At 38.7% G+C, this 143,205-nt stretch overlaps 5 protein-coding genes across 10 annotated transcripts; 3 read left to right on the top strand and 2 right to left on the bottom strand.

The window, feature by feature from the left end:
- Nucleotides 1–36,514: 36,514 nt before the first annotated feature.
- Nucleotides 36,515–51,186, bottom strand: cilk1 (ciliogenesis associated kinase 1). Its single transcript, XM_026943106.3, has 14 exons — nt 51,001–51,186; nt 48,432–48,673; nt 46,817–46,871; nt 45,665–45,786; nt 45,487–45,566; nt 45,029–45,161; nt 44,720–44,891; nt 44,421–44,588; nt 43,466–43,723; nt 41,811–42,016; nt 41,397–41,539; nt 39,395–39,508; nt 39,068–39,166; nt 36,515–37,181 (listed from the first exon to the last, which is right to left on the bottom strand). The coding sequence occupies exons 2-14, from the start codon at nt 48,530–48,532 to the stop codon at nt 37,024–37,026; spliced, it is 1,809 nt and encodes a 602-aa protein (XP_026798907.2). The 5' UTR covers nt 48,533–48,673; nt 51,001–51,186; the 3' UTR covers nt 36,515–37,023.
- A 110-nt stretch (nt 51,187–51,296) lies between these two features.
- On the top strand, nt 51,297–64,680 carry LOC113544342 (centrosomal protein of 55 kDa). 4 transcript variants are annotated; one of them, XM_053231065.1, is made up of 9 exons: nt 51,297–51,551; nt 51,758–51,923; nt 53,606–53,869; nt 54,903–54,968; nt 55,143–55,281; nt 56,271–56,425; nt 56,920–56,991; nt 59,215–59,340; nt 62,663–64,680. In XM_053231065.1, the coding sequence occupies exons 2-9, from the start codon at nt 51,768–51,770 to the stop codon at nt 63,011–63,013; spliced, it is 1,329 nt and encodes a 442-aa protein (XP_053087040.1). In that variant the 5' UTR covers nt 51,297–51,551; nt 51,758–51,767; the 3' UTR covers nt 63,014–64,680. The 4 variants fall into 4 exon arrangements, with proteins under 4 accessions (XP_053087040.1, XP_053087039.1, XP_026798910.1 ...); XM_053231064.1 differs by having other exon boundaries at nt 51,299–51,470; nt 62,663–64,679; XM_026943109.3 differs by having other exon boundaries at nt 51,301–51,534; nt 62,663–64,678.
- LOC113544343 (free fatty acid receptor 4) lies at nt 60,542–62,634 on the top strand. Its single transcript, XM_053231067.1, has one exon. It carries the CDS (start codon nt 61,509–61,511, stop codon nt 62,229–62,231), a length of 723 nt encoding a protein of 240 aa, XP_053087042.1. The 5' UTR covers nt 60,542–61,508; the 3' UTR covers nt 62,232–62,634.
- Nucleotides 64,681–70,467: 5,787 nt separating the features above from the next.
- On the top strand, nt 70,468–79,071 carry lgi1a (leucine-rich, glioma inactivated 1a). Its single transcript, XM_026943214.3, has 8 exons — nt 70,468–71,243; nt 71,613–71,684; nt 73,771–73,842; nt 73,962–74,033; nt 76,788–76,859; nt 76,952–77,121; nt 77,221–77,385; nt 77,567–79,071. The coding sequence occupies exons 1-8, from the start codon at nt 71,053–71,055 to the stop codon at nt 78,382–78,384; spliced, it is 1,632 nt and encodes a 543-aa protein (XP_026799015.1). The 5' UTR covers nt 70,468–71,052; the 3' UTR covers nt 78,385–79,071.
- A 725-nt stretch (nt 79,072–79,796) lies between these two features.
- Nucleotides 79,797–137,852, bottom strand: LOC113544397 (serine/threonine-protein kinase MARK1). Of its 3 annotated transcripts, XM_026943204.3 has the most exons (19): nt 137,524–137,852; nt 116,480–116,665; nt 110,167–110,220; nt 98,511–98,559; nt 98,293–98,358; nt 96,592–96,662; nt 94,527–94,583; nt 94,118–94,354; nt 92,963–93,082; nt 92,768–92,867; nt 91,154–91,266; nt 89,220–89,397; nt 88,592–88,764; nt 87,709–87,797; nt 86,203–86,358; nt 85,702–85,953; nt 83,510–83,554; nt 83,030–83,419; nt 79,797–82,914 (listed from the first exon to the last, which is right to left on the bottom strand). In XM_026943204.3, the coding sequence occupies exons 1-18, from the start codon at nt 137,572–137,574 to the stop codon at nt 83,077–83,079; spliced, it is 2,340 nt and encodes a 779-aa protein (XP_026799005.3). In that variant the 5' UTR covers nt 137,575–137,852; the 3' UTR covers nt 79,797–82,914; nt 83,030–83,076. The 3 variants fall into 3 exon arrangements, with proteins under 3 accessions (XP_026799005.3, XP_026799004.3, XP_026799006.3); XM_026943203.3 differs by having other exon boundaries at nt 79,797–83,419; XM_026943205.3 differs by having other exon boundaries at nt 79,797–83,419; nt 89,241–89,397.
- Nucleotides 137,853–143,205: the final 5,353 nt, after the last annotated feature.

Below are 143,205 nucleotides of genomic sequence, written 5' to 3'. Positions count from 1 at the left end.
AGCTTAGTTTGATTTTCTTCTTGCATGGATTCAACCTTGAGTTTGAGATAAATTACATCCTTGGTGCCAGGTAAACAACGAACCAAGCCAATATCATCCATGCAGAGCTTGATGATGAGATAAATAAACATGTAGTGGCAGGAGGATTAATGCTGCGCTACTGGATGACTCTGTGTTACGATTTATAATTAAGTCAATGATGCGTTTGAATTATTCTTAAATTCCTACAGCTGGACAGCTAGATTATTTTAGGTTGCTATTAAAAAGTCCACCATTTAGATCTATCAAATCACTTCCTCACAGACACATGAGACTTAATAGGACATGAATTTCTATATGAAACAAAAGAAATCTGCTTCATCACAGTATTATAGCTATGATGACTATTTTCGACCATAAGCACTTGCTGTGGATAGCCTCAGCTAAAGGTTTTGCTTTAATACATGCAGCTGTAAGGTCATAAAGGGTTGTTTGCACTACCTCCCATGACCACCAGAGCAACCCCGAACAAGCTCCTGATGTTTTCTCCACATGACACCAGATCTGCAAATTCCCAAACAATTTTAAATTCTGGGCTATATGGGCTGGAAAGAGATACTTTTGTTTTACAGCATCTCCTTTGTATGCTTTGATGCGAGGGCTTGTGATTAGTCTTCGGTTGGTGAGCGCTTGTATCTTGTGAACTGTATTTAAGATACCATGGTTTGAAATTGAGACTTGTGAATGACCAACTTGCAGCTCGGCTCCAGGAAATGATAGCCCTGACTTGAAGTCCCACCCAGCTTTGTTGAAGGGATTTGATCACTCACGAATGATGCCATGCTATAATAAATGGCTGTAACTTTATAGTAGGAAAACTTTACAGGGGAAACTGTTGCATAGCTCTGTATAACTGAGTAATAATTGTCTTCATGTCTGCCCATGTATTGCCTTTTGTACTCGTTTGTACAGGTGCATAACAAAGCCAGGTAATATTAAATTCCCACCAACACACAGGCCAACTGAGTAGATGCTACTCTGTGTGAGGTAGGTGTGTGATAGTATGATACCATGATAAGGCAATCTAAAACTTCAGGTGTGGTGAGTCTCTTGAAATATAGATAGTAAAGATAGTACTTTTTAAATAACAAGATAACCAGACCAAAAAAAAAAACAAAAACCCTGAGAAAATATTTTAACAACACCAGAATGACAGCACTTGCAGAAATGTCACATTAATTGATTGCGATTCCTATGTGAAATTTTTACACATGTGCTTATTAGACTTCACATTTTTTCAAATGCTTTTACTTTCACATGTAGTGAATGTGCGTTTATTTTCACATATGAATTTTTATCCCTCAATTAATTTATTTTCATATGTAGGGTATGCGATTTCCATTTTTACATGTGATTTTCTCATATGATTAATTTACTTTCACGTGATCCTGCATGTTATTTAATAGAATTCACTTGTGCAATTTCAGTGCTTATCTTATTGAAATTCACATAATCACATATGAAAAACTTATGATTACACCGCCACTCCCGCATGATCAGTACAGGAACAATGTACGTGGAGAGGAGGGAGACAATAAAGGATTTGCATATGATAGACTTCGCCACCTCACATCTAGTCCTCTGTTGAATCTAATTCAAATTTCAATGATATACTGTAGGATATAAATTGCATGGACCTGTATAACACCTCCAGCCTAGAGTCAGAGACCTGAAGAGTATTCCTAAGCAAACGCAGATGATGGATATAGAGATTATATGCCTGCTCATGCGATACACCGTAGGTGAGATGAATAAACAAACTCAGATGAGCATCAAAAGCAAACTAAGCGTAGAATCATACATAATCTGGCAGATGGGATAATGTTTGCTCAGCAAGAATTAAGTTAAGAAATCAGGCCATGAGGGATAGTATGAACCTTATCCTCTTCATTTAATTGAAAACATTTTTTTTAAAAAAAAAGTCTGTGAGTTGACTCACCAATGCCATCATTTGTCAAAGCACAGTGAGGTACATAGACTGAGAAAACACAACGTTAGATATGAATGCTCTTTTCTTCGCCTGTGCTAAACCTTGGTAATGAAAAGAAGGATTGTTGACACAGCACATATTGCTCCAAGGAGAAGGGGGGAAAAATCAACTGGTGCTATTTGCTCTTGGTGCAGGGATTAATCAGTCTCTTATTTCCTATAGTTCTCTACTATACTGTACATTTTGTAATGCCTAATGTTTGGAAGAAGCTGCTCATAGCAAAACTTGGCACAATACAACCTCACCTTGTTTTATAGACTAATTATGTGGTTCTTATGTGATCATAAAATATTAAGCAAATGAGATTCCAAGCATCTGATGTTTTTATGGTTTACAAAATTCTTCATTACAGATAGATTTTTGAGCTACAATAAACACTTTATTTCCTTGTAGGTTGGTATTCGCTTTAGTCCGAAATGACCATAGATGTCTAATGGCCCTTTAGAATATTCTAGTGATACTATTTTATGTGTCTGATACCAGTGATAACTGTAAGGAAGGGGTTCTCAAACTTTTTTGGTGAGTGACCCCATTTTAAGCCTAAAAATTCTCATGACTGACTGCATTATTACAAAACTGCATTACTGCTATACTGTATATGATCACATAAAGTTTTTTAATCCAACCTCAACCCCAAAGTTGAGATCCTATAAGGTGTAAGGTGTTAATACTGTCCAGACCATAGAGAGAGAGAGAGAGTTATACAAAAGGCACTGTGGGTCAGGTCTTGTCTACATGTACTGTATATTTTACTTTCACTCCTCCATTTTAAACAAATACCGTTCACACAAACAGCGTTGTCAAAAATATATCCATCCTCATGAAAATACAAAATGATTTGGAAACTCAGAATGATTCGACTTCGGTTAGTCAATGATCACTGCAGCATACTCCATCTCATTTACAGGTCATTACAAAATACTGTCATTTGAATGAGGATCATTAAATCAGTCGCCTAGATCTTTGTCTTGATGCCCCAATACTGATTGTTTTTGGGTGTGTTCTTAAACTTCACCTTGTGTGATTTTTGTGTGTGATTTTTGTATGTGTCTGTGTGTGTTTGTTAGTTTCTGTCTTAACTGCATTACTGCGAGGCTTCACATGAAAGCCATGAAAGCTTTACACTTTAGCACTTAAGACAACAAGCCCCCAAATTACCAACTCTCACTACTCACAATGAACAACCTTCTCACAGTTGTCTGAAGATCTCAACTTATTTGATGTATTTAGACCTGGGCTTGTGTAGTATGTTCTCAGCATTTGCAAGATAATATTAAAATATGCTGATCCTGTTGTGTTACAATTCATTAGCCACAATACTGTGAATTTTGAGGCAATTGCCCATGCAAAATACGCTTTCAAATTCCACAAAGTGGATTAGTCTTAGCCAGTTTACACAGGCTCTTTCATCAGAGGCCTTAGAATTGTTTTAATAACTCGCTTAAAAATGAACGGTAATAAACCTGTATGATACAGAAGACACACAGTGACCTCAGGTTTGCTTGATAACTGAATACTATGATGCAAAGAAGAATTTTTATACAGTGTGACTGGAGTTTTCTCAATAATTTTCACTATAAATAACCTTCCCGCGTGTATGAAAACACATTAATAAACAATTCTGATAAATTCTCTCTCGTCCTGTCCTGTTGGAGTACATGGAGGTAAAGGTGGAATTTGGAATTTTTCTGTCCCACTTGTAGTTGCACATGTCCCATCATGCTGATCCAGTAATCTGTTAATGCTTTTCACATGCCTGAGTTGCTAGCTCCCTCCTTTTTTCCTACCTGCCTCCCTCACACATTTACTCCATTTTATGCCCCATCCTTCACTCTCACCCATCCAATCTCCTCCTGTCACTCCATCTCCCTACGTCCCCTTATCCTGTCCACTTCTAAGTGGGTTGTAGAGTTTTTGCCTACTTTACTACTTCACTGAAAGGAGTTTCTGATTCTGACCCCACAATTCCACAGCCACCTTAAGACTTGAGAGGGAGATGAGTTCAAGGCATGAGTCATGTTCTCCTGTCCACATAAATATAACCTTAAGAAACACTGCAAGATTTCTTATCTTTCCAACATCTGAAGAGCCGAGGTATTGTGTTTTTCCCCATGTTTTTTTTTTCTAAGGCAGTAGGGTTTCCTACTGCCAGCTAGCCTGGAGCATTAAAAAAATAAGCAGTGCAAATTCCAAGCCAAGTATACAGACAATACGAAGTGTTTCATAAGATGCCAGGTGTTGTCAAACTAAAGTTACATTTGTGGTTTTTAATGAAATTTATAGTATAATAATAAAATAAAATCTACTCAATGTATAATATGCAGTTTACCTTGGATGAAAAAAGTGAAAAGGAATAAATGCCAGACCTTTGTATGTGATGAACTATAAAAAGCTCATTTTTAATTATCATTTTATCTATCATCTAGCAAAAAATAAGTCATTGACACATTCCAGTATTTCCTGATTGGACTTGTAAACAGAGCCTCAGTCTTTCGAGACGCAAAAATTTCATTATAATGCTAGAAGAACTTTCTTTGTAACCATAAATGCAAAACATAGAGAGACCTAACTGACGGTCATTGAGTAATATATTAAAAATAATTAATATGATTGTTATGGTGGATATGGCTTATCTTGGAACCACTGGGCATGAGGCGAGAATACACAATGGATGGGATGCCAGTCCATCGAGTGTGCTGTCCACCATGCGCACACACTCCCAGAGAACTCTACATAAGGACGACGCAACACAGGGAGAACATGCAAAACTCCACACAGGCAGTAAACCTAACTGAGATCAAACCAGGGACCTGGAGCTATAAGGCAACGATGAATGCTACCTGCTGAACCACCATTCTGCCCTTGATTACCATCCCAGAGTAACATAATTAATTATAATATTCCTTTATGTGATCCACCAATCACATTTAGTAGTTCAATAAGTAGTTACTTTAAGTTGGCTGCTGCTAGTTATAGTAGCTAGTGTAAATGTAAACATGCTAACTAATGTTAAGGAATATTCCCAAACTGGAAATAATATAATAATATCATTTGCTACTATATTACACAAAATTTATTTTAAGTAATCCACAACACTTACTGGATATCCTGTGTGATAATGGCCATCGACTGTTAACTAGTGTGTCATCTTCATAATTTTTTACCTACAGCTTTGGGCGTACAAAGAGAAAATATTCGAATAGATGCTTCAAATAACTGTATCATCGTAACTGACATATTTGTATTTGCAAAAAATGTTATCTTCATGTATGATGCCAAAAATAAATTGAAAAATTCATTTCCCCGACATCCAACAAAGGAAAACATGTCAGCTGAGAAATTTAACCCAAAAATATATCTTTATATTTGAAGATGTTAATTGAGTTTCATTTTTATAGTGTAGAAAGGATTGTAAATTAGCAGCTCTATATAATGAAAACTGGTAACTGGTCTATGTAGGCTAGCATGCAACATGAAGGAAACAGAAGCAACAAAAAAGAACAGGACACACTTCGTAGTTCAGTGCCACATGCACACTTGACTCATGACTTAAGAAAAAATAACACATGATCTGTGTTTCTTCACAGTGAGTTTAAAACCAGGACGCTTAATCTGCCCCTAATTCAAATCCCATAAATGCTTACCTTCAATACTTAAAAGAAATTTACTGAATACCAGTGATATTTACCGGCCAAGTACTCTGAACTCCTGGCTAGGAGTAATACTTCTTGCACAAAGGAGCTACTTGAAATGCTCCTTCCAAACATTTGGCCAAAGTCAACAGCAGCTTAAAAATGCAGATAAGCCACACATAAGCCAAATCTGGTCCATGTACATTCTGAGGTAGCCAGTTAATCTATAATAATAAGATAGAGCAGATAGACATCACACATAATCAATACTATATTCTGCAAATCATTCAGTGTAACTATTTTGCATCATCAGAGCATTGTTTCAGCTAAGATTAGGTCAAACAAAAGTCTAGTTTGTTTAAAATGTGGCATGGATGGCAGAGATCTGCTATGCTTGTTTGCCAGAATAACAGAAAATGATTGGCCAAATGTCATAATTAGGAGTTAACTAGGAGGACATCTGTGGCTATTAAAAGGACGTATCTTTAGAGCCAGTGCCTTTTTTCCTTTGATACCATGAGAAATTTCCAAGCAACTCAGCCAGACCTCAGAAAAAATTGTAGCTCTCCACAAATCTGGTTCCTCCTTAGGTGCAAACAGGTACCACAAGCAACTGTACAAACAATTGTATGCAAAAATAAAACTCTTGGGATGACACAAACGCTGAATCGTTCAATGAAGAGGCATAAATTAAGTCCCTGGGATGAACAAACTTTGGTTGACAACAAAGGGACTGGTGAAGAAGTTGGAGGCATCAGGTATCAAAATATATGCATCCACCATTAGGAGAGTCCTACATCAACATGGCCTGAAAGGCTGTCATGCAAGGAAGAAGTCCCTACTCCAAGACTTACATAAAAAAAAAAAAAAAAAAAAAAGACAGAAGCTTGCAGGTGATCAGCAGTCTAAACCCAGATTAAGAAATTGAACAGTTTGGCCATAATGATCACCACTATGTATAGAAGAAAAAAGGTGAGGCTCTTAATCTGAAGAACACTATCCCAACTGTGAAACATGGGGGTGGCAGCATCATGTTGTGGGGGTGTTTTGTTGGAAAAGGGACTGGTGCACTTCAGAAAATAGATGGCATCATAAGGAAGGATTATCTAGAAATTCTGAAGCAACACCTCAAGACATCAGCCAGAAAGTTAAAACTTGGTCACAACTGGGTCTTCAAGCAGTACAATGATCCTAAGCAACAAAATGGCTTAAAGACAATAAAGTGAAGGTATTGAAGTGGCCATCACACACCTTGATCTGAATCCCATTAAAAAAATTGTGGACATAACTGAAGATGCATGTCCAATTCTGTCCAGAGGAATGAACAAATCTTCCAGCAAAGTATTGTGAGAACTTAGTGGGTATCCCAAGTATTTGATTCAAGTTCAAGCAAATAAATGTGAGTGCCGTCAAATACTATCAAAGTGTATGTAAAGGTTTGAACCACTGGAAATCTGATATAGTAAATAAAAGCTGGAAAAAACTGTCTCTGAACTATTATTTAGAAATAACCTCTTATGAAAATAAAGTAGATGCCCTAATTGACTTAAAGGAAATATATGGTAACATGAAGTGTTTGGATTAGTAAAAATAAATAAACTAATAAATAAATAAAAAAGAATTTGAATGTCTTTGGCCTCAACTGTCCTTTGTCTGACATGATGTTGTCTGGGATTGAAAGACATGTTGAAACAAAAGTTTCAAAGGTTGTTGGTAATGAAGGAAGTGTAATGAGCCTGATGGACTTCTAGACGCTGCATATGACCATTAGGATAGGATGTCTTGCTTTGTGATGATGGAAGATCTCTGATGAAATGTGTTGCAAGTTGAGACAATGGATATGTGTCGAACTGGTAATGGGAGGAATGTGTCTAATGGGAGAGTATGGAGGATCTGCTTGGGGGTTCCACAAAAGTTTATTTGATCCTCCCTTTACAAGTTATGTGAGAGGTACTGGAGCTGAGATTGTGGATGAATCATTAGTAGAAGTTTCCAAGACATTCTTTCAAGTCTTTAACAAAACTAAAATTCATGAATTTTTTTTTTTTTTTTTTTTTGCTTTGACAAAGATGTCATTCTGCATGAACATCTGTAAGATATTTTTGACATTATGAGTGTGTTGGATTAGGGAATTGGGGTATGCAGTCTATGTAGATGATCATGAATTTTTCACAGAATGAACAGTGTTTCTACTTTAGTGTTCCTATGTACTCAACCATAACTTTGTTTGATGGATGTCAATGGAGGCAAAGGTGAAATACTGCTTGAGAGCAGGTTGATGACACAATCATGGGGCCTGTGTGGTAGTACAGTGCATGCTTTAGCCTTCCTAAACACCATGAACCCATTCTTGAATACAGAGTAGCACTGCCATGGAGGCAATTGTCATTGTGGTACAAGACAGACTCTTTTTACAACAAGGGTGATCAGATGATTCTTGGATTGTGAAGCTGGTGCCAGGGCAGACCAGGCACAATGTGGTTAGGGGAGTCTGTGAATAGTAAAGTGATCTCCTTGATGTTTATCTCCTTGACTAGTGTGAAGGCGCATTTGAGTAATACAGTGTAATGACCCCCCTCTCCGACTGGTTTTCCATCCAAGGCTTGAACATGAATTGGAGTCTTAAGGGATTGTACAATAATCCTGACATAATGTTGTCATCTCTTATGTTCCTGGCCACCCTGGTGTCAATGATTGATGAAAGTGGAGGGAGAAGGAAGTGTCTGAATAATGGACTGTGGCAGGTATACAGAATTGTCTGGGGAAAATAGCACAGGGTGTACTTAACACATTAGAGTGTGGTTGTTTAAGCTTGCACTATCCAGACTGCTGAGCCTCTTTGGTAATGGACCAGACTAAACATTGTGCAACAGAGTGAGTGCCTACTCTGTATGGTTCTGACTTTCTTAAACAGCCAGCTTGGTAGGACCAATTTGCATGCGATCCGGAGCTTGAGGAATCTCATTATTATGTTGGTGTAAACAGAACTGAAAGTCTGAATTCTCCTTTCACTGAAGAGCTTATTAAGTGGACCCCAAAACCAGTGAGAGTGTCCAGTGACAGCTTGTTGTCTCTGTAAGGCAACTCCATGAAAATGTCTCCCCTCAAACCCTGGCAGAATGTGACAAGGAGAGCAGGTTCATTCAATGTGCAAAATTCTAATGCTTATTCAGCTGTTGAACACTGTTCTTGCTTGAGGGTCATGTTCCCCTGCTTCCTTCCCTTGTGCAACATGTAAAACTATCATAATTACTACAGATGTTCTTCTGCAACATTACTTTAAAAACATATGTAAGAAAATCATATCCTCTCCGAATAGCTCTTTAGGTTCACCTGAAAAAATAAACTTATCAGCATTGTCAAGAATAAAATTACATCAATACACATTTAGAAAATAGTATCAACAGAACCATTAAAAAAATTAAGTGCTGGTGATATTCATTTTTAGTATACCATTTCTTTTAATGAACAAGAAAAATACATAAAAAATGTTAAAGGTGGATTTCAGGTTGTTTTGCAGGTTTTGAAGGATGGCATATAGAGCTAATCTGCTGGCTAAACTCAAAGCAGCACCAACCTTGCCTTAATCCTCTCCCTGTCAACATTTCTGCCCCCCTACTCTCCAGACTCAAAACTACATTGCTCTGTGAATCTCTAATCCCTCCCCCTCCTGCACCAAGGTAATTAGAATCCACCAGCAGGCTTGGAGCTCACAGTGTACACCTTGTTTAAGACCAGCTACCCTGACTTTCCGGATGTAGCAGGCAAGGCTCCTTGCTGTTTCCGCTCCTCTTTATCAACCCATCTTTTGAGCTCTGCAGAGAGTGCAAGAGAGAGAGCTAGAGAGAGAGAGAGAGAGAGAGAGAGAGAGAGAGAGAGATTACTATGGAGATGAAGTCTCAGTTCAGGCAGACATCTGGTTCAGTTAGCATTCCCCTGAATAGCTTCTAATGCTTCCTCAAGCAGTGGTGTGAGCTGACCAATTTTAGAGGGGGCCCCAAGAGTACCACAGAATTAGGCATGGGGACCATAGCTGAATACTTGACCTCCCATTAGTAATATGACAATTTGTTTCAATTTGTACAGTTAATCATTCATTTGTAATATAATTAACAATTTACGCTGGTAAATTAATCACACATAGTTTTAACAATGTAAAGTATTCTACTTCAATGCTATATTTCATGTACTAATTTTCCTCTGAATCAAAATAATGATGTTACCTGTTTCCCTATCTAGCTGGTGATTAAATTGCCCTTCACTGATTCTCCCAATAGGCCTACTTCAGATTTTTTCAGATCTTTTATTTCCAACTATGGACTGACAGCAGCTTAAAGTTTTATGCCCAATTAGGGATCTAATTAAAACCAAAGAACCCTCTATCATGTTGGTTTACCCCTAGATACAGTAGCTTGCATGAATATTACATACCCCATTCTAATTGCTGTACAAAAAAAAGTGTACATAATTGGCTGCAATATAGTCAGCAGAGGTTAATGGAGTGGCTGCAATATTTTTGCTTTTATTAAGTGCTGATCTGCAACTAAACCTTGTTCCAGAGACTCTTTAAATAACAGGTGTAGAGACAGTGGTCTATGCTCAACACACAAGCTCCTACAGTGGTGGAGAGTAAACCACTGTTGGAGAGAGGGATCCTTTGACCATACTTTTCAATTCAATTTATTTTATATAGTGCTTTTAACAATGGACATTGTCACAAATGTCACAAATCTGATATAGATTTTAAATTTTTCCGAGGTGACAGTGGCAAGGAAAAACTCCCTGAGATGACATGAGGAAGAAACCTTGAGAGGAATCAAATTCAAAAGGGAACTCATCCTCTTCTGGGTGAATGGATAGTGTGAATATGAGTCTTTACTCATCCACAGATGTATACTATAGAGTCACACAGTGCTATACTCTTGAGTGTTAGACTTAGTGTGTTGAAAGGAACCCGAGTATTATCAGGGTCATTTTTGATTTCATTATAATTTTATGTCTGTAATATCAAAGTGAAGTTATCCACTGTTCAATACTTGGGACTTGAGAGTAAACTGTTTTTAGCAAGTGCAGTCTTTAGGCTATCCAAGTAAGAACAAACTTTTGGCTAGACGTGTGGGGCCATCCTCAGCAGCAGCAAGTGATTGTCCAGTGAAGGAGGCTCCAAGCAGAAGTACAGCATCAGGATGGATCAGGCAGATCCAGAGGGCAGACATCTCATTAGGCAGCAGGAGTAACATGTGTAGCTTCAGAAGAACACAGCATAGCAGTATTTCATCTAGAAGCCATGCAATAGACTGTTTTTGAATCACAGAATTTCAGGTTTTTCCTAGAGGAAAAGACATCTTGGAATCATGATTGTACTATTTTCCATTTATTTCCTTCATCTCTCTGTTTTTTTATGACAGTCATGATATTGCTTAAGCCTCCTGGTCATTTAAGAAAGCCAAGTATGCTGATCATGCTGACAATAGTTGTGGAAATTGGAATTGCCAAGTGCCAGCCTATGGAAATGGTGGTAATTATTATACCAATGACTGCCCTCCATGCTACTGTTTGGGGAACGTTCAAGACCACTAGCACGGTGTCTGTGGATGCTTAAAAAGTCTTGAAAAGCATTAAATTTGTTTATCTATAAAAAGGCCTTAATTTGCATTAAAATGTCTTGCATTAAAAAAATCCATCTTCCACAGGTCTTAAAATGCAACCGACAGTTAATACAACTTGGTTTTATTTTCTCAAGTTGTAACTCAGTAAAGAATGGGAAGATTTTGTATGCAAGTTAGCTTGCTGTTTAATACTTTAATGCCACACAGACTGGACTAAGCGAAACCAGTGGCAATAATTTATGCTTCCAAGGACAACTAGTTTCAGGTACTTTCATAACTTGCATTTAGCTAGTTTGAAATAACGTTTGCTGTATAGGCATGGGAAAGTGTATATTTTAACGAAGACTGGTTGGATAACCCCAATTTTGTGCCACAGTTGAAACCAGTTCAAGGTAATCAATACAAAGCATGTTGTACACTGTGCAAGAAGTTTTTCAAACTCAGCACAATGGGAATGAAAGCTGTGGAATCGCACATGGAGTGTGAGAAGCACAACAAGTTTGCCAGAACCCACCATCAAACACCTGGCATTTATAAGAACTCTTCCATCACTTCCACCTCAGTACCACAGAGCACTGCTCCATCTCAGATACCAGCATCAGCAACAGCAGCACCAATCATAGCAACAGACCTCCACACAACATTCCCTGCTTCACTTAAAGTAGAGATAGTCTGGTGTCTGCACACTGCAGCAAAGCATCAATGTTATAACGCCAATGAAGGAGTCACAGAAATTTTCAAAGCTATATTTCCTGATTCTGAGATCCCTCATACCTTTGTATGTGGTAAAGACAAATCAGTATACCTTGCCAGGTTTGGATTGGCCCCTTATATCATTAAAGGGGGACATCATTGCGGACATCAACAAGAACATATTTGTTTTGATGTTTGACGAAAACCTTAATGAAGCAACCAAAACTAAGCAACTGGACCTACATGTCTGTTATTGGAGAGATGATCTCATTCAGTCCAGATACCTGTCTTCGAAGTTCACAGGGTATGGGGAAGTTCTGGATTTACTCGACCATTTTTAAAGTAATTAGCAAGCCATCACTTATCTAGCTAGCTCATTTTTTTCAAATTTTTTTTAAAAAGTGCTTTTATTATGCTATTATTATTGTTGTTGTTAATAATAATAATAATAATAATAAATATTAACAATTGTCTTTGTGAAATCATATCTTAATGGCATTGTTATCATTATTCACAATAGCTTTGATTAAATTGATGATGAAGAGCGTAATTTGTTGAAAATATATGACAAATTTAATTATTTGACCTGTGATTTTGCATTCATGAGCCATTTCACGATATATATCAGCACTGGAAAAAAATCATTATGATTTGAACCATATCACCCAGTACTACGTATATTATGTATGTTTTTGCCTGTTGACAGAGTTTGCGCTTTCATTTTGTAAAGCGGGAGGTCCTTAGGGATATCAGGAGTGTCCTTAAAATTCCTATTTCAAAGGAGCTGCTGGCCTCTGCTGCACCAGCATGGTCTAGATACAGAATGCACCTAGATGATCAGAAAAACACTGATGTCCAGGTACAAAAGCAAAAAGCTACAGAGGAAAATATATAGGAGCTGAAGAAAAGAAGGATGCTCTGCTCCAGGTATCTATCAGTGTGTATAAGGATACTGATCAGCTTGCTGAAAGAAGCTGAGGGAAAAGCCGGCACTTTGACGGCACAGCTTATCACAAAATTAAACATACTGCAGATGCGATACAGAGAAAAACTGTGTGCATTTAGAAAAGTAGAGGAAGAGTTGAAGACAAAGGCAACTGAACTGAAAAGATGCATGACATAACTGTGAGAAAATGGGAGAGACCCCATGTTCAGTTTACAGACATAAATTTTTATTGTGCAAAACTTTACAAATGCTAATTTATGTTTGTTTGAAATATTTGTTTATCGGCAAATACAGGAATCCTATTCCTATAGTGTGTAAGTGTGTAAGTGTGTAAACATAATATTGGTGTCATTGCTTGCATTTTGCCATTTTGTTATTGTGAAGGTGGTCTTGATTTGTCTTCTGAATGGCTTTGAAAAAATCTAATTTTAAATCTAATTTTCCCAAACTTTATGATACCCTGAATAGGGACCTGTTGACTCCACTGGCTTGTGTTGCTGCTGATTCTGCTCCCCAGGCCACCATCATTGATTCATCCACTGCTTCAGTGACCGGTGATCAACACCAAACAACTTCTACAAACAACTTCTACAGCCAGAGTTTGACTCAAGACAGGGTCTCCAGCTTCTTGGACACCAGTACACATTCCTTATTCCTGCATTAGTAGTTTCGCAGTAATCACCACCTCAGGATGACTCAATTTTAGCTTGTTCTCTGTCAGGTTCCTACCCATGATCTGGCACTTGAGGATTGCATAAAATTGAAGATGTGCCTTTGTTTATACATGTTAGCATGTATGTGTTTTTAAGAACATATAGGTATATCAAAATTGTGCATCAAAATTACTTCAGGGTCTAAGCTGCTAATGTATCAGCACCATTTACAATGCATTCATAAAGTATTTAAACCCCAATACCTTTTCACATGTTGTTCGATTAGTTCACTTTTTCAAAAATAAAAAAATAAGATGAGAAAGAAAAATAATAATCTTTCAAAAATAAGAAATTATTTTTTAAAAAGATTGAATGTGTTTTCACAAAGTTTTTTAAAGTTATTAAAAAAATAAAAACTGAAATATAATATTTGCAGAAGTATTTAGACCCTTTACTCAGTACTTTGTGGAAACATCATGGCAGTGACTTATTGTCTTTATTATTTTTTGGGTTTGATGCTACAAGTTTCGCAGATGTGGATTTTGGAATCTTCTGCCATTACTCTCTGAAGAACCTCTTAAGTTCTTTCAGGTTGATAGAAAAAAAATAGCTGTACTGCTGTACTGTACTCACCATAGGGATGGTATTAGCCAAGCACTGATCAGAGCCTTGTTCCCTCTAAATATAATAATTGGTTTCATCAGACCCCAGAATCTTGTTTCTGACCTGTAACAAGATGGCCTTTAGGTTTATTTTTCTTTTGGCAAGCCCCAAGCCAACTGTCACATCCATTTTCCTGAGGAGTGACTTCTGCCTGACCCACATAAGGGCATGATTGTTGCTCTGTTGTCCCTCTGGCAAGTTCTCCCATCTCTACATAGAACCCCTGGAGTTCTGTCAGAGTGATCTTTGGGTTGTTGCTCACCTCCCTGAATAAAGCCCTTCTCCCTCATTTGCTCAGTTTGACTGGGAAGCCAGCTCTGTGAAATGGAAGGTTGTGGGTTATGTAAGTTTTTTTTTCTATGAATGGTTATGTAAAGCTTATGACCTGGCTAGAGAAGCTTTGAAAGTCTCACAGTTCCATATAAATGGTGCTATGATAGTTCAGTTAACTGTCTTTGGTCCTGAAATTTCTGCTTCTGACATTTGTAACACCTGACAGATTTCTGCAGCATATAGTGATGTCTTTTGGACTTAAGAATATACCTGCAACTTTTTAAAAGTTGATAAGCCTAGCCTATATTTCTAATTCTAGTAATTAATTGGAAGGCCTGGTTGGTTCATTGGCCTTGCCCAGGTATGTAGAGTGTTTTGCACACAGTTTTTGAGAGGAAGAAACATGCATCAACCTTAATTATAGTGCGATATTGCAAAGCTACCATATTCTACCTTAGGTTAAAAAAAAGTGTTAAGAAACACTTGTTTATTATTACTATATTCTACCTTAATTAACAAGTTATAGTATTTGATAATTCAAAAGGAAGGTTTTTGAGGTTTATTTTGGTTCTATCCCCCAACCTGTCATTGTGTTCACTGACCATAACACTTTAGAATTATTTTTTTTGTACATGTACAATCACGAGCAATCAAAACTAGAGACTTATAAGATGGTCTCCCATTGTGCAGCATATAACATAGAAATACTACACAAAAAGGTTTGAAAAATGTAGTGGCTGATATGGCCTTTGGTTTCTAGGGTTATTATTATACTGGTTATTTGCATACACATATTTGTTCTTTAAGGATGGATGAGTTACATGTATGAGCAATGATATGCATATTTCCTTGTTTGTTGTTTGTATATTTCAATGTCTTGTATTGTAGCTTTCTCTCTGTTTCTATTTCAGTGATCTCTGCCTGGTAGGTGGACAGTGTTCATTATCCATGCCACAAAGCCAGGCCAGTAGATTTTGCAGAGGCTGTTGCAATGGCAGGACCTTTTCCTTTAAAACCAGTAAAGTTGCCAAAGACGGACGCACACATGGCACACACCTTGCTGTATTGTCATTTTACTTTCAGTTTCTCTTGGGCTGACACTGCTCTCATATCTTGCACTCTGTGTACTTTCTGTGCTTCACGTGTTTCTTCCTTGTTTCTTTGTTTGCAGAGTTACTGTTTTTTGCTAATTGCCTTGTTGCTGTCACAGTCTGTTCCACTATTAAACTGACTGCTATTTACTATGCAAACATAAGGAGGATGAATGGGTTAGTTAGTAAGTGCACATACATTCCCCTCAGATAGTGGAGTGTTTTTGTCTCTGTCTAGACACACTAGTTTAGAGGGCAGGGGTCACTCCCTGTATTTTTGTTGAGGGCTATTATAGTATGACTTTTGGAAAGCGTAACTGCTTGCTTAGGCTTTCACCAGGCATGCTCAGGTATTTTAAACCTTTAGATGAGTGAAAATTAAATTTAAACTTAAATATGAGAGCAGATTGATACATTCTAATTTTAACCTGTTTATTACTCATAGTAAGATATCAAGGCCAGAAGTATTCCTCTAGAGCACAAGTATTGAAACTCTGGGGTGTGAAAGAATTGCAGGGGGAAGTGGGGTGGTGGTACAGGGGAAAGGTGAGGGATGAGATCAAAAAAAAAATATATATATATATATATATATATATATATATATATATATATATATATATATATATATTTAAAGACTGTATTAGACCGGCCAACCTTTATGCGTTTTGCTCAGCATTTTAACAGCATTTAAAATAATAAAAACAGAAAATAAGCTAATCGATTTTTGTGCAAGCTTTTGGACTTTCCAATATTAACTGACCCCAAAAATGGCACTCGACAAAACCAGAAAATTTTGACTGATAAAATATTCAATAAGTCTTCAATGATGTGTTAAATCTAACACTTTACAAAAATGTTAATGCTAATGCTAACTGGTCAGTGATTGGAGTTTGTTTACTTTGCTTTACTGTGCTGGTTGGGAGGCACAAGTGGGAAAAACTGGGAAGTGGGCCTCATGGGGAAAAGTTCTGCACTTTAGTGTAAGTAGAGTGAGTTGCCGTGACACAGCCTGTTTTACCTTCGAACAGGAACAGAGCATGGTTGTAATCACAGTGTGGTCATTTGTCATACGCTGATGATCCATGGAGTGCCTGCCATGGCTAAAACATATAGACCAGATTATTATTACTATTATTATGTCAAAACACAACTTTCCATCTGAGAGGCTCTTAATATGAGTTTTCATTTGAAGGATTTTGGGTGCTTTACAATGTCTCCATTCATGGGAGACATAGACCATGTTGGTGAACTTACACAAATGAAGTGTAATCCTAACCCTAAGCTTGGTATTGGGATACAGGAGCTGGTTGTGTGAAGTAGTGCAGAATGAACCATTTGTGTATAAGTTGTAATTAATATACAGGTAAATAAAAAAAATTACATAATTTATTAAGATTGATTGTGGAGGTATACGCACAAAGATACAAAGGATTGTTAAATGGTTGCCTTTTTAAAAAGGTTATCCTCAGTGTCAGTAGTGATAGTCATTACGTTATGCTAACTATAGCACCTTCAGTCTGCCCCAAAAGTCACACAGTCCTCTCTATAGACGTAAATTCAGTATCATATCAAACGCTTATCAAAGCTAACTTTTTTTTAGCACTAAACCGACATGGCTTTTTGTTTGCAAATTCAAAATAACTCAATTCATATAAAAATTTACAAAGGTTAAAGTTAAGGTAAGGGACAGTGTTATAGTTCTACCTCTCTAGAAAAATCCTTTCTAAACAATTAACTAATCTATACCATTAATCCAAAGAGTGAACTAAAAGACTAGAGCTGATGAACTACATCTGTATCTGTTTTCCTGTTCCAAGCTCTGAGGACAGGACGGATTAACTGAATGATTCAAGTTCTTTTGCTCCATACCCCATGTAAATATTTGTATAGGCAGCCCATTTCAGACAGCAATTTCATCCCCTAGTTATGGGTTTATTTAAACTGGTATACTAGTAGGACACTTTTAGGAGTATTTATCATTTCTTTTTCACTAAAGAAACTCCCTTCCACCTCCTCAACTCATTTGATTCAAAGTATGATTAATCCTGGTCAGCTCTACAAACAAGAAGCTTTTAAATTACTGTAACCACAAAAACATTTTGTAAAGCACAAGCCTTTCATGTAACTTGACTTGTAACGTGACACCATTGAATCAAGGGTTTTTCTCTTTTTAATTTAGCAAGTGAACTATTAGCCCTGAACTACAAGAGACTATAACAGCAGAAGTAGCAAAAAAAGTTTCCAAAACATAATACTGCCCAAGAAAGACACTCTGGGGTTTGTTCAGTGTCCATGGAAGGTTATTTGTGTGAACTCAGCTGGGTAAAAATGATGAAACAAAAGCTGTTGCTCAGTTTGATATTTTTTAAAGGCTGGATTGGAAGAGGTAGCAACATTTCAGTGATTAATAGGATACCGTATATAGGTACAGCATATGGTGTAATAAGTGTATATACTTTTACCACCGCATGACTCTTGAGAAGCAACTAAACCAAATCCGGCACTTACTGGCTTAAGTAAAGGCTAAATACTGTAGTTCAGGTTTCAGGGGCTTTCTACCACAGGACTAAATGGCTTGAGTTTATGTGTGTGTGTGTGTGTGTGTGTGTGTGTGTGTGTGTGCACACGCGTGGTTTTGTCTAAAAGTGTTCCTGGGTTGCAGTCTGACCCTCTCTCTAAACAGAATTAATGTGAATCTCCTCTTAGCTAAAAAGATTCTTTAATCCACTGCACTGCCTTTCATATCTGTTGTCTATAAATGATTATGATACCTTGAACATAATAACCCTATAGGTTTTTAGCATGCATTCACCATTATATAGTGTACATATGGGCAAAATATGTAATTGCAAGCATCATACACTCACCTGTACACCTGCACATTCATGCAGTTATCTAATCAGCCAATCATGTGGCAGGAGAGCAATGCAATAAATCATGCAGATACAGGTCAAGAGCTTCACGTAATGTTCACGTCAACCATCAGAATGAAGAAGAAGTGTGATCTCTGTGACTTGTGATCGTGGCATGGAGGTCGTGGATGTACCAGAAGGGCCAAAAGGTATTCCTAATAAAGTGGACAGTGTATGTATATATATATATATATATATATACATATATATATATATATATATATATATAAATTCCCTGACAAACCTCAGGTTTATAAACCAAGCTGCTCTTAAAGGATATTAAAGCATCTCCAAGACATCTACAGATACTGACTTGCAGATTTACTCTTTCTGAGCCTGTCCAGGAGGGTGAAAAAATTGACTTGACACATCTGTACTAATGAGTATACAACTAAGGATATGAGAATGAATCAACAACTACTCTAGAACCATGGCTCAAGGCAGATGAGATTATTTTGCACAATACATTAACGCAAGCCAAAACCAGCTTGTCTTGGAAGACAGTTTTAATAGGATTATTGGTTGTACCCTGTAATTTCTGTTTTTGATAAAAGTTGTGTTCAACATGTTCCAATGTCATGTCTATTCTGCTTTTTTTTTTTTTTGGCCAAGTTGTCAAGTATTAAGTGAAAACACGTGTCAGAATGCAGCTGCAGACCACATGTGATATTTCTTGTGTTACACTTATCAGCCACAAGTAGGAATTCCTCAATTTGTGTGCCACTATTACAACAAAGTTAACATCAACTTAAATGCAATATACTGGATTGTTTTTGGGAGGTGGGAGGAAACCAGACAAACTGGACGAAAATCACACATACTCTGGAAAAATACTTAAACTCCCACACAGACCTGAGCTCAGGATAGAACCGGGGACATCTCTGTTGTGGATCCTTTCAGCATGAGAACTCATTCTGCTTCTGAGCAGTCAGCTGCAAAATTCAGAATTTATGGGTTCCATGACTGCATTACATCAAAGCTTCTGATGTATGCTTGGATATAGCAGCTTTCTTGAGAAATGATTTTAGATAGATTGATGGTACGTTTGACGATTTAATGTTTTTGTTTTGATCTCCAAAAACACAAATTATGCCAGATACAATGGTGTTCTTATTGTTTCATTTAGGTTTAACTACACAGGTATATGGTCCATAATAAATTGAAGAATTGTTTTAGGCTTCAAATACATATGTTGAAGTGGTAAAGAGATCCTAAAAGGTATAATTTCTTATTAAAAGTAAATTACCTTTTTTTTTTTTTGCTAAAGCAGAACAGTGTCCATGTTGGAAAGGTAAGGAATAGTTACATCTGAGTCACAGAAAGCAAGCCTATGATGAAAAGATTTTCTTACATGCAAAAAAATTACCCTGTGCTCAGAAAATGCCTGCTGGCTATCTCAGGTAAGATTAAAGTTGTAGTATGCCATTTCTCCAGTGAGGCATTTGCGGTTGCAAACCACTTTGCATGCAGTTTAAGTTAAATGTCCAAATGGTTGTATGGGTGTATTTACTTCCCCTAATTGCATTTAAGCATAATTACAGATGGCGAACATAATTGTATGTTTCTAGAGCACCCCCTAAGTTTAACTATTACTGAGTAACTAGACTTAAATTGTTCAAATAATGTAATAAGAAATATAGGACTTTAAATTTAATAAACAAATCTCCCATATTGTTACACTCACAGCAGGTATGAGGCGAACAAATTAAAGCAGATTTACTGTAGACAGATCAACAATCATGTATACATACAGTATTCACATCGGTGAGTGTAAAGCTCCCTTTAAAATGTGTTTTTAAGTTGCAGAGGTACTGGTGTATATAAAAGCCCTTATAATGCACAGTTTTATGAGAGGCAGCTTCTTTTCTGCCGTTAGACACACACACATACACACACTCAAGAAAAGGAGTGCTGTGTTCATGTGTTATGTGTCCCTGCTCCACTTTAGTGCTTCTGACATCCTTGAGAGAAAAAAACAAGTCTCAGCCACAGCATCGCTCCAAAAAGAACATGACATTGTGGACCAACCAGGCACCAGTGCTGGAAACACTTAACAGTTTATTTGTCTGCAAAGGGAAGTAGTTAAATCAGATTCACCACAACCTGAATTCAAGATGCGTGGAAGAAGAAAATTCAGGGAACCAAACTAATTCCAGGGGTTAAACTGGGAGAGTCCTATTTTTTATAGATTCCAATAATGTGGGAACAATGCCATTAAACTTATGTTTTATTATTTGGAGTTCTCACCTTTGTTATAATGGAAATGTGACTAAATAAGTTTTTGATATATCACTCCTCTGGATTTAATTTCTTTCTGGATATATAATACGGTAAAGCATATGAGCTAGTAAAATTAACACTAACATCTTCAGGCCATCCATATCTTACTCAATTCTTAAGTCTATTGACTTGAAGCTCTGATTAGCTAGTTTAATCTACACTGACATTTAGCTAGCTAGATAACTGAAAAAGCTGAAAATATGCCTTTTGAGTGCATTTAGCAACAACCTGTTAGCTAAATATTAAGACAGACCTGCTGTATAGATTCATTTTGCTACCAAGCACAGTTTTGACAATTTTAATAGCTATACAAAGTAGGCTAGATAGTACTCTAGACAAAAATGTTTAAAACGACTTTAGATAATGCTACAGTACAAAAAAGCGACTAAGCTGCTTAAAGGATGAAGCATTATTAACTAATTTTTGTAATAAGTTAAATGCTGTAAAACAGCAAGAATGATTGAAATCTTACTTACATGACTATGAAAATGACTATAAACAGTGCCAAAATGAGCCAGAGTCTCAAAAAAATAAAAATAAAAATAAAATTACAACATGTATGTAATGGTAGCCATGTACAGGGCTAGACTGCAACACCATCTTCCCCACCTTCTTAATACATTCTGTGGAGGGGGTCCAATTATCTTACATATCAAGTAAAGAAGTTGTTATTGAGACCAAAAACAATGATTTATCTTTATCATCTTTAAAATAAAAACCAAAATACCAGACTAACTTAATTGAATAATTTATTTATTAGTTTGGAAAATGCATCAATATTCTTATAACACTAGCAGATGTCTGGTAAACAAAACTGTATATTGCTACTCACAGTGGCAATATACACAAAGACCATGAAACAAAAACAAGGAATAGCGAGGCAAGGTAACAGCTTAAACATGAGTAGGAGACAGTGACAAATGACAATGGCAAAAGCTAGGCAAAGGGTGCTACACAAGACAGGACTTATATAGTAGTGCTCATTAAACATAAATGTGAATCAGGTGTGAACAGTCATGTAACATGGTGAGTGTTATGGTCAGGTGATATGCAGGGGATGATGAGTATTGTACAGATTTGTTGGTACCCTTACAGTGCATTGAAACAATGCTTCATTCCTCCTGAAAAGTGATAAAATTAAAAGCAATTGTCTCATGTATACCTGCATGCCTTTGGTATGTCATAGAGTAAAGCAAAGAAAGTGTGAAAAAAGATAAATTATTGCTTATTCTACAAAGATATTCTAAAATGGCCTGGACAGATTTGTTGGTACCCCTAGAAAAGATTATAAATATTCAGATTATAGCCATATTTCAAGCTAACTGTTTTCTTTAATTAGTATCACACATGCCTTCAATCTTGTAATCAGTCATTCAGCCTATTTAAATGGAGAAAAGTAGTCACTCTGCTTTTTGTTATCATCATGTGCACCACATTGAACATGGACCAGAGAAAGCAAAGGAAACTGTTGTCTGAGGAGATCAGAAAGAAAATTATAGACAAGCATGTTAAAGGCATAGGCTATAAGACCATCTCCAAGCAGCTTGATGTTCCTGTGACTACAGTTACAAATATTATTAAGAAGTTTAAGGTCCATGGGACTGTAGCCAACCTCCCTGGATGTGGTCAAAGGAGGAAAATAGAACAGAAGGATAGTGCAAAAGCCAAGGAAAACTTCCAAAGAGATACAAGCTGAACTCCAAGGTCAAGGTACATCAGTGTCTGATCGTACCATCTGTCACTTTTTGAGCGACAATGGGCTCCATGAAAGAAGACCCAGGAGGACTCTACTGCTGAAAGACAAACATAAAAAAGCCAGACTGGAATTTTATTTTGACAAGCCACAATGCTTCTGGGAGAGTGTCCTTTGTTTAGACGAGACAAAACTGGAGCTTTTTGGCAAGTCCCAACAGCTCTATGCTCACAGACAAAAAAATGAAGCTTTCAAAGAAAAGAACACCATACCTACTATGAAACATGGAGGAGGTTTGGTTATGTTTTGTGTCTACTTTGCTGCATCTGGCACAGGGGGCCTTGAATCTGTGCAGGGCACAATGAAATCTCAAGACGATCAAGGCATTCTGGAGCGAAACGTACTGCCCAGTGCCAGAAAGCTCTGTCTAAGTCTCAGGTCATGAGTCCTCCAACATGATAAAGACCCAAAACCCACAGTCAAAGCAACCAAGAATGGCTAAGAACAAAACAATGGACTATTCTGGAGTTGCCTTCTATATGCCCTGATCTGAAACCTATCGAACATCTATGAAAAGAACTGAAACATGCAGTCTGGAGAAGGCTCACTTCAACCTGAGACAGCTGGAGCAGTTTGCTCAGGTAAAGTGGGACAAACTACCTGTTGACAGGTGCAGAAGTCTCATTGAGAGCTACAGATACTCTAAAGGTTTTAAGTATTATTTAAACTATTCTGTTGAATCAAAAATCAAAAGCAAAGTCTGATTTTTATTAAAATATGGAATAAACAATGATGGATGCCAATTACTTTTGTCAGTTTCAAGTTATTAGAGACAGTGAGAATAATTGCCAGCTTCTATCATTGCCAAGTCTTGCTTAAATGATGAAGTGAATCTAATACAGAACCTAATCAGATAAGAACATAATCACTCAAAAGCTTAACTAAGCAATACTACTTTTATTCCAAGCTGAAAATATGCCCACTGGCTAACAGAGGGTTACATATGTAACTGTGGTTTTATGACTAGTATAGGACTGCTGGGGCATTTTCCTTCAGAACTAGAGCAGTATTCCTGTTTGCCCATTTCCTTGCCAAAGTCATAACCTAGGGACCACGACCCAACATGGCCAGCAGGATACATCACCATCATCCTCTGGCCATCCTCATGAACCTAGGCTGCCATGATGGTCCTCCACTTAGTCATAGTACTATGGTTACATTAATAACCTTCCATTATACTTCTTTACATTGTGGACCACAGGGCAATTTCCTTAAGAACTAATAGAGGCTTTATATAAAAGTCTTCACACACCATGGCCACAGCAAAAGCAACTTTATTTTCATATCTTTCATTGGTTAATAATGGCAAGTTGCCGAATTTGCTTAGCACCAAATCCAGAACCTACTGCCACATCATTTGTGTGGAGCTCAGAGATTTTCCACTTGTCTGTATACAACTGATACATAAATGGAGCATGCATGCTCTTAAGAGTGTGTTTGACACGTTGAACACAAAGTATGCTGGGGCCAGACCCAAAATGTCAAAAAGTGTGCTGTGCCACAACAAACCTTGCATTTGGGACAGTAGGTCCAGGCTCATGGGTAGCAGGCATGGAGTGCCCATCAGTAATGCCAACAATAGATGGAACTATGGCCTGTTTTGCCAGAAATGCCAGTGACAATCAACAACACTGACTGTCAGATGCAATGCAGTATCATCCATAATAGCAACAATAGCAGTAGATTTGGCCAATCACACATCACCACATCCTGTCCCAATGCCTCTGTCTCTGCCTTGCCTGTGGACTTCAGTGGACAATGAATTGTCTGTCTGTTCTCCAACAGATCAGCGTCCTTTTCCTGTATGAGGTTTGCCTCCAAATTAAACCTTTCCTTGTGAATTTGCATGCATGCACATGCTTGCTGTGAGACAGTACATCCACTGTCTGACTGCAACAGCCTAGCAGGTAGGCAGCTCTTACTCATAGAAGGTGTGCATCTGTGCATTTCAAGAGCTTGTCCTCATATCACAACATTGCTTGAGATTTTGTGTCCCCTCATGTGAGAAACCATGTGGTGTTAGTTTGCAATAGTATGTGTAACCCTCTTAGTGGATATGCTTGAGTTACACGTCTGCTAGCCTAGCACCTGTTCTATACTACTTCCCTTACTTCCGGGAGAAACTAAAGGCATACCTCAAAGGAGAAAATGTCTTCTGGGTGAATACCTTGGGGCATGTGTAAATACTTCTGTCACTACTACTACAAACACAGGCCTTGAGATATGGCTGACAGGCACTGAGCATTCAGTCATCACTCAGAAATGGTCTGAGGTGCAGCACCCCTGCCAACCATAAAAAGTCTGTTTATACACTATATGTATATAATGTACAATATACGTATAGTGTACATGCAGACTTTTCATGAAGATGTAGTCATTATGAGGAATACCTGAAAGTTTAGGTGAAAAAATTAAACCTTCCAGAGTCACCATGGTTTCATTTGTTACAAGGTAAATGAGTAAATGTAAATGGACCCTATGTTAGAACAAAACTAATAGTAGTAGACATTTATATGGGGGAAATGCCAAATATTTGAAATAAGAAAATACTTGTTATAAATAAAGTAATACATTTAAAGAGAGAGAGAGAGAGAGAGAGAGAGAGAGAGAGGAAGTCTTGTCAGGAGAGTTGTCTGCACTCAGGTTGAAAACTGGAGAATGAAGAATGTGCCAAGGGCCTGCTGTGTCCCCCGTCCTGACATGCCCCAAACACACTATGCTCATTACCTGCAATCTCGTGCATGTCCACCGAAGTAAAAAAAAAAAAAACTTTCAAAAAAGTCCCACTTTAGGGCAAATTTCATAGCTCTCTCAATACACCTGAGACCACAGAAGATGCCAGTGGCAGAATCAGAAACTTTATTCAACAAATTTGCAGCCTACACAGGAACTTAACTAGGGGAAATCTGCCCACACACACACACACACACACAGACATTTGTGACAGTAGTGCAACTTATTCTAATACATTACTGTTTCTATAGTAGCAAATAATTCACAGGAACACTCGCATTATTGATCAATAAATGGAAAATATTACAAGTTTTGGTTAATCTACTATCCACTCATGTTCCTATCCTAACTCGGTCATGCAGGTTGCTCCTTTACAACATCAGGAAGATCAGTTCTTTCCTTTCTACAGAAGCCACTCAGATGTGCAGTTCCCTGTCATCTAGAGACTGGACTACTGCAAGATACTCTTGGCAAGTCTTCTGCTGCATACCATCACTCCTGCAAACCGATCCAGAATACAGCTACACGGCTTTGTCTCAACCTCTTCCACTTCTCCCATGTCACCCCATTGCTGTGTTGCCTCAACTGACTCCCTGTAGCTACCTGCATCTTCCCTGCACCAAGTTTAAAACACTGATGCTTGCCTGTAAAGCCAAAAAAACAAACCAGCCCTGCAATCACTCATCAAAGCCTGCTCAGTATTATGTTCCCATTGAGCCACAAGCACGGCTCAACTTGAGCCATCATCCTCAGGATACAAGGAAGACTCGCACCAAGGCTTTTCTCTATTCCCAGCACCCAGGTTCCTAGCTGTCCTAGCATCTGAGTCACTGGATCTCTTCAAATAAAGACTGAAGATTCTGTCTTCACTAAACACATAACTGAGCACTAAACATATACAGTTTACTGTTTTCTTGTTTTTCGATAGACATTTCAATGCAATTGTGTAAATCGCTCTGGATATGTGCATCTGCTAAATGCTGTAAATGTACAACTTTATTTTGTTAGGGTAATTATAAGTGCTTTTGGATCTTGAGTGATTTCATTAATTGTATTAGTATGATCTTGTACAGCTTAAATAAAATTGTAACAGGACAAACCTGGTTAATAGGGTGTGGAATGAGGACACAGGAGGCAGGGGATGGATAGAGTGGAGTTGTTCCTTTACATTAATGTGCTCACAGCATCACACTGTTCAGCTTCATTTCAGCTCAGCTCAGGTCAAGGCAGGTACAGTCACCTTTCCCCCTATCTGCTGTTTGCGGCCTACTGTGGAGGAAACAAGCACCTAAATAGGCTGTTGTAAACCACACACAGGTGTAGACAATCACTTGTTACCCGCTATTTTTCCTTGGCTCACTCTCCAATGCACAGCAGGTGCTTGGCCATGGCCACTAACTGAATTAACCATTTTTTTATTGTTATTATTATTATTATTATTATTATTATTATTGTTGTTGTTGTTGTTGTTTTAACCAGTTTAGGAAAGTAATGTTGAGGTTGGAATGTAAGAACTGAAATGATAAAATATTGGTTCAACTTGGAACAAACTGCTGAAAAGTAATAGATTTTTTTTTCTTTGTCATGTCCGTGCTAATTTCGGCCACAAAATGCCCGACAAGGACTCCATTTCCCAGCAGCCTCATAAATCACATGATCTGTAATCACTCACATCTGTTTTGTCTTCTCCCTAATTAATAACTCTATTTAAGACCTTATGTTTTCTTGCTTAGCTTTTGTCGTGTGTAGCCTGTTGTTGCCTATGCATGTATACGTTTCTTGCCTTGCGTTCCTAGCTCATTGTTTAGGATTCTTGTTTCCACTTTGTTTGTTTTGTGTGTACTTGTATCCACCTCCAATATCTGACATTCTTTAAATATTCTTTAAATTTCAATGTAGTGAAATATTATATTACGTAGAACATTATATTACTTATTCCTAGTTATATATATATATATATATATATATATATATATATATATATATATATATATATATATATATATATACACTATATTACCAAAAGTATTCGGTCACCCATCCAAATGATCAGAATCAGGTGTCCTAATCACTTGGCCTGGCCACAGGTGTATAAAATCAAGCACTTAGGCATGCAGACTGTTTTTACAAACATTTGTGAAAGAATGGGCCGCTCTCAGGAGCTCAGTGAATTCCAGTGTGGAACTGTCATAGGATGCCACCTGTGCAACACATCCAGTCGTGAAATTTCCTCGCTCAGTCCACAATTCCACAGTCAACTGTCAACTTTATCATAACGAAATGGAAGAGTTTGGGAACAACAGCAACTCAGCCACGAAGTGGTAGGCCACGGAAACTGACAGAGAGGGGTCAGCGGATGCTGAAGCGCATAGTGCAAAGAGGTCATCGACTTTCTTCACAGTCAATTGCTACAGAGCTCCAAACTTCATGTGACCTTCAGATTAGCCCAAGTACAGTACGCAGAGAGCTTCATGGAATGGGTTTCCATGGCCAGCAGCTGCATCCAAGCCACACATCACCAAGTGCAATGCAAAGCGTCGGATGCAGTGGTGTAAAGCACGCCGCCACTGGACTCTAGAGCAGTGGAGACACGTTCTCTGGAGTGATGAATCACGCTTTTCCATCTGGCAATCTGATGGACGAGTCTGGGTTTGGAGGTTGCCAGGAGAACGGTACATTTCGGACTGCATTGTGCCGAGTGTGAAATTTGGTGGAGGAGGAATTATGGTGTGGGGTTGTTTTTCAGGAGTTGGGCTTGGCCCCTTAGTTCCAGTGAAAGGAACTTTGAATGCTTCAGGATACCAAAACATTTTGGACAATTCCATGCTCCCAACCTTGTGGGAACAGTTTGGAGCGGGCCCCTTCCTCTTCCAACATGACTGTGCACCAGTGCACAAAGCAAGGTCCATAAAGACATGGATGACAGAGTCTGGTGTGGATGAACTTGACTGGCCTGCACAGAGTCCTGACCTGAACCCGATAGAACACCTTTGGGATGAATTAGAGCGGAGACTGAGAGCCAGGCCTTCTCGACCAACATCAGTGTGTGACCTCACCAATGCGCTTTTGGAAGAATGGTCAAAAATTCCTATAAACACACTCCTCAACCTTGTGGACAGCCTTCCCAGAAGAGTTGAAGCTGTAATAGCTGCAAAAGGTGGACCGACATCATATTGAACCCTATGGGTTAGGAATGGGATGACACTTAAGTTCATGTGTGAGTCAAGGCAGGTGACCAAATACTTTTGTTAATATAGTGTATATATATATATATATATATATATATATATATATATATATATATATATTTTGTTTGTTTGTTTGTTTGTTTGTTTTGTTTTGTTTTGTTTTTTTACTTGCCTGGCATCAGTGCTTGTAAGAGCTTAGTATTTTTGACAGTCCTGAACTCCATGGTGGTGTCTTCTTCCGCCATGGAAAAGAGTGCTAGGACTCGGAAGATAACTTCCACACGTATAAGCAGCCGATACTAATGGAAGCAAGTCAAAACCTCACTGTTAACATTATTTAGTGTATAGGCTAAGCCCAACCATTAAATAACCACAGTACCTAACCACTTTACCCACAAAGGAGCAACTGTGCCACCTTAAATCCATATTTAAGTGCCATACTGTAGGTTATCTGTTTACTTTTTCACAGCTCAGGGCATACCACTTCAACTGAGGAATCCAGTAAATATAAGTATGATGAATAGAGCTCAAGCAGAGGTTTACAGGGAAACTGAGTATTTAAGTATGGAAACTACATGGCACCAGAAGGTACCCATTTGCTAACAGGCTTGGACAGAAATACACTTGTAAAAATGCTGAAATGTGTTTTATGTGGTACATCAAAAATTAAATGTCAGGAATGCTGTTGTCTCGATTCAGACAGTCTTTGGGCTTATATATTATTATGATCTTGGTAATTATACATATCTGGGTACAATGGTAAACTGAAATAACAATAGCAGTGTATACATTATTATTATAGTCTTTGAGTATGTCTTATTATATATTATATATGGTAAATCTGCTGATATGAATGGTTAGGTATGAACCAGGCTAAAAGAGAATGTTAGCAGAACATGTACTGACAGGCTCTAAGAAGGTTAGACTGTAACATAACAGAAATAACATCCCTACAATGTTGTAATAATGTTTTTAATAGCTCACACAACTTTCCCTGTTAGCCAAAAACTGACATTATGGAAATAACGTTCATACAACTATGAATGTTGCATCATCATTAAAGAAACTTATGAAGTAAAGGTTTCAGAATACCTAGAAAACCTGTGATTGAGCATTCTTAGAACCAAAAGTTCCTAGGACCATAACATTCAGACAGCGTTCTGCTTGCCTAAAAATGTCAGTGCAGAAAATTGCTTTAGAAAGTACTGTAGCTTAATAAATAAATCCTGGAGAGGTAATTAGCAGTGGAGCTGTAGGTTTATTCTGGTAAATTTATAACATTATCTATTATGTCCTGTTCACTATTCCCAAATGGGCAAGTGTGTGAAATATAGTGATCACTATTCATTTTCGTACCAATGCAATTACGGATACAGAGACAGTTTTGTTTCTTTCCTTCATTCCCCCCTTATTTATTGTGCCACTACTCAGAATGGGCTTTTTATTAAAAGCAAACTGACTCGAAGGTCCATTTGTGCCCCTCTTCTAACAGAATGTGGGAACCTGAAATCTACTTTTACACTGTGAAAGCAGACCACTAGCAAAATAATGAAAAAGAAAATAAACAGTAAGACCACTAAGTACATTGTAAGCTGATCTCAGGTTAAGGTCTATTTTAAGCATGCTGAAGGTGGAGAAGGCCATACTGACTATATTAGTTCTTAAATCAAGACCCACTGGCCATAGAAATAAGAACAAGCAAAACTTAAAAGCTTATATAAAGAGGAATTCTACATTGGAATCTGAATGGAAAGATGATAATTGTCCATGTTACATTTACTGTGGTGCAGTGTGCACATTTGTGCAGTAGCATTCATGGGTAATTTAGTGTAAATAAGATCCTCTAAGAACAGCTTTTTTATTTCATCTGTTATTCATTCATTCATCTTCAGTAACTTCTTTATCCTGATCAGGGGCGAAGTGGATCTGGAGTATATCTTGGGAACACTGGGATGGCATGGTAGTCTATTGCAGGGCACCTTGCACAAACATTTACACACTCATTCACACCTAGGGGCAATTTAAAGTCACAAATCCACCTACAAGCACATTTTTAGGAAGTGGGGGGAGACCAGACGACCTGGAGGAAACAACAGGCAACAGGTAGATGCTCCTGAGATAGTCTTAACTGATATTGTATCTATCGTAATAGGTATTGACCCAATTAGTATGGTCTTCACATTAAAAGAATAAGTCTAACTGTTGTTAACTTATATTACTGAAGAATAATGGCCTGTTTTGGACCAGCAGTTCTTAAAACTGCTTTTTTCCCCAAAGCCCCATTTGTGGACAGTAAGTGTTACTATGCCCTGCCTTCCCAGAACCCCAGTTTGCTAATACCCTGAGGACACCCCTTTTTTTGGGACAGCCTTCCCAAAACCCCTTTGCAATATGAGTGGGTGACAAGTTGAAAAGTGCTTGTATAACACAGCTGGGTCAATATATGATTATCTTGTTATGCTGTTTGGGCTGGCTAACAGTCTGGCTGTGTTCCACACATTTCTAGACTTTATTAATGTATCAGTTTTCATTTACTTAAACAGTATTTTTATGTTCTCCTTCCTGGATGAGGATCTTAAGATAACAGTTTCCCATATCACTCACCTCATTTCAAGGCTCCTCCATCTCTCCTGAAGGATCAGCATAGTAAAAGCCATTACTGTTTGTGTCATTCACCTTTAGGCACCCACCCACCTTCAACTGGTGTTTGCTTAAGTAATTCTATTTCTAACCTAATTTTCCTCATTTGGATCTTAATGTGTTCCATCTGGAGATTAATCTTTTTTATATGCTTCTCCAGAAGGACATTGTAACCCTGTTATATAGGTTTGTTCTGGCATAGAGGTTTGACAAGCAAATTGTTATACCTATTAAAGCATATAAACTAAACAACCATCACTCACTTTATGTTCAAGATATATCTCAGTAGGCCCCTAAGTATCTTTCCTCTTTGGAGCAGCCAACAGGCATTTTATCTTTATCCTATAATCAAGGTTAATTTTGTATGTAGGGCTATACCAAACTGTTGTGGAAAATTAGATCACTGTGATGAGATGTAGAAAGATGGCGCTAGGATTTTTCCCAGGCAGAAAATGATGTTCCAGTTATGTTATTGGAAGCTTACTAGGGAGTATGGGACTCATCAGACCCTCAGTTAAAATGGCAATAACTAAATATGATGCTGAATAAATTACTAGTCTAACTTACTAGTCTAAGGAACACTGGGCACAATATGGGAGAATTCACCCTGGTGGGATGCCAGTCCATCACAGAGCACCATGCTCATACATCTTCATATCTAGGGGCAATTTGGCATAGCCAGTCAATAGCAGGAAACCAGAATACCCAGAGGAATCTCATATGAACATGGGGAGAATATGCAAAACTTCACCCAGACAAGTAACCCAACCTCAGGATCAAACCGGGGACTATGGGGCTGTGAGATGGCATTGCTACCTACCCCCCTGCCAGGTTCAATTCAATTCAACTACATATGCATAGCACATTTAATAATAGACCTCACTAATCATTACTAATGAGCAAGCCAGAGGTGACCATGGTGAGGAAAAAAGATGAAAAGAAAATGAAAAAACCTTGAGAGGAATCAGATTCAAAAGAGAACTCATCCTCTTTCGAGTGACACCAGATAATGGGATTAAATTATTACTCTTCTATGGCTGTATACTATAAAAGCAAACAATACTGAGTTGAAAGGAAGTTCAGTATGAGCATCAAAGCCTTTACGATTACAGCAGCAGCTCTTGTGTACAAGTCCATAGAATCCAAGTGAGATGATCCAATGAAGAAAGTGTGAGACTTTAATAGTTTTTTTTGGAAGTGCAAATCTTTACTGTATCCATGTGAAAACAGCAATCACAGTTGAGACACAAGTCTAGAAGCTCCAAGCAGAGCAAGTAGCAGAATGAATCAGGCTGTTCTGGAGAGCGAGAAGAGCCAGTAGAAGTGTGTGAGGATCATGCATTGCCATCACATCAGGCAGCAAGACTGTATGTACATGCACTTTTAATGTAGATACCCGTGTCCTGGCAGGTGGTTTGTTTTAATCAGTTACCTCAAGTGATTCAGTCAATTTAAGGATACCCTCATACTGGAACACTACCAACATGTAGGCATCTCTTGGGCTTGTGTGAGAAGTGGTGGTGGTGGTGACTGATTTTAAATCTTTCTACAGCCACTGAGGTTAATGTTTGATAACGGGATTCCTAAAAGTTGACAGTTTTTCCATGCACATGCAGGTCTCTTTCCTCTACTTGAGTGTGAGTTGTGAGAGTTGATAATGGATGATAGTAGGAATGAAAAACTCGTCATCTTAAAATAGACTTCTGTGAATAAAGAAAAATAGGAATGTTCAAAAAGTGCACAGGACTGTTCATTTAATCCCAATTCCACCTGCCCCTGAAGGAATTATGACAAATCTTGCTTGCTCCTACAAGCACTGATGACCAATCCTGGCTACTCACACAGTTATTACTACCTGCCCATAATATTTTATGACAAACTTAATTGACCATGACTTTGACCAGAATAAAGCATTTACTGAAAATGAAAGAACGAACATGATAAATGTCACATAGTACTGCACATTATCTCACCCACTATGCTCTCATGTTAATGAATGTGGCCGTTCTTTGTTCTTCGACCTTCATATCTGTCCACCCACTCTTGCCTATATGAAAGTAAAATCTGCTTACTCCTGCCACTTTTTTGTTGGGTCCCATGAACACAGCAAAAAAAGCCATTGAGGCTGGAGGTCATATAAAAAGCTCATTGGACAAAGGAAGGCCATGCTGATTAACATGGGAGCGTATTGGATGTGGTAAAGTGCTGTACAACACATTTACCACATTCAGTCATCCATCTTCAGTAAATGTTTTATCGTGGTTGGGGTCACTGTGGTTTAAATCACTAATTTGCTTATATTTTGGGAGTTAAGTTAATTTGACAATATTACAGGCAAGTACAAACAAAAATAGTAATTGTGGGAGAGGACAGGATTGGTCAAGAGTGGCTGCGGCAGTGGGAGGGGTTAGTCAAAATTCCTTTGGGAGTGGGCAGGATTACGATTAAAAAACAGTGCTGCGAAAAAAAAGAGAACATGCCTGGTTAAATGTATACTGCTCCCCGACATTGTGCGGAAATATGCAGGCCGAGTAAAATTAAGCAGTTAGGGGACCACAAGTGAAAATAGTCTTTGTTTTACACATCCGTGGTACAACTAGGCATCCTTGCATACTATAATAATTAGCGATGTTGGTTGTGATGTTTAGTACCCTGTGTGTGTTTGTTGCTCTCATTACACTAACCTTTAGGCTTAGATATTTATACCATTACCTTAAAGTTGCTTCTCAGCTTAAGGCATATCAGCACTTACAACAGCTCACCAGCTTCCCCATGAAATATATTTTGTACAATATAATCAGTGGGTTCAGAGCTTTTAAGGACTCATAGAGACATGATGAATGATGGTAGAGGGGATGCACTGTACAGTAAAGCTTTAAGGAATGTGTCTGCAGGCTAAGGGTGGAGCTGATTGAAAGAGTCTTTACAGAAGGTGAAGGTGCCAAACATCAAACTTGCATTAGTACTTTTATGCATGTAAAGACAATATTTTACAGCAAATATGGCAACTATGTTTAACCCTTTAGAACATTGTACAATTCTAGCATTCCTTAATAAATCTGTGAAATTTTTCAAAATTAAAGGTATGACAGAACTCATAGTACCGAGCCGTTAATCAGCCAAGGAGCAAGGGGACAAGATAACACTATGACCTATAATGTAACATTACAATTCATAAAAGATGTGTTTAGTAAATCTTTAAATAAATATTACACATAAGCAAGAGGAATGTAAAATAATGGAAAAAAAACATGCTAAAACTAATATCAGTTAGTGATAAGCCTCATGTAATTACTAACATGAACTGTATTCTTTCCATTTTCATGTTCAAAGTTTTGGGCTATTTTTTATAACCAAACCCTGACACTTTTCCAGAACGTTGTCACTTGCTTCAATAGCACCTTCATGATGCTATTTGTTTAGGTAAGTTCTTGAACAAATTCTGTCACCAAAACTGGATAGTTGAGGATCAGAAAAACATCATCTGGTCTTTATCCCCCCCAGTTTCAACAAGCCTGTGCCTACGGAAGCCTCAGTTTCCTGTTCTTGGCTGAACCTTGGTGGAACCTGATGTAGTCTTCTGCTGTAGCCCATCCTTCTCAAGGTTCAGTGTGTTGCGCATTCTGAAATGCTTTTCTGCTCACCACGGATGTAAAGAGTGGTTATTTGAGTTTCTTTAGCCTTCCTGTCAGCTTGAACCAGTCTAGTCATTCTCCTCTGACCTCTCTCATCAACAAAGTGTTTCCACCTGCAGAACCGCCACTCACTGGATGGGGTGGATGGGAATGTTTTTTTTTAAATTATTATTATTTTTAATTTAATTTTTGAAAGTCTTTGAAAATTGAAATACTCAGACCAGCTCTTTTGGCACCAACATTCATGCCACAGTCACTGAGATCACATATTTTTCCCTCATTCTGATGTTTTTTTTATATTGTGATTTTTTATAGTGATTTTTTTATATTATTACCCCAGGGGCTAAGACGTTTTGGGAAATTTTCTTGTAGCACCTCCAAAAATTGGCAAGCTTTTTTAATGTTGTCCTGGCACTGGACTGTGGATTACTCCATGTACTTGTATAGCTGCTCAAATCGGTTACAGGACAACATTCTGGCTACTCGTATAGGGTATGGAACTCATACTGCTTCACCTGTGTGCTAGTAATTCACCAGGGAAGGAACATGATGTATTCTTATGAGTATATTCATTTCTGAAGGACATCATCTCCTCCACAGTTGTCATACCATGAGCTGGTAGCAGCTCTAGAGGCAGAGAGATTTGTGTGGTGCACAAAGTGGTTAAAAAATAAAGCCAATTTGAATGCTAAATCCAGTAGCCCTACTACACTCATTTTAGGACCTGACTCAGTATTGAATTTCTCAATAACTCTAAATCACCTGTATTCATTAATAAAAGCAACACTTTTTAAGATATGGTTCTGTTGTGGATACAAACTGCTGAGAAAAATCATCTTTTTTTCGGTCAGCCAGACCAGCAATTCTGTTTATGCAATTCACATACCAAATTTCCTATGCTGAAAAAAGGGACCAACCCTTACTTTTTATAATTTAAATATTTTTATCAATCAATTAACACTGTGTGAACTAACACTGCCTAATATGCATAACATTTTAAGTAGCAGAGAAAATAAAAAAAATTGAACTCTCATAATATACAAAAATCTAAGGCTAAGGCTAATAAACAGATTAAAAATGTGTTGTTATAGAACAAAGAAAAACATAGTATCATTGAATCTTTCTGTAAGGAGACATTTATTTAACATTTATGGAAGGAGTCTCCAGTGTTAGCGCTTTGTAACAGTCATAAATTTTTCGACAGTGTAGTCTTTAGGAGAGAGAATGGACTTTTCCGATTTATGGTAACATGACAAGCTGTGTTTTGTGTCTCATTAAGAGAGCTGTTTTGTGAGTATTCCAGAAAATGTCATTTATTAATAAAATGAAAAATTGTTATCATTGGCAAATTTCTGGTATAAGAAGAATAAAACACTATGAGACGTTCTGTTATTGGAAAATAATCCACTTTTGGGTTGGTAATAGTAACTCTACTTAGCATCAGGCTGCATCATATGACCCAGCATAATGTAACAGCATAAAATATGTTGGCAGACACCTACGCAAATGTTGACGCATGATGCCTGCTCATGCTTTTTTTTTTTTTTTTTTACTGATTATTGCATCACTAATCAAAATATGGCAAGCTCAAATTGCAGAAGTGCCAGAGTGCCACTGCTGGGCCCTCGAGGAAAGACCTTATGCTCAACAGCTTTATGCTGGTACTTTATTCTGCCTACTTATTTCATTAATAAAAATAGGGACACCACCGGCCATACCAGCAATTTAATTGTTTATGCAATTCAGATACCAAATTTTCTATGCTTAAACAAAATGACTGATGCTTACGTTTTGTCATTAAAGTTTTTTTATTTTTATATTTTAAATGTATTCAAAATTTAATCATTTTAAAGGTAGTAACAAGCATGTCAGTAATCAATCGAATAACACTGTGTTAACTAACATTGCCAAATATACATAACATTTTAGGGAGCAAAGACAAAGTTTTTGCTTTAAAAAAAATGATAGAAAAGAAACAGTTTGAGGAGGAAAACTGACAAAGGACACATCTACACATACAAATCCAAAAATGTAAAATAAAGACCTTTAATATTACCAAATGTACTGGCTATATATACATATTAATGCATACACTTTTTTGCAGAGATTATGTAGGATAAAAGAGAAGACACACTGACACTACCACTGAGATTCTTGTGCATATTTTGCAAAATTAATATAAAAACTTTACACAAACAATTTACACAGAGGAATGTAAAAGATTATTGCTGTATAAGAAGGTATATATTTAAAATCACAGGGTAGAGAAAGCAGCGCTCATGTTGAAAATGGCCTAGCGATGGCCGTATTTGGCAGACCAGTCTGTGCGGCCGTGAACGGGCTGCAGAGGAGGCCGAGAACGCATGCCAGGTGTGCTCTTGGTGGGAGACGGCACGTAGGATGACGTGCCCACGTGACTATTTGACCTGCTTGATTTCCACGTTGCATAATCTAAGAAATGACAAGTTAATATGAAACAGAATCAAATACAGCTAGATCCCCCCAGGGGGAACACAAGACATTAAACACATGGGCATAAATGCACTAATTACTCATACTATAGATATTTAAACATACACACAATGCAAAGACATCTGTGCAGACAAAGTGCAGAAACACATCATGACATTGCCTTATTTCCCTAATGCAAAAGTCATACATGTGGTGTGTTAATTATTTGAGGTTACAAAATGCCCTGTTTCTCAGAACGGTTATTATACAAATAATTGCCCACTTGAGCAAAAGCTTAAATATGCATGTCTCATTCAGGGTGTCTCATTCAGCTTAAATATACATTCACATTCAGGGTGTGTAGGATTTGGGTATTGAATTTAATTTGAAAGCAAAGAATTCTGCACACCTGTGAATACTAAGTGAAAGACAGGCATATTTAAGCTTTCACTCAAGTGGGCAATTATTTGTAATTATTTGTATAATAACCATTCTGAGAAACAGGGCATTTTGTAACCTCAAATAATTAACACACAACATTTGTGACTTTTTCATTAGGGAAATAAGCCAATGCGAGACATGTTTCAGCATAATATTGCAATTTAACTTAAAACTGAGGTATAACTGACCTTAAATTTGTAAAACTGTGTAAAAATTATATTATATTTTATTATATATTTTACCACAGCATGGATAAATTCTCAAATCTGAAGGTGTGGATTAATTTTCAATAACATGGACATTATTTAGATGTCTCCAGAATGATTTAAAAATAAAAATGCTAGAGCTTCAGTTAAGGTTCACATCAAACATCAGAATGGGGAAAAAGTGTCATCTCTGCCACTTTAACCGTGGCATGGCTGTTGGTGCCAGATGAGCTGTTTTGAGTATTTCAGAAACTGCTGATCTCCTGGGATTTTCACACACAACAATCTCTAGAGTTTACACAGAAGAGATCAGAGGAGAATGACCAGACTGGTCTGAGCCGACAGAAAGTCTATAGTAAGTCAAATAAGCACTCTTTACAACCGTGATGAGCAGAAAAGCATCTCAGAGCACATAACACATCAAACCTTGAGGTGCAATGCCTTTTTGATAAGAAAAGTCAGAAGAAAATGGCCAGACTGGTTCGGGCTGCCAGGAAGGATATAGTAACTCATATAATCGTTACAACCATGGTGAGCAGAAAGTCACAGACTCACCAAAATTGAACAGTTGAAGACTGGAAAAAAGACCAGGTGATCTTTATTCTAATCTTCTAAATGTCCAGTTTGGGTGAGTCTGTGCCCATGATAGCCTCAAATTCTTGTTCTTGGCTGACAGGAGTGGAACCTGATGTGGTCTTCTGCTGTTGTAGCTCATCCACTGCATGTTTTGTGCATGCTGAGATGCTTTTCTGCTCACCACGGTTGTAAAGAGTGATTATATGAGTTGTCATTTTCCTCTGACCTCTCTTATCAAAAAGGCATTTTCACCCACAGAAAAGTCACTCACTCAATCTTTTTTTTTTTTTTTTTTTTTTTTTGCACCATTCTGTGTAAACTCTAGACACTGTTGTGAAAATCCCAGGAGATCAGCAGTTTCTGAACCAGCTCATCTGGCACCAACAACAATGCCACAGTTTAAGTCACATCACATCACATTTTCCCCCATTCTGATGTTTGATGTGAACTGTATATATGTATATATCTATCTCTCTCTATCTTTCTCTCTCTCTCTCTCTAGATTAGTGACTTTTTACGACTTTATATTAGCGACTTTTTCCCTACAATAGCATTCCCTATCATTTATTTTATTTCACATATGTTTTATTTCTTACTTAACTGTAGGAAGTATGTGATAAATTTCATATAAGCCAATAAGTAATATCCAGTTCTGTAACTCACTTGATAGTGTTGAATCAACTGGTGCGAGATGCACTCTTTGGCCAGCTGAACCAATCTCTTTCTTATAAACTGAGGGCACATATCCGCCTGTATGTGTACCTGCAACACATCGCACATTTGCCACATGAAATGGTTACAAATGTTTCTAGACTTCATACAGCAAAATGTGACACAGTCCAAAAACTGAGAAGTTACAAACAATGCTGATGAGGCTTTCATTTGATCATTTTGTCTTTCCTAACGGTATCTATTAACATCATGGTATGCTCACTGTTAGCTACACTGACATTAAGTGCCACAAAAAAATGTACAATGTTTGTCTCTTACCATGGTTGCCCCTGATAGATAGCGTCCCTCCGACAGGAACACTGCTGCCCTCCCACATGTTCCCACTGTAGTCCTTTGCTGCATTAACTGCTCCATGCTTCTTTGTGCTCAACCCTTTCATATGAGAACACATAATATACAAGCTAATTAAATGAAGCACGACCTGAGGACAAACTAAAATGTCAGAATTTATATTTGTTCTGATTACAGCACTTCAGCTACAAATGTTAAATCCCAGTTCTGCTTTAAATAAGATCATTGTATAATACCAGATGGAGAGCTAACACCCTCTCCTGGACAGAGTGTGTGAATTGTAGTTGATCTACATTGCCGCCTAACTGTATGGTAACAATTTTTTTTCTTCAGCTGTCTGCTCCAGTACACAAATTAAACACTGATGTGCTGGATTACGGCCTTTTTTCCCCCCCACATACATACTACTCCTGTAATAATACATACTACTCCTGTTTTATAGCAGCAATAAAAAGTACATGGTCATGATCCAAACCAGCAATGGCTATACAGCCACAGCTGAATCACTCTCTTCTTGATGTGACAGCTAGATGATTTCTAAAGTGCAGAAGATGAATTCTGAAGAATATTAATAGCTCAAATCCAAGCAAAGCCATCAAACCTTACACATTACAGTGCTTCATCTTAAGCCAGGTTAGAATGTGGTCTTTTAAGTTTATTACTTGTGAAACTGTATAAAACCTTGGTCGAATTCTAGATCAGACTTATAGGCAATAATGTGTTCTCCATGTTCAATAACTGATTAAGATCCTCTAACGGTAGACCTGTGATTCAAGAACATTACTAAATTCTGCTTATGTCATTCATCTGAACATGCAGGCGTTCACAAAATGGTGAACAGGGAAGCATGAAACAGTTTCATGCTGTCATAATGGTAAATAAACCCAACACGTTTGAAAAGAGCCACATACACAGAAGCTAGAATTCATACTCTATTTCTTTCCATGCTATGCCACTTTCTGCCTTGTCCTGTTTAGACTATGATTAGACATTAAAAAGCCATTCTCTCTGCTGCCACAATTCAACAACCTGCTCTTCTTTTAAATCACACGCATCATTTACATTTTGTCATTGCCACTGTATTTGTAGCTGTCCCATGAGTTTCACATCATCCTATACCATCCTTCTATTGGTATCGTAGCAGTGGTCACACACTGTCCTTTGGGCACAATGGCACTAAATTGGCTGCTGGTGAGCACATTATGCATTCTAAGTCCACTGATCTCAACTCATGACCAAAGAATCCTTTTAGGATGAGTGATTTTGTCTGTAACAAAAGCAAAATTGGTTTGAAAACCTTGCAGTGTAAACATATGGTGGCTTTAAAGGAGGTTTGATTTATAAAAATTATTTTAAATAATTCTATGGAGGATCAAATAAACAGAGATCTGGAAACAACTTCATTTCACTTTACTGAAGAAAACACTTAAAAACCAAAAGCTGCAAATGGCTGCATTTCAGGTTAAATAGAGCATTTGTTTGCTCATGTCAACAGGTCATAAACCACAGGCTGCCACTTATTTGCACGGGTTTTGTACAAAGGTAATAAATGTACTGATTATTTATTACCGATAGGTACTGTGCACCTCTGCACAAATCTCACTCCTTTTTCAACCACAAGGAACCAGTACTGGTTACTTTTTCATGCTAACTTAAAAGAAAAAAACTGTCATGTTTCCACTGGAGTCAAATTTTTATGGAATCAGATGTGATAATTCCCGAACAATCATTTTAATGTCTTAAAGTCTACATGCAGCAGGTGCATCCTCCGACTGTATTTAATCTATTCTGAATATGTAGCTACGTAAAAGTTTTGTCAGCATTAACATACTGCAAATATATAAAACCTTTAACTCTTAGTTACATAGTAAAATATTTAGTTTATTGCTAGTTCCAGAAATGCTTTAATTTGAAATTTGATTTTGGAAAACACCTTGAGTGATCTAGATGCGGTGGCAGGTGTAAATACCTGGTAAATATCTTGATTGCTTCAGGTAATGCTGTTTTGCTGATGCTGTCCTGGACGGCTCCTGGAAGGGCAGCACGTTATTTATATTTGTGATTCCTTCGCTCCTGACGTTGGACAGACTGAAATCCAAAACGTTTCCCAGCCTGCATAAAGTAATGAAGAGTAATTGAGATGAATCACATACAATCTCTGTAAGCTGATCCATCACTTCTACTTTACATTTTAAAGTGTTTGTAATGTCATTTTATGCAGTCCTACACAACAGTTTTATTGTACATTTTGGTGGTCTTAATGTCAAAATGGATGTACTCTTACACCCTAGGTCATGTTTTTATCTTTAGCTGACTGTCTGACCATTTTTTTAATATCAATAATTTTCTTTCAGAATATTGCTGGAGACAGCAACCAGATTACCTGTTCACACTGCTGTCTCCCTGTAGCCGTTTTTCATTGCTGATGAAAATGGGTTTGTTCAGAGTGGTGGTTGTAGTGTCTGTGTCCTCATAATCATCCCAGTCTTCTCCCTTTAAGACCCCCGTCACATAACCCCACCTCCTCCGGCCTCCTTTAGGCTTCGATAAACTGCTAGGCAAATTTGCATTCTCGGGTTCTGGAGTTAGCTGACACACGCACACACACAAACACGCACACACAAATCATATAAAATCAATAACAACAATGTACGGTGTGACATTACATTACCACTATTAATTTTGTGTCCAATTTAACCCAGGAGATATTTTGCCATTCATCTGAGGGGCTTCGTCTTAATCTTAAATTTAAAGTTGTAATAAACACACAATACACATCAGAATAATACTTCTGGGCTAAAAACAAAATTCAGAATACATAGGTATGAAAATGGAAAACTGAAATCCTCAAATCTACAAAAGAAGAAACTTCAGTATTCCATATACATTAGCATGTTGTTACCTGTCACTAAAGCTATTTTATCTGCTCCAGGGAAAGACAGAAGATAAATTCATTAGTTGCCCAGCATTCAAGTAAAAGCCCCAGTGTGCTGCCCAGTCCCATGTTTTGGTTGCCCAGAAACCTAACTGACCAGGCTAAAAAGTAGCAGCTAACATACGGTAATAACATATAATACAGACTAAAGGGAACAAACAAGTATATGATTATCCAGCGAAATGTGTTTGTACCCTTAACAAAAGTCTATGTGTTTTTTCTGTCCTGGCAGTGCATGTAAAATCCACTACTCGAGTCTGGCTTCCATCTTCATTTTTTCCATTATTCATTAATCATTATTATGATTGAAACAATTTGTAAGATATTATATATTTTGATCATACACTCACTGAGCACTTTATTAGAAATACTAATCTTTCATGCTATTATCAAATCAGCCAATCATGTGGCAGCAGCACAAGTGCACAAAATCATGAGGATACAGGCCAAGAGCATCAGGCTACAGTGGACACAGGCTCAATGGGCAGGTGAAAATTGGAAATGCATGGCCTGGCCTTTTTACAATTTTCATCAGATTCCTGTTCTTGGTTGACAGGACTGGAACCCGATGTAATCTGCTGCTCTGCCATAAGGTTGGACAATATTTGATGTTTTGTGGATTGTGAGATGCTTTTCTGCTCGCCATGGCTGTAAAGAGTGGTTATTTGAGTTTCTTGTCAGCTTGTACCAATCTGGCCATTCTGCTCTGACCCTGTCCTCAATATGGCGTTTCTACAAGAAGAACTGCTCATGCTTTTTAGTTTTTCGCATCATTCTGTTTAAACTCTAGAGATTGCTGTGTGTAAAAATCCCAGGAGAATCAACAGTTTCTGAAATTTTCAAACCAGCCCATGTGGGCCAGATCATATTTTTCCCCATTCTGATGTTTGATGTAAACAATAACTAAAGCTCTTAGTGTGTATCTGCAAACAGGCCCTGCACTGCTGCCACATGATTGGCTGACTGATAATAGCATGAATGAGGAGGAGTACAGGTGTTTCTATTAAAGTGGCCAGTGAGTGTTGGTTTATAGGAGTGTAAGCCAGTGAGTGCATGTGCCCTATGAGATGGAACTAACACACCAACACTGTGACATCGCTCACCTTGCTCTGCAAGCCTTTGTCATGTATTAGAGGGAAGCGGCTCTGCACTGCTCTGTCTGTCTTGACCTCTGCCCTTCCTGGCCTTTTAGGTGGCTCTGGCAGGTGCTTGGGTTGATGGGCTGTATCAGCTAAGGTGAGGGGTGGGATCTGAGGAGGAGGGTCAGGCCTGAGTTGCGGAGGCTGCGTTTGTCCTTGGTCCTGAATCTGCTGTGGTGCGCCTAGGATCTGACCCACGTGAAAGTAGGGATAGCGCAGGGCCTGGGATTTGAACAGCACCATGACTCAGAGTTAGAGGATGAGGAACAGCTGTGTAAAAACCTTCTGGTGCATCATGATATCAGTTTACAACGTCGCATTTTCAAACAGAATGACGTTACATAACACTGCAGTGGTAGTGTGCAGTATTATAACTCAGACCTGCCAACCCTGAAGAGGAATAATTAGCAGAAGGGAATTGGGAAAATTTTTTAAAAAGGTACATTATACAGTACATTTTCAATATAATCTTTTACAAATGTCTGATGTCCCTTGTACGAGCCTTGTGAAGTGGTTCGACGCTGTGCATATTTTCAGTGCTGATTTACAGCTCAAACTGTTTGTACTCATCTGAGCACTGAGTACTGAGTACTTTAAATTATTTGTAAAATATTAGATTGGACACTTTGCTGTAAGCCTATAAATGTTTTTTGTCAGTTAATCAGTTAATATCGGAGAGTTCAAACACCCGCATAACTGCTGATTATTTCAGATTCATATATCTATTGGCTCATCTGCTGGTTTTATTGGGGCGAAAAGCCTGCTCTTTTGCCACATTAACTCGTACCAGCACGATCCGAAACGTGGAGCTCCTACGCAAAACGTGGAGCTCCTATGCCAAAGGTTGTAAGGTTGACAGGTTTGAATACAGTTTGGGTAGACAAACTTATTTTTACAAGTATTTTAAACTTTGTGTTACCTGGGAGGCTGCTGGCCGTTTTTTAGGGTCCCACTGCAGCAGGTCTCTCATCAGCTGAATGGCTTCGGAGCTGGCGTTGGGGATCAGGGTGGCTAGGCGGGTGGGCACGCACTGCGGCCAGCGGAAATTCATGGAGGCAGCCAGCTGGCATCCTTCAGGCCAGTCATTCTACATGGTCCAGGTACATATAAATGTTCACAAAAATGCACAACTAAGAATAAACAGTCTCAATTTTAAGCAAAATAAATAATTTTCTATAATATAGTATAATATAATTCCAAGCACCATTTGCTTACTACCTTTTTTGGAGTTCCCAGAACCTGGCAGATCTTGAAAATAGTGTCCACCTCACTGGAGCCAGGAAACAGAGGTCTGAGCGTGTAGAGTTCAGCCATGATACAGCCTACAGCCCACTGGTCTATAGGAGAGCTGTAGCTTGTGGACTTGAGAAGCACTTCTGGAGCTCGGTACCTAAATTCAGGAAAAAAATAAATTGGGGGGGGGAAAGAGAAAGATCAGTAAGGAGAAATGTGTGTATCATGTCTAAGAAAATGCAACTGAAAAATGCTTAGTGAGATTTCTAAGAGGGGGAGAAAAGGAAAAGTTACCATCTTGTCGACACATAGTCAGTGTAAGGAGGACGAGATCGGATCTCTCGAGCTAGTCCAAAGTCAGCAATTTTCACGAGCTCAGGACCCATGCACAAAAGATTCTCTGGCTTCATGTCTCTATGAAAAAAGCCTATAGGCAAGGCACAACAGTTAAACAGGCACTTTTTTTGATACAGATAAAGCTAGGAATAACAAACACTTAGGGAACAATTGATCAGCATCTGATCTTTGCTAAGAAACACTGTTAATACTAAATTATAAGACCACAAATGCTTCTGAAATATATAGGTTCTGATGAACAATTCATCTTTTTGAAGAAACAGTCAATTCAAAGAAGTTAAACTTAATATTTAATTTAATGTTAAATTTGATGGCACAGCAGTTAATGGATTATTTCTTCTCTGAATTCTGTTTGGCAGATTATAAAAAGAGAAAGATGTGTTTGTGAAAGATACCATGTTTATGAATAAAGGCAAGTCCCTGTAGAATCTGAAACATGATATTCCTCACTGCAGACTCAGGAAACATGCGTGTTCTGGAAAAATAAGTGGAAAAACAATACTGGTGTGCAGTATACTTTGAGACTGGTACGAAAAGTGTAGTCTGTAGTCTACAGCTCATTTTATTTGTTACCTTTCTTTCATTAGCTGATAGAGGTTCTCCTTCATATACTCAAACACAAAGTAGAGCTGATCATTTTCCCGGATGACCTCCTTCAGCTTGATCACGTTGGCATGGTTGAGTTTCTTCAGGGACTGAGAGTGAAAAATCACTGCATTACTCATCGATACAACACATTCAACAAACCCCTGAATCTAAATATTTCAGAGGAAAAAAAAAAAAAGAGATTATCATGGAAAGGCCATGGAAATAGAACAGGGTGCTGATGATGCAAAGTGAACTGTTTTAAGGTTTTATCAATTATTAGTGTCCACTGCAGCCTAAAACCAAGAGAGTGAGAGCAGAATTTAACATAACCAACATACACTCATTGGCTACTTTATTAGGAACCTCATACCAATACTGGGTAAGGACCCTGACCCTATGATTTTATGCATTGAGCTGCTGTCACATGATTGGCTGACAGAATAATTGCATGAATGAGTACGTATTCCTAATAAAGTGGCCAGTGAGTGTATTCGTAGGGTTAAAGAATCATCTGTAAGTAGGCGTGTGCTGATATGTGTCTATGCAATATACGGAGACAGCGCTAAACACGGTGTGGGCATAACGTCTTGGAATTTGTTCTTATATTGATAGTTCAGCTTTAATCTGTGAGACCTGTGCTATTTACTGACTTCTATAATTGAATGATATTATAAACCAATAAAAAAACAGACAGTTATCATGTTATGAGAACTTTACATCAGCACATGCCTATTTATAAGCTCTGTAATTCCATGCATTGGAAAGGATTCATCATTATCTAGTAAATGTACTTGATAGGCTGCCTGCTTGATTGCATGCTCTTTTCTATAAGACAGGATTAAAACAGGGGAAACGTGGAGTTAGAAGCACTGCAGTTTCAAGATACACAGACACACGAGTCACCTACTACCTTCACTGTGCTGCCGCAGAAATTAGTTTTATTAAATGTAGTATGCCAGCAATGGACAAAAAAAATCATAATCATAAGAAATGTAAGGTAATTTATTCCCCGCACCTTCAGAGCAGCTGAAGCCAAACATCTTTTGCGAGAAATGATTTGTATGTAGGAGTGCTCTCAGAGAGATGAATGCATGAAATGATGGAAAATTTTTGTATCTTGATAACAACTGTGCTTACCTTGACCTCTCGGAGATTCATGCACTCCTCCCAGGAATAGAATTTCCTTTTCATTCTGCATAATGATATAAAATATACATACATATGCTAATGCATGAACACTGATGATTTAAAAAATGAATAAATAAATAAATAAATAAAATAAAAAAAAACACGCTGACCATGAGTATACAACCTGCAAAAACAAACCCTGCTAGAACGGACTAAAAGAATGCAAATGGTCGCAATCTTGTTTTCCTTGTGCACCCCCCTGGGGTGAATCATGAACTCCACAGCTGTTTGGCAGTCCATGATTTAGCATTCTTTTGAACAGTATCAGGCTACCAGAAGAACATTAACAGTTGATCAAAGTGTGTTAAATAGTACAAAAACCTCTCTTTATTCTAATGACTTGATTACAATCCTGATGACCTGGTCATGGATGCATTTTGCAGAGCAGTATTTTTTCATCACATTAATTCTTTTCAGATTAGTTCACTATGTAATCCTGTGCTGCGACCTCAATTGCCTTAAAACGTAAATACGCCATTGAGTTAAATCAGTGGAAGGCTCCAGTGCTACTGTTCACGTCCCTTCTTCCATAATAACATCCTGTTCAAGTTAAAAATAGAGCACACGCTAAACTGTGGCTTTCAGAAGCCTGACAGTTGTCTACATAATCACCAAAATGGGAGGCTTTAAACCCTGAGTTCCTCCACAGCTGAAACACCAGCAATCGGCTTAACTGTTTTCACTACTTGACTGGTCAGAAAATGCAATGGTATGTTTTTGCACTCAGGTTTACTGAAAAGGCAATGGCATTCACTAGTTGAACGCTTGCAAACACAGAATGCTTCAAATGCTACGAATTGCAGTCATGACCTCATAGTCATTCTCAAAACCTCTCAAGATACCACAATGACCCTGTTCTGATGTTTAGACAGGCTAGGTAAGGGGCTCTGTGCTTAGTCTGTCTTGGTCTGGGTCTTTGCACTCTGCTAATCTCAGTCCAAGTTGGTGTGCTCAGCTTATTCGGTCCGGAACTCTTTGACCGGCTAATCTTGGTCCAGGTCACCACGCTCAGCCTTGGGTCTCTGTGCTCGGCAAATCTCGGTCTGGGGCTCTGCGTCTCTGCGCTCGACAAGTCTCAGTCTGCGGCTCTGTGCTCAGCTAGTCTCGGTCTGCGTCTCTGCTAGTCTCAGTCTGTGGCTCTGCGCTCAGCTAGTCTCGGTCTGGGGCTCTGCGCTCGGCTAGTCTCGGTCTGGGGCTCTGCGCTCGGCTAGTCTCGGTCTGGGGCTCTGCGCTCGGCTAGTCTCGGTCTGGGGCTCTGCACTCGGCTAGTCTCGGTCTGGGGCTCTGCGGCTCTGCGCTCGGCTAGTCTCGGTCTGGGGCTCTGCACTCGGCTAGTCTTGGTCTGGGGCTCTGCGGCTCTGCGCTCGGCTAGTCTCGGTCTGGGGCTCTGTGGCTCTGCGCTCGGCTAGTCTTGGTCTGGGGCTCTGCGCTCGGCAAGTCTCACAGCCATAGCCAAGAGCTTCTTCTGTGAGCTACATTTAGCCGTAAGATTATTTGTGAATATGGCCCTGATCCTCGTACTAACTCTGCTACAAACACAGAAAAACAGAACAGCTCGACTTACCTCTTGATGGCGACAAGCTCACCAGACTCCAGGCAGCGGCTCAGTGTGACTGAGCCATAGGTACCGTCGCCAAGCTGCCGGAGGGCAGCGTATCGGTTCATAGTGCTGTTTTCTTTCTCAGCATGACGCGCAGTGGCGCCTGGCACCTGCTCGATGGCTGCTCAAATGCAGCCAGGGTCGGTGGTTACAGCAGAGTTGCGTGACAGGCCTTGAAGTCATGGTCTTCGTGTGCACACCACCACCTGCAAAGTAATAGATAGACAGGATCAACAGACAATTTGAGGAGTCTGAGGAGTGGATACACATAAAGTGATGCCAGACTGGGGAAGTTCACCTGAATTGGGACCTTTGGAATGAAATTTAAATCAGTTTTAGAGTGTGCAATTTCAAGTGGTCTGAAATTGAGATGATCCCAAATAAATCTTGTGGTTATATGATTATAACAGATTATATGATGAAGATCCTATAATGACAGACATGCAATTAAGGAAAATGGATGCCGACGTTAATGGGGGTGAAGGCCAGGATTTTCTTTTATTTTGCTTTACCTTTCATTTTTTTATTTCAACAAAGAACACACATAATAATATTAATAACAGGGTCCCTAGAGGACTAGTGGTTAGGCCACAGCACTCTAACCGCCGCAGCCCGGGTTCGATTCCTGGCCAGGGAACCAGCCCCAGCCACTGGGGGCTGTGTACAACAGTGCGCTATCAGTGCCAGCCCCAAGCCCGGATAAAAACTGGGGAGGGTTGTGTCAGGTAGGGCATCCGACATAAAAGCTGAGCCAAATCAAATACGTGGACCGAAAGAGGAACAACAACACACATGATAAAAACAATAGTTATAACAAGAAAAGGTTGGATTTTCTTGTTTTACTTTATATTTAAACACAGAGAGTGGCATACGAGGGGTAAGGAAGTATGTAGGTCTCAGTGCTGATAATAATGATAATAACAATAGTTATAACAATAATAACAATAAAAACATGGATTTTCTTGTTTTACTTTATATTTAAACACAGAGAGTGGCATACGAGGGGTAAGGAAGTATGTAGGTCTCAGTGCTCAAAGGTTTCAAAGCTTCAACTGTCAAGCTAATACCGCCATCAGCTCCATCACACTTGTCATCTCGTAGCTCGCTCACTAGTCGAGCCGGGACTTTGCTGTAACTCGGCACAGCCTTGTCATACTTGTCAACTTTTGTTATCGTCATAACTTCTACATTGGATTTCTCATTAATGAGACGTTGAGCTCTGCGTGAGAAAAGAAGCTCATGTTCTTCTATTTTTAGGAGCGACTGTTATCCTTCATGTCTGAGATTGTTGAAATTTTTTCTGCTATTAAGCGCCAGTAGCCCTTTCTGGACAGGATTACATTTACATGGGGTCCTGGAGTCATTTCCTATTTTACAAGTGCTCCTCTGTGATTTAATTGCAGTCCGGATCGGCCATGTTAGTGTTTTTCTCATCCTCTGAGAAAACTCACTGGTCATCTGATAATTTTATTCCTGTCTGGATTAGGGCTGCACGATACTGAAGAAAAATGCGATATGCGATAACTTGTTAAATAATGCGATATGCGGTACGATAATGCTGCAAGTGTGCAAAATCAATTTAAATTATATTTATATATTTAAAAACTGAAAATTACATAACCAACATACGTTTCATGTTCTTTTCAGGAAAAGAAAGCATTCTCTGCTATCTGCTGTCACCCTAAAACTTTGAATTTTGAATAACTTTTTGAAGTATTAAAATCATTCAGTTATTGCAAGCCCATGCGATATACATATCGCGGTATTTACATTTGCAATATTTTGATAATTTCGATATATTGTGCGGTCCTAGTCTACATATATATATATATATTTGACTGCTGCTATCTACCGTATTTAGTCTCATAGCACACGTATCAGTGACCCTCCCCAGATATTAAACACTTCCCGAATCACGAAATGAAAAATGGACGCTTCTTGTACACTTTGTGATTATTGTATTTTTAAATTGTTGTTGGAACGCTGGCTCGCTCCAGACTTAAATAAAAGCCAGTGTCTCCTCTACTCCAGTGCCTTTGGACATCATATTGTGAATGGAGCGTGATTATATGACCACGTGACCCTGATAAACCAATCCAATCCAAATAGAGCTAAGCACTAGCAATGTCCCCCTGTGACGTCAGAGCGGCACACTACCGCTGCCTTCTCATGGGAATAATGAAAAAACAGTATCGATAAACACATTATCACCGGCATCACTAAACATATTAAATGTATTTATAGTCTAATGTTAGTCATGTGTTTCAGGGTGAAGGTTTCCTTTATATGTAAAAAATAAAGGTAGCGTAGAGCAGTGCTTTAGCTCAGGCTAAAGCTAGCTAAAATAACAAAAAACAATATTGTGGCAAAATATATTAACATACATGTCATCCAGTTCCAGTCTGTATAATACCCAAGTGATTAATATCACTGCTGTCTGAGTAATGCTGTTAAAATTCAGCTTTTTCTGCGATTTATTCACACACCCGTGTTTCCCTGCTACAGTGTAGCACGTTAGCTTCAGATTATTTACCTGTCGTGCATCGTAGCCAGTCCAGTCTCTGGTTAAAACGTTACTCTAATCCCATCTGCAAATCTCAGTGTGACAACAGGAAGCTGTGCCGATCCTAACAACTACCCCAGTGACTCATACAACAAACAAAAAAAGGAAACAAACCGTTCTCTCTGCCCATCCGTATTCCGACAAACCCCGCCTCCTTCATTACGATTGGGTATACCGTTCTACAAGAACTAACTATTAGCCAATCCAAGCGCAGGGACAAGACGGCACTAGCCAATCATATAGCAGGATTCACATACGTCTGGATACAGGTGGGGAAAAAGGGTAAGGAAAGAGGAGGGCTGCGTTCCAAACTGTGACCCTCCGCACTACAATGTGTACACTACCTGCCGTTTTAGGCGCCCTGTTCTGTTTAGTGAGTGGTATGCGGTTTGGGACGTGGCCTCCGACAGTCCTATACCTTTTAGTGCGAATTTAAGCGCGTGAGTGATAAAGTTTCCCAAATATGGAGAAAAAAAGATTTTATAAATAAAGTCAGGTTAACAGGTATATATTTTGTTCAGGTACAGCTAAAGGTGATAGCCGAGGATTAGACAAAAAATGCCTTTTTATTCTCGAATAATTCTTATCTAAAAGAGCTGTAATTTACGCTAATTGTGGCTAACGTTAAACAGCTAGCAAATTAGCTAGCTCTCATACACACGGTTAACGGTTAGATTAACTACAGTGAAGAAAAATGACTGTTATCTAAAGTTATGTTGTTTTGCAGGTTCAGAAAAATGGCGTCTAAATTTTCTAGAAAGTCCAGTAGTCACTCTGAGGAGGACATGAATAAAGTGAGGGAGGAAAACGCTTATCTGAGAAAGACACTGGAGGAAGTTTGTCGCCAGAAGGAGGCGCCATCCGACTCCCAGAACAACCACTGCTTTCTGGAGGTTAATCTGAGCAGTTTCAGCTCCAGTGAAATGGAGTCAGTTCAGAAATGAAACACTTGGTCTGTGTACTCACACTGGGCCTCATTTATGAACCTGGATACCAACAGATTTATTCATAAATAGTTCTTTCAAGCATTTACACAAGAAATCCCAAGTATTTATTTATGAAAATCCTGTAAATTTGGAAAAACGTTCGTAACCTACTCGTGCTCCTGAGTGTGTGCAGACTTACGCATAAGAAGAATAACTAATGTAAACCTGGACTTCAGATCATTTCAGCTCATATAATTTGCACACTTTACTGCACTTTTATATATGGAATATACTGTTGAGGTTAATTTGATTATTTTTATTACGTTTACAGCATTTTATCCAGAGCGGCTTACAGAAGTGCTTTGGAGTCTCTATCAAAAACACCTCCTCATGCTAGTTCACCAGGACAGTGACTAAGAATACCATCCAGAACATTTTGTGGAAACCAGTCGTTTTATATTATTGGCATTAATTAAAGAATGTAAAAAAAGAATAATAGAAAAGAAAGCTAGCCAACACAAACCCATAAATTGAGACAAATAAAACTAATCATTTAATTATGACAAAAGAAATGTTGCTGTATAAATGGAGGATGTGCCGGTCTGTCTTGCTGTAGCTGTAAGCCCCATAAAAAATTATTAAGCTGACAGAAGATTTAGCCCTAACTTATTATTATTAATATTATACGTTGTTGTTCTTCTTAGGGGTCGCCACAGCGGATTCATTGGTCCGCATGTTTGATTTGGCATATTTTATGCCCTTCCTGATGCAACCCTCCCCGGTTTTATCTGGGCTTGGGACTGGCACTGAGAGTGAATCGAACCCGGGCCTAACCTCTATTATTAATATTATACATTATAAATTATTATAATGTAATAATAAATTACATTATAAATATTTTTATTGGCATAGAAAAGACTCAAAGTAATTTGCACTTCTGTTTTTCAGCCTTTACCCTTATTGTTTATTTTGTGCTCCCAGCTGTCTGTGCACTTGAACTTTTATGGAGTTTTGGGGGCGTCACTACATGCATATGTGCCGAGAATGTACTTTGCATGTTACAGGTGATCAGCATACACACCTGAGTATGAAGAAAATCAGTGTTTCCAAAACTTTTGTAAATCCAGAGGAAAATGTTAGACTGATAAATGTGGCCCATTGTTTGTATGTAGAGTACAGTCTGACCTCATATCTGCACTTTATCTGAGTTAAAGGAAAACTCCATCTTGAAACACATTAAATATGGTTATTTTGTAATACGTGTGATATGTTTAATGATTGTAGTGTGAATTTGTATTTGTATTTTTGTTATTCCTGTGAGAAGTTTGTGGTCGTGTGTTGCTCTGACGTCACAGAGTTATTTAATAGGAGGAAAAAAATGTTCAACAATCTCAAATATAAGGGTTGGCACTGTGGGGCAGCGGGTAGCGTTGCCACCTCACAGCTCCAGGGTTCCCGGTTCGTTGCCGAACTGTGGTTCATGGGTTTTCACGATGTTCATAGGAGTTTCATCTGGGCGTTCTGGCTTCCTCTCATTTCCCTCATTTATACAAACTATGCAGCAAGATCTCAGTCATAAGTATTACATTTCTTCTGCAACAATCTTTCCTAACATCTCTTTTTTCTTCTGTGGTCTTTTAACTTTGAAGAGAATCCTTGCCCTGGAGACACTGAGGGAGAAAAACTCACAGCAGATCCTGGCCAAAGATCAGGAAATCGCCTCCCTTCGGCAGCTGCTTCGGTCAGACAGTGCTGAGGTTGTGACCAGCCTTCATGCACAACTCAACCAGCAGAGAGCAGAAGCTCAAATGAGAGAGAGACTCTTTCAGGCCCTCAAACAGGAGACAGAGGAGTTGAAGAACAAACTGGCAGCTGTCTCAGCTAAATGCCAGGTCCTAGAAAACACAGGCAAGGTAGGTCTCTCTGTCTCACACACACACACACACACACACACACACACACACACACACACACACACGTAACTTGCATCTGAATACTGTTTTCAGCAAACACTTTTATGTTTCCAACACAATCCTCAGCTTATACTCAAGATGGCAGCATTTGTACACCTGCATCCATGGACACCCCTAAAGAAAATATAATATATTTGATATATGAGACTTGAATATTTAGATTTTATTGGAATAAACAGGTGTGAAAGTGATACACTGGTATGTTGCCAAAACATTATTGTTTAAGTCATCTAAAATAGCTCTGAATGTCTACACTTGGTTGAGCCTTGGGCTTCGCCTGTGAAGAGAAAATAGGGTCGATCAGAGCCATTGCACAAGCATTGAGCATAGCCAATACAACAATTTGGAATGTCCTGAAAAAGAAAGAAACCACTGATGTACTAACAACCAGACATCGAACAGAAGGGCCAAGGAAAACAACAGCAGTTGATGACAGAAACATTGTGAGAGTTGTGAAGAAAAACCCAAAAACAACAGTCAGTGACATCACCAACGACAGGGCAGAGGTGAAGGAATCACAATCCACTGTTCGAAGAAAGACTTTAAAAGCAGAAATATTGAGGCCATACCACAAGACGCAAACCACTCATCAGCTGTAAGAATCAGAAGGTCTGATATGAATTTGAGAAGAAATACAGAGATGAGCCACAAGACTTCTGGAACCAAGATTAACCTCTACCAAAGTGATGGAAACAGTTTGGGAATGCTCACATATGGCTGCGATAGTCAGGTGTCCACAAACCATATAGAGTATATTACTATATACAGTGTTCAAACATGAAATGTGTGGAGTTATGAAAAATTGAGCTTGAATGTCTTTAGCCTAGGAGTGTGTAAACTTCTGATCACAGCTGTACAATATTTAATGGTTAGTGGTTTTTTTTTTTTGTTTTGCAAAAAGTCTAATATCGTTATTAGGACTAAAGAAGGAATTGACTCATTTGTTTAGACTGAGTCTTTTATTTGTGGACAGAGTGGCACTGCAGATGGCCATGCTGCCACCGGAAACTCCACATTGATGGAGGAACAGCTGAAAGACGTGAGTGCGATGTCATGCTCCCAAGGTGCTTTCTCACCAATTCCATCTCTTGCATAATCGCAACATCCTGTTACAGTGTGAGAGAAGTGATCTCGTGGGACATGATCTTGAGCAATCTTTGTTCTGCAAGAGAATGTTTTTGTTTTCGTTTTCTTTCTGTTTGCTGTTGAAAAGGCCTTAGAGAAGAACCAGCAGTGGCTCGTGTATGACCAGCAGAGAGAGACTTATGTGAAGGCGGTGCTGGCAGAAACCTACCAGCTGGAGCAGGAGCTACGTCAGGCCCACAAAGCCCTACAGCAGAAAGAGAAAGAAGGTGAAGTTGGGATCATGAGCACTTACACTCATAGAACCCCTGTTAATCTGTGATTTATTATATTTTTCCTTTTCTACATCTGTGTATGTGCTCAAATATAACCAGTGATTTTAAAAAAACACCTCAATGTTTTGTTTTAATTACAGACAGTCGAACAAGAACAGCGTAATGTTCCCAATTCCCAAATATATACTTACCATTTTACTGACTCCTTAGAAGCCTGTACTCCTAATCAATCGGCAACAAATATAGAACAACCCCCACACTTGCATATCGTTGAGCTTCTTATATTCACTGACTCTGCCCTCCATGTTGGTTTTTCATGCTTTCTCTCAAAGCTGTGCCCTGAGTAGTTTGGATATAAAAAGTGCTGGATGAATTATGAAAATATATTGTAATGCAACAATATTGTTATGTTCCATAAATGAAGCAGTGCATCCAAAACGTATAGCAACACTGAGGTCATAGCCAATGGAAAATGGGATAAAATATGGTAGCAACTCTACTACACAAAATGTAATTATTTGCCTTAATCATGGGTGGCATGGTTGCACAGTGAGTAGTGTTGCCACCTCACAGCTCCATGTTACCTAGTCGATCCTTAGTTTAGGTTACTGTCTGTGTGGAGTTTCGCATGTTCTTGCATTGTCAGGTGTGTTTATCCCCAGGTTCTCCGGTTTCTTCCCAGCTCCCAAAAATGCCATTAGATGGACTACTCTAAATTTCCCCTAGGTGTGAATGTGTGTGTGCATGGTGCCCTGTGATGGACTAGGGGTCCCCTCCAGGGTGTGTTCCCACCTTGTGCCCAGTGTTCCTGGAATAGGCTCCAGATCTGCTATGATCCTGACCAGGATAAAATGCTTACTAAAAATAGATGAATGAAGAATATCCCAAAGTTTTCTCATTGTCAGGTCTGATTTTTTTTTTTTTTTTTTTTTACATGTAAATGGAGTCATAGTTAATGGTATCCTTCCTTTCTTTTTCTGTAGAAGAACGAGATGTGGAGATACAGCAATGCTATGAGAAGCTTGTAGGCGAGCTCGAGAGAGAGCAACAGAAGGGGCAGCAGCTGCTGACCGAACACCAACAGCTCAGGAAAGAACTGGAGGAAGAGAGGCTGAAGTCAGCAGAGCTTCAACAGCAGGTAGAGGCTGGATGGTTGAACAGTTTGTATTAAACTTTTTTTAGTCAAATTTGGATAAGGGAATGTTTCTGGCAGCATCTTTGAATTATAACGTCAAATCCTACCTGCATGTGTGTAGTGAGTGATAAATATGGACAACAGTTAATGACTTTTAGTAAGCAAATAGGTTGTCAGCCCAATGCAAGGACTGATTCATATCTGTGGAAATATTTGGATGCTCCCCAGTGATCTGACAGATTTTTTCTGGCAGTGACCTGAAAGTATATGTGGATTCATTCAAACATTACCTCATCCCCAGAAACACATCTGTAGTACTTACAGTGGAACTGGCCAGATGTGGAGTTCAAGCTGGCATAGACATTTGGTTTTACTGGTTACTGCATTCATTAATATCTATCTATCTATCTATCTATCTATTATATATAAAACTGTACATAGTTACTCTGTACTCTTTAAAGTTTGGACTTTTGGACTTTAAAGTTTCCTTCTTCAAGGTGAACATTCTCCAGAAATCCCTGCTGAATCAGCATGAGGACCAGAGTCGGATGACAGTTTTGGAGCAACAGGTACAGAGAGAAGCCTGTAATGTATAGTATTTTCAAACCTTAATTAATGTTCTAAATACAAAATACATATCCATTATGTAAAGGTAAACCAAATTGCTTTTAATCCACATTGATAAGGATATTTACAAATGCATTGACTGTACTACCTGTATTTCTGCTCACTGTAGGTTCACTATCAATGTCAGCAGGATTAAAGTAAACTTAATCAAAGAAATACTTTAGCCCAATTCATATCACATTGTAGTCAGTCAACCAAGAGCATTTTAGAGTCTGAAGTTTGCATCCTCGGGGCTGTGAGGCTAACAGGTAAGGTAAGCTTGTAGCCTCTACTTTATCATCTTGCGAACTGCATGGTTAAACATCTTAAAGAAGCATTAGGCAGGATTGGTCTTTTTTTCCCTGATGGTTAAGGGAGTGGGTTCAACATTTGAATTAGAATTTTTTTTTACTCATTGAGCCCGCCCCAGTTCCCACCCATGTTCACAAAGCTCTACCCCCAGGACCTACGCTGGCCAGTAGAGTAAAGTTCAGCCAAAGTTACCAAGTTTAACTATCATAAAGATTAGTGTTGTCATCATTTAGCACTGCAGAATAATAAGGAACTCCTGAGTTCTCTTGAAACAACAAGCAACTTTAATTAATTCTGTTTTATATTTTACCCAGCACTCAGTGAATCTGATTTATCCTGAGTGACTTTATTATGGAGCTCAGGACGGTACTCTGTGTAAGGGCTGGCTAATATTAGCATTTTAGCATTTAGCTTTTGCCCACTCAGTCTTTCAAGCACTTAAAGCCCAAGTTATAGCACTAAAACACAGGAAATTCGATTAATTTAATAATGATTAGATTTCACATATCCTGAGTGACAGAGTTACACAGGTACTCTGCTTTTTACAGCAGCTAGCATCAGAGCTCTGTGTCTCCGTGGCTAAGCTTGCCATTTTAGCGTTTAGCTTTTGCCCACTAAGACATTCAAGTGATTGAAATCCAAGGTATAGCACTAAAACAAGCTTTATTTCACTTATTCTGAGTGATTTATCATCATCATTTTACTGAGGTACACTGTTTGTTGCAATAGAGCTCTGTATAAAGGCTAGTTTTGGCCCACTCGCCCATTCAAGTGAAGTTACAGCACTAAAACAAGCACAGCTTGGCTGATTATGATTAATGATAATTAGACTTCCATATCCTGAGTGACATATCAAGTTACACAGGTACTCTGTTTGTTACAGCAGCTAGAATCGGAGCACCGTGTCTCCAGTGTGCTCGGGGGCTTATGTTAGCATTTTAGCATTTAGCCTTTGCCCACTCAGCCTTAGAGCCATAAAAGTTATAGTACTAGGCAAGGCTAGAGAAGGGCATTGAGGAGTGTCTGTAAAATGACTGACATGAGGCCCATCCAAACAATTCGGTCTGGATTGAAATGCATTTGGAGTTTTGCAAATGTTTTTTTTTTTTTTTTCACCCACATAAATCACTTGTGATAAGGCCATGGCTGAACCCATTATTTTTTTCATGTTCTGCATGTTTTCCAGGTAATTTCTGCATTTTGGATATGTAAAAAAAAACGACTGTAGCCTTTAAATAGCAGAAGTGGCTTTCGGATATCCAAAACCTGAAGGCAGAATTGTCAATTAGACGTGATTTTGAGGCTAACATCATACCTATTTCCTTATATACTGTGAGGTTTGGTCCATACTGTGAGTGCACTTCACTGGACTTGTCTCAGGAAACGTGACAGAACAGTCAGCTATGACCTACATAGAACCAACAAGGCCAAGAGACAATACAGACATGAACTGGAGCATCACTACTATGTGGGAACACCTATGACAGACTCCGCAAGCTATTCTGTCTGTTGAGTTAAACGACTTTGTTATGTAATTTATTTTCGCTGACTTGGCTTAGATTGAGCTCAGCTGCAAGTAGCCGTTGCTGAATCCATGGCACCCCAGCTCACTTCTCAATCAACTAGAAACACCAACATTAAGGGTTATATCCCCCACCAATGTTGGTTCGTGTAATTGCAAAATGTTAGTTGTCTTTTATTAGTTTACCAAAGAAGCAGACGGGTGTGTGGGATTGGGGGCATTTAATTAGCATATTATAAGTAGATTCAACCCATAATGAGTGTTTTTATCCATTTTATTCATTAATTCATTCATTCATTCACTATGTTATCCTGGTCAGGGTCGACAGTAATTTTTTTTTGTCCACCCTCAGATTCAAGTGTCTGCCAGGGACCTTGAAGACGAGAAGCGTGATAATCAGCATCTCCAATGGCAACTTCACAGAGTTCTGAAGGAGCTGCGAAAGGCCAAGGACAAAGTGGCAATATTAGAATCTGAGGTAAGATTCACAAGTCACAGCACATCCACCATACAGATCAAGGCATATTAAGTTTGAATTGTTGAGTCGTGCTGTGCATTGTGGACTGCAGAAAGCACAGAGGGAGACATCATCATCTGTGTCAAATGCCTGCACTGAACTGGAGAGCTTTCCCAAGGATCCCAAGAGCTTTACATCACCCACAAGAGCTCACAATCTCCTGGATGAGAGTTTTCTGGAGTGTCCCAATTGTAGAGTTCAGTATCCAACTAGTCGCCATAGAGAGCTTCTGGTACATATTGACCAGTGCTTTGAAACAAATTAATGTTAAGTTAATGTTACCAAATTAAAGTTCACAACATTGTCATTCTGAAAACAACTAAATATGTATTGGAAAAAGTCTAGATTTTGATATATAGTAGATATTCACTATTCACAAATGCTAGGTTTCAATTATGCAGAAATGTTTAATAAGCAATATCCTCTGCTATATGTATTTGTTGATTGTTTACATTTTCATTCAATTAAACCGTCCTGGGTGACTTTGACTTCTGTTTCTTTCAATATGCACTAATATCAGTAAGTCTTAGGCTTTTCAGACCATACCCGTTGATCATATTAGACAAATTGACTCTTTGCAGTATCTATTGCCCTGCAGTTATGTGAATGAATGGTACAGCAACTCTTCATGACACTTAAACGGAGGAAATCACCTTGTAGAGATTAATCTCTGCTAAAACTACATGTTCCAAAAAGCACTACTGTCATCTCAGTCCCCAGAAATTCAAGAAATATAGGACTAAATGACCACTAAACCATTTTAGCTGATTTCATTCACAGGATATTTGTGTTTACCTTCTAAAAACCATCACGGACACCTGGATGGACCCCTTGCAAATTCTCAACAATACAGTGATGATTGGAGATGATTGTGGATGTCAGATGAGTTTCACAGTCCTGCTTTATCTTATAGCATTTTTCCATCAACGAGGTGCCAGTACTGGTTTTGGAGCCAATGCCTAATCCTGAACTTCAGTCAAAAAGAGCAGGTTCTGTCAGAAAATTGTTCTGTCCTAGCATCAAGATGCTGCTGGTCTGGAACCTAGAACCAGTGACGTCAGTTGTTTAGGGGCAACATCATTTCATCATCACAAAAACAAAAGTACCGTAAAGTATTTTCAGGAAAAAAAATACTTTCACCATAAAAAAAAGTAAATAAATAAATATGTGAACTGTGTAGAGTTTGTAGATCACTGGAAAAAGACGTATATTTAAATATCTATTCAACAGAAGGAGCTCCACACCCAGGAGCAAAAGCAATAAACGCATGTATCACTGATCTTCCACATATTTGTGCTGTTTTGACTTGGATATTCTCAAAGGTTATAGTGCAGTGCATTATTAAACTCCCTCAGATAAATATATAATGGTTGAGTTCTTAAAAACTGGTGTAAACTTGGGCCTGTTATTAAAAAGTTTATCTTGTTCCCCAAAACAGCACTGAGTTCGGCACAAGTACTGGCACACTGTCAGTGGAAAAGTGATATCAGTAGCTTAACCGTCACCGCAAAGACATCTTTCAGATTCCTTAAGGGATCATTTACAATATAAATTCACTTAAATGCATGTCTTAAAACTTGTATTGAAAAAATACACGAGTTCCAGAGTTCAAAACAGCTATAAAGGTCCTGGTAATGGAAAATTTATTGATTACTAAATGGACTTTGTGCAAATATTATGCAAGTACTATGAAATGAAAAGAGAGCAACAGTACTGTATTTACCCACCAGGGCAGGTGTTATTGTAATCCATTTTTAAACACCTCTGTTGTCAAGGAGGTTTTCATGGCTTCGATGCCACAGAAGATTACAGGTGAAGTATTGTGATAATCACATAATCCAGCCAGCGAGAGAGATAATGACATATTAGAAAATAACCAGAGAGCTTGGATCCCTCCAACCCCATGCAAAGTCCCCAAAATAGAGCTGTAGAAGCCTTTTTATATGAAGAAATTGGTTTATAGGGTTCCGGGTCATGCAGTCTTATTTGACTGTAGCAGACAGCAGCAGGAAAAGGGAAGTCATAATTGTTATGGCAGGCGGGGTTATACTAAAAGAGATGACGCAAGGAGTTTAACTCCATAAAAGATCCCAGTTCTTGAGTCACAGTCCATGTCTCAGTGAGGGAAGATGTTCCTCTTGATGGGTCCTACATCCCATCTCCATGTACAGAACCTCTCCTATTTCTCCTACTTCTCTGAGCTCCATCATTCATGCTGGTTTGCACCAATAATTGAGACTATGGTTCTACTGATCCTCTTTTTAGTCTCGGTGGTTGGCAACCTTGGTGCGCTTATACTGGTCATCCAAGAGAGGCGACTAGCTAACACCATCTTAACCGTGAACCTTTTCCTGGCGGACCTTTTGTTTGTCAGCACCGTTCCTTTTGTCATTGCTGTGAGGTGGACCAAGGCATGGAAGCTGGGCTCTGCTGCCTGCCACTTGATCATGTACTTCATCAGCGTGAGTGGCATCGTTACCATCACCACGCTGGCCGCCATCAGCATCGAGAGACTGCTTGCAATCTTGAAGATGGAGACTACACCCAGCCTAAATCCCAAATGGACACATGGAGTGCTCCTTCTTATCTGGTTCTTCTCTGCTGTTGCAATGTTACCTCTTTCTCTGTTCTCCAGGCTGATACCAGTCATCTCCCCTCAACAGGTTATGACAGTTGCATTTGTTTTTGTTTTTTTTATATTGTCCTACCAAGGTTTGAGAGTGCATTATAGCTCTCTGTCTTTGTTCACAGGGAGAAATGCATATATGCGCTCTTATATGGCCACATTTAATGGGCGAGATTGTGTGGTATGCTGTCTTCCTTGCATTAGGCTTCCTGGTACCGGGTTCTAGCATTGTAATCAGTTACACCAAAATCTTACAGGTAAAAGATATATAAATCTATGGTTTCCAGGTATGGTAAACACTTCTTGTATCTAACTTAAACATGTATCAAATATTGACAGAGAGAGAGGAGACAAGAAAATAGCAGTCAGCTGTAGACTGATAGCATTATTTTTCATTAGTGATTTTATGTAATCATTGTAAAGGGCAGCAAAAAAAAAAAAAAAAAAAAGAGATCCTAGTCTATTCTCTTAGCAGTGAATCATTTATCTTATCTAAAGTGGGAACAGATGGTGTCATGAGAGGATGTGATAGAGCAGTGAAAACTCAAAATTGCACAAATGCTAGGTTGCAAATCCTCAAATTGAGAAACAATGTTTTATATAATAATAATAATAATAATAATACTCTGAATCATTGTGTCTCATTGCTGAACACAGATCAAGCAGCGTTCCAAAAGGAGACTTCACACGACCACTTCACAAAGACAAGCACAGGCAAGAGCAGTGTCTAAACAGGACTACAAACTTTTCCGTACACTCTTTATTCTCATGATATCCTTCTTCATCATGTGGAGCCCCATCTTTATCTTCACCTTTCTCATTCTTATGAACAACTTCCAAGTCCATCTTCCCATAACCTCCTCCATGTTTGTCTGGGTGCTGACCTTCACCATGGCAAACTCAGCCCTGAACCCCGTCCTCTACAGCCTTTGCCAGCTGAGGCATAAATGGCAAAGGCTTTGCTGTGGCACGGTAATTACGCCAGGTCAAAGAGCTGTTACTCAGTAGGGAATTAAAAGTACTTATCTAATTCCTGACTTTTTTTTTTTAATCTAGTCTTTTTTTGCCTAGTACTGATTGTATTATATGTTTATACAATGTCATTTTTTTTGTTATTCCAGTTATTCTTAGGGTATTTTGGTTAAATAAATCTCAGTGACGTAATTCTTTTTCTAATTATCTACACATCATAAGCTATAATAACAGCAACAAGAACCATAATGCAAGAACAATGCACCTGACCAAACCATAAAAAATGTTTACATAGCTACAGTTTGTAAACAGTTCACGTTATTATATGTATATTGGTAATACAGTTTTCCTTCCTTATCAGTGTAGTCAGTACACTGTATGCTGTCAAGTTGTTAGCAATAAAACAAAACAATAAGCTTAGGTAAATGTTGGTAGCATGCTGTAATTGGGAATTTAGTGAGTGCTACCTTATAGTCTTATCAAAAACATTGTAAAGATTGTTCAGATGTAGTGCACCATAAACAGTGATTACAAGGTTTGCCTTGTGTGTCACATGATATTATAGAAAAAATAAATGTTGTAATAGATGGTATTCGATGAGCATCTCACAAGAAACCTTTTAGTTTTCACCAGTGTTAGTGTTCACCAGTTAAAAAAAGAATCGTGTACACTGAGCAGTACTGTTTCTTCTCAGTGATTAATACAAATAGGTATAATAGACCTCACTGGCTCTGAATGATTTGCCAAGATTAAAATGAAAAGTATGGATTCTCGGGTTTAGAATATCTCAAAGATGTTTCTGGCCCTGATATTGCATCCATTAATCTACTTGCTTGTAATTTCCTTATTCAGTAAGTTACCTCATTAGCTTTTCCTGTAATAGGAAATAGCAGTTCAGTTTTAATTTAGTTTAGAGATTGAGTCATGTGCTCTGCAAAGTCATCAACAGTCTAGAAGAGCATCATGTACACTATGTGGCCAAAGGTTTGTGGACACCTGACCATCACACCCATATGCGGTTCTTCCCTAAACTGCTGCCACAAAGTTGGAAACACACAATTGTATGTTGTAGCATTACAGTTTCCCTTCACTGGAACTAAGGGGCTCATACATGTTTCAGCATGACAGCTCCTGTGCACAAAGAAGTGGTTTGCCAAGGCTTGTGCAGAAGGACATGAGTGGCCCGGACAGAGCCCTGACCTCAACCCCACTGATCACTTTTGGGATCAACTGGGATGCCGACTGTGAACCAGGCCTCTCCGCCCGACATCAGTGCCTGACTTCACTAATGCTCTCGTGGCTGAATGAGCACAAATCCCCACAGCCACGCTCCAAACTCTAGTGGAAAGCCTTCCCAGAAGAGTGGAGGATCATAACAGCAAAAGTGGACTAAACCTGGAATGAGATTTAGTACTTCAAAAAGCACACATGGGTGTGATAATCCAGAGTTGTACGCAAACGTTTGTCAATATAGTGTATATATTGACAAGCAGAGAGAAGTTTAGCTACCCTCAAATCACTAAGAAGCCAATGCAAGTTCTCTACTGATGAAAAATCTTGTTATTTTAGATAAAATTCCATAAACGGTCTCTAAAAAGGAATGGTATATCTTGAGCGGAGTTGTTTGTGTTTTTGTAAGATTGATGATTTGTCTAATTACTAAACTATTAATAAAATTTCAGACTACAAGATCATGATCATTGGTCTGCTCTACAATTAAATGTATTTTTATGTAGAAATGTTTTATGTATAAAGTAAAATTATTATACAACATCATTATGCTTCTCTATCTCAGGTAGTTCAGTTTAAATCTGACTAGCAGTAAGCTGGCAAATCAGATACCTTTTATTTGAATATGAATAAGAATGCTTTTTTTTTTAAATATATAAGACTTGTATTTCATGTTTGTATGAGCTCAAAAGCTAGAGGTTCCCAAGCTTTATGGACTTGTCTAAGAAGATTTCAACTGATATGTATATATATATATAGATAGATAGATAGAACACAAAATATAATGATTGCTACAAGCTATTCTATTGAGTGAGCACTTTTAATGTTTTTTTGTATTCCCAAAATATATTTTGCATCCCAGCGAACTCTGCTATTTTTTTTTTAAACCAATTACTACATTTGTGGAAAATTATATTATTATTAAAACTTTGGGTATTTTGGTTATGGATGGTCTACAAAACTATTCTTAGTGGCAGAATAAATTATTTTCTGATCAGAAATTTCACTCAAGTTAGATGAATTGGTAATACACCACTTATAGTGCATTCAAAAAGTACTGACCCCCTCACACATTTTCTTAATATGTTATGTTATAGCACTACTCTAAAATTGATTCAATGATTTATTTTCTCATCAGCACAATAGACACAACAATAAAGCATAATTTTTCACTATAGTTATACAATAGCCTGCTTGCTAGTAGGCTAATTAGCAGTCCACAAGATAGCACTGTACATAAATCGGCATACATCAGATAATTCTGACAGAGAGCACAGGAATGTTAACTAAATATGAAGGCAAGCTATGTTTTGCAGAGAACATAACCTTTAATTTTACTAAATAATTATTTTAATGTTAACATATATAATATATGTAAACAACTTCAGTTGTCAATTTCTGGCTCTAAAGTAAGAGCAGAGGGTTGTGGTTGGGCTCTAAATTAGCTCCAAATGGAAATAAAGATTTTATAGCTTTCAGGCAAACAGAACCACATCTTCTCAGAACCAACTCCCTCCTCCCTTCCCCTTGGCCCTGAACAGCCACTTGTATGAACACACCTACTACTGCTATCATCGGGCCCACTGCCCACGGCTCACAGTGCATAAGATAAAAAATCTGCCTCCCGAGACTACACACCCCATAACTAGCATAGATGTGGCTCTCTGTTAATGGGGAGGAATAACAGACAGGCAACCACAGCCCAGACATACCACAAAGCTGGGATTTATTAAAGAGTGGTGAGAAGAAAGATATCATAAAAAAAGCCATATGAAATCCATTAGACTAAGCAAACATATGGGAAAAGGTTCTCTGGTCTGATGAGACCAAAATGGAAATCTTTTGGCCTGGGCACAAATCGCTATGCTCAGCAAAAAAAACACAACACAGCTCAACTCATCCTGAGAAAACCATCCCCATTGGGAAGCATGGTAATGGTAGCTTTGCGTTGTGGGGATGCTTTTCATTAGCAGGGGCTAGGAAATTGGAAGGAAAACCACTTTGTGGTTCCAGTGTAGCCTTTTGTGAGTGGTTCAAAATCAAGAAACTCACTTTGTGAGTGGTTCAAAATCAAGAACCTGAATGTGCTGGGATGGCCCAATTAATGCCCCCATCTCAATCCAACTGAGAAACTGTGGCAAGCCTTGAAAATTGCTGTTCAACAACAGTCTCCATCCAATCTGACAGAGCTTGAGCAATTTGGCTATTGGATGTGAGGCTCGGAAGAATACTTGTTTACTCTGTAAAGACAAATATCATAATCAACAATCTAATAGCTGGATTTGACAGTAACTATGTCACCAATTTCTGCAAAACAGCATGCTGCCACATCAGTAATATCTCAAAGTATTATCTCTCATTGTTCCTGTACAGTCTGAGCAGTGGTTACTAATCCTCACTGATCCATGTTTCTGCAGACTAATAATTTTTTAAAAGAACACTGAATACACTGACTGAACACAGTCTGGGTTTTGATGACTTTGTGTCACTACTACAAAAACCTAATTCAATCTGGCAGAAGTAAAAACTTGGCTAATCCACTCCAGGTGAACTCGGTCTGACCAAATCAGCTCAGATTGCAACTAGCAAAGCAGCAATCAGTTATTATATAGCCAACTCCATCACCCAATACACATCAGAATGTCTGCTTTGTACCAAAGAAATAATTAAATGTAATAATATACAGTGAAAGTTTTTGAACTCTTTAGAATAACCTAAAACATCATCAGATTTTCACACAAGTCCTAAAAGTAGACAAAGAGAACCCAGTTAAACAAATGAGACAAAAATATTATACATGGTCATTTATTTATTGAGGAAAATGATCCAATACTACATATCTGTGAGTGACAGAAGTATGTGAACCTCTCGGATTAGCAGTTAATTTGAAGATGAAATTAGAGTCAGGTGTTTTCATTCAACGTAATGACAATCAGGTGTGAGTGAGCGCCCTGTTTTATTTAAAGAACAGGGATCTATCAAAGTCGGATCTTCACAACACATTTGTGGAAGTGTATAATGGCACAATCAAAGGAGATTTCTGAGCAGCTCAGAAAAAGAGTTGTTGATGCTCCCATCTCTAAAGAGTCTGGACTCCACCAATCCTCCATTGTGTACAAATGGAGGAAATTCAAGACCACTTTTAACCTCCCCAGGAGTGGCCGACCAACAGAGATCACTCCAAGAGCAAGACGTGTAATAATCTGCAAGGTCACAAAGGAACCCAAGGTAACTTCTAAGCAACTAAAGACCTCTCTCACGTAGGCTAATGTTAATGTTCATGAGGAAAACACTGAACCACAATGGTGTGCATGGCAGGGTTGCAAGGAGAAAGCCACTGCTCTCCAAAAAGGACACTGCTGCATGTCTGCAGTTTGCTAAAGATCAAGTGGACAAGCCAGAAGGCTGTTGGAAAAATGTTTTGTGGACAGATGAGACCAAAATATAACTTTTTGGTTTAAATGAGAAGCATAATGTTTGGAGAAAGAAAAACACTGCATCCCAGCATAAGAACCTTATCCCATTTGTGAAACATGGTGGTGGTGGTATCATTGTTTGGGCCTGTTTTGCTGCACCTGGGCCAGGACGGCTTGCCATTATTGATGGGACAATGAAATCTGAATTATACCAGGGAATTCTAAAGGAAAATGTCAGGACATCTGTCTGTGAACTGAATCTCAAAAGATTAAAAAGTGGGTCATGCAGCAAGACAACGACCCTAAGCACACAAGTTGTTCCAGCAAAGAATGGTCAAGGAAGAATAAAGTTAATGTTAAAGTCCTGACTTTAATCCAGTAGAAATGTTGTGGAAGGACCTGAAGCAAACCCACCAATATCCCTCCAAGCCAATGTGCAGGACTGATCAACAGTTACCCGAAACATTTAGCTGCAGTTATTACTGCACAAGGGGGACACACCAGATACTGAAATCTAAGGTTTATTTATGCAGAAATGTAGAAAATTCTAAAGGGTTCACAAAGCTTACTTGCAGAATTCAGACACCCAGGAATGCAACTTGATTTACTTTTCCACAAGATTAGTATCATTTCAGGCACAATTTTAAATTACAGCCTATGATTCTAGTAAACAACCTCAAAGCCTTTCTATTTTTGCTTACTTTACTGTGTGTTGCCTGCAGTCAGAAACATGTCTTGCCTGAACTGTTTACTGGGCCAGAACATATAAGGCAAACTGATCTAAAGCCTAACCCTCGCTCCCACGCCCTGGATCCTCAGAAAAACAGACAGAACATCCAGCTGTTTTCAAGTCGTCTCGAAAACCAGGAACATGCAGTACAAATGCCAAGTTTCTCTATTTCAACAACTAGATTATAGAAAGGACATTTCAGTGAAGATGTGAAGTGTGCAACAATGAACATAGAAATAAAATTCACCTCCCAAAGTAATTTATTATGGCCTATGACCAAAAACTCGGGCAGACCTTTGGCCTATGCTAAATTTCTGTGCTAGATAGAGAAGATAAAGAGTGTTGTCTGTTTTTTAACTAAATAAACAGAATGGATGTATCATTGGCCAATTTAGTGCACAGTGTGAGAATGCAGTTATTGAAGATGAATGAATGAATGAATGAATGAATGAATCTATGTGCTCCTGGATGACATTGTCAGGACATTGAATTTGCAATCTCTTGAGGATAGGAGGGTAAAATCTCAGCCATTCTGTCAGTATATCCTTAGAAAATGGTTCTACTTGGGTTCTTTAATGGTTCATTGGATAATTAAGGGTTTTTAGCTTCCAAAAAGTGTTTTTAAAAAGTGGTTTTCACTTTGAACCCTTTCTGATAGGAAACCACTGATATAGGTTTCTACATAACGTCTTTAAGTGTTCCCCCATAGGCACAACTGAAAGACCCTTACAGGTGTACATAAACGTTGCTTAACGTTATCAGTAAAGCCCTGTTTAACAAAATTATTGCTGTCTGCTTAATTCTTTACCGTACAGTTAGAAGTCATGATGAGAATGAGTAAAGAAAAAAACATGACAAGGCATCCTGTTATAAGAGTGTAATCAACGATGGGGAGTTGGGATACCATTAGCACCATGAAGTTGATTATTTTCCTATAACAGCAAATCCAGAAGTGTTTTATTCATCTTATCAACAATTTTTTTTATTAATTAAAGAATGGCACATACATTTTTTGGCAGTGCATTTGTATCATAGTTACATTTACAGTTGTGTAACGTCCATAAAACAAGTCATTTACTTTATAGCAGCTATAAACAGTTTTCCTCACCAGCCTTCTATTTTCTCTCACTTATGTTACGAAGAAACCAGAAAGCACAGAGTTCTCTGTCCTAAAGACCTTCCCTGTGGTGGAAAACTTAAACGAACAGACTTCTGACTTGCAAAGTGCTGACAGTGGAGACTCCTTTTCCAGCTAATCTTTTTTTTTTTTTTTTTTTTTTTTTTTTAAAGAAAACTGAATAGGTGAACCTCTGGGTTTTGAAGACTTCATGTGACTAAATTCAATCTGACAGAAATAAAACTCTGACCAACTCAGCTCAGATTGCAACCAGCTATTATATAGTCAACTCCATCACCCAATACACATCAAAATGTCTAGGACACATTCTTAAAAACACTAAGACTTCTTCCATAAATGAAACAAAAACTCCTTACATATCAACAATTGTACATTTTCTTTGATAAATAACATTTTAACTGTTTGCTATTTGCTTTGATTATGTGGCTTGTTTGCGACACTAACCCCTGTGTACGTTGTTTCTATCGAAACGATAATGTATTAGACCGAGCGCAATAATATAAACTTGCGATTTCCTTAAAAGCTGGAAATACTGTCAGAGCTGCTGTTATAGGAAATTAATCAACACCGTCGGACCAATCAGATTCAAGAATTCAACACCACTGTGGTATAAAAAGTAATAATGTAAGACAGAAATATTCGATTCGATTTTATTTGTACAGCACTTTTAATAACAGACACTGTGACAGAGGAGTTAGAGAAATGTGGATGTAGATTTATGTTTAGATGTGGAACAGTGGCAAGGGAAAACTCCCTGAGAGGACATGAGACTCAGAAGAGAACCCCATCCTCTCCTGAACAGTGGTGTTATAAATCATTACACTTCTGCAGTACTCAGTGTGCTGAAAGGATGCTCAGTTTGAGCATCACAGTCTTCATAAGTGCAGCAAATCCACAGGTGAGACTGTACACAGATAGCGTTGTTTCCACAGACATGTTGGACACTGTTTATGAGATTTCCATAACAACGCCCACCACCGTCTCCATGGAGACCTGACAGGAACGCCCACCAGTGTGGAGCAGAGCAGAGCTGAGGGTGGCGGTGCGGCGACTCATTTTTGCGCGTCTCCGTGGTCACGTAGCCTGAAAACACACACAAAACCCCCCGGTAAATGATATATGTGCTGCAAGGACAGTCCTTTACGTTTGTATTGTCCTCCATTGCTGTGGAGAAGCCGTCTCAGAGCATCATGTGGACAGGTCTCTGCGTTCCGCAGCAAACCCCCACCACGCCGGAGGGAAGCCGTTGTTAAATGCAAGGCGTGGCTGAGCGGGAGAGAGAGCGAGCTCCTCTCTGCGGTTTTGATCTCCGACTGCGTACACCTGTCTTCACACACGCAATTTTCCCTCCAGTTCTCCATCACTGGCGGAGCTGCGACACAGAGAAGAGCGAGGGAGCGAGCGCGCGCCGCAATCTCACGGTAAAACAAACAAACAAACAAACAAACAAAAAAAAAACGGGGTACACGCGCGCAGGGCTTTTTTCTCTCTCTCTCACCCCTCTCCGTTTCATGAACGGCGATATCGTGCGCGCGGGTCGGAAGCTGGCTGACTCGTTACCATGGCTCTGGTTAGCGCGCGACGCTTTTGCTCGCTCTGCGTTCTCGGGCTCGTGCTGCTCTCCGCGCTGGGAGCTGAAGGCAGGAGGAGGACGGCGCGCTGCCCCGCGAGCTGCACGTGCACCAAAGACACCGCGCTGTGCTCGAGCAGCTCCTCCATTCCGCGCGGCTTCCCTCCCGACGTCATCTCACTGTAAGTCCCTCACGAGAACATGGCTATCTTTAGCTTCTTTCTTCTTCTCACTCGGGAAACGTCAAATAATGCTGTCTGGCAAGTAATAATGCGTTTGCTGAAGTGTTTCGGCTTTCACTTAAAGACATAAAGACTAACTGTAGCCTGATAAAGACAAATAAAACACCTCACTTTATCTGTTAAATAGCAACAGTGCTAATCTCTTTCTCTCTCTCTCTCTCTATATATATATATATATATAAGTCGTGTGTGTGTGTGTGTATAATGCTAATTCCTGCTCATTTCTAATGACACTAGTTTTTAACCCCTCTTATGAATTCCTTCATCTTTGCTTCTTCACCTAATTATTTATTTATTATTATTTTAAAGATCCTTCGTGAAGTCCAGCTTCAGTGAAATCCCCAAGGAGAGCTTCATTCACATCCCAGCACTCCACCTCCTGTAAGATCAATAATAATAATAATAATAATACGAGTGTGTCATTAAAGTAAAAGCTGTGTTCATTTCAGTATCCTACATCCTACAGTGTGTTCAGTCTTATGTAAATAGCACCCAAACAGTACAGTCCTATAGATTAGACTGTCAGTCGCCATGTTGCAGTAGGGACCTCTACATGTGAAAGTAAAAACCCCACAAGCTGTCTCTTCCTTTCCTGTAATTCCTACATTATAACATGTGTGGCTTAAAATCACTTAACCTTATATAACCTGGCCGTACACTCTCAAGAAGAAAAAAACAAAACTATATCTTTCTTTGTCACTGGGGTGGTGCTGTGTAGAGTCCAGCTCTTCTACCTGTCGTATCCTGGGTATCTTTTACATGGCAAGATGAACGTAGTGTACGTTTTAAACTGCACATTAAGGATTAGCTTTCAGAGTACAGTTCATGCACCTTTCCAGGTATAATCTTTTTCTGTGGCTGAAAAGCTGATCAATAATTTTGTCTTTTCTCACATTGATTATTGCAGTGCGCTCCTTGCTGGAGTCTCTAAGTCTACAGTAAATAAACTACAGTATGTGCTAGAATCCTGTCTAAGTCCAGGTCAAGTGATCACATCACTCCTGTTTTGGAATCCTTGCCCTGGCTCCCTGTCAGGTTTCATGTTGATTTTAAAATCTTCATGCTTACATACAAGGCTTTGGATGGTTTGGCTCCCCAGTATTTGGTTGACCTTTTAATCCATTACACTCCAAAACATGATCTCCGCTCCTCTAATTCTGGCCTTTTAACTGTCCGTCAGACTCGTTTACCTACTATGGGTGAAAGGGCATTTTCTTCTTATGCTCCAAAACTGTGGAACTCACTACAATCTGATTTAAGAGAAGCCCAGTCTTGTAATGTATTTAAATCTTCTCTCAAAACTTATTTCTTTAGGATAGCTTTTACCTGATGACTTTTTTAAAATTATCTTACTATTATTGTTATTATTATTTAATTGTATTTTATTATTAACTGTTTTTGAGACATGCTTATATACATTATTTTATGCTATGTACATCTGTTTCTATTTTCTTTTCCTATGTAAAGTGCCTTGAGAGGCCTTTTAAAGACGCTATATAAAATAGTTTTTTTATTATTATTATTATTATATTATTATTATTAAAAGATACACACTAAAGGTACAAAAGACGTACCCTTGAGGCTACCACCCCAGGGACAAGAAAATGTACAGTTCAGTACACTTTTTGTTGGTGGTGTTGTTTTTCCCCTGTACAGGAATATACAAGTTATAATAAACGGCCATGTTGCTTTACTGGGGGGAGTGGGGGTTGTGATTTGTTTTTAATTTAGTTACAGTTGTGGAAATCACAGCCCACCATTATCAAAGTTATATTTATTAGTAAGATCTTATAGTTATTCATCTGTTTGACTGGTCACTTGAATTGAATGGATTTAATCCAAATGTCAATTACCTAAAAACAATTTCACATATAAATAATATCGACTTGGACCTAAAGTTCAGGCATAGAAACCTTTATAGTCCTAATAAATAGACAAAATATTATTCTACACAAGTAAATGTGTATGGAGGGTGAATATATTTTACCTTTAAAGAGGTCCCTGGCTACAAAATGTTTGAGTAGATTAGTATATTGGTTATGCACTACAGCTTTAATAAGTTCCTCAAAAGTTCTTTGGAGGTTTACAGTTGTAACTGCCTAAAGAGGTACTCCTTCGAACCACTTCTGATGATAGAAGCTATAAGAGTTTTCCAAGAAAGACAAACCGAGATGGACCTTTTTACATGTTTATCTGTATAAAATACAGTTAACTTGACTACAATATTGACTGTGCTTGATTATCCAGACTGAAATCTGTTTTGGTACCTGTTTACTATATTTATTCATTAAAACTAACATGGTGTCTTTTGGTGAATGACATAATTCATTCACCAAAACACACCTCCCAGTTTAATACAGAATCTTAAAATGCTGAGTTATCAAGGGAGGCTGTCAGACAGGAGGTTTAAAGCTCCTAAAGAAGGCCATGTCAAATCACTAATGGTGTGTCATTTCCTTTCTGTAAGACTTTTCACAGCTAACGTGTTTGAGTCCATAAATGAGGATGCCTTCCTTGGTCTTCCACATTTGGAATACCTGTAAGTGTTGCTTGGTTTTGATTTGAAAGACTTTAGCAGTATTCCATGGGGTGCAAGTTGTGTATTCTGATGTCCAAATGTCCAGTGAGGTTATGTTTTGTCTGCTTCTTCTTTTACAGGTTTATTGAAAATAATCAAATCAAGTCTATATCACCTTTTGCCTTCCGAGGTCTTAAGTCCTTAATACACTTGTGAGTATTGACATATGTATGAAGTACTCTGTAACTGTAAGCTCATTTGTTTCCTTTGAAGATTTTTGTGGTTTTATTTCCAGAAATAACTGATAGGAGGGCTTAATTCTTTCCTGAGAGGGTTTGAGATGAATTCTGTGGTCAGTTTTCATTTTACAACTGCAACTCTAAGGCACAATAACAAGGCTTTTAATGCTTCCCAAGGCATTACTGAGTGCTGCAATCCCACCAAGCATGTTTTATTCTCTCACCCTGGCAACAAGTGAAAGCCCCAGCAGATTAGGTTGTTTTCTGGTCCTTAGAAAGAATCGCAGCTTTTCAAAAAATCTCATGTGATTGGGGTCTCAACAGTGAATTAACAATCTCAGAATGTTCCTTGTGTCCCATGGGGTTGGGGTGAGGAGCTCTGGTGAGGACAGTCTGCTCAATCTGGGCTGAGTTTCCCAAAAGCTTTAGGAAGCAATCATTATGTGAGTCATTTAAATGTTCTAACAGTTCTGACAGTGACATTATTCTCTGGTTCTGGGAAGCTACATCAGTTTTTTCACATTCGACTTGAATGGACTTGACTTTAAAATCCCTGATATTTAACATAACTTTAAGGCTAAGTTGCATCACAGATGTGCCCAGATCACTCCACATAATCACAATAAGATTCTGTGATTTAAAAACAAACAAGAAAAAAAAAAACAGCTAAAATCAACATGGCTGCAGATCCCCCATACCTTAGAGGAAGCATAGACAGCTTGGATGGATGGTAGTATAGTCTTCCAATACATGGCAGTGGAAATTTATGCCGACTAAATTCTGGAAATACAGCTCAAACCATAACTAAAAATTTGTAGAATTGAAGTGTAACTTCTGTATGTACAGTCCCATTTCAGAATAAAAGCCAAACATTAAAAACAAGTTCGCAATTGTGATTCTAGGTGATTTGCGTAACTCGCTGTTTTTTATTATACTATAGATTCCTTGAAACAGCATATATTTTCAGAATGAAAGACAATTAGTGCTTAGCCATGACACGGTGATCAGGTAGGCAGGGCCTTCACTTTCTCCTCAGTACCAATCCATTTGATCTAATATGCATCTAATAGGGTGTTGTGATACAGAGGGCTGTTACTACACTGAAGGTGATTATTATCCAACAACGGCACATCCTGAAGTGTTTTATTCCTCTTATACCACAGCAATTTGCCAATAAAAGGACACATTGCATTTTTTTTATTGATTTACTGTTACGTATAATGTTGTAGTCCACAAAACAAGGTCATTCCTGTAATCATGTTTAAAGCAGCTATAAACAGTCTTCCCTCACCAGCCTTTTTTTTGCTCTATCTCTGTCTCGAAATTAATACGTCACGTTACCAAGAAACTGTCCTGAAGACGTCTTTTCCATGTCAGAAAACGTAAAGGTACAGCCTGGAGACTCCTTCCAAAACGGCTAAATAAATAAAATCTCCTCACAGAAAACGTCACCATGCCAACAGTTACACAAAGTGTTTAATCCTTTTATGCTTAGCACCTGCCATACATATCCCTGTCTAAATTGTTACTGTAGATGTATTAGAATGACCGCATTATAATATAAACCTGCGACTTGCCTTGAATCTGAAACATTTCTGAGCTGTGCTGTTACAGAAAATTTATCAACACCTTTTGACCAATCAGAATCAAGAATTCAATCGCACTGTACTATAGTATAGTACTAGTGTGCCTTTCAGTTTTGACCAGTCTCGTCCTACTGTTTTTAAGCAGTGAAGACAGAAGGTCGAGTCCTTATGGCCTGATCTTCTTAAAGTAAGACAAACAGCTGTTCGAGGAGGAGTACGTGTGGTTTCATTTTATAGCACAACCTAAAGTGTCCCAACTGACAGTTTAACTCAGAAGTCTGGAAACAATAGAGGCACATTTATTAACTGCACAGTGATCCAACATGTGGTTGTAATTTTCCAATAATAATACAGTGGAAGTTTGGGACTTGATCCAGTTGGAGAGCAAAGTCATGATTGTTGAATGTTTTTAACATTAACTGTGGGGAATTCAAATCATTGTCCTATTGTCCTATCAACAACTGTCTTGTCAAAAATGCCCTAGTAATATACTGCAACATAAAATTCATTGTTTACAAAGATCTGGATAAGGAACTAACATGACCACATGAAAACAACAGTGACATTTAATGCCTTAACTATTAATGATTAGTTTATATCTGTCAATAGGACAGCAATCTGAAGTGGTTATGTTTTGTTTCGCAGTGGTTTACACTACCACGTTTGACTAGCACCATGGATGCCAAGACAGCAGTTTTGAACTTCAAGCAGAGAATATATGCATACTTTTCTGTCTGTTAATCTTTAAACATCCTGTTTCCGTCATCAGCCTTTTTTTAATACAAACCATGTTGTCAGTTCTGTGAAAACTTTTCCCTTTCTAACCCTGTAGCCAGTCTCTGATCTGCTGAGCTGCTACCAGAAAATGTACATAATTTACATACATGTATGTAATTGGATAAATTGCAACAGATGTCAAAAATGTGACAGGTGAAATGGTGCAGTAATAATGCAGTTGTGATTATATACACGTAAATGGCATTTTCACTATCAAGGTGAACCAGAAAGATCACATTCAGGTAGATTTACTTGTATATCAAATGCATTTAATTTACATCTCAAATTAAAGTCTTACTTAAGAGCGAAAATGTGTAAACAAGCCATCTTGAATAAAGTTATTTTTACTAAAATTTCCCTACAGGAGCCTTGCCTTCAACAATCTGGAGTCCCTACCAAAAGATCTCTTTAAAGGGGTGGACACTTTGACAAAAGTGTATGTATTAATTTAACCTCCAGCTATACTATGGACAAGCAAGTTATTGGATGAGCTGGTGATAAAACTGTTTACTGTTGTGTGCTGTCCAGTGACTTGCGTGGAAATCTGTTCACCTGTGATTGCAAACTGAAGTGGCTGGTGGACTGGATTTACCACACGAACGCAACCGTAGACCAGATATACTGCAACAGCCCTCCAGCCTATCAAGGAAAGAAAATCAACGATCTTACTCCACAGTCATTTGATTGCATAACAACTGGTCAGTTTATTGTTTTTATGTGTTGTTCTTAGTAGACATTAAATATGTATCCAATGATTTGAGATTCATATTGCAACATTAACCTAGCTTTTGTTGCAGATTTTTCATTGCTGAAGTCTCTCGAGTTCCAGTCCATTTCAGTGGAGACGTTTACTTTTGGTGGTGACCAGTATGTGGTGTTTGCCCAGCCTTTCATTGGAAGATGTAGCTTTTTGGAATGGGACCATGTTCAAATGGAGTTTCGGAATTTTGACAATATAACGAGTATGTGTTTTACAATGTAATTAGGCAACAATGTCTTATTTAATAAATGTAATGTATATAAGGGCAGTTCTTTAAATTTAGAACTGGCTTACCACAAAATGATGATGAGCAAGTTAGGATTTGTAATCCAAATCCCTCACGCTAGATATCACTTAGATATTCTTACTTATTTCTCTAACAGGTACCTCCACTGTAATTTGCAAACCTCTGGTGATCGACGACCAGCTGTTTGTCATAGTGGCTCAGCTCTTTGGTGGCTCACACATCTACAAGCGAGACATCTCAGCCAACAAGTTCATCAAAATCCAAGACATTGACATCCTAAAAATCCGCAAGCCTAATGATGTGGAGGTGTTCCGCTTGGATGGAGAATCCTTCTTTGTCATTGCCGACAGCTCCAAAGCTGGTTCTACCACCGTGTACAAGTGGAATGGCAATGGCTTTTACTCGCACCAGTCGCTGCACCCGTGGTACCGTGACACGGACGTGGAATATCTGGAAATTTCTGGCAAGCCACACCTGATCTTATCCAGCAGCTCACAACGGCCTGTTGTCTACCAGTGGAACAGGAGCTCCAAGCTGTTTGAGAGGCGCACTGACATCCCTGAGATGGAGGATGTGTATGCTGTGAAGCACTTTCAAGTGAAGGGTGAGCTCTATGTGTGCCTAACACGCTTCATTGGTGACTCCAAGGTGATGAAATGGGACGGCGCCATGTTTGAAGAGGTCCAGAGTGTGCCATCACGAGGCTCCATGGTCTTCCAACCATTCACAGTGGCGGAATGGCAGTACGCCATCCTGGGCAGCGACTACTCCTTCACTCAGGTGTACCGCTGGGATGGCAAGAAAGGCCAGTTCATTCACTTCCAAGAGCTCAACATCCAGGCCCCACGGGCATTCTCCCTGGTGTCCATTGATAATCGAGAGTTCCTCTTGGCATCCAGTTTTAAGGGGCAAACACGCATATATGAACACTTGATCCTTGACTTGAGTGATTGATTGAATGGGGAATGGGGGGAGTTACTGATAAAACAGTGATACTTTCCACTTTGTGGGTAAATAGGGAGAAGATACTGATAAATCAGTGATGCGTCCCAGCTTGAGAATGGATGACATGGGTAGCACACATGCATGCCAATGCCTCTATGTAGGTGTCCACCATCGCTTGAAATCCATATTGTTAAGCCAAGCCATGCTCTAACACTTCACTGAGTGTATTGTTATCTTAACTAAAAGATTACAGATTTTGGTGATTATTGTAAACACAGCTACTGAAAATAGATCTTTTATTCTATTCTATTTATTATCCTGTTTGAAACAAGTAAATATGCTAAATTCAATGTTTACATTTTATCCCTGCTTTCCATTTGTAAATTGAATAAGTATTACGCTTTTGATAGACGTGGGGCCAAACCACCAAAAGAATTTGATAGGTTTTGAAATAATTTTTATTGATGTTGGTTTGTATGATCTGTTAACGCAACTAAAGACACTGTTTTAATAATTAAATCCAGTAATAGTTATGTGATTCAAAATTTTTAATAGACCTTACTATCATGACATATCTCTATTGGACCAACAATCGTTCGCCACACATGTACTCAATTCATTATGCCTGCATTGTTTGGAAACCAAAGGTCAAAACTGAAGCCATGGTTTTAAATTGAAATAAAAATATCAATCACATTATGTGTGTTTATTTTCCGACTGCAGTGGTTTTCGTTTTACTCCCCTTCCTGAAATAACAAAAGGTAGCTTGCATGATATTGGGGGTGATTAGTAGTCACACGTCTTGTTTTGTAATGCCATGTGCATTTGTGCTTTATGGTTCCAAAGTCTTCCATGTTTATACTGCATTTCTTCATGTTATTATTAGTTTCCCAGCATCTCAGTTCCTTGCTTTACAATCTCTTTGGGTGTCTGCGGTCACACAGGGTCTGCTTTGAACTCGTATGTCTTAGAAAGTTTGAACATTTTCCTGTGTCTGTGAAGCATTGCCTGCCACTCCTTGGTTAGTCATGTGTTACTAGGCACATACAATACTGGCTTTGTTGCCATGATTCACTGGCAGGGCAGGACAAGTTCATGTAGGATCCATGCTCTGGCCTGAATGTTGTTGAAGGATTCCAGCTCATTTCATGTTGCCCAGAGCAACGCATTTGCCAAACTGCCTCAACAGGGGGCTGCATCTGCTCTTGTGCAGCAGGAATCTCTTATTTTCAGGGATAATACTACATCACAAAACGGCAGGGGGCTACATTCAACGACCCTTATGCACGCTTGCTGTATATTCTAACATGGATATTTTTTGGCTATATTATCAGATAAATATGTATTGTCTGTGTTCTCCCTTTGTGTCTATTTTAGTTCCCAAGGTAGAGAAGCTTCAGGTTTTAAAAGATACACGGTCATCAGGCTCTACTTTTTTAATAGTGGAATCTCAGCAGCAGTGACCAGCATACATGCAGCATTTATCCAACTAGTCGTGTAAAAATGGTCATGAACACACTTTCATGTTATGTTTAATTCAAGTAAGTTTAATATTGTGCACCAGTGAAATGGATGGTCCTGAACAAGAGCCGTGCACACACAAATGCCAGTATGTATTTTTAACACTTCAGATTTTTAGTGGCAAACCAGCATGTGCTTTGCTGCATGGACACAGAGACCGTTTTTGTGTTTCTGACTATTTCAATCCCTCTATGAGCCACAGATAGTAGTATCCACATACACAGCTTGTCCACTGTTCTGGTCACAGTTCCATATGTGATCAATTAGATGCATTATTTACTACATTTATGAAGCATCTTTATAACCCCTAAAGAATTATTTAAATTTAACCCTTTTTAAAGGCAAAAACTTGTTTTTTTGCTTTCTATTTAATGTCACACATTCATCGTTTTTTTTTTTTTATCTCTCTCTCCTTCTATGTGTGACAAAACCTGAATATCCAACATAAAGTATACTATTGCATGTGGCAATGCATAGCTATAAAACAAAATAAAAACAAATATAATTCCTTTCTCATTATTCTTTTATCAAACACTAAATGCCTCTCTAATACAAAGCAGCACATAGCAGGCATAGTGTAATGGAATAAATACAAGAAAGGCTAAGTATATGCAGCACAAATGAGCAAAATATAATGAACTGTACGATCACAATGTGTTTCAAATGTTTTCTCCAGTTCTCAATATTTCTCCAGTGTCAACAGGTTGTGCAAGTAGAGGGTTTGTACCACTCAATGTAATACTTAGTGCAACAAATCCTTGTTATGAAGTCCCCATTTCTTTTTTTTTTTTGTGTGTGTGGCATCATCAGCCTTAAACTCTTCCATGGCTTCTCTGAAAGATTGAAATCTTTTCCCCAACTTAATGTAATAAAAAACAAAAAGTTAAGGAACAACTAAAATTGTAAAAATGTTCCCAAACATTATCCTGTACAGCAATCAAAACATTCATACCACACCTGCAGGACGACATATGCATATTCATATAATACAGTCTTTGATAAATAGCCGTGTCTCTCTATGTACTAAACTGTACAATTTGAAAATCCATACTGGTTATTTGGTAGCTCAGTCAACAGAGAAATCATTTAAAATGGCTATTAAACACGTAGCAGATTATTCTCTTAGTACAAGTGGATAAAAGGTGGGAATGTACCTGCAGTCAAAATGCGAATGTGCCTAATAACGATGAAAACTAGTAGCTACAAAGTAGCACAGTACAACTTGCATAATACTAACTGGTGACCATTAGCTTTCATTAATGTATAGCAATGTTGGCATTTATGGTTATGTTATTACAAAGGAGGATACAAATTTTAACTTGTAGATATTCAGTGTTTGTGTTTATCATCTTCACCATATTGGCCATAATGTTTTCCTACACTTAAAGTAATATTCACCACTCTCTTAAAGGTGGCTGTTGCACAGAATGTACACCAAACCCCTGAATACTATTGACAGAGCGTAACACTCACACTATACAGTGCCTTGTATATGTATGTACCCCTTGACCTTTTCCAAAAATCCAAAATTATTTACAAATAAAAAATATAAAAGTTGTGATTGCATAAGTAATTCTTTTCACAGGACAACCATAGCCCGGGGACTCCACAATGGGGAAAAGTGCAGAGAAGAGGAAAAAAGCCATGGATTTCCCAAAAGGCATGTTTTAGGCTCAACAAGCATGTGGGAAAAGGTTCTCTGGTCTAATGAAACCTAAACTGAACTTTTTGGCCTCTGCACAAAGCGCTACCTTTGGGAAATCTACCTTTCTATCTAGCGCTACCTTTACCAAAGCGCCAGTGCTGGGAAGATGCCCAACACTGCTCATCACACTGAGAACACCATCCACACAGTGAAGCATGGTTGTGGTAGCATCATGTTGTGGGGATGCTTTTCAGCAGCAGGGACTGGGAAACTGGTCAGGGTTGAGGGCAAGCTTAATGATGCCAAATAGACAATCCTAGAAGAAAAGCCTGTTCCAGTCTGCAAGAGACTTGAGATTGGGGCAGAGCTTCACCTTCCAACAGGACAACAACTCAAGGCATACTGCCAAGGATACACTGGAGTGGATCAAATGCAAGGACCTGAATTTGTTAAACTGGCCTAGCCAAAATCCAAACCTCAATCTGAGAATCTCTGCCTAGAAAATTACTGTTCATTGATGATCTTCATCCAATTGGACAGAGCTTTGCTGTCAAAAATGGGCAAAAATTCTCAGGATCCAGATATGCAAAGCTGATAAAGACGTATCCCAGAAGACTTGCAGCTGTGGTTCTACTCAGGAGGGTGAATACTTATGCAACTAGCATTGCAACTAAATTATTTTTTTGTTAAATAATTTTGAAAAAAACCAACTAAAATTAAAAATTCAGGGGGGTGAATACGTCTCCAAGGCACTGTGTATGTGTGGCGGCCTGGGAAAACCCTTCACTTGGTGAAATTTTAATATTTTCTACTATATATAGTTCTCAAATCAGTTTTCCTGAATTGAAATATGTTTCTCTTTTGCATTTATTACAAGCACAAGCTATAGCATTTTAAAATGGTGTTAAAAGTGATTTACAGATACTGTAGTGCAGGAGCTTTACAGACATTTTGACAGCCTGCATCTAAAACTGAACTGATTAAGCTTATGTCTGGTTTGCTATACGGAACATAGCTCCCAAACAACTCAATCAAAGCCTGACATTCACTGTGTGAGGAAATAGTACTTATCTAGCAAGATTTTAGAACTCTTTAGGCAGACTGATTGTTTTTACCACCGTATTTGTTAAACTGGCTCCTTACCCAACATGATCTTTGCAGGAAAACAACCAAGGCAGGATTAAAAAGGTAAATAAAAACATTTCCATGCTGTTCCGGTGAAGTATACTATATTTATGGTTTCCTAAGTCATGGTGTCAAAGTATGTATGCAGAAAAATCCCCTTTTCTTCTTTTTTGGCCACAGCAACAAGTTTTCCCAGACCAGCACACACATAATTCCATCAGCATCCAAATAACATCACTGATTGGGGCCTACATCAGAAGTGAAGGTGATAAAAGTTAATGGAAAAGCAAAACTTACAGGATGAGCACCGCACATTCTGTTAAGGCAGCACCTCGGCTCTAGCCAAATATGAACCAAACTTACCGCTGCAAGCCCACTTTGAGCCACATTGTTTCCTTTCTGTGCCCCTGTCAGAGCTTCAGCTCATCAGCGATTTTGCAGGCAATGTTCTTGAAGGCGATGGATGTGCCTGAAATGCGCTTAAAGCGCACACCGTTGAGTGAGAGGCGTGGTAGCTTGCAAACTTCCATCTCCCACTGGACCAAGTTGTCATGGCGAGCATCACCATGCACGCAGAAAAGCAGGAAACGCTCTCGCTGCTCGTAGTCACAGCCATTGTCGTCTAGCACTTTGCGGATCTCACGCATCATGTCGCCTGGCTCCATGGAAGATGTCGTCTTCATGCTCCATGTGAAGCGCAGTGAGCGTGGCTTTGAGTCGCGAGTCTCATCTTTCGATTCTCCCACAGTGCTCCTGTCAGCAAAGTGGCGAATTTGAGGATTTTAGAAAGACTGTCCAACTCACTTCTAAAACCTGTACAAAAAGTTTTTCCAAAAACCTCACCTTGGCGACTCTGACTTGCCACTTGCCTCCCCTTCACTTGGAACCCTCAGAAAACAATCAAAACACATAATTATCACCATGTTCTGGTTTACTGACACATACACAATGTTGTATGAATTTTCTGAGAGCCATTTTGAGTCACATATACCGCAGGGCTACAATACAAAACAGGAGTAACAGAATGTGCTCAAACAGAACATACAACAAAAAATGTGGCAATGTCATCGAGATGGGAAATGGGCAATCAGAGTATTTTGACTAGTGCATCCAGAAGAGATCCACTTGAAGTGAATTTGGCTACATGCTGGGAAACATCAAGCTCAGGATCAGACAAAGGAGTTTAGGGAGTGAGTGTGCTACTGTTAAAAGGGGAATATGAAAACCAAAAGGACAAATTCTGTGACTGCATGAAAACAGAGGCAATGTGTTTAGAAGAAAACAGAGGCAATAAGACATTCTGCAAGATATTGCTGGAAAACATCCAAAGATTTATGGTCTCAATTTGTACGTTTTTTACATTTATATTAATTGCAGCATACGACACTCTCATTCAAAAGGTCTAGCTGTGCTTAAATGTACATGTTCATCACCTTGCTGCCTTTATTATTATTATTGTTATTATTATTATTATTATTATTATTATTATTATTATTATTACTACATTGATGGCTATTCAGTGACTAAAAAATTCTAATACCTATCAATAACTCACAGCTGCAACAATAAAACGGTCAGGGTTAAGCGTTATGTGTCTCATAGCAGGCATAAGAATGATCTGAAGTAACCTATTATGCAGACGCATAAGAACACAAGTCAAGTAGACCAAGTCAGTAATGCCTGCTTAATGCCGTGTCTCCTCTGAATAGCAAGGACGGTAAATAGAAAACCTAATTATGCTACGCTTACTGTTAGCCAAGCAAGCAATTTGTCTTTTTCTGTAATGTGTACTTTGAATGGACAATGTATGCTTAGTCTATTTACTTTCAGATTAGTCTCCAAAGACATTAATAAATTAGGGGGAGTTTCATGTCTAATCATTTGACATGACTATTACTTAAAAGATCATCAAAGCAACTACTGTATACCATTCTGTGCATTTTTTTTATGACCATGGTGCTATTATTCCTTTGTTCCACAAAACATGATGCCAAAGCCTAATCTTATGTAGACATCTTATTTTTTTTTAAAGAGAGAAAAGGCTTACCCCTAGGGCTAGTCCATTTATACCACATGGCCATTACTGACTGTAATGTCCTGACTTATGCTTACTTTTAGAACACATATAGAATTAAGGGGTGCACATTTTTTCTACTAAGTATACAGAGTGTCCCAAAGGTCTCCATACACAGGGGACATTATCACTTTTTAGCAAAATGTCTTCCAAGTTTTTTCATACTTAGTTTATATTATATATTATTTTTCAGATTAGCCTTTAAGAATGCCTTTGACAGAAGAAGAACAAATTGAAATCATTCTCATGGCTGGATCAAGAAGCTGTTGCAAGGCTGCAAGGTTTTCCTTTAACAGGAAACATGGCAAGCACATTACAAACGACACTGTTGCCAAAAATGTTAACAAATTCAAAAGGACTGGGAGTGTTGTGGACCAACCAAGAAGTGGACGTCCACGAACATCCACATGATGAAGGCACAACCGATGTGGTGCTAACATTCATAGTCCCCTATGTATGGGGACTTTTGGGACACCTGTATATTTCTCTGTGCGTGTAACAATGGGAGACACAATTTTAATTTCAGCATACACAGTGCTACTGAATTCTCAAATCTGATTAGTTGATTTTTTTTTTGACAGCAGTAATTATTCATGCATAGTAATGCATTTATTCTAGTATTATAACATAACAGGAACTAGCTTGTCTCGCATATGTTCCACAACATTAAACGTAACTATAAACAGTTAAAAAACATGACATGTCGTTCCTTAATAAATTGAACATTGTAATTGTTGGAAAAATGCTGTGATATAAGAGGAATAAAACACTTCAGGATGTGCTGTTTCTTGAAAGTAATTAACTTTGGGGTGGTAGCGCTTATTTTCGACAGCTGATTACTTCCTATAACAGCAAGCCCCCATGTGTATTATTCCTTACTATTCTATTCTTAGAGGAAAAAATGAAGAGAAAGGGCAATATTACATTAACCATGTCACGCATTACCCTGTCACACACTTACCTGCGGGCAAACTTGGAGGTAATTTTGCTGATGATGCCGGTGGATGTGCCCCGGCGTGCTGGTGCTAGGGCGCCTGTGTCATGGCAGAGGATGGGCGAGGCAGGTGGGCCGTTGTAAGTGGCACTGCGGCGCTCGTGTAGCTGCGCTCCATGGAAGGTGCTCCGGCTGGACGTCCCTCGGGGGAAATGAGTGCGCTCTGGAGTGCTGATGCTATGGTCGGAGGGTGAGGTGGATGGAGGCCTGGCGCTTGGACTGAGAAAAAGTACGGAGGGGAAATGCTTTATGAAGTACAAATGTGGACTAGGTATGTCATTTTCATATCATACTATCACAATACTGTAGTGCAAAACAGCACTTTATAATATAATTTGTACCAGTGGATCTGCATGGACTCTAAATAAGATCTTACTTCACATAAAAAAAGAAATGGCACCACCTGCAGGCAAAAGTGGTTGAAAGCAAAGCATGAGTGTGCTGCGTGTTCGCAGGCTTCTTACTCACCTTCCCTTGTATTCGCTGTTGTCTTCTATAGGTGGCAGGGTGGTTTTGGAGGAGGCGCCTGTGGAAGACACGGATTTCAAGTATCTCTGTCTTGTAGACATCAGAGCTGAAGCAGCACCAGAGGCTGACGTAGTGCTGCCCGAAACCTCTGTTAAACTGTAGAGAGAGAGAGAGAGACAGAGAGAGAGACTGAGCTACTGAAATGTACTTTAGTGACTACACTGTTTCTATAATGCACTACAAAAGTGCATTATAGAAAGCTGTATGCAGTTTGGCTCATTACCACTGGTTTTCTTTTCTTTTTTGTTGTGTTTTTTTGGTTATTGGATCCTTAATTAATTTAAGTAATTGGTCTTGCTGTTTAGTCAGACTAGTTCTAGTTCTTTGATGTTTTCCTTCATGTCAGTAATAAAAGTGTACTTTCTGAAAACGTATGTATACCGATCCTCAATTCTACAAAAAAGGCAGGTAATGAAAAGAAAATATCTTTCACTACAGTAGTAGACAGTTTAATGCAAATTTATATGCAATACATGACATGGACTGGAGTAAGACTGGATATGTACTTATGTTAATTTTACAACAGCTATGACCCTGACCAGGATAAAGCAGTTACTGAAGATGAATGATGAATGAATGTATTAAACTAAGCTTATACAATTACATAAATCCAAACATTTCTGCAGATTGCAGTTAAAGTTAAATTCAGCCAGTATGTTTTATCATTTATTCTGTTCCCATCCACTGATATACGCTAGGGATTTTGTGGTAAAGTCTGTTTTTTCTGTCTGCCTGCCAGGATTTTTTGTTAGCAATGCTGGCCCCTCTATGTTACAGACTTTGAACTTAAGATGATATTTCGGACTAATTATGCCAGATCTCCTAAACAGCTATCATCTTGTTTTTTGTTTGTTTGTTTGTTTTAAGGGTTTAGTTAGAATAGTGCCAAAAGCAAAAAACTACCAGAGATTGATGATTCTATGGAAGTAAAGTTTCTGGATCAGAGCTGTTCTTTGGATCAGAGAGTTCTTGTTCTTTGTCAGCAAAAAACAAGAAAGTTTACCATGTCTCTAGTGGCCATGCGAGAAAAGTGAAAAAAAGTTGCCTACTTAGACAATCCATGTTATGCTGATGGAAGGATCAAAATTTGGCATAAAGCACTATGAGTCCATGGAGTTGTTCTATTCGGTATCATGAGTACAGGCCAGGGGTGTCAGTGTGATGGTATGAGGAATATTTTCCTGAAGAACATTTGAATGGAATAGTGTATCTGAACATCATTTTTGATCAACTTCATGGCTACAGATTATCTACATTCAAAGCAACATTTCCAGTATGTCACCATTAAAGCAATCTATGCCCAACTTCTTTGAATGCAATAGAAGCTGCAACAAAGTGCAACATAATAAACCAGCACCTCCATATAAATGCATATATAAATACAGTAGGTTTTACACTGTTGGATACAAATCCTAGAATCTGCAATACTGAGTGAAGAGTGCTGACCTGCTGTCTTTGCCATTGGGTATGGCGGAGGAACGGTCAGCTGAGCGCTCACACACATATGTATTTCTGCGTGCCATGCCTCCATTAGTCTGCGAAAAAATGTCAGAACAATGAGTGAGTGAGAGAGAGAGAGAGAACAGGAACTAGAGTGTTCACTTTCTTTAACCTTTATGTTCTGTTTGAGCCAAAATGCCTTAATTAAAATGATTAGTAATTATTTGCTTAACATGCAAGGTTATGTGCTTAGCATAAACATGAACCATCATTTTTAGATTACGGATTATGGATTACACTATAATAGATTAATGCTATTTCCTGATAATAACAAAGTATTTATGTAAAAATAAAGCAAAAGGGAGATTGTAGCAACCAGGCATGTGAAAGTCAGAGACCATCATTTTATTGTCAGTCAAATGGCCATGCAGTCCTTATTTATGCAGGTCAATATTACAGTTCAATGTTCTTACAGATTTGATACTTTTTTACTGTTGAAGACCTTTTTTGTGATTTATGAACGATAACAATAATGAACAATAATGATGGGAAAATGTATTTAACAGAAAATATATTTAACGGTCTTTAGCAGTAAAAACAGTAAGCAATATGTTAATATTTTATTTGTAATCCTGTATACTGAATATTGACCTGCATAAATATGTACTGCAAGGCTGAAAATGAATAAACGTTCTGTACATTTTCCCATCATTATTGTTTGCCACCAAATAATTAACAATAAGTACTGATTGGCCATTTTGATCTCTTTCTTTTGCACCGTATTCTGCACTGTATACTGGACATCTACTAACACTGGTACAATGCATGTACAGAGAACAGAAAAAGAGATATGAAAGAGAAGGGTGAGAGAATGAATGCAGGTTCTCACTCCAGCCGAAGTAACAGATTTCTTCCTCTCCAGAGCGGCCAGAGGAGATGCTGGTACGTCTCCCTTTGAGTTGGAGCTTAACAGCTTGCGTGAGTTCTCACACTCCTCCTTCTGTTCGCTCTCTAGACAGCTGCGCTTAGTGTACGACACTACAGGCGGGACTGAGGGACCCACTGAGGGTACACGCATAACACACACACACAAATCAGGTTGTGTAAACATAATAAAATAAATTTTTTAATTTATTTGTTAATTTATTTAGACTTATGCAATAAAATTATGTATTATTATTATTATTATTATTATTATTGAAAAGAGCTAAACAAATAACGTATTGATCTTTTTTTGGCTCACAGAAATGAACATTTGCATAGACTTGCAATAAAATTAGGACACATTCATGCAAATTTATGATTGTATAATCTATATAGTGCATATATAAACATCAATTCATCAAATGGGATATAAATGATAAACTACATTAAAGTCAAGCTGGAACACGGTAAAGCCATTCACTCATCATGCTGCAGGGTTTGGCACAGATACTAGGCAGTCCGTGTCAGAGAGCACAGGGCACTAAGCATGCTGTACTGACACGCAGAGGAAAGCAAGAGCTTCGTTACTTTACTTGGTTTTATGTCATCCCCACCGTGATCGCTAAACCGCCGCTGCTGCTTCTGATTGGCCGATATACTGCGCTGGACCTTGGAGTGTGAAGGGGACTGGCTAGTGCTGGTATTGATGTCACTGGTAGGGCGGGGCCTGGGACACAGATTGCTGACGGACACAGACTCAATGCCTTCAATCTAAAAAAGAAAAAAAAAAAGAAAGTCTGATCTTTTGATGTTGCTTTGATGTTCAGAAAAAATATATTGCACTTTATTATATTTACAATATAATATAAATAGACAAAAAGACACTAATAAGCTGGAATAGTGATGTCTCTGATGTCAGCTGAGCGTAATGACTCACTCGGCAATGACTCAATACAAGAGCACCCAGTCTTGCATCTTGTAAAACTATACGCTGTGTGATCCATGTATCCAATGCATGGATTTTGCTTCTGTTCTACCACAGGTATAGTTTGGTTATTTTGTTTGTTAGTGTATTAACTTTGTTAAACATTTTGAACAACACACAATAGGGCTCAAAAATTTCCACTACTACAGGGAGGTCAAACATATGGGCAGCCTAATAAATGTCTTAATCAGGCCTGTCAAATGAATTTAAAATCCTTGTTCTAAATTAAGATCGTCTTGGGAAGTGTAATTGCACTGAAAGATTTGCACTGGGTTGTCAATTAGCGGCTGGTGATCCGGATGCACACCCAGCGGACTGAAATGTGTACTTTAACTAATGCTGTAGTAAAACCAATGAAAGTACTGTCTGTAGTTCAGTGACTCCACACTTGAACCAGCTCGCCTGCTTGAACAGCAGATCTTCTGTCGTGGTTTCTCTAATCATATGCATTTATATTAAATTATTTACAACTGATTTAATTATTATTTACAATGCTAGAGACATCTGCACAGAAAGGGCTGAATGTTACAGACTTTTGTAGGATTTTTTATTTTTTAGATTTTTTTTTTTATATAAAAAAAGAAAATTCAATGACTAAAACAGAATGTTTAAAGACGAATTGACAGAGAAACAGTCTATGATTTTTTATTCTCCCCACTTCAAGTTCAAGACCAAAGTGTTTAATCTGAAAAAAAAAAAACTGTCTACACTCTATTACTGTGACTAATAAAAAGTTCTGCCATCAGCCAGTCCATGCCTCAGCCAATGTGCACAGTGCAGCAGGTGGCGGGATTCGGAAGCACGTGCTGTAGTTACAGCATCACCTTTTATTTTCTGGTTGTTGAGCCTCCTTGTGAGTAAAAACCCAGAAATGAAATCTGCTTGTCCTGGGATATAGTGATATAAAAAATTAAATCAAATTAATGGAAAATTGGAATTAATCAAAGCTGTCTTAAGTAGGAGACTAGATTTTTTTTTTTTTTAAAATATTGTCTATTGTTTTGAAGAAATGATCCTTATATTTGGAATTGCAGTTCATCCATCCATCCCTTCTTTCATGCATTCATCTGCGTGATGCATTAAAAGGATGACTTCTCTGTAAAAACCCTTCACTTTGCCACACAGGCATCTACACAGAGTAGCTTTGGCTCTCCAAGGACTAACTTAATGGGAAAAATCAATAACACATTTCAGCACACCTCTGAGATCATTACTGTACTGTATCAGCTCAGTGAGTGTGATGGACAGCAAAAACACAACCTGTCTGTTATCACAGCTTTCTGTAATTATGGGGGTTAGACAGCTGTGTTATAGATCAAATTCTTAAATCTTATTCAAACTTATCTAATCTTATTGAAATAATAGCAAAATTTTTTGGTATGCTTTGTCTATTGCTGCATTATAGAAATCTGCTTTTTTGCCCTTTGTGTCAAAAGATTATTAATCAATAACAATTAATTCACTGTATTTACTGTGAAACTTTGACACTCTTATCAGTGCTGTAATACACATGCTGAGCCCCTTCCCCTCGATTGTTCTAACCTCTGGAGGTTTTCTTCCCAATAAGAGATAAGTAGCCATGACTTCATCATATTTCTGTCCCTTGAGAGCCTCCGTGATTTCATCCTTTGGGAATCCCATAGTCACCATCAGCTCTGAAGAACACAAAGAGCAGAGATGAGCTCTCTATCAGCTATTTATATACAGATTCACAATGAAAGGAGCACTTAGGAACCTAAAATACTAATACGGGTAATGATGAAAGCAAAGAGTTTGAATAATGAAGCTACTTAATGTCTCCTAGATTGTTATTTATTATAACTATGGTTACATATTAAGCATTCCCAGAGAAACACTACAATTCATCTCACGCCATGTGAACAGATGATTATGATGGATCACCAGGAGATGGCGTAAACACACCACACACTTTGACTATTAAACTCAACAGAAATGCTTCTGAAATCATACAATCTGCCAGGACTCTAATTCAATAAGTATGTAATTCAATAATAATTGAGGTTTTATGAAATCCATGTGAACTCTGTAATTCAATAGTCATGCAACCACAGAAATCTTAACGCACCAAATTTTCGCGTAACTGAAGTAGCACTTATTAATGGGGATTTTTAAATGTGCAGACTGTTTCCTTTGTGCTTTTGATTGGTTTATCCCAAACCACAGTGTTTATCGGAATTTTCAGTAATATGTGGTTTGGGAGTGTGTACACAAGTAGTGAATCAGAAATAAGAGTGTCATGAGTTGTATTATGTACTACATTATACCTAAATAAAACCCTAAACCTGACACAAGGACAGTAAATATAATAATACATTATTCCATTACTTGATGATTTGAATGTTATATTTGCAAACATTTCTCTTCTTGCAGATGTTTCTTTTTTAAAACTGATCCATTATATCTGCAGAAGCTCTCTCTCTATTAAGCTGTACGTGTACTCCAAAAGAGGGATGATGAATGATGCTAGCGTCTGATCCTGACACACTTCTACTGCCTGATTTATCTGGATTACTTCTTCTTAGAGCTTTCTGCACTTGTAACTCACCTTCTGCTGTTGTGGATGGTCTCACATAGATACTCCATGTGAGATTTGCACTTCCATAATGCAGTTTATGCCCAAGGCTCTCCCTTGCTTCAGTGGATAATCTGACCTGGATACTGTAAACTCATTAGAGATCTAAATCTACATCTGGATTTCTGTAAATCTGCTTTGTGACCAAGTCTAAAGACCTATTCAAATAAAATTCAGTTTAATTGAAAACTAACAGTGCTTAAGCCACTGAAGCTATGATGTGTGAACACATGAAAATAATGACTGTCAACATCTATTGAGAATGGATTCTAGCATTTAAGATATTGTGAGATGATCTAGTCCTACACATTTTAGTGTTTTTCCTGCTCCCAACACACCTGATTCAATTAATCAGCTATTTAACAGTTGAAGTGGGTGTGTTAGAGCAGGGAAAACACTAAAATGAGCAGGAGTACTGTAGTCGAGTAGTAGCAGTAATATATGAATTTTAGCATCTGGGACAGAGTAATCTGGAAAAAAAAATCTGTCTGCATCACTGTCCTGACCTACAGTATAACATCCTGGTTACTCTGTAGTGTTTGAGTGCTGTAGGAGGCATTTACCGATCCTTTTACTGTCACTAAAATCAGGCTCTGGTTCAGTATACGGCTGCAGCTCCTCATCATCATGGCCCACGTTCATCCATTTATCCTTCATGATTTGCTAAAAACAAAAAAAAATCATACCAACCACAAACAGTAAACAAATAGTAATGTAGATTTGTTAAAAAAAGAAACAAAGAAAAACAAGAATGTTACCTCTAAACTGCCCCGTTTGATGGGGTTCAGCACTAATAGCCTTTTAAGCAAGTTCTCACAGTCTGTGGACATGTAGAAGGGGATGCGGTACTTTCCTCTCAACACTCTCTCTCTCAGCTCCTAATAGACAACAGTATAACAAAACAGTAAGAACACATGCTTATATAATAATAATAATAATAATAATAATAATAATCTGATTGGTCAGAAGGTGTGCAATATTTTTGTATAACAGTGCGGCTCGGAAAGTAGTTCCGGCTGTAACATGAAGGACAGGTTAATATTAATTCGCTCACTCTAATATGTTATTGTTTCTATAGTAACAGCTCATACACAGGGACTTGTATGGCGATCCCGTCACATAATCTAAGACGAATAATAAATGGAATTTTTTTTTTTTAATAATGGATTGTTTAACAAAGCAAAACCTATAATCATTGATGTGGTGATGTTTTTTTTTTAGTTAATATTTATTTAACGTTTATGACAGGAGTCTCGGTTGTAAGCACTTTGTAACAGTCATGGGGCTTTGCAAAGTTTATCAGCGCAGGAAAGTCCTCAGTACAGAGGAGTTCATACTGTCCGTTTTCTCAATAAAATGACAATCTATGGTTTTTGAGAGAGACAGACAGACAGAAAGGAAGAAGAGCAAGGCTGGTGAGGGAATGTCTGTTCAACGCAGGTGAGAACAAGAACTAACTTAACGTTAATCTAACTCTAAACCGTTGTAGCATCACACCACCCCAGCATGCATTATTTTCATATAACAGCACAGTCTGTCATGTATTATTCCTTACTTAATATAAATAATACATTAATATGCTGGGAAAAAAATAGATAAATAAATACAATATTTTTTTGTATTATAATTTACTTATAATTTTTGTTCTGGTGTAGAAAGACTATATTCAATATAATATAATTTGCATATAATTATAAAGCGATATATTTATGTCTTCATTTAGATGTGTAAATTTAACATTGCTTGGCGTGTTTTTCTACACCAGCACTACATTTTAAAAAATTCTGGTGCATATGCAAATGCATGATATGTAAAGTTATATTAACACATCTAAATGTAGACATAAATAATGTATATAGCTGTATAATTATCTCACATTCTCTGATACAGCTATAGCATAATATAAAGGAAACCTTAAGGTTTTGGCCGTCGAAAGGTAGTGATCCGCTGACGAGCGTATACAGGATGACCCCGAGACTCCAGACGTCTACTTCAGGCCCGTCATATTTTTTGCCCTGGAAGAGTTCAGGGGCGGCGTAGGGAGGACTGCCGCAGAACGTGTCCAACTTATTTCCCACCGTGAACTCATTGCTGAAGCCAAAGTCGGCAATCTTGATATTCATGTCGGCATCCAGCAATAAGTTTTCAGCCTTGGGTTTGGAACAAAGAGGTGATAGTTATGAATTCAAAGTTAGCGGATCTTGTATTACTAGTAGTAGCAGAATTTTAAGAAAGAACATCAGATCTTCTAGGATAATTATGCATGGCTTAAATTTCAGGTAATATGTATTGAAATGCTCATTTTCTACAACTAATACTTACCTTAAGATCTCTATGTACTATTCTCTTTTGATGGCAATACTGCACTGCAGATACAATCTGAAACACCAATAACATGCATGTAGCATCAAAAAGGACATCCTAGGTATCATATCAGGGTATCTGTTTACGTGGTCCTCATTTCAGGACTGTCTGACCTCAACTGCAAGTGCTTAAAAAAAACTGAATTAAATAACTTAAAATAAAGTATTAGCTTATCACGATCACAAATTCCCACTCTCAGTGCCTGCAACCTGTGTGTTACTGTCCAGGTTAACATTATCAGCCTGTAGTCATTAGCCTTTATACCACAGTGCTGTTGAATTCTCGACTCAGATTGGTCAGAAGGTGGTGATTAATTTTCTAAAACAGCAGCTCTGACAGTAGTTACAACTGTAATTCAAGTCACAAGTTTTTATTCATGCTGATGAGGCAACACCTATTTATTGCTGTTATAACATAAGTGATAACAGAAACTTGTTCAATGGACATTCCACAGCATTAAATGCAAGTATATATGGATAAAAATTACGTCATGCTGTAATAAATAAAAAATGTAAGTCTTAACAATGCTGTAGTGTAAGAGGAATAAAACACTTCGGGGTGTACTGTTATTGAAAATTAACATTGGGATGGTCAGCACTTGATGTCGGACCGCATCACAAAACACCGTCAATGTTTATTTTCCTATAACAGTATGTCCCCTCATGTTTTATTCCTTACATACTGATTTTATGACATACGTAACAAGAATTTAGGCTTTTTACAAGAAACTACCATACTACAGTCTACATAAGATGATTTTTAGTTGCTGCCAATGTGCAGTGTTTGCATGGATTTATACAGGCTGCCTGTCTTGCAAAAAAAAAAAGAAAAAAGTTCTCTATCATCAGGAGACCGCTGCCACACCCATCTGTGGCTGGGAGCCAAGGGAGCAAAACTGGCCAGTGTGAATGATAGCTTTTACTCTCTCTGTCAATCACAGCAACACTAGCCAGTTGTGGGTATCTGTGAGCTCATGTATGTGGAAGAGGGTAGATGTGTTACACTGCACTGTGAAGCAGCATGAGCAGCAGTTGGATAAATAGATGCTGTTGGCCGGCCTGACGTGTCTGTGAGGAAGCATGTGTTAGCCTATACCCTATACCCTCCCCAGCTGGTAGCTGTCATGATAGGAGAGAGACTTGGCGGTTGGGTGGGAAACGCCAGATGACCAAATTTGCTGGAAAAAATTTTTTTGTGTTATTTTTTTGTTTGTTTTGTTTTGTTTTTATAGATCATTCTTGTGTTTAAATCTTGTGTAGTGATGTAGTGCACATACTTAAAGTCCATTTTTGGTGTGTTGCTGAATGTGTGTCGTGCTTAGCAGTTTATTATTGTCTCTGAATTAAAGTAATTTCATTAACAATCGCAAAACAAACAAAATAAGTTTGGCATAGAATTTAGTAAGATGTCATTGTATATCACATGTATCACACGTAAAAGTTCAGCACCCAAACTCAGAATGTCTTTCTGTGCCCCTGCTTGCAGCTTCATGCTTTGACACTAAATAGCAATGCCAGTGTAGCGTCACAGGCTGGATAGAGGTACGGCAACGGTTTATTAGTATGCAAAACCTAAAGCAGGGTGAATTGCTTTGAAAAGGTCAGATCAGCTACTGGTCTGCACCAGTGCTGCAGATGTACAGCATGAGAATGAGGGAGGCTGCAAGAACACACACACACACACACACACTTAACCCCCAGCCCTCTGATTCACCAATCTTACTGAAGCGAATCAGACCAAAATGCAATTCACTGCTGGTGACTCATGTTTCCTCTGATTCATGATATACACAGCTGTCATGAAACAGCGAAAAAAAGAAACTAACACTGTATTAATAAAGGTGGGCTAAAGACAAATAACAACAATTATATCTCTAGGTGCCATTTTAGTGCACATTCACACTAGGACCACTACATGATTACACGCTGCTGTTTGTAAATCTGGACAGAGAATGAGTGAGGAGAGTGGATTCATGGGATTGATGAGGTTACGTGAATGTAATGGTTGCTTGGCTGTAGTTTACCTGACGAAACTTTGCCCTGGCTTCCTTTTCTTTCATCCTGCCATGAGCCACCAAATAATCAAACACCTCACCTGTAATGAAAAAGCAGAGGGCTGTCAGGTATAGTGATGTTTCTTCTAATTAAGTTAACTCTGATTAATGTGTAAGTATAAATCACTCCACAACAGCATACAGTTCTACCAGTTTGGAAGAATGAAGTCTGCAACCCTATCTTCCAATTCAGTTAAGTTTGCTGTGGCATCTTCTCCAGTTAACATTCTTCTTTACTTTGCATTAATCCAAAGCAACATACAGTTGAGGTTAGTGTTAAGAATATTGCTCAAGGAGTTGGCGGTGCTGGGTTTTGAACTCACAACCAATCAGTAGCCCAACGCCTTAAACACTGAGCCATCACTCCCCTTTACCTTCTCAGAAACCCTCAAGCCACCGATCAAATGGCATGAATGTTATTATTCCTTTAGAAGCCAATTTTACAAGCAGTGCTGTGACACAATCCATGTTCAGACAAGCATTTGATTTTTTTGATACAGCTGATTTGACAGGCCACATTCGAGCCACATTAGAATCTGGTTTCAAATAACATTAAAAATCACATTATAGGACATGCAACTCATCAAATTAGATTTTATGTGTTTTTTCACCATTTAGTGAGCACAGATTTTGAAATCAGATAAATGCTTTTATTGGGTCAGTCTCACGGACCCTGTCCCAATTTCCAGTCCATTCGTTTTCAAAATAATCAAATCTTTTTGAAAAAACTATTTTTCAAAAACTGTTTAACTATTTTTGCCTTGTAGAAGCTAATGGTTGCCTTTACTGCATGTGATTGTTCTCCAAAACATGCTCATGTTACATACTTAACAGGTGTCTTAAGCCTGGATTATGCTTGCATTATACATACACTACACATATGTGCATGCAAGATTGCTGCCACATGCATCCTGTGGTCCTTTGGAGTGACATTTTTGCACTTCCTCAGATCCCTACATGTCCATGTGCTGCAATACCTACATAAAGTGGGGGCAGTATAGCAACATGTGAAACGGTGTCCACAAATGACTAAACAAACTAACGTTATACAAACATTAACCAGTTTTCCTGTTACGGCTAGTGTTCGCATTTTAAAAACATCTCATGCAGCCGTCAAACCAACTGAAATGTTAGTCTTCTGGAACATCTAGATTAATAAGTACTTTTGAATGTAGAAGGTCATAGTTTTTCATTTGAGATGCAGGTCATGACATCAATCACGATAACAGTGCGAAGGTTTAAAGAGAGACAGAGCTCATGTGGTTTAACATCCCTGTGCATGAAATTTGCTAAACAATTTACAGTTACCGACTTACAGACTTTACAGTTACAGACTTGTAAACCTGATGGACAGGGATATGTGCATTCTGAGTTATTTGAGTTACTGTAGACTTCATGTCAGTTTGAACCAGTTTAGCCATTCTCTTCTGACCTCTCTCATCAACAAGGCATTTCCATTCACAGAACTGTTCCTCAATGGACGTTTTTTTTTGTTTGTTTGTTTTTGCACCATTCTATCTAAACTCTAGAGACCCTTGCATGCAACCCTCAGGAGATTGAATAAATGCAGAATGAGCAGGTGTACATATGTTCCTATAAAAGTAGCTGGTGAGGTGAGCGTATAATACTGCAATACTGGTGAAACACACACAGTATGAATTGAAAACTCACCTCCACTGGCATATTCCATTATTAAATAAAGTGTCTTCTCAGTCTCAATTACTTCAAATAACTTCACTGAAAATTGAAAAAATATACATTATATATAAAACCATGTCAAATACAAAACTATCTGGAGCCTATTAAATGTTTAAAACAATCAAAATATTACTGGGGTAATGAAATTATGTATTATATGCTTTAATAATGTTTATCACACATATACATACCTATATTTGGATGATTCAAGATCTTCATTATTCGGACTTCCCTAAATAGCTGTTGAAAAAAAAGAAATATTACTACTGCTGTCATCACCATGTGCAGTTTGTTTTGATTCATGTCTTTTCTCCACCCCTGTCAAGTCACTGGTTTATCTTCCTATTGTGTCATGATCATTTTCACCTGTTTTCAGTTCCTTAATTAGTTTGTGTATTTAAGCCCTTGTGTTTCATTGTCTCAATGCGAAGTCTTATCATGCATTTAGTTTTGTTAAGTTCTAAGCCTTGTTCTAGTTTCCGTATTTCCTCATTTCGATCCTCGTTTGTGTTTCCTGGTTTCCGATTATGGATTATCCTTGTTGGATGTTGCCTTCCTGTTATCTGACCCTGCTACAGACTATGACTACGATTCTTGGATTTGCCCTAATTAAGTACATGCTGAGTTTATGCACTTGTGTCCTGCTTCTCACCGCACGTTAAACCTGGACTGAAGAAGTAATTCTGCTTCACATTAATAATTCATCTAAATAATGGCTGAGCACACTATTGCACCCTAGAAGCTGACCTTCTAAGTGTAAAACTAAATACAGTGCCCTGCATAAGTATTGGCACTCATCATACAAAACATTGTGGGAAAACCGCAATAATAATTACATGTAATAATTCAAAATTTCCACTCAAACAATAGGAGAAACTATCTTGTTCTAACAATCATTCTCATTAGACCTACTTTTTTTTTTTTTTTTTTTTTTTTTTTTTACATAAGAGTATTTTCTCCCAAAAATATGTTCCAAAATTATTGACACAACCCATAAGGAATATTTTAAATAAATGCAAACTAACTGTCTGTCTTAAAAAAAAAACTAAACCATGTCCTGTTTTCCTGGGGTATAAATATGTGGTTGCACACATTTAAAATCCCTTTATCATCCATTAATATGGGGAAAACTACATAATGGTTAACATAAAATCCAGATGGTTGTTGATCTTCACAAATCAGGCAATGAATATGAAACAATCCATAAGAAGATAAAATGCCATTAAGCACAATTACAGCCATAACAAAAAGTTTCTTCATCTAAAACAATTGGACATTTGCCAGGAATTGGACCCATGAGCACAATGTCCCACCAGAGAGGAGGCTGGTGAAGGAGGGAAACAAGAGCTTAGAGACAGTTTTGGAATTGCACAGTTCAGATGACTCTAATAAAATAACTGTAATATGCAACATTCACAACAACAAGCTGTTTGGGAGGGTTGTAAAATAAATAAATAAATAAATAAATAAATAAAAATTTTTTTAAAAAAGTCCTCCCAAAATGCAATGCCTGTACTTCATCCAACATCATTAGAGCTACTCCTGCTTTTGTGCGTTGTGGTCAGATGAGACATGTTTAGCGAACTGCAGACATAGAAAATCCCCTGATACCCCATGGTGGTGGATCAGTGATGCTTCGGGGCTGGTTTGTGGCTGGTGGTTCACAAGCTCTTGATGGCGCCTGGATATTTCAGCCAAAAATCGGGTTGCATTTGCCAGCAGTTTCAGCCTTGGCCATAGTTAGAGATTTTAATAAGATGATGAGCCAAACATGCTTCCAAATCAACACAGTAAATGGTTAAAGAAACAAAAATTCAATGTTTTGCAGTCACCATCTTTGTCTGTGGATTCAAATTTACTGAAAACCTGTGGTTTGAATTGAAGAGGGAAATGTAAGTATATAAGGGAGCTTGAAATATTCTGCACAAAGTGGACCAAGATCCCTCTACAAGCCTCCAATCTGGTTAGACTGCTATTCTCAAAATCACAAAATATTAACTGTAGGGGTCCTGATCATTTTGAAACCACTGTTTTGTAGAAAAATGCACTACTTAAAAAATTTGCTATTTCTATATATTTTAATTTTCATAATATGTATTATATATAATAATTTTCATAAATGATATCAATAATTATAAAGGGCATTGTAATTATGCCAACATGAGTTTACTGAAAATACTGATGCGCTTTCAGAAAAAGAGGCGATCAGTCGTACGGCTCACGTTAATCACGATGGCATTTGGGTCAGTATACTGTATATCTCCTAGGGTATTGTTAGCACTGAATTAATTCACTTGTTTGATTTAAATATTGCACAGGGCACATCTAAATACTGATTTTATTTGCATTACAAAATGCAAGACTTTAATCTCAGTTTGAACAACTGAAACGTTAACGTACCAACTTTAAAACCAACTAATGAAACAAAAAATATACAAAATACAACATCTCAAAATACAAAATCTACAAAATGCATAATCAGTTCTCACAGGATGCATTTCTGCTTGTTTAGGCAACACATGTCCCTTACAGTGAGGCGACAAAGTGCTGACAGGATTTGGCCCAAAATGAGCTAAAAGTAAGGAAGGAAGCCAAGGTTAAGTAAAGCTGTAATGTGGAGATCCGAAACCTGAAATCAAATCAGGAGCCTCGACTCATCATCAACATGGGATAACAGAACACACAGAACCCTGAAATTACACACATGTTACACAGATAAACAGTGTAGTTACAATTCCTTACAGAATCCATCACTGCTACTAAATACACACGCACACACACACACACACATTATTGTGTAACACTGTTGCTACTCTAGTGATTAATGTACACACATCATCTCTTTCCAGATAATCTGATTTGGAGAAAAGCTTAGAAGATGACATTGAGACAAATGAGAGTTTTAAAAAATCCTACGCAGCAGAATAAGAAGAACATTAAGGCTAAAAATAAACGATTTCAATACATGTAAAGTATGCATTATTACAGTATGTGTTTATAATGATTTAATGTTCTGTGGCCTCATGATGTTTGGATGCTACTAACTCTGATAGATACAGAGTGCATGAAAATCTGTCTGTCTCACACACACACACACACACACACACACACACAAAACACACATACACAGTATCACAGACACACTCGCCCAAGCTGCATCACTGACCTACATACAGCTGCCCAGCAGCACTGAGTCATCCAAATTAATGAAATGTCACTTAAGAATTGAAGAAAACGTCACACAGAATAATTCTATCCCGGCTCAGCAGGTTGGTTCATTAGCTCTGAGGCTTTTATAGTGATAAAACACATAGAAAGGTAATACAGGTAAGTAAAAGCTCTCATGTCCTGCCAATTCCCATGTTTCAGTTGCCCAGAAACCTAACTGACAAGGCTACAAAATGGTGGCACATGTAATGTAACAAGAAATAAGACGTTAGTTAGACAGTTAAGTGCTTTAACACAGACTATATGAAACAAACCAGTATATGATTATGATTAAGCGAGTTGGATAACACCAAAAAAATAACTATTTAAATGACTTGATCAGACCCACCAAACTTTACACATTTTGCATACAAACTCTGGAGTTTAACATCGGAGTAAGCTAGAATGAGTTATCACTCAATAATATACCAAAAGCGGAGTCTGTGTTTTCATAATAAAAATGGCAGATGAGCTAATTGACATATGAATCTGAAATGACTGACAGTCCCGCCCCTTCTCCTATCTCACTTCAGTAATCTTGCGGCCTGTGCTCTTTTCTCTACGCATCTTCTTATTCGGAGACTTGACTTACATCTCAAAGACCAAAATTTTTATGAATAAAAGTACGAACTACACTTACTTAAAGTGAGCTGTAAGAGTAACAGATGAGTGCTTGCTCAGCTTATTCTTTTCTTTAACACTGGATTTTTTTTTAATTCAACAATTCAAAATAGCAAATGAAAAACATCATAAAGCAGCCCACATCCCGCACACATACAGTATTATTGTTTCATGACATTGATTTAGCATCACATGGATACACCAGGTAGTGTGCACTTAACTTTATTTAGAAGAAAAAAAAAAAAAAAAGGATATGCTGGATCAAGTGCTATTTTACAAGCTGCTGAGTAATGAGGGTGGCAGCCATATTGTTAATGTAAACCAAATTTGCAGTGATTAATATGATAATTACAACTAGGGCTATTCATGGAGCGATACATTAAATTTATTTAGTTTATTAAATGGCATCTTCTCATTCATATATCAACATCTTGGTCTTTTTTTACTTTTAAATTGTCTCTTGCTTTTATGTTAATTTGTATTAAATTTCACAGTGAAGCAAAAACATGCAACCTGGTTCCTCAGTTCACTTTTTCCGTCCCCCAATTTTTGGGGGTTTAAAGGTAAGCGCTTGTGTTAATGGAGTTGACCTAGAAGGCCGGGAACAGCCCTACTCCTCTTTCACTCTGGAGGTATGAACAACATGCAAAAAACTGACTTGAGTACCTGCACAAATCAATTCTGAATATGAGGAACTTTCCCCACAGAAATATTGACATCACTGTTGAACCGACTCTGAATACAGCCCTATGTAACCAAATACACTCAGTGACCAATTTATTAGGTTCATCTACCATATAGGTGCATTTGTAAGCATGCAATTTCATACTGTACTCCTTCTGTTGCTATGTTAAAGAAAATAAAAATTGTAGTGCTTGTCAGAGGAACTCCATTGGTAGGTTCAAAAGCTAGCTTAACTATTTAGAGCTCTTGATTAAAAAAGAAGTCTGTGCTACTGATAAATGAAGTTAAACAAATCGCTTCGCTGCTTAGCTAAACAATTAGCCAGTTATCTAACTATCTGTAATTACCGGGGCATCACTACCCCACTGACAGTAAATACTGTGGCTTGATTTTTAAGATTGAATGTGATGACCAGATTTGATTTTTAAAGGACCTTAAGTCATACAATGTATGTCTGGTTTAGAGGCAGCGTCATGTGAGAGGCAAGCACTGGAAGGAGGAAGGCTTATGCCAGTGCAAAGCTCCGTGGGAGACAGGAGAGTATTTTTAGAATGATATTCTTACAAACATCAGGGTGTCTCAGACAGGGCTCCAAACATAACAGACTGAAAATGTTTCCTCTGGGGCAGAATCAAATAGTTGATTTGTTAGAGCAGGGGTCATCAGTCTGATATAGATTAATTTCCCTACTCAAAGTCACCTACATCATACAACATATGCTTGTATAAGCTCATCCTCGACTTGGATGGCCAAGCTCTAAATATCTAGAATGAACTTCAGAGATGCCTTAAACTGAAAACTATTATTACACAGAACCATTTTACACATTTATTTATGGATCTACTTGTGAATGACTATAAATGTTTACTTACACTTTTATAATGGTTATAATTGTTATTATTTTTTACATTTTATTTTATTTGAATGTTTCTGATTTGTGTCTTCTCACCATTATTACTAAGGGCCTGTCTGTGTTTCCCAAAATGTAAAATAAATAAAATGAAATAAAACAATCAATCACTGGACCCTGTCAAGACAGAAATAACAGAGGTAGGCAACTGATATAGATAATAAATAATTAAATACATAAAAATAATAATTATAAAAACAAACACGCATACGTGAATACAGACCTTTCATCATTCTCTAAGCAATGTTTCTATTCTGGTAATGCCTGACCTCTGCTACCTGGACGTATTATGACAGGATTTCATCATTATTCTCTACTCGATGCAGGATTAAAGCCACAGCAAGGGATTTGAGGACAGCAAATTGGCAGCCTGGCCCTGAATTTCCTAAACCACTGGGGAACAGTAAATGAAATCTCAAACCACGTTTTTACAAATTACTTGTGAATTTGGAGTAGTAGAAAATGGGTATTAAAATGCTTGTTTTTTTCACTATAGGTTACAGTAATTTAGCATTTGAGAAATGAGGCATTAGCAGAAATGAGGCATTAGCAGAAAATAAAGGCATTAGGCATTAGCAGAAAATAAAGTATGAGAATGATTGAACTTAATTCAATCCAATTAATTTTTGCAAACAAAGGCAAAGCGTAAGTGCAGACAGTTTGTATATGATGTACAGAACCATTTCTATTGTAAGATATCTTGCAAGAAGGAAAGAAAGGGGGATCATGGAGTGGTTAATGTCCTTACATCAGAAATGCGTGTGTACCACAGTGAACTTGTTTTCCATGCAATGGCTGAGAAAAGAAGAAAAACGTGTCTTCTTTTGAAAAAGGTTCGGCTTTTTTGGGCTAGTTTAAAGCTTTTTTGTGGTTTTTGAGATGAAGTTGGGCTAGAAATTTTGCTTAAACTTGGCAACCCTGGTTATTAGCTCTTCTGTGTTTGTTGCTGGGAAGCACACCTGATGTATCAAACATAGTTGAACAAAGGTACATCTAAATCTGCTCTAAAAATTCACTAGATAGTAGCCGCAGCTGCAGGTACAGCTGCGATTACCTCGCAACTTAATTCCTTTTCAAATTCGAGAGACATTTTGGTTAGTGAAAGCTTTATCCAGCTGGTGGCCTAACACAGGTCTCTAGTGTGCAGTGGTAAATGATCTTATGCCAGGTGCTATGCGTGGTGCCCAGAGGGGCCAGATGGGAGGCCCAGGGTTTCAAATGACTACACACACACACACACACACACACACCTTTCTAGTCTTGTGAAGAACTTCCATTAACATAATTATTAAAGAAGCTAATTAATGCTCTGCCTTTACCTACATATAAACTTAACCTTAACCTCAGTAACCTAAAAGGAAACCTTTTGGTACTTTTCTATTGTAAAAAAGCAGTTTTCCCTGTGGGGCTAGCCAAATGCCCCCAACCGTCAGATACACTATATGGCCAAGGTTTGTGGACACCTGACTATCACACCCAAATGTGGTTCTTTCCTAAAATGTTGTCACAAAGTTGGAAACACACAATTGTCTAGAATGTCTTCGTATGCTGTAGCATTACAATTTCCCTTCACTGTAAGTAAGAGCCCCAAACCTGTTCCAGCATGACAATGCCCCTGGCGTGGAACAACTCGAGTGGCCTGCACAGAGCCCTGACCTCAACCCCACTGAACACCTTTGGGACGAATTGGATCGCCGACTGGGTGCGAGGCCTCCTCCCCAAAATAAGTGCCTGATCTCACTAATGTTCTTGTGGCTGAATGGATAAATCCCCATAGTCACGCTCCAAAAAGCACTGGAAAGCCTTCCCTATCCATGATTCCCTCAATCTTGAATAGAGCCGCAGTCCCAATTGAAGAGAAGCATAGCGCTGCCACCACTATGCTTCACCATATGTATAAAATAAGCTGTCTTGTTTTTGCGCGAAACATACAGTATCTTTTAGAATTATGCCCAAAATTTTCTACCTTGGCCTCATCAGACCATAACACATTTTGCCACATTGGTTCGGGGTGATTTTGGCAGGCTTGGATGTTTGTTTTTTTTTTGTGAGAAAAGGCTTCTGTCTGGCCATCCTACCTCATAGCCCAGATATGTGAACAATACGAGAGATTGTTGTCACATGCAGGGAGTGACCAGTACTTGTCAGATATTCCTGCAGCTCCTTTAATGTTGACACCGTCTTTCAGCAGTCTCGCTGATAAATTTTCTTCTTGCCCTTTCTTCAGTTTTGAAGGGATGTCCTGTTCTTGGTAATGTAACCGTGGTGCCCCATTTTCTCCACAAATTATTTTGTACCCCTCTCCTGATCGATTGCTTTTGACAGCGAGATCCTACACATGGTTTGTAAGCTCTTTGTATACATGCCGGTGGGGCACTCTTCCAGGCAGTGTTAATTAATATCAGAGAGTTCAAAACACCTGCATGATTGGCTCATCTCCCATTTTATTTGGGAAAGAATACCGGTCTTTTGGCATATTTTGTGTGATAAGTCTAATTAGTGTAATCTGATGGTAAACTGCAGAGCTCCTGTGCAAAATGTGAATGGTAATACAATATAATCATAGTAAATGTCACAGGATATTGTGGCATTGTCAGACTGTACTGGGATTAAATTATTATATTGCACAAGCCAAGCCCACACACACACACACACACACACACACAGTATATATAATCTAAAATACTGAAACTGTGAAGATTACATTTAGAAAATGTCACACAAAACCTCTTGAACACACATATATTACCACTAGCACTATCAATCCTATATACAATGGGCCAGTCAATACAAGTCTCACTCGAAAGTGAAAATCACCTTCTTTATGCCCTCACACAACCACAAAGCTCAATATCTTCCCTACCCCCATTTAACTACCACTTTCACCTCAAAGTTAATCCATGAGCCATGATTCAGCAGCCTTTTGAAAAGCTGAGCTTTTGCTAGATATGTCTGTTTAGGGACCATCATTGGAATTTTAAAGTGGCTAACTGAAGCTATGAAATATTTTGTGGCTATTCGTGGTATCTTGCGGCATGCTAGCACATTTTGCTTACTGAGCTGGTAAGGAAATGCAGGGATCTTAATGTAGCACATGAGAGACTGCTAGGTTTTAAGTTATAGAAAATCAATAAGTGAGTCAAGGGCAGATGGAAAACGGAGCGATGCATTACCGTCTGGATGTCTCCATTTTAGCTATCATGGCGTAAGTGCCTGAAGAGAAGTCTGAAGAGGAGGCACGGCTGTATGTGGTGTATAAATTGTTTTATCAACAGGGTTACAGTAACTAGTAGGAAATTAATTAGACCTGTACACTGGATATGTAATAGACAGTACTGAACTCCAATTAAAGGGACACTGTATTTTCTGTGTTTAAAATTCAATTTCAAAATTAGCAATACATTAAAAAAATCTGGGATGTCCAGATAATTTAGCCATTTAATAGATAATTTAATAGAATTATTAACAAAATAGGAATATGGCTTTTTTACTAGCTAACATTGTAAAATGTTAATAATAAATAAGTTACTTGACATGTACAGTGTTTAAATTCTATGCTAATTAGGTATGACATGCTAAAAAGACAAATTCAGACGACTGGCTCGAATGATTCCTCGGACCAATTCTGTGGAGAGTGTGTGATCCGACATTTCCTCGGTTCCCTGCTCACAACTTTGGTTCCTACCTGCAATTAGTTCCCATTTACTGTTTAACCTACAAAAATGGAGGAAGTGTGGTTTCATTTTATCCTTATATACATCTTCTTATTAAATGGGCATAGAGATATTTCAATAAAAAAATAAAGCTTGGAAGGAAGTGGCAGAGATCGTTGGTGCCTCTAGTGAGTGTACATAGCTAGTACAGTTAGCTTGCTTCTCTAATCTGCCAATGAAGCTAGTGCAAAGCCTAGCACATTATGCATAAATCAAAAACCTGCATAACATGTATGGTATAGTGTGTTGTATGCTATTCATTTCGGCAACTACCATTTCTCATCAGAGCAAAAAAAAAAAAAAAAGGCAGGACGGTGCACAACCACAAGCGACTACAGTCACTACATGTCCACAGAGACAAATGACATGAGCGACTTGTCGCTTGCTAGTGTGAACGCAGGGAAATTGTGTTTCTGTTCACATTCTCTCTTATTGTTCATTCACATTCTCTCTTATTGTCACTCATCTTTCCACTGCAGGTGAACCAAATCATAAGTCCTTGGGGGAAACAATACCAGCACCAATATGTCATTTGCCTTAGACAAGTATTCGGCAGTCTGGAATAGTCTGGAATGGAATTGTGGTTATAGAGACTCAATCGTGAGCTCATCTCTCCTCTCGTGACTCAGAGAACAGTAGGATAAGGAAGAACAAGTGTGGGCCTAGAAGACAAGAGAACAATATTCAATGCCCAGCTATGACTCACATGCAGACAACATGGCACCCTGGAGTGAGAATGATAAGCCTTGTCTTGCCATATCTACTGAGTCTTATGCAGCGTTACGAATTGTTTGCGACATCCTTGACTTTTCAGCTTCACCTCATTCCTTTCACAAGATTCACAACTTTATATGAGAGATTAGAAGCGGAGATAAGACGGCTCCGATCATTTAGATGCTCTTCAGTTTGCTATGATTCACATCTTTATTGACATTAGCAGGTATAACGAGATATCATATTATATGAGGGTCTGCACAACTGAAAAATCAATCGCATCACTAAAGTCAACATAGACCGCTTGTATTTCACCCATGCTGTTGAGAAACCACCATCTGATGTTGCTTACCACTGTCTGTGGTTGTGTTTCTATTCTAAAAATAAATGATTTTCTTTTTTTTTTTTTTAAACCTGTCCACAGTGCACAGCAATCCTACAATCACGGCCAAGCTGACTTCCTGGTTCCTTCTTAAACCATGCTTTCGGTGATGTTCACAGACTCATTCATTAATAAAGGACGCACGACATGTGAAAAGATAATTATTATTATGAGATCACAGCATTGTATGACAGGGGAAGGAAAGATATTCCTAATGAATGCTGTTAACATGTATAAGCAGTGCATCAATGTGGACACGTGATTAATAGTCACACAGAATGCTACACAGCTGGGAAAATGTCCACGTGCGTTTTCGTGTGCTATAGTAATGGTGTCTAGCCCAAGCCCTGGAGTCTCCTTGAGTGGTTTCATGTTTTTTCTGCTGAGAAAACATGATGATTCATCATGAGATGCTGATGACATCAGGACCACAAAACAAAGGATCGCAAGAGATTTAAGTTATGTTGTGCGAGCAGTTCGGCGATTCTGAGATTTTGAACATGTCCATTTGCCATAAAAGAGATCAAAAATAAAAAAAAATAAAAATGTCCTTTCCATCACTTTAGTTTCCTGTAATTGTTCATAATAAGCAGACTTAGTACCTGAAGTGGTAGCTTGGCTATTTTTAGCAGCCTCAACCTTAAGTAAAACCCTAGAAATGAAAAAGTGACGTCAACAGTCTACTGAACCTGTTGTCCAGCAGGCAACTGTAAATGAAAAAATGATAGCCTGGACACTCCTGAATAGAGCTACGTGTAACTGATTTAGTGGTATAAACTGTGTGTTGAAGGACACACTAGGCAAGGACAATAATCAGTAAATTAAAAAACAAACTGAAACCGGGGAAGATGAGAGAAAGGCTTTGTTACATTACTGGCAGATGCATGAGTGAGACTTCGCACTGAATGTTTGAAAGTCCAGGTTATTTAAAGGACTGGGTGTGACTTAATAATCAGGGGACTGTGAACAGAGATAGGCTTCTTGTGATGGTCATGGTCATGTGATCGTCCTTGTAGTTTGTTGGTAAGGCGGGGTATATGGGAATTGTAGTTACGGATTTCAGTAGAGATCAGTGCTGGCAGAGATGTGACACTAGTGCACTGTGTATGTGCTACCTGTTTATAATCACCCACTATGATAATGAAAGACACAAGCAGGATTTTTTTAGTGGCGATTCCACAAAAGTGTCATTACACAGAAACAGTCTAAGGCACAGAAGCGCCTCCATTTTTACATTCATCATTGCATTCCATGAATAAGCAAATGTGAAACGTAAGGGACAGTAATGTAAGTAAGGCTGATATTGGCCTATGGGATCTCTCCACATGGACTGCAACAAACTAAAAGCAACCGCAGAATAAAACGCACAAAAGTAAATACAGCACAGAGGAATATTTGACTGTTCACGCAGGAGGCAAGTTTTCTGACTTTTCAGAGGCTCAGCATGGAGAAAGTGATCATGTATCAGAGAGGACTGGTTTTAATGGTCCCAATTATTAAAAGGGTTTAACTGTCTTGCTATTGTTCATTTAATTCTAATGGCATATGATGAGCAGATGTTTCTAATGAGCGGAAAGAAGCATTATACTTTGGTTTAAACGTTTTAAGAAACTTACCTTTTGTAGACTTGTGGGGTTCAGCTGGGTTTTGTCTATTATTTTGACAGCCACCTGTGTGGAAAAAGTTACACAGCAGTTAAGAACATTTTACATACTCTACATATCTCATATATATACATATGTATATATATATATATATATATATACACACACACACACACACACACACATATATATATATATATATATGAACCCAATTCCCATTGCACATATCGTCTCCTGTAAAAAAGAAACATTTTCTTTACTCTATTTCAGGTTTTAATACTGTGTTTTATTGTGATATAATGAGAAAGGATCAATCTAAGAAAGACGGTTATCAGGTTATTATTTCTATGAATAAAACTAGGAGAGTTTTAAAAATAATAATACAATATAATAATAAAACAGAAATCATGATCATGTCATATTGATCACAATTTCACAAAAGTTTGCCATAGTGTGGTTATTTTGAGATTAATAGCCTCTAATGGAATTTTATAAAAGCAAGTTATCCTACTGCTATAAGAGATTTGATAATATATAAGATGTATAATCAAATAATTATATATGAGACACATAATCAAATAAGATGCAGGGGTGGACAAATAAATTCAACAGACAGCCCATCATTCATGCAAAATCTCCAATGTGCTGCCCGGTTTTCTGTTACTTCTTGACCTGTCTGTACAAAAATACTAAATTTACAGTCCTGTTATCTGTCGTTTTATGTTATTTGTACTGTGATGGGACAATGTCTGCTTAGTCAATTTTGGCATTTTGGAAGGAAAATGATGATCCACCCAATTAAATAATCTACCTGGTTTGTATTAATAACACCCACAACTGTATTTTAAATGCATTTTCCCAATCACTGCTGATGATGTGTTATAGATGTGTCATCAACGCGGGCTGTAAAATTTCAGGAATCATGAATCTATAGCCTGGGCTAGAAAGAAATCAGCCTCAGCCACACTTCTTCATACCATTCTGTGTAATTTTTCCCTACAACCACCGGCAGTGCTGTGCCACCACCGGATGCACTGGACAAACAAATCCGATCTATGGAGGCCCCACCTCGCAACTTACAGGACTTAAAGGATCTGCTGTTAACGTCTTCGTGCCAGATACCACGGCACACCTTCAGAGGTATTGTGGGGTCCATGCCTCGATGGGTCAGAGCTGTTTTGGTGGCAAAAGGGGGACCTACACGATATTAGGCAGATGGTTTTAATATTATGGCTGATCGGTGGAAATCTATGCTATGCATACATTTTTACAGTTAAATTTTATTGTATTTTTCAATTTAATCAATATTTATTTTACTGATTTTATTCAATCTTTATTTTATTATTTGTTTCTTATGCATATTTTGTGCCTTGTCTTTTATGTATGCTGCTGGAGCACTCTAATTTCCCCTCGGGATCAATAAAGTGTCATCTCTTGTCATCAAGGACCATCACTGATCATTCATCAATAAAATTCAATTAATGCTTTTAAATGTTTTAAAATAATACAATGGCTGGGAAAAAGTAGTTCTGCTCTCAGCTGTACACTCCACAGTGGCCTTAAATGCTTCTAATTGCATATGGTGTTAAATAATGTGCATTCCAGACACTCATGGCAGAAGCAAGCTTTACTATAGACAGTGTTCACATCTGGGACAGTACTGCACCTCCATTATTATTAGTGTCATTATTAGTGTCAATAATTTCATTTGTTTTAGTCCCCATTCTGAATGTTTTTCCAATATGGTATATGGAGACAGGGATATGATGCCAGGTTGGTCTTGTGTTGTTCAATGGCAACTCAGTCTATGTGGGTGTGGGAGAAAGAGAGAGAGAGTGAGAAAGAGAGGCTGTGTGTGAAAGAAAGAGAAAGTAAAGCAGAGAGAGGCACGATGTGCGCAGGTGGCTTCTATTTTCGGCTCCTCTCGGGTGGGTAGGTGAGCAGACGGCGCACACATCCTTTCTGCGGTTCATAACGAGCTGAGCTCATTACAGTAATGTCCGCACGCCACCTCAGATCACAATCTCTCTCATTGCTCACAAATCACTGCCCTGGACCTAAAGGAGTACGGGTAAGCCTCTCCTTCCTCCCCAGACTGAAATACAGACAGCTCCGCAAATATTGGCACCTTCTGTAAAGGATATATAAAAATGTCTGTGGTTAGTTAACTCAATATCACACTGAAAATATGAGCTAACCCCTCTCTTCCAACATGATGCCACAGTTTTCTCCTATAATGCTTTATGTGATTGGAGAATATAGAGAAACGAATCTGAGACCACCTCAATAGATAATCTCTCAGGGTCTGAGACTCTCCTCTTCAGTTCAGGTTTTAAATGGAGTTTAGGTCAGAGGATTGGAGCTTGATTCTGTGGTTATGGGATACTTGAAAATGTACATGTCTGCATTAAATTTACCACAGCGCCTCCGTTTCAGTTTCATTCACTATACTTGTAATTGCGGTATTTTACAGTCAGGAGCTCCCCATAATGAATGTCAGTGACATTCATTGGATATGTAAGAATGCTTGCAAAGCCCCTTCTAGCAAAGCTGGGTCTTAAATACACTTATATGAAAATAAGAAAATACCTATTGACAGAAATGAACACCCAAACTAATGTTACCCCATGCAATTCACTGCAGAGTAGCTTGTGCTTATGCTAACAGGATGTGCTCAGTTGAAACTGGAAACCGCCCATGACATTAGTTTCTAGGCACATACCTTTTTTATTATGCGTGATTTTCTTTGACAGTTTATCATGTCAGTCTGTCTTTTACAAAAATACCCCACAGGTTATAAAGGTAAATATATTATTAGCATGTAAAAGTTCTGTCCCACCCACTGGGCCGTGGTGTTTGAATTCTGTAGCCATTCATTTGAAGAGTTACAGCACTGCTTGTCACTGACCCTCTGTGGTTTCAGTTCAGCAAGCTAATCTGGTGTGAAATGTCTGCTATAGACCCTTGTTTTTGGTGGAAACAGTGAAATGGTTGTGACATAGGCTTGCTTTTGTCTCCTGAGAGAAGAAGGTACCAGTGCTCATGATAGTTCTTCATTTGTCTTTGAAAAAACAAATTAAATTATAATTAAAAAATTCTTAAATTCCTTACAGCAAACGCTCATTTTGATCGCGTTATGAAGGACAAACAGTACCGAATAAACTGCACCTTTTCAAAATGGAAACGAGTCTTAGCCCTGAGTACAAGCAGCCAATTAAACCATTTTTCTGTGGATTTGGATGTCTGTTTTGGATCACTGCCTTGCTGAAAGATCCAACCATGACCCAGTTGTAACTTCTTGGCAGAGGCAGCCAGAATTTCATTTGAAATCTACTTGTACTTCATGCAGTCCACGATGCCACTCATTGTAACAAGAAAAACAGCTCCACATCACCACAGATCCTCCTTACTGCACAGATCCTCCATCATGCTTAACAGCGGGGATTAGGTCCTTTTCTGTATATGCTTCTTTTTACATCTAAACTACCCTGAGTGTTTTTTTTTTTTTTTTAATAATTATCTCTATGTTTGTCTTACCTGACCATATAACCACGTTTCAGCCAAAGTTTACATGTGGTGAACTCAAGGTGCTTACATCTGTGGTTAAATGAAAGAAAAGTCTTTCCTCATGCATGCCTTTCAAACAGTTTGTTGGCATGGAGGTAGAGTATAAATTCTCCAACTGTGATCTCTGGAGAAAATTTTGCCTCTATCTATTCTCTTTACTGTGTGTGGGGGTAAAATACATTATTGCATATATTTTATTTTATTTTATTGCGGTTATTACAGCAGATATGGGCATTTTCAGGTATGTAGCTATTTTTATAGCCTCTGCCTGATTTAAGAAAGTCAACACACTTTGTCTTATCCCCATACTGATGACTAAGAGAATTTGTCCCCTGTGTCACCTCATATTTATACCCCTGTGAAACAGGAAATCATGAACTATAAAAGTAACAAATAAATGAGAGCATGCTTCAGTTACATTTCTGATGGCGCCAATAACAGAACCACAAAAATAAAAAACATATCTTTTTGATAAGGGATTTTTATTTTCCTAGAATACACATATTTTAACTAATATTTAGCCTTCTTTTTTCTTATGTTCAGTGTGCGCTTTCTGATGCAGTTGTATGTCTGTGTCCACTGGAGTTCATATGTTTTGCAGTAAATAATTTAACCTTCACTGGACAGAAGGGCATCATGTGCGTTGTGGTGCATTATTCATAGAGGCAGGCACACGTGGTGTGTGTGCTGATACTTCCAGAGAAAAGTGCAGTATGGCTTAGCAAAATATAAGGGAAAAGGAAGTAATATGCTACATGGTATAAAAAAAAACATATGCTCATTAATCAACCACAATCTCCTCTCTGTGGACTTTCAGTTTTAAAATATGACTTCCTGTCTCTCTACTTTTAGAATTTTGGTACTCTCTGGCAGTAATAAACAAGAAAGCCTGTACAGCTCCATGGTCTGCTTATTCCCTTAGAAGTGACTATGCTAGTAAGAACCACGAAAAGCATTAAGGGGACATTGAAAATTCTGCAGTGTGTGCTTCTGGCATTACACTTTATTTACGCGTCCCCATTCATTCACAAATCTCAGGGGCGTGTGAGAGGTCAAAAAGAGATAAACATCATGAACAGTTCAGTAAACTCATGCTAGTGCATGCTGATGTACGGAAAAGGCCTCCCACATATTAATGGCATTTAAAGGCATTGTTTACAACAGTGGTGGAAAGTAACAAGTCTTGATTTTATGTATTCTGTAGAGTTTTTCCACTACATTTTCAAACACTACATTACTACATTTCTCTATAAAGATGTATTTGGTAAGTCATGAGCTGACTTTTTAACATTGCACAGCTTCAAGGAGATCTAAATTCCTAACTACCCTAAACCTTAACAGACGTAACAGCAAGAAGGAAACCTAATAACCATTACCATAATCCATCTGTTGCTACATGCACTTTGTATTTATCAAGCCAGTTCAACTAGTCTGTGTTATCAGAGCTATCATGGTAACATTTGAATGATAAGGAATAAAGCTTTTGTTATTTAGCCGTAGCTAATGTTTTCCCGCGTCCCTTCACTCCTTTGTGAAAGGGGCTCAATTTACCATCAGAAACTAAAATTGGTGTGTGTTTATACTGGTCTACAATAACTTGAGTGAAGAATTTGAAGCAGTACTTCAATTTTCACTAGAGTGTTTCTCTAGATGGGTAATTGCACCTGTAATTGTTGCCACTTGTCTGTGTTAAGATGAAGACACTAGAAAAGTACAATGTGTAACGTTTGGCAGGTCAGGAAAGAGAGTAGAGGTGTGTAAGATGTTCAGTGTTTATTAATGGAGCTTCATCAGTTACAAATTTTGATGAATTTTTGAAGTCCTTTGAAGCCTTTCTCCACTTTAAAAAGTTTTTGCATAAAACTTCTGGTTAGATTTCCAGTTATTTTAGCTGATTCGTTTGTCTGCATCGCAGCATTTATCGAGACTGTTATTTACCATATCATATTTAATGTTAATAGTTATGGATTCATGTAAAACTGGCCTTGTTTGTGCAGTTAGGTGTTGCCATAATAACTGGCACAAATGAAAAGGTTTCTGACAGTAGGTGTTGTTTTGACTATAAAATGGGCACCAGAGCTGAATGTGGACGCGAGACGCCAGAGGATCTCCACCTGCCTCCACCCAGGCTCTGGTGCTCCAGTGAACACTCCAAGGCGGCGTCTTATCAGGAGGATATCAACATAAATGTAAGTTAAACTGCATTTGAATGAAGTTAAATGTTACTGAGATTAGCTAGACAAGGATTAAGTTATTTCAGTAGTTTGTTCGTTCACTGATAAAACCGTGAGAGTGGATAGCTAGCAAGCTAACGTTAGTGACGTCTGTATATAACAGTGGCTTGCAGCGTCAAATAGCTACGCTATAGTTCAGAACTAGCAGCTAACAAAAACGAAAAAAAATCTTGTACCTGAATAAAAGTAGAAGTTTTCTATGAGAATTTTTATTAAGGGAACCTGAGTGACTGCACACATGAGTTAGCTGTTCATCTCTTTTCCCACACAGGTCTTCTTAAGAGAAAAATAAATAAACAAATAAATAAATAAATGCTTCATTATAATGATTAACAGCAATATCTCACAGTTACTTTACTACATTTACAAGCAAGTGCAGAACTGAACCAGAAGTCTCGCACAAAAAGAGAGAATACTTCTGAGTTGCAAAATTAATAAATTAACAACAAAATTAATCATGAAATATGACACTCCTTTGACAACATGAACTTAACTTGTAAGCAGCACTCTCTCAAGACCCTCACCTCTCGTCCAGTGAGCACATGTCGTGCCAGTTTGACCTTGGCGAAGTTCCCCTTGCCGATGGTCTTGAGTAGGCGGTAGTTGCCGATATGCGGCTGCTCGTCCACGCTGGTGCTCAGCGAGTTCCTGCAGCGAGGCAGGTTCTGGCGGCTCGCCAGTTTGGTAGAAAAGCCGTCCAGGGATGTGTGCTGGAGAAAAAGCATGTTGGTTAGCATCATCAGCATTGTCATACATAATAACTTCTAACATGCTGTGCAAGCTGTGCAGGTTTTCAGGCTGGAAAATTGTAGTTGTATAAACAACTTGAAATTAATATTGCTTGTGCTATGTCATATGACTTAATGTCTAACCATACATACAGGATATTCTATGGTCAAGCAGCCCAGTCAAGAGATGATGGATAGACTTTGGATTTTGGTAAGGCACTCCAGTAAGTGGACTCATACTTTTAGTTGTATACAATACAACATTTTTCATTTGATTAAAATCTGCATGCTTTGCATAGCACATGAGCTTTACAACCAAATGCTTATTAGCACTGTCCTTTCTGGAACTAAAGCTAAAGCTATGAAAGAAATGTACATTAGGAAGGCATTAAAAGCTAAACAGACTTTCTCAGAACAATTTATGTTGTCCATCCTGCCTGAAATATGGACTGCTATTTGATACAACAGCACAAGTGAGTTAGACTGCATCACAAAGAGACGGTGTGTAAGCTGAATCTGAGAGCCTGTACACTGCAGTGGATGCTACTAAGTGCTCTGTGGCTCCAATGATCTCTAATAAAGGCCACCTGAGAGCTCAAGTGCTGGCTCGCCCAAATTTAAAACACTACAGGGAGAGAAACCTGGCCTAACTGGGCAGTAAATGAAGTAAACAGAGGAAGTATAGACAGTACACGTGCACTGATCCTAGTTTTCAAAGTCTGATTTGGGAACCAAGTATTTTATCTGAGTGTTGAATATGAATTGAATTTCAAAAACATGGATTCACCCCTAAACTCGGAACCACTTTAGCACCTGCACTGATGGTCATGAAATATACACCATGATGAAAACAGAGCCCAAGCATATGATAACATATGCGTACAAAATTCCCTGCTTCATGCATGCCCATTCAAAGCAGTCCATCTAGTTTAGCACATGCGCAAAAAGTTTTCAGTTTGGCAGCTTAATTATACAGTTATACAGAGTCTCCTGGTGCTTGTTTACATATAAAAAGTTTTGTTTTCTTTGTGTGGTGTTACTGTGCATTTATGTCCAAGTAAATAGTAATATTCATCACTGTTGCAGATATGTTTATGGTGTGTTAACTTGTAATTCAGTTAATCTTACTGTACAATAGCCAAAACACTTACATACTTGACGAATCTACCAGCTTTTGCCATCAACAGTGTTTATTTATCTCCATTAGTATATTGTCTTCGTAATTTGTTAAAGGAAACAGTTATTTAGTGCTTGATTGGCACATGAGCAACTATTATACTGAGCATGTAATCTGAAACCGCTCGTCAGCAGCAGCAGTGGCAGACTTGCTCGCTTTAATATGGCTGTATACAGCTCTCTTAGGTTGTAAAATATGTTCCGGTTTACTGTTGTATTACTGGGTTTGAACTTATAATCAGTATATTCAGCCAATATAATCATTAATAGTGTTTATTTGTTGCCATGTTGTACTAGTATTGACACACACACACACACACACACACACACACATATATACACTATATTACCAAAAGTATTCGGTCACCCATCCAAATGATCAGAATCAGGTGTCCTAATCACTTGGCCTGGCCACAGGTGTATAAAATCAAGCACTTAGGCATGCAGACTGTTTTTACAAACATTTGTGAAAGAATGGGCCGCTCTCAGGAGCTCAGTGAATTCCAGTGTGGAACTGTCATAGGATGCCACCTGTGCAACAAATCCAGTCGTGAAATTTCCTCGCTCCTAAATATTCCACAGTCAACTGTCAGCTTTATCATAACAAAATGGAAGAGTTTGGGAACAACAGCAACTCAGCCACGAAGTGGTAGGCCACGGAAACTGACAGAGAGGGGTCAGCGGATGCTGAAGCGCATAGTGCAAAGAGGTCGTCGACTTTCTTCACAGTCAATTGCTACAGAGCTCCAAACTTCATGTGACCTTCAGATTAGCCCAAGTACAGTACGCAGACAGCTTCATGGAATGGGTTTCCATGGCCGAGCAGCTGCATCCAAGCCACACATCACCAAGTGCAATGCAAAGCGTCGGATGCAGTGGTGTAAAGCACGCCGCCACTGGACTCTAGAGCAGTGGAGACACGTTCTCTGGAGTGATGAATCACGCTTTTCCATCTGGCAATCTGATGGACGAGTCTGGGTTTGGAGGTTGCCAGGAGAACGGTACATTTCGGACTGCATTGTGCCGAGTGTGAAATTTGGTGGAGGAGGAATTATGGTGTGGGGTTGTTTTTCAGGAGTTGGGCTTGGCCCCTTAGTTCCAGTGAAAGGAACTTTGAATGCTTCAGGATACCAAAACATTTTGGACAATTCCATGCTCCCAACCTTGTGGGAACAGTTTGGAGCGGGCCCCTTCCTCTTCCAACATGACTGTGCACCAGTGCACAAAGCAAGGTCCATAAAGACATGGATGACAGAGTCTGGTGTGGATGAACTTGACTGGCCTGCACAGTCCTGACCTGAACCCGATAGAACACCTTTGGGATGAATTAGAGCGGAGACTGAGAGCCAGGCCTTCTGACCAATATCAGTGTGTGACCTCACCAATGCGCTTTTGGAAGAATGGTCAAAAATTCCTATAAACACACTCCTCAACCTTGTGGACAGCCTTCCCAGAAGAGTTGAAGCTGTAATAGCTGCAAAAGGTGGACCGACATCATATTTGAACCCTATGGGTTAGGAATGGGATGGCACTTAAGTTCATATGTGAGTCAAGGCAGGTGACCGAATACTTTTGGTAATATAGTGTATATATGTAATATTTAATTTTGTTCTTCTTACAGAAACCACTTCCACATCCACACAAAATCAGAACTGTCTACTCTTCATATTGCTATTCCATAATAAACATTTGGATTTCAAACTTCACCCTGGGATAGCTGCAATTCTTTCTAATCAAAGAATTAGGCCAGTTGATGTACAACCAGTCCACTACATACAAAATATCCCACAAACTGGTCCTTCAAGCTAGATCTGGGACATCACCTGCACTATGGCTACAGAGATTTCCACTAGGGAGAACAAGTGCCAGATCCTTGTCCAAGTTGTACCCGGCGGGTACCCACGTACTTGGAGGATTTTGTTCTTGGCTATCCACCTCCACATCATTTCCAGTCTTCAACAGCAGATGCCACTCCAGGAATATCCCATACAAGCCAGAATCCTCATAAGGGCTATATCACTCATGCTCCTGGGGACAGAGACTTTGACAGTAAAAAGCCACATCACTTGGAGGCATGAGGATAGATTTAAGCAGTGAGACAACTTCAAGCCAGAATGGATAGTGCTAGACAGGCATCCTCTGAATCTAGATCTCCTGTTTATAGGCACTACCGGAGCCTTCCTCACACTGAACTCCATACCACTGAATTAGAAGCCCCTGTGACCATAGCATCATTGCCACACTATGAGGAAACACTTTATCATGAGCCCTCTATGCAACAGCGGCTGCAACCATGTAGGCAGTCACCTAATATAGCTTGTGTAGTTTCCCTGCCCTGTAGTTTGCTGAATGGCTCGAACGAAAGGCTAAGGCCATTCAAATATCTAGGCGTACAACAGGGCAAGTACACGCAGAGCCCCTTCGAAGAGAGCAGAAAATCCTTTCTTATTCGAAAGCCAAGGCTGCAATAATCGTCACCAACAGTGAACAACCTAGAGCCACCAGCCTGATGATTAGTTCCCCCACAGATACTAAAGTGGCAGCTACAGCTAAAAAGCGGGATCGCTTTATGCCCTTTTGTCCCTAATGCAGCAACCATGAATATTATCTCAATGCTTGTGAAGCGTTCTGCAAGTTTTGCTACACTCAAAGTAGAAGCTGGATTAAACAGCACAATAAATGCTGGAGGTGTGGTCGAGGTCACAAACAAGACAGCATGCTCAATAAAACTTGTTCTACATGTGGGGGGACTCCACCTGCCTGTTCTACATGAGGTTGCAGTTACTGTGGAGAACCAAAGCATATTCACAGTGAGCACAACCACTACTCAGGTTTACTTCGATCAGGCCACTCATTCAGATAGGGTGATGCTGAACGTTGTCCAAGTGAGACTCCACAGTGGTAAAAGATACAGGGACACAAATGCATTATTAGATTATAGTTCAGAATGAACAATCACACTACCAGCAGCAGTCAAGCATCTTGGTTTGAAAGGATCTTAGGAAATTTTGAGTCTCAGAACAACAAGACAAGACCTTGCTCAGCTAAGAGAAACCACAGTCTCCTTTGTGGTATCAGCTCTGTCAAACCCAAGTGTAAAACTCCACCTTCAAAAGGCTTTTACAGCAGAAGAACTCAATTCTACTGAGCAGTCTTGCCCTGCGGACTCGCTGAAAAGGAGATATGGACACTTAAGGGACATGCCATTAAAAGGGTTCACTAAAGTACAGCCTTTGCTACACATACAATCAGATTATCCGCAGCTGATCACAAACTGTCCCATCTGTGTCGGTCCTCTTCGTAGCCCTATAGTGGTAAACACACCACTGGGCTGGACTGTTCAAAGGCCCACAACCTTTCTCTACCAACCTTCAAATGTAAGTTCATGCCTCCATACCACATTCCTTTCTCCTACGCAAAAATTACATCAGCATGTTGAGCGGTTGTGGTAGCTGGACATATTGCTACAGAAAAATGAGAAAGAAGTCGTCCACTTCAGACAAGATAAGGTTGCACTTGCCATCTTGGAGGAGAAAACGGTACGTGTTACAGTTGATGGTGTGAATCGCTATGCTACCCCACTACTGTGATAGGGAGATGCAGCTAAATTTCATGCACCATCAAACGTTGTCATGGCTCATTTAAGAGCCACAGAACGTTGCCTGATTAATAATCTTGATCTGGCAAACGTATATAACAAAGAAATACACGAACTTGAGAACGCAGGTTACACAGTACAGATAACCAGTGTGGAAGCATAGTCATGGTATGTTCCTCACCACATTGTGTATCATAATGGCAAAGACCAGGTGGTGTTTAATTGCTCTTTCAACCACAAATAAATGAACCTGAATGACACTACCTGAATCTACTGGTCCCACTCTGGGCCCACCACTTCTGAGAGTCCTGCTCAGGTTCACAGAGCATGCCATCACCATAAGCAGAGATATACAAGCCATGTTTCACCAGATCAGGCTGCTTCCCGAAGATCAGCCACTGCTCCTCTTTCTCTGGAGAGACATGGAAAGGTAACACACCCCTGATATCTATGAATGGCAAGTACCAACATTCAGGACCAAATGTAGTCCATGCTACGCTACATATGCCCTCCAGAGAAGCATCAGAGACAACATTGTGGGCAATGAAGATTTAGTCGAGTCTGTCCAGCAGTTTTTCTACCTGAACAATTGCTTACAGTCTCTAAAGTCTCAGCATCATGCTAAGAAGTTCATTGACAAAATGGGATCATTATTAGTGGCTGGTGGCTTTGATATACTGCAATGGGCTAGCAATATTCCAGACGTGACTGCATATCTACCAGCTGAAGCAAAATCAGAAGGATGCAAACTGTGGTTGTCATCAAATAAAACTGATCCACAAGAGTCAAAACTTGGACTAATGTGGCACTGTTCACAAGACATTTTAGGCTATAAATACTGACCTGTATCAACGAATGGAGAACCTTTAGTAAGGAATGTCTATCACACTCTGGCAAGCCGGTATGATCCACTTGGCTTTATAATCCCTTTCACCACAAGGGCCAAAACTATGGTGCAAACACTATGGAAAAGGGCTGGAGGTTGGCATGAACCTGTACCAGCTGACCTTATCTCAGAATGGCTGACATGGGAAGGAGAGCTTCCTGACCTACGAGAATATCACTGCCTAGGTGTTACACGCCCACTCAAAGCATCCTCCATAATTGATATGCATGTCTTCTGTGATGCTTCGGAGAAGGCATATGGCTCTGTGGCCTATTTACGAGTGGAAAAAAGTGATGAAATCCAAGTTGCATTCATCATGGCTAGGTCTCATGTGGCACCAAAAAAGCAGCTCTCCATGCCACGTCTTGAACTCTGTGCCGCATTGCCTGGAGCTCAGCTTGCCAAAGCCCTGAACACTGAGTTCACTCTTAATATCAGACAGACAATCATGTGGTCAGCCTCAACAACTGTACTACACTGGATATAATCCGAGTCATGTAATTACGAAGTGTTTGTGGGCATGTGAGTCGCAGAGATTCAAGACCTTATTGGAAATATGTAGACTCAGATAACAACCCTGCTGACGATATCACCCAGGGTAAGACTCTCACAGATCTGTCCCACCCCTGCAGATGAAATCAAGGTCCGGCATTTCCGCACAAACCTCCAGATCACTGGCCAATCCACCTTTCAGTGCAAACTGATGATCCAGAGGAAGTCCGCAAATCTTCATTCTATGGTAATGTCTCGGTCAGTCACACCCCTTCACCTAATGTAGATGACTGCAAATCATGGGACGACCTCATCATAACCACATATCAGTCATTGCATGGGGTGGCAGTGCCACTATACCTACCACAGAACACATAGAGCCTGACATGGCTGCTCTCAAACGTGCACAGATTGAAAGCTTTCCTGACGAAGTGCATGCCCTTAAAGCCAATAAATCTGTGCATTCAAATAGTCAATTAAGTACCCTTGCTCCAACAGTAGATCATGATCGTGATCTGATTAGAGTGAGTGGTAGATTACACAAAGCTGCACTACCAGAGGATGCAATTCACCCTACTATATTGGCACCAGAACACCCCATTACAAAACTCTTCATTCAAGACCTTGATAACCACCTGATGCATGCAGGACTTGAGAGGGTCTTTGCAGAGATAAGACAAACCTATTGGGTTCTCCGAGGGCATCAGGTTGTCAAAAAGCACCAAAGACAATGTGCTGAATGCAGGAAATGGCGTGGCAAACCTGTTGTACCCAAAATGGCAGACCTGCCTGCTGAGGATGAACCAGGATGGACTGAACCAGGATGGCTGAGGATGGACCTGCCATCTGAGGATGAACCAGCCTCCATTCTGGTCCACAGGGGTTGACTGTTTTGGTCCCTACGCAGTCAAAATTGGCAGAGGGCAAGAAAAGAGATGGGGCATAATATTTAAATGCCTCACTACCAGGTGTGTGCATCTTGACTTGTTATGCAACATGGATGCAGATTCATTTTTATTGGCCCTCAGATGTTTTGTAGCAAGAAGAGGCAAGCCTTTTAAGCTCATCTGTGATAGAGGCACTAACTTCAAAGGGAAGAGGTGAGCACACTGAAGCTTTTGCCAAAATGGAGCCACCCCTCCAAGATCAACTGGCTAAACTAAAAAAATTCCTTCAAATTCAATCCTCCTCATGCACCTCACTTTGGTGGAGTATGGGGGAGGGAAATTAAATCCGTTAAGGCTTCTCTCTAAGTTGTTCTGAAGAAACACATAGTCGCGGAGGATGTCCTTACCACAGTGTTGACTGAAGTGGCAGGCATCCTAAATTCAAAAGCCCTGGGTTATGTATCATCTGATATAGCAGATCTAGACCTTATTACTCCCAACTTGTTGCTTATGGGGTGGCGGGATGCCTCCCTACCTCAGGCTATGTATGGACTGAGTAATCTACTAGGACGGCGACGCTACAGACACAGCCAAGTGATCGCTGATTGTTTCTGGACTCAGTTTCTCAGAAACTACCTACCCACTCTTCAGCTTTGACAGAAGTGGCAGAACATCACACGAAATCTTGCCATTGTTTAGGTTGTATGATTGTGGACTCTCAACTTCCCAAAGCCCAATGACCAGTCGGTAGGGTAACCAGAGTCCTGCCAAGCGACGATCATGGAATAAGAGCTACTGAAGTAGACATCAAGGGCAATACATATGTCTGTCCAGTTGCCAAACTTATTGTACTACCTGAAATGCCAAAAGATTAGTTCATAGCACCAGTGGTTCAGCTAGGACATTTGTGGATTTACAAATTTCCTGTGTAAATTTGTGGAGCGGCTGTACAAAATTCCCTGCTTCACACATGCAAGAGTCAAAGCAGTCCATCTAGTTTAGCACAATCTCAAAAAGTTTTCAGTTTGGCAGCTTCATTAAAACAGAGTTATACAGAGTCTCCTGGCATTTGTTTACATTTAAAAAGTTTTGTTTTCTTTGTGTGGTGTTACTGTGTGTTTATGCCCAAGTAAGTGGTAATATTCATCACTGTTGCAGATATGTTTATAGTGTGTTAGCTTGTAATTCATTTAATCTTTCATCAGAAGCATTTCCACAGTAATGTCCATAAACAATAGCCGAAATACTCACATACTTGACAAATCTACCAGCCATTTCCATCAAAGGCGTTTATTTAGCAGCAGACTCACTCGCTTTAATATGTTTGCATTCAGCTCTCATAGGCTGCAATATATGCTCTTGTTTACTCTTGTGTTATACAGGTTTAAACTTATAATCAGTATATTTAGTCAATATATTTAGTCAATATAATCAGTCATTAACAGTGTTAATTTGTTGCTATGTTGTACTAGTATTGACAGATATTTATTAAATTTAATTTTGTTCTACTTGTGTGGAAAACCACATCCACACGAAATCAAAAGTATCTACAATACTCTTCATATTGCTTATTCCATAATAAATATTTGGACTTCAAACTTCATCCTGGAATAGCTGCAAGTCTTTCTAACCGAAGAATTAGGCTAGTTGATGTACAACCAGTCTACTACACAAAAAACATCCCACAACATTCAATCAATCAATTATTGACTGAACTTGCTTCCTCCAAGTAGCCAGCCACCACCTTTTCAAATTGCTCCTCATGCTGCATGACAGGGCAGCGTAACTACCTCGTAACTATCCTGTTCTCGATTCTGATTGGTCAGAGGGTGTTTATTAATTTTCTGCAACGGCAGCTCTGACAGCTGCAAATAACAGGTTGATTTTAGGCACTCATTCTAATACATTAGTATTTCTATAGTAACTATTTACACAATATGGTGGATGCTCCATTGTTATTTCACAAACTGTTGATAGGGAGATATTTATTAATCATTTATAGAAGGAGTCTCCAGTGTCAGCACTTTGTCAGAGATAGATGTAGGTTTACATTTTCTGCCAAGGGAATGCTTTCAGGATAGAGAATTTTTTCTCAGTAACAAGCTGCATTTTGTCTTATTAACTTCAAGAGGAAGTGAGGGAATTACTTTTTATAGCTAATATAATGGAGCACATGTTTCATGGACATCCCACAACATTAAATGTAACTATAAACTGATAAAAATTATTACATTCTATATAGGAGTGTGACAATACGCTGCGGTCATGATTCGATTTGATTCACGATACAGGCTGCACTTTTCGATGAAATATGATTCTTAGAATATTTTTTAAACAAAATTTTAATGAAGAAAAGTTATGACTGAAAAGACACCTTTTTTATTTCTGAATCATAAACAATGCAAAAGAGTGTGCAAGACTGTGTAAAACTAAAATCAAAAATTGCAACGAACAGAGGTTTAATATCATAAACAAAATTAACTACAAGTTCACTATATCTTAAAAATAAATAAATAAATTTATAAGTTCTCAAAAAATGCAACTGAATTGCATTAGATGCATAATTAATATAATATGAATCGTACATTTCTAAGACACACATGACCCCTAATTCTTTAACACATACAAAGTGTAATCACTGGCAAATTGCTTTAGTATAGAAAGAATAAAACACTTCAGGATTTGCTGTTATAGGAAAATAACTTCAGGGTAGTAATGGTCCACCACGTCCTGTTGTTGATTATTTTCCTATAAAGGCACGAGTTGTCATGTTTTATTCATTACTTATAGCATAATAGACCAAATAGCCATGATACACTATATGACCAAAAGTATGTGGAAACCTGACCATCACACCCATGTTGCCACAATGTTGGAGGCACACAATTGTATAGGATATCTTTGTTTGCCAAGGCTGGAGTGGAAGAACTCAAGTCGCCTGATCTCAACCCCACTGAACACCTTTGGGATGAACTGGAACGCTGACTGCACCCCAGGACTCCTCGCCCAACATCAGTGCCTGAACTCACTCTTGTGGCTGAATGCGCAAATCCCCACAGCCACACTCCAAAATCTATTGAAAAGCCTTCCTAGAAGAGTGGAGGTTTTTATAGCTGGGTAGACCAACTCGCATTGTTAATTCTCATTGTTATGGAATGGGATGTTCAACATGCATATGTGGGTGTAATGGTCAGGTGTCCACATACTTTTGGCCATATAGTTATGTTCAGGCTGTACTGCTCAGGAATTATTGATTGAATTGCAATAATTACAATGAATCCAAAATATATTATATATGTGGCATTATACACTAGACCTGATGTAGCCTGAGGTTGTAATTCAAGTTGATGCACTTTTACAAATGTAGGGGGCCACTTCAGAGCAAATTCCTGGGCTGATTTTCCCCCATTTAGTCGCTGACTAGGTCGTGCAGGCCTGACAAACTATGGAAAACTACTTGTGGAACAAGAATGGTTCGAATAAGTTGCTCCGGTGCCACCAGGAATGCCCGGGCAGCTGTTTCTGTATGTCTTTGGCCTTGAGAACAAAATATGGCTCGGGTTACATGGCCGCCATCACACTCCTGTTACGCTGTAATGCTACACTGCATATTACTGAAGTGCAAAGTTCAGTATTTTATAATAGGTTTATAAAAGTATCACTGTATTTTAAAAATTAACACCTTTAAAGATAAATTCTTAGTAATATCTGTTTTCATAAAATTGTATTTTAAATGATTTACAATAAATTAGAAGACCACCTTTAATGATTAACGAGTGAAATAAGATAAATAAGTAGTTAAATGACAAATTGTGTCTTCCGTGGTGCTCTCAAAATACTAAAATATTGGCCAGGTTCTCAATAAAAAAAAGACCAACCACCATTTAAATGCAGAATATTAACAGCATTGTAATTAATAACAATACTGTATGTATTCAATATAATCTTTTGTATTATACTATATTGTTGACACACCCCTACGCACTTTACTGTTCAGGTATGTGTGTGTTGTAGACAGGCGTGCATGCCACTGCCATGTGTGTGTTTGTGTGTGTGAGCTAAAGAGAGACAGAGAGGCAAGAAAGGCACAGGCTGTCTGTGATGACAGTGAAATGTGAGAATCCACAGCTTCCTTTGGGTGCATTAATAGCCCCTGACAATAGAGAGAGAGAGAGAGAGAGAGAGAGAAAGAGAGAGAGTGGATTTAATGCAGGGAAGTCCCTGTAGATCAGCACAGTCAATGTCTAATGCTAATATTCTGACGCTGATGGGCCAAACTAGTATCAGTCATTACATCTTTCAGTGTATTAGTGTGTGTACATGTATATTTTTAGATACATTGTCACTGTTCACTGTTCTGTTATAGAAACTGAATCAACACCATCAGATTCGCGAATTCAACAGGGGTGTGGTATAAAAGGTTTTAAAGGCACTACAGTACAAGCTGAGTCATTCATATGATACACCAGCTTCAGAGACTGAGGGGGCGGTTCAGTATTCTCACTGATCCTTGGATTTTTACTTCCTCTCTTCCACTCTTCCAGCTCAGGTGACACAGCCCCGGGTGTCTTGGTGTTAACCTTCATTTTCTCCAGCACTCTTTTCTCCTGTGTCTCATATTCCTCCCTTCGGCTGTACCATCATTTGGGATTCCAACATCTACCAACAATGACTGTTTTTTGCCTTTTATTTCTTAATATTGTTTTGCTTAAATATAGAGGTCCAGCAGTCTCTTAGTACTTTCTGAGGTTCCATCTGATGGCTGACTGGGTATACAATATGTGTTGATTTTATTCTTCACCCTCTGCTGGCTTATTATTGAGTGGAGATTCAGGCCTGTGTAGTGCAGCAAGGATAATGCATCTCATTAGTACATAACACACTTTACTGTCTTTGAGTTACATTCCTGTTTGTCCTCCACTGACCCACTGAGGATTTGATTAAGTCACTTAGGGTCAGATGATAGCTAAGCTGTTTGCAGCTGTTTTCATGGTACAATTCGACTGCATTCAGCATGAAACCCTTTCCTCAACAAAAGGGTGATGTGATGCTCTCTGACGTAAAGCAAAGTTACTGTTACCATTCTGAAGTTGATTATTTTCCTGTAACAGCACACCTGAAGTGTTTTATTTCTCATATACCACAGGGTAAATAAGCTCCTGTTAAGCTCATGTAATATTATATCATGTATAAGCAGTCATTCCTTCACCAGCCTCTCTTTTTTTTACTTTTATTGTCACTCTGATTGAACTAATGAACCCAAAAATAAAAAAGAAGATTTTAAATGTATTCTCACACTTTAGTAAGTGTCTACGATTAAAGGCAGGTTTTAGCTGCAGGCTTTTCAGCTCAATTTTGCTGTGGACAACAAAAAATCACACATCATAAAAGAATGCTTTTGTCGTGAGTTGAGATCAGAAGTCTCTATCCGAACTTTGATTCACCCCAAACTGAAATAAGAACCAAACTGAAATGTCTCCTCTACTCCAGTGCCTCTTTGACTTCTTGGACACCATGTTGTGAATGGAGTGTGATTATATGACCGCTAGAAACTCGCTCCTCCTTTGACAATTTTATTGCTGTCTGGATGCGAGAGTTTTATCATTGAGAAGACGTGTAAAAATTTATTACCAGTGTCCCCCTGATAAACTGACCGAATCCAAGTAGGACTTTAGAATACTGATTAACCAGTGGACGATTTAGTGCCATTGTGACTGAAGACGTGAGGCGACAACGTTCTGGCAGTGTCAGAAATTTCTGATTAAATAATGACAGAAATTTTGACTGAAATCAGAGCGCATTGTTGTCCTGTTCTACTTCTCATGTCCTATTGATTGGGATGTTATGCACTCACATGGTGGAAAGCTCTGCATGACCCATTTTTCTGTTTATTTCTAAGCCTTATTTTCCTCTCTACTAAGTCTTTTTTTAGCTTTGTATGCATTCATCTGCAAGCTTCCTTCTGCCTCAATAGTCTTTAACTACTACAATTGTCTAAGAACCTGGAAGTGAAGCAAATTAATAAACGCCATTACCATCACTAGCAGTGAATGAAAGCTAACAGTGACCAGATGGCATGATCTCATTCGCAACATGCTAAGTGGACCCTACTAGGTTGCGTTCATTTTTGGCAGCACTAGCATTTTTTGGCTACATTAAGCCAATAAATCAATCAATCAATCAATCACATGTGTGCCCAGAGCCACGGAGCTCATCACCGATGTCGCTACTGTGCAGTAGAGCCAGCAGGACTTCTGGTAGGATGACTCATGAACGAATATGTCTATGATCTCCTGGTGGAATAGCGTCCTTGAGAGTGGACCTGCAGAGCCGACTAGCCACAACAATCTGCTAAAACCACAGGAGCTCAGTTAAGCAACTAAAAACACCTGAAATTCTGTGGAGGGTTTTCCGTGTTGGGGCACCACATTTACATTTACCAATCAACAAATCACTAAGCTGTTAAATATGCCAACAATGTATATATATACATGATATGTTAATGGTATGTTAGTGCTATAAAGGCAAATGAGCTCACATACAAACACTGAATTACCACCAACAAAAAAGTGAGCAAAAGCAGGGGCTCTTCACTTTTATCTTTGCTATTTGATCGAGACCTCACAGGTCGAAAGCTTCACAGGCTCAGCAGGATTTTTTTCCTGTGAGCCCTTGATGCTGCACAGATAAAACACCAGTTTCCAAAATGAAAAGAACCCACTGTTTCCCCCAAGAACACCCAGATGAGTGTGTGTGTATGTGTGTGTGCATAAACTTTGGATGTCATCTCCTTGCTGTCCTAATCATGTATGTGCAAATATTAAATATTCATAGCACAACAACTGCCTAACCTTTTCACATGGTCTTTTGTTCGTATATTAAAAAAAGACACACCTTAAGATAATCAAACTTTATTGTTCTAAATAATGTTTATTTTTTTCTAGAACACACTTATCGTAGTTTCTGCTTCCTTTTGGTCCAAATCACTAGTGTGTTTCCTTCAGAACTAGTGGAGTATTCCCACTTGCTTTCTTCTCTGACCAAGTACCTATAGCAGAGTAATGACTTTGTCACAATGACCCCACGTGAGGAGCATATAAAAGATTCCTGTTATGTCACGCTCACCCTCTTTTCGATTCTTGTCTTGTCAAAAAGTTAAGTAAGTGGATTCAAAGATGTTGAGTTTGGTGCTCTAATTTTTTCTTTCATGCTAACAAGCTTAATTTTGTTACTGTTAAATCTGCACTGTCAAACGAGTGTGTGTTGCTGTGCACCATGGATGACAACAATTCTTGTGTTTGACTTATTACTATTTTCATCATGCTTATTCATGTCACTGGAATAGACCTGTGGTCTATTGTTTCTCAGCTTATGGCAGAATGGGTGCTGCGGATGCAGTGTAACCTTCATAATATGTTGTAGTTGCTTTATCAACCTCTTGTATTTTCAGAGCAGGATGGCAAACTTCCTCGCAGGCCAAAGAAATACTGCTGGCTATTCATTACCTTCCTCTGATTCTGTGTGAAGTGAGCAGCAGATACGGCTGCAGCACTTGATGGGATGAAAGGTAAGTAAACTCCTTAATCACACTTTATCGACAGGAACAGAATTGGGCAGAAGACTCGACTGAGCACCCCCTTGGAAGGAGAAGAGCAAGAGTAGAGGACCTAGCAGCAGGCCCGGGCTAAACACAAGAGCTGTTAGTGGCAATGCAATAGTGCAAATGAATTGCACAGGAGTGTTCATGTACAGACACAGATCCTAAAGTTTCAGTGGCTGCCAAACACCTCAGTTAGTCAGCCATCTGTTTGTCTCATGATCAGAGTGTAATGCAGGAGTGTGGCTCAGAAGCAGCAAATGCGCTCTGATACTAAAGCTGCCTTAGTGAAACTGAATCGGACTGAAGGCCTAACCCAATTTGTGGTATAGTCGCCAAAGCGACTCCCACGCTGTATCAACTGCATTAAAGAGCCCTTATACACACTTAAAAGCACACTGAGTCTGTGACCTGAGAAAAAGGCATGCATACTGGCTGCAATGGCACACGCAGAAGCACAAGGTTAAGATTAACTCCTCTGGTACAGGCACCGATGGTTTCAGTAGTGACACAGGCTGATGAAATGTTTCATGTAAATCCTGGCATGTCCCTGCGCATAGGCCTGAGAGGCACTACATTATCACCTCCTTCTGTCCTAGACATTTTCAGGCAGCAAGCTACCTTTAAGCACCCTTGGCTGTCATCGCCGAAGTTCGTAAGTCCTAAATCTGTTCTTGAGTTAAAAAAGAGAGTACTGTCAGGAGAGGAGGAGAGTGAGTTCAAATACCAACAATGGCACAGCCATCCATGACTGGGAGCCAAAAGAACAAATTTGGCTGTGCTCTCTGTGTGGAAGGGACGGCATACTCTCCCTCCCCTGTCAATCACAATTTCGTATGATGGGGAGAGCTGGCCAGTGGATGGAAGAATTGGCAGGTGACCATTTAGTGAAGAAAAACGGGAAAAACATAGTGTTGTTTGAAAACTGAACATACATAGCCCACACACTATTCCGGCTAAGCTGGGATTCAGAAACTGCAACATCAGATGGATAGAGTTACGCAGGATACAGCAGGGGCCACCATGATGCTACCACACAACCCAAAACAATAAAAAAATCCTATGCTTCTTGTCATATAGGAACATGACCATGCTTCCAGGATGCGGTTAATTAGAAGTGCTGAGGCATCTCAGCATTGTATCTGAAAATACATAGTAATTTACACTTTACTGTTGACCAAACACAAGGGTCTGCTCCACAAAGATCCATGCAAGACCCATGCCAACTGACTATAGTGACTGCAGAAATGCGGCACCTCGCTACTACAGCATCAGGTAACTGAGATTTCAAAAATCTGGCCGAATTCCTTTCAAGAAAATTTCTAATCAAAAAAAGGAGGCTGAATTTGCTCCATCCCATATTACGGATTGACTGTGACCACAGAACTAAAAGATGCATTTCCACATTTCAACTGCTGTCAGTGGTGTGACGTCAGTGTCTGTGGAGTGACGTCTCTTTCCTCTTGGGTTAGCTTTGGCACCCAGGTTTCACAAAGTATGTGTGAATTGCCACAGAGCCCCTGCAATGTACATTTCCAACAGCAAGTTTTGAGCCAGACAAATGTCCTGATCTTGCATGTGGAAGTTCTGAGACTAAAGTTAATAAGGAAAAAAGGTCATTTGACTCCTTACCAGACTGTTCAATAGCAGGAGGCTCAACTCACATGCCACACGAACATTGTTGGTGGAAGACATCTCACTTACGAATGCAGTCATGAAACTGCAAGTCACCACACATCACCCATATGCAGGCTGGGACACTATTACTTCCAGTTGTAGTAGTAAAACTAGATTTGGTGAACAATGTTGGCTGAATACTTAGTGTCTGTCATCCATATTACAAAGACAGGTGTCAGTTGTAGTCTGCGCATTCCCTAAGGCACTGGTTCAGTGCACTGGTTTTCTCCCTGCAAAGAGGGAAATTGTAATGACGGCAAGACTGGTTGGGAGTATGGAAAAACTGTAGGTTAAAAGAACTGAAATGAAGAAATGGTGGCTAGTGCTACAACATTTTTAGGAATCCCTAGGGAGACCACACATACTAGTGCAGACTAACAGCACCACAGTGGTGTTTTAATAATAATGATAAGTTTAATTCATACAGCACCTTTCTCATACCGAAGGTCACTGAAAACACGCACAAAAAAAAATTTGGATTTAGTGGAGCTAAGCCATGTAGGGCTTTGTATGTTAGCAGAAGGACTTTAAATTGCATGCACAGTGAAACAGGTAGCCGGTGTTGCCAGGACTGGGGTGATATGAGGAGATTTTTAGAATGAGATAAAATTCTAGCTGCAGAGTATGGAATGTATTGTAGTGGATGCAGGGTTTTTCAGGAAATCCAATAGAGTTACAATAGTCAAGCTGGGACATGAAGGCATGGACCAGAGTTTCTGTATCTGTCTTATTAAGCATGGGGCGAAGACATGCAATGTTTCGGAGAAAAAAGAAGAGATTTTTTCCAATTACCTAATGTTGGGCTAAAAAGAGAGAGATGGATCAAAGATTACTTCCAAGTTATGAAATGCTGAGGAAGGTTTAACAGTCACCCCATCAATGTCAAGTGAAAAGGTAGGCAATTTTGATACAATGGATTTTGGGCCAATGAGTAGAAATACAGTTTTAATGGGATTCTGTTTTAGAAGGTTAGAATGCATTCATTGTTTGATATGACAAACACACGATATTAAGGTAGGGAATGGCAGGGTGGAAGTAGTTTTGGTGCTAACATAAATCTGAGTATCATCAGAGTAACAGTATAAATGAAACATGAGCATGAAATGACCATAGTGGGCAACATGTAAATCAGGACGAGAAGGGGGCCAAGGACCAATCCCTGGGAAACAGTGTCAGTAGAAAATCTATTCTTCCCAAGGGTGACAAACTGAGCTCTATCAGTAATATACAAGATGACCCAATTAAGAGCCAAGCTGGTAATGCCAATAGCAGATAGATGGGAAATTAGTGTGTCATGATTTACAGTATAAAATGCAGGACTTAAATCTAGGAGAAGAAGGATACTGAGGACATCAGTGGTTACGTCATTATAAAGAGACAGAATGTTACAAGGACAAGAGAGCTTAAAAAGAGAAAGTGGGAGAGGACTGAATAAGAGCAGAAAAGGTGTGAGGATCCACAGCCTTAATATTGAGGAAGTAGATATTGTGGAAGCCTGGGTTTAGCTATATAAGTATAGCCACTCGATGACATCAAATTTAGATGGAGATAGTCCCCAGTTTGTTGTCCCCAGGTTAGCCCAATCATTAAAGGAAGAATACCTGAACGTGCAAGCATGCTTAGTATAACAGTATTAGTACTTGAGCACTTGAGTGATTCTCACCATCAATAGGTAGCAGTATTTACACTTGAGTGACTCTCACCATCAGTATGGAGCAGTGTCAACACTTTAGTGATTCTCACCCTCAACAGGGTGCTGAATCACCATTTGAGTGATTCTCACCCTCAATAGTGAGCAGTATCAACATTTGAGTGATTCTCACCCTCAACAGTAACAAGTGTCAACTCTTGAGTGATTCTCACCCTCAACAGTGAGCAGTATCAACATTTGAGTGATTCTCACCCTCAGTATGGACCAGTATCAACACTTTAGTAATTCTCATCCTCAGTGGTGAGCAGTGTCAACACTTGAGTGATTCCCAACCTCAGTTGGGAGCTGAATCAACATAGGGAGCAGTATCAACACTTGAGTGATTCTCATTCTCAGTATGGTATCAGTACTACCACTGAGTGCTGTCTGTCATTGTCTGGCAGGGGGTGCCATCAGATAGTGTTACAAACCCTTGTGATGACTTTGATAATATGGCCTTCACTAGTTCCGAAGGTAACCACCCTGGCAGTTTGCAATGAAGGAAGCAAATTACATATGGATGGTTCCATATGTAATTGGGTTCTACGACCGAGTAGAACTAGTAGTGAACAGGACCATGGACAACAATTAATACTAAAATCCATTAGATATATCCATAATGGATACATTTAAATTTATCCGCATTGTGATTGGTAAGGTTATGCAAGGTTTACCCAAGATTAGGATTAGCCACTTTACCTCAATAACAGAAAACTTCTAGCAAAGAGTATGTAAATGGTGGAAAATCCCTATTTATTCAGACACGTGCATATTGTGTGCCTACAACACCAACATTTACTGAACTAAAAAGCAGTCACAGGCCCAGATTTTATATTTGGGCCACTTTTGTCCCACAACGCCAAAAGTGACTTTGACCCACAACACCATAAAAATCAAGTGTCTTTTTATTGCCATAAGTGACTCTCGTGTATCTAAGCTCATTCATATTTGGCCCTGAATTGTATGCTATCTGTTTTTCTTATTTCAGAGTTGAATATTTCTGGTTTATTTTTCAGTAAGCATTATGTTCTCCTCATGAATGTTCTCCCTGTGTTCACGAGTTTCCTCCCAAAAACTTGCTGGTACATGGTGGACTGACTACACTAAAAGTGTCCCTAGATGTGAATGTGTGTGCATGGTGCCCTGCAGTGGACTGGGTGTATTCCCGCCAGGTGCCCTCGGTTATTGGGAAAGACTCTTGTCTAGGATAATGTTGTTACTGAACACAAATTAATGAATGATTTATTTGTATATTCTGGATTGCAATTCTAACTTCTTTTTTTTTTTAGCTCTATAGCTCTGAGTAAACCTTAAATTTCAGGTTACTTGTTCCATTATTTGCATGTTAGTTGGCATGTTATTTATTTATTTTTTTGTTATTTATTAATATGACTGAAAACAGAGATGTAGATATGTACCTTAAAACGTAGATGTACCTAATATATACAAACATTTAACGGGTATTGGATCAGATCTGGGATTCTGAGATACTTCCCAAAAGCACTGCTGCAATTAAGACTGACAAATATTAGAGTTAGCATCACACTAAACTCTCTCTCTCTCTACCAGTTAAAATTAAATTAACTTGATGATACTTTCAGAAAACTGATTCCAGATTAGTAAATCGGTTAATGTCATGATATACTAGTTTAGGCAGCATTATGTCTAGCTATCACTTTAAACGTGCCTAGAATTTCAAGTTACATGGTAGCCTACTTTTTAAAAACAGCATCAGAGAAGATAGTATTTCTATATCATTTTGATCACCTACTGAGAATGATGCTTTTTAGGAAGCCTGTTTTATCTAGCAGTTTTCCTAACCAATAACGCTGTAAGCAAACAGTAATTCTACTATGCCCAAGTCTCATTCTTTCTTCAGTGGATAATAATGTCACTTAGATAACTGTAGACTTTTAACAAAGAACTGCTGCTGTAATCATAAAGACTGTCCCATGCTCATCCCAGGACTCTTATTCCAAATGCATTCATATTAAACATCCTTATTACTGTTAAATACTGATTTTAATACTTAGTACTGTTTGACCCTATAGCATGCAGTAGTAGAAGAGTAATGATTTATAATCCTACAATCCAGAGTCACCCAGAAGAGCATGACCTCCCTTCTGAGTCTTTTTTTCCCCTCATGTAGTCTCAGGGAGTTTTTCCCTTGTCGCCGAGTCGCTTATTAGGGATCGGGATTTCTGTAAAACTACTTTTTGACAATGTCTATTGTTACAAATAAAATGTACATGAACTGAAAAATAGTCCAATGGTGATACTGAATAGCTCAGTTGTCATACTGTGATTTATTATTTTTTTCCCTTTATAACACCTGTAGCCTAAACCTCTAGATCCACCACTAATGAACTGACAGCAGTCATTACTCAGCACAACGTTTGGTCTCGAACAAGGAAGTCAGTATGGGACTCCCGAGAAGAGAGTAATGTGAAGAGCTTCATTAGCGGTTATAAGCGTTATAATACGCGTTAATTCCAGAACAATGAAGGATGCGCGCGAGCACCTCATTAACAACATGAGGTGAATGTGAATTCATGTCAATAGGAATGAAGTGGCACCTGCACTCCATAAACTCAGGTGTACCACTAATAATGTCACATAACAGTAATGTCTTATTAACTGTTTAACTAGAATAATAATTTAGAATGACATTTAGACCAGGTGTGTTACAAAGGACTGGGGTGTTTCGTCATTTTTGTGTTTTGAAACAAACCAGCGGTGACACAGCAAAGGCTCTATCTAACATGAACGCGAATAAACACCTCAAACACTCACGAAAAAGATGAAATATTTGCTCACATATGTTCTTCAATACTTACATTTTCAGTCTCTCGCTCGTTTACAGTGGGTAAAGGCACCCGGGTAGACATGTTTGAGTTTTGAGGCCGGCTCAAGCTAACGCGTTTATCAGTCCCCGCTGGACGCTACATCTCTAACGGCCTGTCACACGGCGCGCGCGACACAATGAGAAAAACCCATAGCGATGTCCAAACGAACTTCCGGAAGTCCAAGCTCCAGAAATGGTCATCCCAGAGGAAAACGAGCTCGCGTGAATAAAGATGCTCTGCTGTTACTCCATCAGCCTTCGTGGCTCATGTGTGTGCAGCGGCCAACCGGATGGATGCGAGAGCTGTATACCAAATGTATCCGTGCGCCCTACATAGACTCCCTATGTTGAAGTAATTATAGCATCAACACTCAGTGCACGAGGGAGATTGACTTCTGCCACCTACCGGAAGTACGATATAGCTGCAGGCACTCAGTGCGCTCGCGCCTCCAAACGCATGCGCACCAGAGGGAACGCAGGTATTGAGATCCCATGCATCCATCCATTCTCTGTACTGTTTAGCCTACACAGGGAGCCTGGAGCCTGTCCTAGGGGACTCAGGGCACAAGGTGGGGGACACACTGGATGGGGTGCCAGCCTATCACAGGGCACACTCACACTCGCTCGCACACACACTCACAATTTGGAAATGACAGTCAGTCTACGACACATGTATTTAGACTGGGGGAGGGAACTGGAGTACCCTGAGGAAACCTCCAAGGCACGAGGAGAACATGCACGCTCTGCACACAGGGCGGAGGTGAGATTTGAACCCCCCAACCCCCGAGGTGCGAGGCAGCAGCACTAACTGCAAAGCTACCGAGCCACCCAGCTACTGAGATGGTGAAGGTTAAAACAGGTGCACCATGTAAAATTCCCCCCCCCCCCCCCCCCCCCCCCCCCCCCAATGTAAAACAAATCCAGTTCAAATAGGGCTTAACAATATCAAGATATGAGAGAGTTAGTACTTTTGCATTATGATTCTGTTCCATTGGGCATATGTGCATTACATACACTCCCGGGCAAAAAAACAAAGCCAAAAATGGCAAAAAAAATAAGCTTTTAATGGTCTTAACACCAAAATCACTGGTCAGAAAATTAGCAAGCTAGAAACAGTGAAATTCACTTATATAGGCTTCTTGTACGCAAAGGGAAAATCATGATAATCATGAGATCTCTACCAACTGAGCTAGCCAGTCGCTGTTATTAATTAATTATATAAAATGCTATACTGTAGTTGTATAATTTGCACAAGTATTTTACAGATAAAGACAACAGAGCTTTGAGTCATGACTGACTGAGCTACTATTTGCTAGCTAGAGGATATTGGCTAATCCATCATGTTATCAAAGTGATGTAAATATAAGTAGCTAATGTAATGTACCAACTGAAAATATACTGGAAAACATCAGTCAACATTTACACGCAACACAACCTATTTTTGAGGAAACAAATCTCTGATCCATGATCTTCATCTAGCTCTGACACCTGAAGCATGTTGCCCATGTAAATAGAGAAGTGCTCTTTTATGCTCATTCTCTCAGTGGGGTTTGTTTAAAAGGGATAACTGGATAACCTTACCAAGCTACATCGAGTGTTAGCTAAGGTCATACATTTAACAGTAAATTGTTATGAAATTTAGCTAGTGTTAGCTGCTTTGGTTTATGCCATCACTTCACTCACGTCAGTTTGCTAGTTATAATATAAATACGATGAGCTAGTTTAGACATCAATATGAGCAACATACTGGAAAACTGCAAAGAACTCCCAGCTGAGGGTCTCTTACAAGAGATTACAGCAAAACATGGGTTTGCAGCTGAAGCGTTAAGAGCTTCAGGTGCGTTGGACAGCGCGTTCATGTTCATGAGGCTCAACTCTCATGTCCAAAACTTTCAATTACACCATCATCCATGCCATTATAATTATCAAATAACTCTTACAGCAACTGAAAGTCTTAGTTTGGCTTGTGTCCCTTTCACTAACATGGGAATGGGCTGGGGTTAAAAATTGTACTGCAGCCAGCCACTAGAGGGCCTCAGAGACATTTTGGCTTCACTTTTAAACACTTTTATACAATCACCGAGCTCAGCACATGGACAAAGGCTATGCTCTCTTTCGTAACTTGAGAAAGTGCACCAACATGCAGCCAATTGTAAACTCCAGTAACATACGAGAGTTATAAGTCCTCTTATCCTAAGGCATTGGTGAGTGCTGGCTCTTCTGCTTACCTCTTCAGTAAACACCTGTGCTAAATGCATCCTTCATCTTCTTGGGGCTACCCACACACCCATGCTCACAAAGTCCCCAAAAATATATATATATATATATATATATATATATATATATATATATATATATATATATATATATATATCTAACATTTTAGATTTCCAAACATGAGTTTTCCAGCACAAAATTAGATGTTACAGAAAAATGTTTGTATGTCAGTAAAGAAGGCAGTATATTACATAAGAGACATTTTTCAGACAAAAACATAATGAAGGCTGCTGGATTTTGCTGCAAAAATAAGAAGCAAGTGTGACAGTCAAAGTCTCCAGAAGAACTGTGGCTGCTTCTGCAAGATGCTCAGTAACACTTACAGCTCATTTCCTTATAAAACTGCACAAATTGTACCTGAGACTAAGAAAAGGGTCATCACACCAAATACTGACTTTGTTTCATTTCATTTCCTTACTGTTTACTGCTCTTTATAGTATTTTATAGCATTTCTTTGCATGTGCCTAAGACCGTTGCACGACACTGTATGTACACACACATACATACATATATATGTGTATATATATATATATATATATATATATATATATATATATATATATATATATATATATATATATAGGTAGCCAACATGCAACCAATATATATATATATATATATATATATATATATATATATATATATATATATATATATATATATATATATATATGCACGCACCTGTTTTTGGGCCTTTTTTTGGACTTTATTAGATTGACTATACTAAGTGAAATGTCTGTATAAATTCAACCTTAAAGTCAGTTTACGTAATTATAAACTGACTTAACTTTGCCCACCAGATGGCAGTGTTGTTTTTTTAATTTGCGTGGACAAGGCTATTCAGGACAGTCCATAGACAATAATCTGAAGAGTAACAGGAATTAAGCGTCTTAATTAAACAAAGCTTTGAACAGTTTTGTTAGGGGCCCGAGAATTATGATTAGTGACCTACAACAATAAACGAAAGAAAGTGGTGAAATATGATTTACAGGAATAGAACAATTGCTGAGAGGATTTACTGAAACAAAGTACTAAATTAATTGCTTATTTCACTACTTAGTTCTGGTGCTTAGTAACAGTGTTTAGTGAAATGTATGCCTTTTATTATTGCAAATCATAAAAACTGTTAGCTATGCAAAGATGGATAACGGCAAAACTGAAAAGAAAAAAACAACAACAATCCACTGAAGCTTGGCACAGAGATGAGCATTGCTGGAATTCTGCATCTGATCTGCTTGGATCACTCCTTGACGGGGTAGATAGCACCCAGTCTGCAGGGGTAAACAACACTCTGCATGTTCAGAACTCATCTTCTGCTTTTATTCTTATTCTTTATGACTCATTTTCACAAAATCAGAGCAAATCTCTTAATGAACCCTGTTTTGAGCATGTCACAACAATATACCAATGTTAGCATAGATTAGGTTTGGATGGTGCTTCATGAAACATTGTATTGCTTCACACAGGGGCGTGTTCTAATAATATCCCCTTTTTCACTCCTGACAACCCTGACTTGAGCTGGACTATTTACTGTGAGGCAAAATAACATACTAGCCGAAAAGTGTGTATTCCAGAGATTACACAAAATGGAAATATAAGCCATCAGAACATGTATATAGAAAATCTAAGAGCCAAATCGTTTGTAGTGACCCTAATCAGGATAAAGCTGATACTGAATATGAAAGGTTTGAAGTGTAATTATCAACATAGTTTGATAATTACCATTTAATATTTATGTTTTATCATTTGTGTTTTACCATTGGGAATGTCGTGTTTTATTGCCTACTGCGGATCACGAGTAATATTTTACCATTTGTATGTTTTACCAGTATGTTTTACCATTTGTGTTTTACCATTGGGAATGTCGGTTTTATTACCTACTGCGGATCACGAGTAATATTTCACACTCATTTACTGTACATTGACCTTTATTCAGCTGACAGATGTTTTTTATTCAAAGCGACTTGTGAGTTATGAAGCAGGATCCCATCCAAACGACTAACTCAAGAGCTCTCAATCTTTAAGAGCTCAAAACCCTCGTAACGTCACCGCATCTAATGAGAGGACTGGGCTTGTGCGTCGCATCGCATCCAGGTGAACGCATGCATCTCATATTTGGGTGTTACATTCAACATAGATCACTACTTATATTTGGTGTACACAAAGGAGCTGAACTCAGCATCTTATAAATAACTTCTAGCAAATGGTTATGTTTGTTGATTTAGTTGGGTTCATGTATTGCGTTTGATGTAATACAGTATTTTCATGAATGTAAAACCCATTTTACACCAAAACATTGTGGTATGTGTATTAGGTTATGGAGCATTTATTATATTATCTTTTATTTATTTAATTTTTTTAAATATTATAAACATGCATTACCACTGTACAAGATCACATAAAGTTAAAAAATCCAATGAGATTTTAAGTGACGCCAATGACACCAGGCTACAGTCTGAAATATTGCCCATGTGCTATTTATGTTATTTAAATTGTTATAGAATATTTTTGTCTAAATATAATATTCTATTTTGTAGTGTTTCTGGCTAGAAATCATGTCTGTGCAGCACAAAATCATGTTTATTTTATTTTAAATAGCAGCTCTGTAGTGTGTACCTTAAGAGGAGCTGCAAAATGACTGAAGGCTTATGAAAATGTAATAATAATAATAATAATAGTAATAATAATGATAGGTTTCATTATTGAGAACCTATGATCTAACTGTTAATGGAGCTGACTGACCAGAGTTTCCACCAACTGACCAGAAACAAATGCAAGACAAAAAAAAAAAAAATCAATTTCGACATCTGTTATTTTGACCCATGAGTCATTAGTTCATAATATACATCATACTGTATATCACTGTATACTAGAGATTAGATTCTTTGCTGTTTAGACTTCAGGGAAAAAAAAAACAGATATAGTCTAATATCAGCACCAAACCCATTTACAAGCTTGTTTAAGTAACACTGAGTATATTCACAGCCCCTGTCAGCTTTGTGGTTAGGACTTCACCCGATTAGCTCATTACATTATAGCCTTAATCAGCAACTTACAGCTCTTCCACTCTGCGTACAGGACGTTTGCTCTTGTTTTAACTGGCCGTTCACCATCAGACCCACTGTATTGCTCCTGGCACACACAACAAGCTAGATCCTTAGTACAGCTCTCTTAGGAGAGGAGCCACCCTGATGAGAGGTAAATGTAACATTTCTTGTAAAATGCAATGGAGGGCAAGTTTATGCTGTTTAATAACTCATTATTTCCTCATGTTTGCCTGTCATGACAGAATTATTACATTGGAAGGGCCTAGCAGTTAACGCTTTATTTGCTGCAGCTCACTAATGTTGGTTGGGCAACATTTCGGGTGTCCTGCATTAGGTCTTCACATTAACTT

Source organism: Pangasianodon hypophthalmus, chromosome 28, assembly GCF_027358585.1.
Source record: "Pangasianodon hypophthalmus isolate fPanHyp1 chromosome 28, fPanHyp1.pri, whole genome shotgun sequence".
NCBI lineage: Eukaryota > Metazoa > Chordata > Actinopteri > Siluriformes > Pangasiidae > Pangasianodon > Pangasianodon hypophthalmus.
Note: the sequence above shows the minus strand (reverse complement) of the source record. Positions and strands in the feature narration are given on the sequence as shown.

Coding starts and splice junctions, on each gene's coding strand:
- LOC113544397 (XM_026943203.3), bottom strand. CDS start 137,574: ATGTCTACCCGGGTGCCTTTACCCACTGTAAACGAGCGAGAGACTGAA. Junction 116,666..137,523: donor ACGAGCGAGAGACTGAAAAT/GTAAGTATTGAA, acceptor CTTTTTCTCCAG/CACACATCCCTGGACGGCTT. Junction 87,798..88,591: donor AATCTGTTACTTCGGCTGGA/GTGAGAACCTGC, acceptor ATTTTTTCGCAG/ACTAATGGAGGCATGGCACG.
- LOC113544342 (XM_053231065.1), top strand. CDS start 51,768: ATGGCGTCTAAATTTTCTAGAAAGTCCAGTAGTCACTCTGAGGAGGAC. Junction 56,426..56,919: donor CAGCAGAGCTTCAACAGCAG/GTAGAGGCTGGA, acceptor TCCTTCTTCAAG/GTGAACATTCTCCAGAAATC. Junction 56,992..59,214: donor TGACAGTTTTGGAGCAACAG/GTACAGAGAGAA, acceptor GTCCACCCTCAG/ATTCAAGTGTCTGCCAGGGA.
- cilk1 (XM_026943106.3), bottom strand. CDS start 48,532: ATGAACCGATACGCTGCCCTCCGGCAGCTTGGCGACGGTACCTATGGC. Junction 44,892..45,028: donor GACTATGTGTCGACAAGATG/GTAACTTTTCCT, acceptor TCCTGAATTTAG/GTACCGAGCTCCAGAAGTGC. Junction 44,589..44,719: donor TTCTGGGAACTCCAAAAAAG/GTAGTAAGCAAA, acceptor TGGACCATGTAG/AATGACTGGCCTGAAGGATG.
- LOC113544343 (XM_053231067.1), top strand. CDS start 61,509: ATGTTCCTCTTGATGGGTCCTACATCCCATCTCCATGTACAGAACCTC.
- lgi1a (XM_026943214.3), top strand. CDS start 71,053: ATGGCTCTGGTTAGCGCGCGACGCTTTTGCTCGCTCTGCGTTCTCGGG. Junction 73,843..73,961: donor CTTCCACATTTGGAATACCT/GTAAGTGTTGCT, acceptor CTTCTTTTACAG/GTTTATTGAAAATAATCAAA. Junction 77,122..77,220: donor ATTTGATTGCATAACAACTG/GTCAGTTTATTG, acceptor CTTTTGTTGCAG/ATTTTTCATTGCTGAAGTCT.